This window comes from Aethalodelphis obliquidens, unplaced genomic scaffold (genome assembly GCF_003676395.1).
Source record: "Aethalodelphis obliquidens isolate GAN/ISIS:26980383/991018 unplaced genomic scaffold, ASM367639v1 scaffold10, whole genome shotgun sequence".
Classification (NCBI taxonomy): domain Eukaryota; kingdom Metazoa; phylum Chordata; class Mammalia; order Artiodactyla; family Delphinidae; genus Aethalodelphis; species Aethalodelphis obliquidens.
In genome coordinates, this window is record NW_020837954.1 from 35,279,817 (window position 1) to 35,423,995 (window position 144,179).

The 144,179-nt window shown below is 38.4% G+C and overlaps 3 protein-coding genes and 1 long non-coding RNA gene across 5 annotated transcripts; 3 read left to right on the forward strand and 1 right to left on the reverse strand.

Moving 5' to 3' along the window:
- Positions 1-19,973: 19,973 nt before the first annotated feature.
- Positions 19,974-61,554, forward strand: HIF1A (hypoxia inducible factor 1 subunit alpha). 2 transcript variants are annotated; one of them, XM_027111436.1, is made up of 16 exons: positions 20,082-20,407; positions 37,315-37,393; positions 39,860-40,050; positions 40,546-40,691; positions 40,778-40,862; positions 44,576-44,688; positions 45,615-45,817; positions 50,197-50,303; positions 51,447-51,594; positions 53,374-53,594; positions 54,211-54,497; positions 55,957-56,079; positions 56,192-56,616; positions 58,942-59,050; positions 59,618-59,744; positions 60,230-61,554. In XM_027111436.1, the coding sequence occupies exons 3-16, from the start codon at positions 40,002-40,004 to the stop codon at positions 60,379-60,381; spliced, it is 2,295 nt and encodes a 764-aa protein (XP_026967237.1). In that variant the 5' UTR covers positions 20,082-20,407; positions 37,315-37,393; positions 39,860-40,001; the 3' UTR covers positions 60,382-61,554. The 2 variants fall into 2 exon arrangements, with proteins under 2 accessions (XP_026967236.1, XP_026967237.1); XM_027111435.1 differs by lacking the exon at positions 37,315-37,393 and having other exon boundaries at positions 19,974-20,407.
- Positions 30,048-65,574, reverse strand: LOC113622836 (uncharacterized). The gene is made up of 3 exons (XR_003433675.1): positions 64,536-65,574; positions 46,019-46,073; positions 30,048-30,247 (listed from the first exon to the last, which is right to left on the reverse strand). It is a non-coding gene; the product is annotated as an uncharacterized LOC113622836 (long non-coding RNA).
- Positions 65,575-74,687: 9,113 nt separating this feature from the next.
- On the forward strand, positions 74,688-100,427 carry SNAPC1 (small nuclear RNA activating complex polypeptide 1). Its single transcript, XM_027111437.1, has 10 exons — positions 74,688-74,884; positions 77,274-77,433; positions 77,591-77,731; positions 78,154-78,258; positions 83,138-83,296; positions 84,830-84,898; positions 85,611-85,673; positions 88,249-88,399; positions 96,347-96,445; positions 99,049-100,427. Exons 1-10 carry the CDS (start codon positions 74,757-74,759, stop codon positions 99,099-99,101), a joined length of 1,128 nt encoding a protein of 375 aa, XP_026967238.1. The 5' UTR covers positions 74,688-74,756; the 3' UTR covers positions 99,102-100,427.
- Positions 100,428-104,490: 4,063 nt separating this feature from the next.
- Positions 104,491-107,078, forward strand: LOC113622838 (von Hippel-Lindau disease tumor suppressor-like). The gene is given in 1 exon segment (XM_027111439.1): positions 104,491-107,078. A coding segment is annotated over 1 exon segment (501 nt). The 5' UTR covers positions 104,491-104,656; the 3' UTR covers positions 105,158-107,078.
- The last annotated feature ends 37,101 nt before the right edge of the window (positions 107,079-144,179 follow it).

Sequence of the window (144,179 nt, forward strand, 5' to 3'; positions counted from 1 at the left end):
AGATGGAGCCTCAGATGCATCTTTAAGAGGCTGTTTTACCGCTCTATCTGGCTGATGGCCTCTGCGGGATACAGCAAGAAAGGACAAATGGACCCCATGGCCATGTTCCACTGCTACACTCCTTTGCTGTAAAGTGGGTCCCTAGGTAAGTCATACTGGGCAGCACTAGCTTAATGGCTACTTGATGTCTCATGGTCATAAGCTCTGTCTCTTTTGTGACCAAATAGCCCACCAAGTAGTTTTTGAATGGTTTATAGTTCTTTGTAGCAGAAGGCATGGCCTTGTGCCAGAACACCAGAGGTATACATTATGATTTTCCTTTTGAGACTTCCCATGAACTACAAATGATCTCATTTCCCACCACAAATACCTCTATTACATGCAGTTTGAGGGTAAAAATTGATTATTGGATGGAAAAAAACTCTTAGACAATTGCAATGGTTGGTAGTTCTCCAAAGCTCAGCTCTACCTGACCAAAATCATTATTCTTTTTTTTTTATTATTCTTTAATGTTTCATTTCTCTTATTGAATTTTCATGAGCATGACATGAACAGCATTGACATTGACTTCATGGAAATACACAAAAGGTATATAAGGTGAGTGCTACAAAACTATGGTGAACAATGGCTGTGATTGGCAGGCTTTCTCTTGATGGATTTTCTATCTTAAAGTCATATAGCGAGACTAGACTGCATGTTCCTATGGGTTGCATTGACTACCTTGTGGATGTTGTCTATCTTTGATCCTCAGTGTTTATGTGTGTGACTTGGACTTTGAGAATTAAGTAAAAATAGTTTACGTTTTATTATTTAATTCTACAAAAGTCCTTCAACACATCATTAATTATGTCAAGTGCTAAAAAGAAAAGATGGTCAGCAATATCTTACTGAATATCGGCCTATGGTTCTATTGAAAGCCAATTCAACTCAAGACAGTCTCTATGTCATATATTGTGATAGTTCTTTTGCAACTGAGGCTATGAAACCAATAAGACTTTTGGATCACTTGAAAAGAAAACATCTTAATAAAGCAGGTAAGAGTTTAGAATATTTCAAAATTTTGAAAGAGAATTTTGAGTTATGTAACAGATAATTTCTAGTTAAGAAGAACACACATTTGGTAATGATCATTTTGTAATGAGCACAGATGTGGCATCATAATGTTGTATAACTGAAACTTATATAATGCTATATACCAATTCCACCTCAATAAAAAAATTAATATGTGAACTTCTGGTTAAACATGATACATTGAAAATGTAAGTTTTTCTGTGCTACCTCTCAAAGCTCAATTTTAAAATGTAAAGAAAAAAAGAACACACAAATAACAATGGAATCATTGAGTCTTATAAAGTTGCAGAAATCACTGAAAAATCTGGTAGTTCTCATACACTTGTTGAGAGTATATGGATGTAGGGTCTGCAATTTCAATTGTGATACAGCAAAATACAGTATTTAAAAAGAACTGCTATTGAGTAATGATTCAATTCAAAGATGTATCTATGAATTGTCTGTTAACATTGAAAAACAATTAATTGGTACATTAAAAACAATAAAAATTTTTATTTAGGTTGATGAAACACAGTTACTGAAAATAAGACCCTTCTATTTGTTGTACCTATGATTATGTTAAATTGTAAAAAGTGATGTTTGTAAATTTTTTAGAAACTGACTATACTAGGGTATGTATTTTTGCTGCTCTAAAATTTTGGTTTGATGAAACACCAATACCATAGAAGAATTAGGTGCCCAGTGCTTCTGATGGAGCAAATTGCAGGGTTGGAAGACACAAAGGTTTAGAGCCCACCTAAAGGAAATACATCCTGAAGTTCTTGCAATAAACTGCATTGTGCATTGACATCAACTAGTTGGAAAAAATGTTAGTGCAGCTCTTTTTCTCACTATTATAATTCGAACCACCCATAATATCATAGCAAATATGATTACCTTTTCAGAAAATGTAATGTTGATAAGGAACAGTATGTGAGCCTTCTAGATGGCTTTCTGAAATAAACTAACAAGATTTGTACACCTTTTCTTTTTTTTTTTTTTTTTTGCGGTACGCGGGCCCCTCACTGTTGTGGCCTCTCCCGCTGCGGAGCACAGGCTCCAAACGCGCGGGCTCAGCGGCCATGGCTCACGGGCCCAGCCGCTCCACAGCATGTGGGATCCTCCCCGACCGGGACACGAACCCGTGTGCCCTGCATCGGCAGGCGGACTCTCAACCACTGCGCCACCAAGGAAGCCCCCTGTACACCTTTTCTTATATAATTCATTTTTCAGAAAGCAAAGGAGACAAATTTAGCAAAGAAGATCAGCAAACACAAAAAACAGCTTATGTACTATGGTTTGAATTTTCCAGTAACTTTATGAAGCCTCATTTCAACTTAAAGTGAAATTGTGATAAATATGCAAATTTAGCGACCTTTACTGAAAAACTGGAAATAGTTTATTTTATTTCATTTTTATTTTTTAAAATTTTTGGCTGCACCATGTGGCTTGCGTGATCTTAGTTCTCCCACCAGGGATGGAACCTGTGCCCCCTGCAGTGGAAGCACAGAGCCCTAACCACTGGACCTCCAGGGAATTCCCAAAACTGGAAGTACTTTTAGTTGGTTGAATGAGGAAATGGTTCCAAGGTATGCAGGAGTTGATTGAAATAGATGGATTACTCACTGAGAATAAGCTTAGTGTTTTTCAGATAGTTTAAGAAGTCAAACTTCTTACCAGAAAGCAAGCTAGAGCAGCATGACTCAAGGGCCAAAATCCAGGAAAAAAAAAAAAATCCATTGTTTTATAATCCCACATGACATTTTGTTAGTAAAATTCTCCACTTGTTTAGGCAGGAACTCCAATTCTCCAAAGTATTTCTGAGAATCCCAGAGGAATATCTCACATGCATTAACTAATTAGTTCAGGTCGTTCACTTTCCATACTATGGCTATCCTCTGCCATGCTGGAGCTCTGCTGTGGTTAAATGCCAGCTGGAGATCTGCTTAAATGCTGTTGCTTAAGTCTGCTACGTTGATGTTCTATACGAGATCCTTGACAACACTCCAGCTACCAGTGCCCGCAACCCTTGCTGAGTGTGACAGTACAGCAGCAGTGAGCTGCAAAGTGAGAAGGAAAACAATTTTCTCTCTGTATTATGCTGTTTCAGGGTCTCAAAGCAACATTCTTAAACTCTAATGTGTTTTCTAAAAATCTAGATAAGCTCTCTTCAATCTCTTAGCTTATATTGCTAAATCCAACCCACACCAGACCTTTCTCCCTATAGGGTAATTTGTATTTGAGATCCAGGTGTCCCTTGATTGTAATTTGCTCCCGTTGCTTCATAATCTATAGGTGCATATATATGCCTGAAATCCAATATTAACACTCGTCCAAATTATTTTTCCAAAAGGTTTATCAGCATCTGTTTAAATCAAATCAAACAAAATAGGCACAAATAGGTGCAGGTAGAAAGGAAGTTGCCTATCTCTGCCCATAGCTATATCCGAATTTCAGTTTTGGCCCAGCTAGGATGCCCTAGTACCTTCTCAAAGGAAATGTGAAAGTTTTTCTGGACAACGTTTTACATATATATGTAGAAAAAACTAAAATTAGGATTCAGGATATCTGGATTATAATCTTATCTCTGTAACTAATTTTCTTTGTGATCTCATGCCATGAACCTATTTCTTAGTGAATTCAATTAGTTTCGTAAGGTGGCTTTGACTATCAAATAGGATGATGGATGTGAAAGTGCTTTGAAAATATTAAATGTACTAGTGAAAGATGAAGGATTCTTATTCTTATTAATTAAAATTTTGGTCTCTGACTTTAATTGTCCACCTACGAAGTTATGACATTCACTCTGTGTTTCTCAGTTTTATTCCTTTGAAGATGTGAGATAAATTATTTTAGATGAGCTTTGTCATAAAATGTTAGAGCTGGAAGGAGGGACTTTGGAGATTCTATAGCTCAAATCCCTCATTTTTCAGATGAGGAAATTGAGTCCAAAGAAGGGCAGATTATCTAGATAACAGATGGGGTAAAATGTCAGGCACCCAAGATACTGATGCATGTAGTACTGATTTCATCACATCAAACAAGAGTGCTCTCGAGACATTATGTCTTCTTTTTCAGAAATTATTCAATGAAGAGTTGTCCACCATGCTTATTGCCCAGACCTCCAAGTAAGATATATGATATTTATTCACACCACTCCTTATTCCCAGAGCTTTTACAGACTAGTGCTCATGGAGCCCAGTTTTTAGGAGGCCAATAAATTGGTATTTATTGACTTCCTTTTCTGTTCTGGGCACTAGTCAAGGCACTGAAGATTTAGCATTTAACAAGACAGTAAACCACTTCCAGAGATTATATTCCACTGAAATACTAAGCATAAAAACGATACATGAGTTAAAAGTAACCTGTTCTCTCAAGCTTATAGGAGACACAGCTAATACTCTTTTTGGCAGTGCATTCCTTTAGTTGGAAGACTCTGTTGAATCACTGCTTCTCCATATTGGATTAATACTCAAGTTTCAATCTTCCTAGAGGTAGTTTCCAAGTCCTTAAGACTGTTAAGAATATGTCTATGCCCATTTATGATAAAAACCCTCGAGAAAGTAGGCATAGAGGGAACTTACCTCAGCATAATAAAGGCCATATATAACAAACCCACAGCCAATGTCATTCTCAATGGTGAAAAACTGAAAGCATTTCCACTAAGACCAGCAACAAGACAAGGTTTTCCACTCTCGCCACTATTATTTGGCATAGTTTTGGAAGTTTTAGTCACAGCAATCAGAGAAGAAAAAGAAATAAAAGGAATCCAAATTGGAAAAGAAGAAGTAAAGCTGTCACTGTTTGCAGATGACATGATACTATACATAGAGAATCCTAAAAATGCTACCAGAAAACTAGAGCTAATCAATGAATTTGTTAAAGTAGCAGGATACAAAATTAATGCACAGAAATCGCTTGCATTCCTATACACTAATGATGAAAAATCTGAAAGAGAAATTAAGGAAACACTTCCATTTACCATTGCAACAAAAAGAATAAAATACCTAGGAATAAACCTACCTAAGGAGACAAAAGACCTGTATGCAGAAAACTATAAGACACTGATGAAAGACATTAAAGATGATACAAATAGATGGAGAGATATACCATGTTCTTGGATTGGAAGAATCAACATTGTGAAAACGACTCTGCTACCCAAAGCAATCTACAGATTCAATGCAATCCCTATCAAACTACCAATGGCATTTTTCACAGAACTAGAACAAAAAATTTCACAATTTGTATGGAAACACAAAAGACCCCGAATAGGCAAAGCAATCTTTTTTTTTTTTTTTTAAAGGAAGGGTTTTTTTTTCCCCTATAAATTTATTTATTTATTTTTGGCTGTGTTGGGTCTTCATTTCTGTGTGAGGGCTTTCTCTAGTTGCAGCAAGCGGGGGCCCCTCTTCATCGCAGTGCACGGGCCTTTCACTGTCGTGGCCTCTCTTGTTGTGGGGCACAGGCTCCAGACGCGCAGGCTCAGTAGTTGTGGCTCACGGGCTTAGTTGCTCCGTGGCATGTGGCATCTTCCCAGACCAGGGCTCGAACCCGTGTCCCCTGCATTGGCAGGCGGATACTCAACCACTGCGCCACCAGGGAAGCCCTAGGCAAAGCAATCTTGAGAACGAAAAATGGAGCTGGAGGAATCAGGCTCCTGGACTTCAAACTATACTACAAAGCTACAGTAATCAAGACAGTATGATACTGACACAAAAACAGAAATATAGATCAATGGAACAGGATAGAAGGCCCAGAGATAAACCCACGCACATATGGTCACCTTATTTTTGATAAAGGAGGCAAGAATATACAATGGAGAAAAGACAACCTCTTGAATAAGTGGTGCTGGGAAAACTGGACAACTACATGTAAAAGAATGAAATTAGAACACTCCCTAACACCATACACAAAAATAAACTCAAAATGGATTAAAGACCTAAATGTAAGGCCAGACAGTATAAAACTCTTAGAGCAAAACATAGGCAGAACACTCTATGACATAAATCACAGCAAGATCCTTTGTGACCCACATCCTAGAGAAATGGAAATAAAAACAAAAATAAACAAATGGGACCTAATAAAACTTCAAAGCTTTTGCACAGCAAAGGAAACCATAAACAAGACCAAAAGTCAACCCTCAGAATGGGAGAAAATACTTGCAAATGAAGCAACTGACAAAGGATTAATCTCCAAAATATACAAACAGCTCATGGAGCTCAATATCAAAAAAAGAAACAACGCAATCCAAACATGGGCAGAAGACCTAAATAGACATTTCACCAAGGAAGACATACAGATGGCCAAGAGGCACATGAAAAGATGCTCAACGTCACTAATTACTAGAGAAATGCAAATCAAAACTACAATGAGGTATCACCTCACACCAGTCAGAATGGCCATTATCAAAAAAGCTAGAAATAATAAATGCTGGAAAGGGTGTGGAGAAAAGGGAACCCTCCTACACTGTTGGTGGGAATGTAAATTGATACAACCACTATGGAGAACAGTATGGAGGTTCCTTAAAAAACTAAAAATAGAACTACCATATTACCCAGCAATCCCAATCTGGGCATATACCCCGAGAAAACCGTAATTCAAAAAGAGACATGTACCACAATGCTCATTGCAGCACTATTTACAATAGCCAGGACATGGAACCAACTGAAATGTCCATCAGCAGGTGAATGGATTTAGAAAATCTGGCACATATATACAATGGAATGTTACTCAGCCATAGAAAAGAAGCAAAATTGAGTTATTTGTTGTAGTGAGGTGGATGGACCTAGAGTCTGTCATACAGAGTGAAGTAAGTCAGAAAGAGAAAAACAAATACCATATGCTAACACATACATATGGAATCTAAAAAAAAAAAAAAAAATGGTACTGATGAACCTAGTGGCAGGACAGGAATAAAGACGTAGACATAGAGAATGGACTTGAGGACTAGTGGGAAGCAGCAGCATAGCACAGGGAGATCAGCTTGGTGCTTTTCAATGACCTAGAGGGGTGGGATAGTGAGGGTGGGAGGGAGGCTCAAGAGGGAGGGGATATGGGGATATACGTATGCATATAGCTGATTTACTTTGTTATACAGCAGAAACTAACACAACACTGTAAAGCAATTATACTCCAATAAAGATGTTAAAAAAAAAAGAATATGTCTATGGAAGCCCACATGCAATATGAGAACCACCTTTATGTTTCACATCTACCTTGTATTGAATGAAACACATATTTTGCTTATACACTTGGTGGCATTCATCTCCTAAACATGCAGCGGCACTTGGTTGAGCAGAAGGAGAAAAGAGCCAGCTTTTAACATCTGTGTCTGGCCATTTTATTTTCCCTCAACATTTTGGAGCAGACAGAATTCATTCAGCTATTTTATCCTCTGGATTCTTCTCCTCTGGGCCAGCTGACCATTAGCTGCTATATATATTCTTTTGGTTGAAATAGTGAAAGCAGGGTGTGTAAAGCTCTGAGAAATGGAGCTGGGACCCAGGAGCCAATGGGCCATAGACAGAGCTGAGATGAACAACTAAAGGCTAGGGTGTAGACAACATTCTGGTGATCAACTAATTGATGGGTGAAATATAGTCTGGTGAGAATGAGACCAAGTAAAGGGTCAGAAGTTAGAAGAGTGGATCAGTGGACAGGTGGTGAGCCTCATTATGACAGTATAAATTTTTTTTTTTTTTTTTTTTTTTTTTTTTTTTTTTTTGCGGTACGCGGGCCTCTCACTGCTGTGGCCTCTCCCGTTGCAGAGCACAGGCTCCGGATGCGCAGGCTCAGCGGCCATGGCTCACGGGCCCAGCCGCTCCGCGGCCTGTGGGATCCTCCTGGACCAGGGCACAAACCCGCGTCCCCTGCATCGGCAGGCGGACTCCCAACCACTGCGCCACCAGGGAAGCCCTGACAGTATAAATTTTAATCAACTTTACTGAGATATAATTTACAAGCAGTAATATAAATCCATTTTATGTGAGTTTGATGTGTTTTGAAATATGGAACTACTTGTGTATCCACCACGACACCAATATAATAGTTTTCAGTATGGACTCCTGTTTTCCCACCACATAATCTTCTCAGCTATGTCCTCCTGCAGGTCCTAGGATAGCCAAGCTCTGGGATTGTTTTTGCTCCAACAGAAAGTATCAAGGAAGTACCAGGTCAACAAGACCTTGAGATAAACTCTTGTCCCTGAAGCTAGTTGCCCCAGATATTGCTAACAGGATTGAGAAAGGGCTTGGAGAACATCCACGAAGCAAGTATCATAGATGTTCTGCTGCTTGGTCACATGGGGAATGTGGAGGGAACAGTCAGGTCATGGATCCAGATGCTTATCTGTCCAAATACAAACACTTTAAACAACTAATTGGATTGTTTTCCTGTTGTCCCTCACAGTCCTGGAAGAGTGGACAGGAAACGAGAATGGAAGTGAGGGTAGGGACTAGAAGGTGTTGGTTGAAATAATGAAAGACAATGTCTGTAATTCTCAAGATCCACCCCAAACCTTGGCACATAGTACATTTTCAGTATCCTGAGCCCTGATAATAAGACAATGCTGTGAAGCTTTGTCTTCCTTGGTATTGCCCTGTAATTCACACTCACACAGGAGAGTAGCTAACCTGTCTTTGCAAGTCCATGCATTATATAAAAACCAATTTCTTGCGACTGCCTCTGCTTTTTCATAGGCAAGTTCTGACACACTTAACCAAAGAACCTTTATAAGTTTTCCAATATGAGAGCCAAACAGCTAATGTTTCTGCATTACCCACAAAAAATCAAAGGGAAAACATCATCCACCCAAAGTTTGGAAAATATGAGTTGCCAGTGTCTTAGCACACATGGAAAGAAAACCAAGCTAGAATAAATAGTCAATGTAAGATCCTTCTTCTCTTTCTGCTTTAATTTTTCTGTCACAGTTTTTCAATTTAAAATGCCTATTCTATCTAAAAAAAAAAAGGTTCTGAAGAACCTAGAGGCAGGACAGGAATAAAGACGCAGACGTAGAGAATGGACTTGAGGACACGGGGAGGGGGAAGGGTAAGCTGGGACAAAGTGAGAGAATGGCATGGACATATATACACTACCAAATGTAAAATAGATAGCTAGTGGGGAGCAGCCTCATAGCTCAGGGAGGTCAGCTAGGTGCTTTGTGACCACCTACAGCGGTGGGATAGGGAGGGTGGACGGGAGATGCAAGAAGAAGGAGATATGGGGATATTTGTATATGTATGGCTGATTCACTTTGTTATACAGGAGAAACTAACACACCACTGTAAAGCAATTATATTCCAATAAAGATGTTAAAAAAAATGCCTATTCTAAAATAAATAAATAAATAAAAATGCCTATTTTTTAAATCTCTGTATAAAAAAAAGGTACAACTTGTAGTGGAAATTATTATCTAGAAGAAAAATACCTTTTAAATGGCGTGTTCACTGGCATCTTTAATGTTCTGGTAGTGTTTTCCTCCTGATAGAAAGCACAGTTGTTTTGGAGAGGATGACTGTATTGCACAGTTTATAAAAGTAAGCACTTCTGTCATAAGACTTATTTTGGGATCCTCTCACCTACCTTCAGTCATCTGACTGCCTGAATTACTATATTAAAAAAAAAAAGTTTTCCTTGTAGCATTGAAACAGAGTTGGATGGAGTTGCACAGAAATTCTGGAATGTCACAGTCTAGCAGGAGCTATCGTTTAGCAGGGTTTGGGCAGAACTTCAGCAGACTGTATATAGAACTTGAAGATTTTCTCCTCTAGAGATGTGTGAGCAAATATGAATTTTGGCCCCAAATAAGGAATAGTTATATAATATTAATTCATATCACAACTATAAATGCTCAAAATCTAGTAATCGAATTCTTAAAACTCCTACTTTAGAATGCTTAGATTCATAGAGTACTTTTCACCCTTCATTTTCATAAAAATCAGAATGAGCTAAGCTGGTTTGAACCAGATTTTGAAATTGTTAGTTATTTACAACGAAGAGGTTTCATATCCTTGCAGCTGAAAAATAGAATGTATGATATGCAAAATCAGAGTAGTTGCTGTAGAGATAGTAAGGACAAAGGAAAGAAAAAATAATTTTTTAACTGGTTAGAATAGTGAGTATAGGTAGAAAGCGATTTTCTCTATTTGTAATTCATTTAAGGTTGATAGCTTTCACAAACAGAAATTGACATGGTAGCGTTTTCCCAAAGCAAACTATAATATAAAAGTTTGTCTTTCCAGCTGTTGAATGTCTCTGCTAACCTAGAGAAACCCAATTTTATTTGTAATCAAATGTAAAAGATGTTTTTCATAGATATTAACGTTACATTAGTTTTACTTTAAAATTCTTGTGATTTTGCATTCTGCTTCATTGTACATCTATTTATTATAAATATTGAAATTATTAGATCTATACAAACGGATAAAAAATAACCTACAAACAATTTTGTCACATGGAGTAAATTCGACAGGTGGACAAAGTCTATACTATTCCATCATTTGTACAAAAAGGAAAGGACACAAGACAGAATATTTGGTATATTAATTGAATATCTCTGGGTAGAAACAAATAATTGGTAACAGCAGTTCCCTCTACAGAGAAAGAAGTGGGAAGAGAAGTCAGAAGAACTTTTTTATATTTGCTCATTTGCTGTATTTGATTTTTTTCTAGCCAAATGCATAACATATCCACAAACACACACGTAGTTATATTACTCAACTTTTCCTCATTCTAAAATTGATACTATGCTTTTGTCCTCCCCACCCCTGACTTCCACAGCTTTGAGCATTCTTTGCCACATGGGTATCACAGTTTGAATAGCATAAAGGAGTGGCATGGTTCCACTGATTCTTAGCTTTGTGACTTTGTATTTTTAGCTCTTTGACCATAAGCTTACTGAGCCATAATAGGACCACCAGAATATCTATCTCATAGGGCTGTCCTAGTGCTTAAATGAAAATCCTAAGCACAGTGCTTAGAATAGGGCTGCTGTTCAAGAGATGATTGTTCTTGTGTACTGGTTAGCATCCTACATTCTGGGGCTGCCAAGATGAAAGTTCCTGTCCATCAAAACCTCTCTACACTCTATAATGGCACACACACCTGCATATTAAGCAAAAAGTATATGTCTGGCCCATAATAGAATGGCTACAATATATATTGAATCAGTGAATGAAACAATGCTATATTTTAACTATGCTAACATGTTGGTGTGGTCTGGGATGGGGGCTAGGAAGTGGGCAAGACAGATTCTTAATAAACATCTTTCTTCGGTTTATTAAGGTACCAACTTATATACAGATGATAAAAAGTTGAAATCCTGTAAGTAGTTATTTGGATCAGGAGGTAGTAGTACCATTAATTTTCAAAGACAAGACTATTCTTTTTTCTCTTATGTCTTTCCTTTCTAGAAATGAAAAACCTTATGAAGCTATGGCTTTTCAGAATCTTTCAACTAACTTTGATGTTGGAAAAATATCCAAATATCACGTTCCTTTCTATTCAAAGGGATGCTTCATCAAGGTTCATTGCTACAAATTAAAGCCTTTTGCTTTGTTGAGGAATATATGAAAACTTGACTTTGGAAGAGTATTCCCTTTTTCTCTTATAATTAATAGACTATTTCTTATAGTAGTTTTAGGTTTACAGAAAAATTAAACAGAAAGTTCCCATATACTCCCTCTTCCTCCACCTACAAACCCAGTTTCCTCTATTATTGACATCTTGTATTGGTGTGGTACATTTGTTATAATTGATGAACCAATATTGATACATTATTAACTAAAGTCCACAGTTTACATTAGGGTTCACACTTTGCACTGTAGATTTCTATGGGTTTTGCCTAATGCATAATGTCATGTATCCACCATTAGGGTATCATACAAAATAGTTTCACTGCCCTAAAAATCCTCTGTGCTGCACCTATGCATCCCTCCTCTCCTCCCCCTAATACCTGGAAGCCACTGATATTTTTTCTGTCTCCATAGTTTTGCCTTTTCCAGAATGTCATATATCAATAGCTAGAATCATACAGAATGAAGCTGTCCCAGATTGGCTTCTTTCACTTAGCAATATGCATTTAAGGTCTTCCTTAAACATGCATTTAATGTCTTTCGGTGGCTTGATAGCTCATTTCTTTTTAGCACTGAATACTGTTCCATTGTCTGGATGTGGCCTAGTTTGTTTATCCATTCACTCATTGGGAACTTTTAGTTGCTTCCAATTCTTGGCAATTTTGAATAAAGTTGCTATAAATATTCATGTGCAGGTTTTAGTGTGAACATAAGTTTTCAACACATTTGGGTAAATATCTAGGAGCATGATTGCTGGATTGTATGGTAAGACTATGTGTGCTTTGTAATAAACAAACAAACTGTATTCCAGCATGGCTCTACCATTGTGCATTCCTAGCTGCAATGAATGAGAGTTCTTAGTTCTCCATGCGCTCAACAGCATTTGGTGTTGTCAGTATTCTGGATTTTGGCCATTTTAAGTGTGTAGTGGTATGTCATTGCTATTTAATGTAAAATTCCCTAATGATATATGATGTTAAGCACCTTTTTATAAGCTTGTTTGCCATTTATATATATTCTTCGGTGAAGTATCTGTTCAGAAATTTTATGCAGTTTTTAATTGAGTCATCTATTTTCTTATTGTTGATTTTTAAGAGTTCTTTGTATATTTTGGATAGAAGTACTCTATGAGATAGGTGTTTTGCAAATATTTTCTCCTGGTATGTGGATTGACTTTTCATACTCCTAGCAGTGTCTTTTGAAGAGTAGAAGATTTTAACTTAATCGAGTCCAATTTAGTTATTTTTCTTTCATGGATCACACTTTTGGTACTGAAGCAAAGGTCACCTAGATTTTCTCCTATGTTATCATCAAGAAATTTTATAGTTTTGATATTACATCCAGGTCTAGGATCCATCTTTTTAAAAAATATTTATTTATTTATTTGGCTGCGGCAGGTCTTAGTTGCAGCATGTGGGATCTTCATGGAGGCACGCGGGCTCTTTTGTTGAGGCGTGCCAGTTTCTCTCTAGCTGTGGCGTGAGGGTTTTTCTCTCTCTAGTTGTGGCACACGGGCTCCAGAGCATGTGGGCTCTGTAGTTTGCGGCAGTCGGGCTTTCTCATTGAGGCGCGTGAGCTCAGTAGTTGTGGCACGTGGGCGTAGTTGCCCTGCAGCATGTGGGATCTTAGTTCACCAACCAGGGATCAAATCTGCGTCCCCTGCATTGTAAGGCGGTTTCTTTACCACTGGACCACCAGAGAAGTCTCTCTAGGATCCATCTTGAGTTAATTTTTATGAAAGGTGTAATAAGGTTGGAGTCTAGATTCATTTTTTTGAAAGTGGATGTCCAGTTATTCCAGCACTATTTGTTGAAATGGCTATTCTTTCTCCATTGGATCGCCTTTGCTCCTTTGTGAAAGATCATTTGGTTATTTTTGTGTGGGTTTATTTCTGAGGTCTCTATTCTATTTCATTGTTCTATTTTTCTACTCTTTTGACAATACCACTGTCTTGATTACTGTAGCTCTATAGTAAATCTTGAATTTTGGTAGTGTCAGTCCTCCTACTTTGTTCTTCTTCAATATTGCATTTGCTGTTCTGATCTTTTGCCTTCCCGTATAAACCTTAGAATCAGCCTGTTGATGTTGTAAAGTAACTTGCTGGGTATTTGGATTGCATTGGGTCTATAGATCAATTACGGGAAGAACTGACATCTTAACAGTATTGAGTTTTCCTATCCATGAACGTGAAATCTCTATTTATTTAGACCTTTGATCTCTTTCCTTAGAGTTTTATAGTTTTCCTCACATAGGTCTTGTACATATTAAGTTAGATTTGTACCTAAGTATTTCTTTCTTTTTTTTTTTTTTGGAGCTAATGTAAACAGTCTTTTGTCCCCACAGCCCCCCTGCCCCATTTTACTGAGATATAATTGACTTACAATATTATGTAAGTTTAAGGTGTGCAATGTAATGATTTGATACATGTATATACTGCAAAATTCTTACAACAGTAAGGTTGGTTAACACATCCTTTACCTCCCATAATTACCATTTTGTTGTTGTTGTTATTCTTATGGTGAGAACATTAAAGCTCTACTCTCATAGCAATGTTCAAGTATACAATACAGTATTATTAACTATAGTTCATAATGTTGTGTGTTTTTAATTCAAATTCCAATTGCTCATTTCTTTATTTAGGAAAGCAATTGACTTTTATATATTAAACTTATATCCCACAATCTTGCTATCATTACTTATTCATTCTAGGAGTTTTTCTGTTTGTGTTGTTGTTGTTGATTCTGTGGAATTCTATTTATTGCCCTTGTTCTTTGTTTCTTTTTTGTCTTCCACTCTCTTTCTGCCTTCTTTGGTTTTAAAAAGAGGCTTTCCAGATGATTCATTCTATATGATTACATTTTCTCTCCTCTCTTGGCATATCAATTATACTTTAAAAAAATCTTAGTCGTTGCTCTAGAGTTTGCAGTATACTTTTATGACTAATCCAAGTCTACTTTCAAATAACATTATACTGCTTCACCAGTAGTGCAAATGTCTTTTAATAGGGTTTTCCCAATTCTTCCCCCCATCCCTTTTAATAGTGCTGTCACTCATTTCACTTATCTATAAAGTATAATCATCAACTATACTTTTACTATTATCTTTCTGAACAAACTGTTATTTGTTATCTGTTAAACCAAAAATAAGAAAAATTTTTAAAAATTTATTTTACCTTCATTTATTTGTTCCATAACACTCTTCTGGTTTTTATGCAAATTTGAGTTTCTAACCTATATTACTTTCCTTCTTTCTGTAAAACTTCTTTCAACATTTCTCGTAAGGCAGATCTACTGGCAACAAATTTTCTCAATTTTATTTCTCTTTCATTTTTGAAGGATAATTTCACTGGGTACAGAATTCTAGGTTGGTGGTTCTTTTCTTTCAACAGTTTAAATATTTCACCCATCTTTTCTTGCTTGCATGGTCTCTGAAGAGAAATCCAATGTAATTCTTACCCTTCCTCCTCTATAGGTAAGGTATTTCCACTACAGCCCTCTGCCCCATGACTTCTTTCAAGATTTTCTCTTTTATTTTCTGCAGTTTGAATACTTTTTGATATTTTTCCTACTTGGTATTCTCTAAGCTTCCTGGATCTGTGGTTTAGTGTCTGTCATTAATTTTGGGTAACTATCAGCCATTATTTCTTCAAATATTTCTTTGTTCCTCTCTCTCTCTTCCCTTTCCAGTATTCCCATTACAGTTAGATTACATCTTTTGTAATTGTCCCACAGATCTTATTCTTTTCCATCTTTTTCATTAATTTGTTTTCTTTGCATTTCAGTTTTAGAAATTTGTATTGACATATCTTCAAGCTCATTCATTCTTTCCTCAGCTATGTCCAGTCTATTGATGAGCCCATCAAAAGCATTCTTTATTTCTGTTACATTGTTTTCAGTTTCTAGTATTTACTTTTGATTCTTCCTTAGAGTTTCCATATCTCTGTTTACTTTACTCATCTGTTCTTTCATGTTGTTCTTTTTCCATTAGCACCCATAGCATATTAATCACAGTTATTTTAAACTCCTGGTCTGATAATTACAAAATCTCTGCTATATCTGAGTCTGGTTCTAATGTTTGGTTTATCTCTTCAGATTATGTTTTTTGTCTCTTAGCATGTCTTCTAATTTTGTTGTTGAAAACCAGACATGGTATATTAGGTAAAAGGAACTTAGGTAGATAGGCTTTTACAATAAAGCTTTATGTTTGGCTGGTGAGGAGATAGGCTATGCTACTTTTTGCTGTAGTTGTGGTGTCTGAAGCTAAAATTTTCTCTAGTGTCCTTGTTTTTGTTTCTCTTATTGTTTTCGGATATCCCTAGTGATTCTTTAAATAGGGTCTGAGTCTTGCAGTTCTTTTAGCTCTAATCCCCTGTTATTACCCAGGAGCCTTACTGATGTGGTGGTGGTATGGTATGGTAAGGTGTGGATGGAGGGAATGTGTTCTATAATCCTATGATTAGGGCTCAGCCTTTTTGTGAGCCTGTGTTGAGTATTTCCCTTCTCTCATGTTGAAAGCTAGAAGGGGCTGGAGTTGAGTGTTCCCTTTCCCTAAGGTAGGTTAGGCTCTGGTAAAATAGCTTCCCTTGAGGACAGATCTTGTTAAGAACAGAATGCTCTGAAAGTATTTCAAAAAGGTAATTTCTTCTCTAGCTGTGCAAAAAGCAAGAGATTTTCCTCAGACCTTCACAGTGATTATCTGTTAGGCTCCTGGAGTTGAAACTCAAGAAAGTTGTGGGGCCCCTCTAAGGCTGAACCCCCTTTGTAGTTTTTAACTCTCAAGCTGGTCCACACAGAGCCTCCAGCAGTTCCTCACTTGCAGTTTAAAGTGTTCCTACTGATATTGGCTCCAACTGTGATGTTGACTTCAGCTTCTGGCTTCCGCTCCTGGTAAACTGTGATCCTCTGGTGAGCTTTGATTCTCTATATCTGTCTATCTGTCCCTCCAGGTTTCAGGGCAGCAGTTTGCCCTGTGACCTCATTTCCCTGGTGGATCTAAGAAGAGTTGTTGGTTTTCAGTTTGTTAAGCTGTTTTTTTCTTATTGCAAGGATGGATTCTTCCAAGCTCTTTTTCAGAAACCGAAAATCCTTTGTAAATTTATGCTTAAAATGTCTATCATAACTGAAAAGTGCTAGTGGCAAAATTTCAGTCTATTCTTATTCTCCAGAAATTCAGACAAATATACATATTTATTTTCTGTTTTGATCCTTGAAAGAAAAAATAAAAGACTTTTAATGTCTATTATCTGCTAAGCACTTCCTTCCAAATGATATGCTTTTTTGTTGCTCTTATAATAGAATAGATCAAGATGGAGGAGAGGAGCACTAAGGATAGTAATGAATCAGGAATTACTTATCGGGCTTCCCTGGTGGTGCAGTGGTTGAGAGTCTGCCTGCTGATGCAGGGGACATGGGTTCGTGCCCCGGTCTGGGAAGATGCCACATGCTGTGGAGCGGCTGGGCCCGTGAGCCATGGCCGCTGAGCCTGCACGTCCGGAGCCTGTGCTCCGCAACGGGAGAGGCCGCAGCAGTGAGAGGCCCGCGCACCGCAAAGACAAGAATCACTTATTGACCACTAGGTCTTCTTATATAGTTTGATACATTCTAAATTATCTGAATCTGATGTGTTTCACTCTTTAAAAGGCTCAACGCTCTATGTTATTTAGTACTAATCTAGATTTCAAGTTTTACCCTGCCTCTTCCTGAGTCACTGCCTAACTTACTACTATAAATATGGGTTAAGGGTCAACTGAGTCATTCGCAAGTAATCTTTCAGCCTACTTAGAAAGTTCTGCAAAGTGGCTTGGAATGAAATTTGGACACTTACAAAGATTAGAAAATAATTAAGTAAGGTTGTTCGTTAAGGTTTATTCACATTATAATAACTTAAATGCATTTATTAATGGGTGTTTATAAAGAGGATAATTTAAAATTTTACCCCATAGAAAGTTTTGCTTTTTAGAATTCTGTTATTTAACAGGATTGATTGAATTAGGGAACACTATTTAGCTACTTTGTAATTATGTGAAAACAAGTTGAATATTACCGCTTTCCATGTTCATATGTGTGAGTATACACATATATATGTCTACATACACACATAAAATACCATATTTTATACATTCTTCTGAAAGCAAAATTGAACTTTGAGGCAAATGTAATGACTATTCAAAAATATCTTTTGCTGATCAGATTATCATTCCGCTTTAAACTTTTTTAAATGACTTAGATTTGGTATTACAAAAGGCTCACTTTTTGTTGTTGTTGTAATAAACACTATACACGTTAGCTATAATCACTGGCCAGAGAGAATTTCTCACCAGCATAATGAGAGGAAATGATTGAAGATCTCTGCAATCATGCTCATACACAAGGGTGGGAACATTATGGGCAGTTCCACAGTTGAAAACAGAGAATATATGTGAATTTATATTAACATAATTGGCATTCTTAGGAAGTTAAAACTGGCTGAACTGCGGTAGAAGCACAAGTAATTATCACTAGCAGAGGCACAAATTTGGGGGTAATAATAATGATAAGAATAATGAAAACAAGACCACCAACAATACTAATGGCTAACATTTATTGATAGCTTACTATGTGCCAGGTATTGTTCTAAGTACTTTACATGTATTATCTCATTTAATCATGCCCAGATTCTATGGCATAGATATAAATTAGTAAACTGAAGCACAGAGAGGTTAAATGACTTGTTAGAAAGTGTCAGAGCCTGTACTCAAGCTCACTCTTGACTCTGGCATCAGTGTTCTTAACACTGAGTTTTCAGAATTTTAAATTAAAATGTTTTTAACTTACAGAATTATTCTTTCCACAATTAAAAAAAGAAAAACATGAATAATTATTTTTGGTCCTTTCCTTTTTTCAGGCATTTCCCATGTTACTTTTCAAGAAGACTTATCATTCAGTGTTGTAGATCTGGAAAAAAAAAAGTAGCATTAAGATCAATCTTTAACCATATCTCTGGATCTGCTGACCAGTTAAGAGGTGCTATGTGAATTGATTTTTGTCTTACCAGAGTTTAATGCTTATGCTACGTGGACCATTGTTTTTACATGACAATATAATTGAAATCTACTACAGATATCCACATTAATTTATAACCCAAAGCTAGATTGTAACAATATAACTAATAAGGCAAAGGTGAGAAGTAAAATAATCTAGTGCCAGCTAGAGATATGTGTGCAGTGCTTCTTTGTTTGGCTCAAAACACGTTTCTTTTTCATTTAAAAGACTGACAGGCTTGAAATGTACGCTTCAAAAGCCAAAAAGTGATTAAGTCTTATCCAGGAGCTTGCAAAGTCATGCTAGCAAACAGGCAATAGTGGCTGCCACCATATCGAGTTGAGGTCCCCTGCTCAGGTCTCGGTGCCGGTTTTGGAGTCTCCTTCCTCTTTCCTGTCTGCACAGTGAACTCACTTCAAGATGGTAAGTCTCAATTCAAGGTGGTAAATCGTCTTCCCCTTTTTCTAAATCCACCTAAGATTATTTTCCACTCTTTGAAAAGTACCAAGAAAATAAATGTCAACCTAAAACCATTTTTCCTACTCTTTTTTTCTTTTTTTCTGAAATTCGGGCTTATACTCTTTTATTAAAGTCACATATCTATTTGTAATGCTTAAAATAATTTCAGATTTTAAGAGTTCCTGCTACCTTAACTACTTCCCTTGAGAGGTTTACAGCAAGAAGAGTTTATTTTATATTTTTATTCGTATTTACGCAGTAATCAAACTTCATCACTGAGAAACTTAGGGGACAAAGAGAGTACCCTAGTGTTCTATGGCAAAGGCTGCGGTCGGTGACATGGCCCATGGTTGGGTAACCTGGCAAGAAAGACCCCACCGTAACACAGCTGAGCAAAGGGACCAAGGGTTTGCTGCCACGAAGCGAAAAGTCTGCTTTTTTAAACTGAGACTTGGCAGAGCGCGCGGCAACCCTGCACAGCACAGCTGCCAGAGAAAAAGACAGCGGGAGACTTGCTGCTCCGAGAGCAGGAAGTGTGATGCAGGCTTGGGACCCAAAAACCGAAATCCCTTCTCAGCAGCGCCTCCCAAAGCCAGCCAGTGCTTTCCCTAGGAGAAGGCGCAGAGTCCCCAGACCCAGGCTGGCCGCACCCCCATCTCCTTTCTCTTTCCTCCGCAGCGGCACACAGACGAGCACGTGAGCTCGGCAGCTCGTCCCAGCTGTGCCTCAGCTGACCGCCTCCTGATTGGCTGAGACAGACGTGGGCTGGGGTGGGGACTGGCCGCCTGCGTCGCTTGCCATTGGCTCTCAGGGAACCCGCCTCCCCCTCAGGTGAGGCGGGCTTGCGTGTGCGCGCCCTGTGCTCCGCGGGCGGGCGCGCCCCCGACACTCCCTCCCAGCCCCCGCGCGATCGCGCGCCCCCCCCGCGCGCCTCCGCCTTTGCCCGCCCCCTGCCGCTGCCTCAGCTCCTCAGTGCACAGAACCGCCTCGTCTGAGGGGACGCGAGGATCGCCCTCGCTGCTGCTTTCGCCAGTGCGTTGGGCCGGGCCCTGACAAACTGCCCCAGGGGAGGCTCTTCGGAGCCGGACCTGGACCCCTGCGATAGCCGTCTGCTCTCCCGCCTCTGGTCTCACGAAGGGTTTCCCGCCTCGCACCCCCCACCTCTGGACGTGCCTTTCCTCCCCTCCTCGCGTGTGGAGGGAGCCAGCGCTTAGGCCGGAGCGAGCCTGGGGGCCGCGGGCAGTGAAGGCATCGCGGTGACCGATTCGCCATGGAGGGCGCCGGCGGCGCGAACGACAAGAAAAAGTAAGCCCACTCCCCCAGCCGGCCGCGTTCTCCGCCGGCCCTCCCGCCTGCCCGCCCGCCGCCGGGGGCTCGCTGGCCGGCCTCCGCGTTCCGGGGGGCCGCCTTTTTGTTCCTGCCTCTCTCCCCTCCCCTCTCTCTCCCCCAGCCTCGCCGGCCGGCCTCCCCCACTGTCCACGTCGCCATCTTGTCGTGGGGGGTGGGAGACGCGTCGAAAGTGCTTTCAGGGGCCGGGGGCCGGGGGCTGGGCCCTGCTCGCCACCCCTCCCGGCCGCCCGGGCCTCGCACCGCCCTCCTTACCCGCCTCAAACCCCCAGCCTGCCCCGTGCCCCACTCCGGGTGGACTTCCCCGAGCCTGAAAACCCCGGGAAGAGAAATGAGACGCAGCTCAGTCGCCGCCGCTTGCACCCGAGCTTCCGCTCCTTCCCGCCCCCATCCTCTCAGGTTCCATTGAAAACTCGGCCCCGGGGCGGCCCCTGCACGCAGGTCCTGGCTTCCCTGTGGGCTCGGGGCCCTGGGTTTCCGACCCAGGGACTCGCGTGGTTGGATGAGCTTGCCCCGCGGTTGTCCGGCTAGGCGTGTGTCTTTGCCTTTGTGCATTAGGGATTTGCCGTGATGGCCTGGGATGCTAACTTTTTAGTTTGCACGTGCAGGTTTGGTTTGGTTTGGTGTGGTGTGGTTTTAATCGCCTTGAAAAACTTGCCTAGAGCGAGAGTCGGAGTAACGGGAATTTAGGGGAATGGCAACATTTTAATGAGAACATAAGAATTGGATACTTTCTGTCACCTGTCAAGAGAGCCCAGACTTTATAAATGAATTATATGCTTCATTTATTCTTGGAAATATTTTAGTGAAAACGTAGCGGCTGGCTAAATTCAGGCAGACACTTTTAATGAGATTGAAAGAAAACTATATGATCAGAGCAATTGAAATGCTGCAGTAAAATGTTGCAAAGTTTTTGGACAGACCTGCCTCATTTTCCTGAAATTGAAGTATATTAAGATATACCCGAAGTAAATAATCATCCTGTTAGAACTTAATGCAAGTTTTAAAAACACCTTGAATTTTGAGTCTTAAGTGGTACATTATAGGATTAAGAATTGTGAGTCCAACCAGTGGAATTAAGTGACCCACCTCCACTCCCACCTTTTGGTCCACTCTGGTATTTTAACCTTTGAGGAAATTATTTTAAGGAATTGAAGATTTATGGTAAGAGTTCTGGTTAGTAGGCTGGCTTTACTGTTAAGTCCTCCCACTCGTCTGGGAGAGATTAACTGCCCTAATCAGCATCAGCAGAAGATAAACTTGTTTATGTTCTTGCTATTTTGTGGATTCCTTTTTGGTCTTTATCTAATGGAATGATAAGTTTGCAGTTTGTATACACCAGAGGAAGCACGTATTAAATTCAAAAAGTGAGAAAACAGGTCTAGATTTCCATTCCAAGGGTTGCCGGGAATTAATTGCAATTAATTTTGTAGAAGTGATTACAAGGTTTTTGATGAAATGATGAGGCTGCTATATTGTAAACCTAAGGCATATCATCTCTATGTATTGCCAATATTCTGTCCTTATATGCTGAATCATATTTAATATTGTGCATGAAGTTATGCACCAGTCACTCCCTTTTTGTATGCAGTGTTCTACTTATTTCTCCTTTGCAGTTCATCAGTTGAGAGGAGCATAAGCAGCTTTAATATAAATGAGTTAATTAGCTACTGTGCTTCACTCCCAAGTCTAAACTAGTTCTTAGATTTTCCTCAGTCACATTTGTTATTTTCAAAATATTCTCATTTGAAAATTTAGCAAACTTGGATCAGATTTAATGTTTCTTAATACAGAGGTTCTTAAAACTGAAAAATTAAGTTAAACAATAAATGGTAGCTACTCAACAACTTTTAGACGTTGTTTGTTAAAGATGTCTGTTTTTTTATCCTTTTCTAACTAATAATTTTAGAACTTTTTGAAAAGATAACTGAAAGATTGAGGGGCAGAGATTTTTCTCCTTAGAATTTTTCCATTTCAAGTGAGCCTGTAGAGTGCAGGTGGGGAGACAAATTTGTCATTTTTAAAGGAGGGTTAGGAAATTCAAAAGCTGAAGGATTGGAAAAAATCAGAACAGAGGTTGGGTATAGTTATAATAGATTTAACATAGGGAATTTCATGTTGATTCCTTAATAGTAGGGATTGGACTTAATTAATAGCACATTAATGTTGATTTTTAGATTTCAGTGGAATGTCAAGAGGTTCATTGTTCGCTTTCAAGTTTCAGGCCAGACTCCTTCAGTGTTTTCCGAAACATAGTTATTGGATCATTAAAATCTCAGAGAATGGACTTTCCTTAACTTCCTTCTTTAACTTTGGTCATTAAAAATCAAGAAGCTCTCATTTACTAGTAAACTTTTTTCTTGTTACAATTTTACTTTGATTCCCTCTTGAAACTCTTGAAGAGGTTGCCTGGTGGTTAAGAGCATAGGATTTGAACCTGACACCTCTGAGTCTAGCCTTTTCACTTGTTAGCTTTGTGAGCTTGGGCAAGTTACTGAATGCTTGTGAGCCTATTTCCTCCTTTTGAAATGATGATAATAATAGCAACCATCTTAGTGGTTATTATGAAGATTAAATGTGATAATGCCTAGTGCTTGGTTTAGGAGTCTTGGTAACATTATATACTTGAAAATAGGTGTTACCTGTTAAAGTTTTAGTTTAAACTTCCACAACACTTTAAAACTCTTTTTTGCAAGTCCTTCCAAATGTTGCTTTGTGTTAGTTCTCCTTCTCCCCACTTTCTTTTCTATATCTCCTAAAAATGAAAAGACTGTCATTGGATCCATAACTTTAAAGGGGATTCTTTTCAGTTAAAACAGTATATCCCTGGATTATGTTGGCATCTAGCGTCAATTATTCTTGAGCATCTGATCTACTGTCTACCTTAGGCCCCCTTTTTTACATTTCCTTACTCCCTTGTTTCCTCCCCAAACAGGCTACTAAAAATTTCCTCTGGACTTTAGAGACTAGAGTCATAAACACATATACTAGTCAGACAGTTCATTTCAGCAGGGTATGTGCAAGGCACTGCAGTCTTAGGAATGGCAGTAACTTAAAACATTTTTATTTTGTCTTGATGCCACAGTTTGGAGTAGAAAATTTTATAAATATTAATCTTTGCTAAATATGATGACTTGATAGAATACTTGTGGTAAAACATATGAGCCTACATAGTAGAAAAACTGTACTTTACTTATGAATTTCTCCAGAGGTAAGATCTTAGGCTTTTATCTCAAGGCAAGGCTTCAAGCCTGTACGGTTTGTCTGATTTTTGTAGCTTGATTTGTATAAAATTTATATTAGTGCACTCTTCCATGTGTATGTGTTTACTGAATTATCATGTTGTTTTAGATTATGTGTGGTAGTTTATTCCTGCGGTCCACTGCAAAGCATTTTGTGCAGTTTAGATAACATCCAGTCTTTCTACCTATTGACTTCCATTGTCTTTGCAGCTCTAATGGTGTTTGGGCTCAAGGTAAAGATTTTGTGGTTACATTCTATTGTTTTATGTTAGGAATGGTGTATAGGAGGCTGAGGAGGATTAGTCTCGACTGATTTTTTTTCAGAAGAACTCATAATAGTTTACTGTGTTTGGTGGTGAAATAAAAAACTTACCATGCATGGATGTTAAAGATTTGGGTTAGATTACTGTGCTTATTTATAGACATGTTCTCTTAAAATATAATTTTAAAAAATTTACATATTTAAAATACTATATTCTTTTCTTGTCTGAGATGGTTAACATAGGTCTGTTTTTCAAGTAGGAGAAAATAATCTGACTTAAATGTGTTGTTGGATTAGTTTTCTATTAAGATATTGATTTTAATTCATAAGAAGAATGCTCTTTATTCTTGTTTCTTTCTCTTTTTTTTTTTCAACATTGGGACTAATTATCCAGTTGGTGGATTTTACCCAGCCTTCTGCTATTTGTGATGTATGTATGTATGTATGATATATGTGTTGTGTATGTTTCTGCTTAACTAGAGGGTTCGAAAAAGAATTTGAAACTAAGACGAGCCAATCTTGTTGCTCAGTATTTTCGGTGAAAGTATAGTGATAATTTTTAAATCTACTATAGGCCTTGGAATTTTAAAGATAATTGTATCCGTGTGTCTTGGCGCATCAAAAATTAACTATTTTGTATGTGCATTGAGTTTTATATTAAAACTTGTATTTTCTGCAGTAAAAAGTAATAAACCCATATCTGTTTGCCAGACATGACCCTTTTAGGAAAATATAATGTATAAAATCTAAATCTATAAAAACAAACTTTAATGATTACCTCATGATTTTTTTTCCTCCATAGCTTTTGAAGTGATTGTAGGGTTTTTTTAAGTTGTGGTTTTTTTTTTTTTTTTTTTTAAGTTGTGGTTTTAAAAAACAACATAATATTTCCCATCTTAACTATTAATAACTGTACAGCTCAGTAGTGTTAATTCACATTGTTGTGTAATCAATCTCCAGAGCTTTTTCACCTTGTAAATTTGAAACTCTGTAACTATTAAACAACTACCTCCAATTTACCCCTCTCCCTACGCCACCCCCCCCCCCCCCCCCCCCCCCCCCCCCCCCGCCGGCAACCGTCATTCTACTTTGTTTCTATGAGTTTGACTACTAAATACCTCATATAATTAGAATCATACAATTTTTGTCTTTCTGTGACTGGTTTATTTCACTTAGTATAATGTCCTCAAGATTCACCCATGTTGTAGCATATGTGAAATTTTTCTTCCTTTTTAAGGCTGAATAATGTGTATTAGATTTTATTTATCCATTCATCTTTCGATGGACACTTAGGTTGTGTTGACAAAAATAATCAATAGACAATCTATAATAGAAATAGGAAAGGGTTTTCTTTGAACCGAACTGAGGACTATAGCCCAGAAGACAGCCTCCCAGATTACTCTGAGAAACTGCTCTGGAGAAGCATGGTTTTAGCATAGTTTTATGACTTGTCAGAACAAAAAACATCAAAAACAAGTCAGAGATACATTCCTTCAAGGTTTCAAAAAAAAGCAGATCAGCAAGTACACAGCGAGTATGGCCTTGGCACCTGGGATGGGAGTCTTATCATCGAAGGAGTACCAGCTTTGGCGTCCCAGAAAGGGAGGCATTTAATCTTTATTTTTAACATGGACATTCTTTACTTCTGGTCAGTGTGCCCTTTTCTGTAATAATTAAAGCAGATGTACAGTGTATATTTGGTAGGCCACAGTCTGTTCTAGTTAGCATAAAATTCAAGTTAACTTATGTATAAGCCAGAATGATTTCCCCACACCTCAACATGTGAACATTTCTCTTGTCAGTTGCTTCCATTTGTTGACTATTGTGAATAGTGATTCTATGAACATGGGTATGCAAATATCTCGTTGAGATCTTGCTTTCACTTATTTTGGATGTATACCCAGAAGTGGATTGCTGAATCATATGGTAACTTAATTTTTTAAGGAACTGCCCATACTGTTTTCCATAGTGGCTGCACCATTTTACATTTCCACCAACGGTGCACACGGGTTCCTATTTCTCCACATCCTTCCCAACACTTGTTATTTTCTGTTTTTATGGTAGTAGGTATCATAATAGATTTGTTGAAGTGGTTGTGTTTTTAAGGGTTAGTTTGTGAATAATTAAACTTAAAACTAACAGCAGAGAACAGTTGCCACTGGAAGCTTTATCAGAAGTGAGATTAAGCAACTCTAAAATGAGAATTAAGTTTTTCTAGTGACTGAGAAAGATTTGATGTGCCAGTACTTCTTCAGAAAAATACTTACTGTTTAAAATGGTCTCTACCTGTTCTATTGTTGATAAAGTCCCATTTCATTAGTAACTTTGTTTTAAAGAACTTAAAACTATAATTGAAATGACTTATTTTTATAAAATAACTGTTCCCAAGATGTTATCTTTTAGTTGTTCTGGTGATCTCACCTGTTATTTATGCGTGTCCTCATTTAAAAATTTCACTTGGTTATAATATTAAACATAAAGATTATTTCCAAGTATGATTTTCAAAATTTATTGTTTTGTAAATGGGACAAAAATTAGTGATGGAACATAACTTACCGTAGTTCTTGTAGTTCTACCAGTTGTTTTGAAAGTCACAATATATTTAAAGTGTCTCCTAGCTTATATTGCAGTTTTCACTCATTAGTGACAGTTCCCTGTGCTTCTCCACTTTTCCTAATAGTTTGTGAGAATTTCTTTTTCCAACTGAATAATAGTATGGTAAAAATAAACAAGGTTTAAAGGCAGAACATTTAAGTCTTTGAGTTGGAATATATTTCTATTCTTATATATAGATCTTTTCTCATGATTTCAGATGCTAAGCAAATTTATTTAAAGTGACCCCTTCCCCTTTTTTCAGTTATAAAATTGAAACATGTTTCAATGAGCAAGATCACAAATAGACTGAATTTGAAACTTGTGATGGAGAAGAGATTACTGGCATACAGTGACCTCCTAAGTATTTGAATGAATAAATGAACAAAATGAAAGGATAACTGAATGAACAAAGAAAGCAGAGGACGATTTTAAGATTTTTAAAAGGATTTTTTGGAAGTCGTTATTGCTCTTCTATGTTGCACTTTTGATAGGAATTTTTCTTATGCTGGGGCATCTCTTGTGCTACTTTAGAACTTTCTTGAATCTCGAATTGTAATTTTTCATCACTTAAAAACATTTATAGTATCTATTAAAACCAGGTCAGAAAACACTTTTGTTAATAAATATAGCTAGGTAACATGTACTGGCCTTGAAAAGATCTTAATACCCTATTTTAAGGTATGTTAAAGGTTAGTGCCTGCCAATTCTATGTACTTAGAACACTGAGTAAAAAGTTTACTAAGAGGCGTGTATGGCTGGGGAAAATCAGCTAGGCAAATGTGGAAAATATCTTTACCCTTGTTTCATCTTTAGCAAACATTTCTTAAATTTACTCTAAACTTCCAGAAAGTTTAGACCAGTTTACATTCTCTAGCAGTATTTGAGAGTGCCCTTTTCTTGTACTTTATCATCATTAAAGTTTGTTTTTAATATGAAACACTGGCAGTTTGTAAGTGTATTAGGATTCTTTTTATTGCAAGTGATGAAACACAGCTCAAACTAGTTTGGGGGGTGTGGGCTGGGAGGCTGTTACTAGCTCACACAATCTAGCTTTGGTTTAAGGGACAGTTAGATCCAGAGTCTTAAGTGATGTCCTTAAAGTGTAATCTCAGGCTTTCTCTTGAATATTACTTGGTTTATATTTTGCTTGATTTGCATGTTGGCCTCATTCTGCCATTGACAAGCTATTAATATGGTATGAATTATGGCCACTAAGCATTCCCATGTCTGCATGCATACAGTTTGTGATGATTAAAAAAAAAAAAGAAACTCCCTCTGTCTTCTAGTATCCACATATCAGTCTCTTGGATGAATGCCCGTTTCCCTGCTTGGACTATTCATTTTTAAATGTCAATGGGGTTCCCTTATTACATGAGTCAAATGTCTTTTTGTAGATTATTTGATTGTCTTGATGTAGATTATTATCTCCTTGTACAGGACTCTTGATCAATGCTGGGCTATAGGTTTTTGTTGCAAATCACCAGAATTCATATTCTGCAGAGTTCTCTATCAAATCTAGTTGGTCTACAATTGTTCTTGCTTTGGGAAAGCTTAAAATCTCTTCTCTGGACTAAGGCTTTCATTTCTTTAAGAAAGATGTAGTAATGAATGACTGATGGCTAAGAGGTTTGGCTCTAGAGGCTGGCTGCTTACTTTTCCACTTTAGCTGTGTAATCTTGCACAAGTTGCTTTACCTCTTTAGGTCTCACTTTGTTCATCCGTAAATTAGGGTAAGGGTAATTGCCTTATAGTATTGTTGTGAGGACAAAAGAGATATTAACCCATGTGGAACACTCATAACAATTCTTGGCACAAAGTAAGGGCTTAATAAACTAGAAACCAATTATATCCATATTATTATTATATTTATTAAGTTGTTTTCAGAAGAGTTTCACTCCCTTGAAGTCTCATGGTATTATTTAGAATCCTTCAAACCTTCTTTAGGACAGTCTGACAAAGGCTGATGTCCTTTTGAGCCAAACCATCAGTGAACTTATAATAGTAGTAGAATAGTTGGTGGTGCTTTTCCTCTACATTGCTATTTTTCCATGAATGTCTGGCCTTTGAAAATTAAGTGAAGATACTTGTTTTTTTGTGTAGACAGGTTATTCTAAAATAATCATTTTCTACAGTGATAATAGTAAAGGAAGAAGAATATTCTCAAGGGTATTTGTGTGGCTGTTACAGGATGGGAAATTAAGAAAGCCTACTTTTCCATGCTCTTTTGATGTCAGAACTTCATTAAATGTCTATTTAGTCTGTTTGCAGAGGAGAGTTGGAAATTGCCTACCTTTGCAGGTAACATAGCTAAAATGTTTAAATGAGTTATGTGTCAAATCAATAGAACCTTCATTGTGAGTGGAGGAAGGGATATTTTCTTGGATAATATGAAGAAGTTGATTTATCTCAATGATTCAAAAATTTTTTTCAACCCTAGACCACTACTCTAGGACCTAACCACCATGGCCTGTAACATATTATTGCACATTCATTTATTCAGCAGATATTTGTGCATCTTAATTTGTCAGGCAGAGCAGTGAATTGTTGATGGCTCAGGCCATAGTTGAACATTCAGTTTTTGGTGTTAATTGATTCATCCATTATGTGTTCCATGTTTTATTTTTTAGTACAGTGTGATTTAAGTTTGAGGTTATTGCAAAATAATTGACTTTAGGATTGAATTTTTTTAATTTGTTTTATTATTTATTTTAATATCAGCCATCACAGGAGTATCTTCTATAATTGTGTTTACAAATTTGCCAGTCTGCTGTGAGAATTTTCTTAGACACACACAAAAAGCACTCTCACATTTTTGCAGCTTTAAATGTTAGAAAGTTCTTTATCCCAGCATTTCTCAACCCTGACTACTGTTTAGATCTCTTCTGGAGCAAAGTAATCCTTGTGAACCTTTGAGATGTGCCCAGTGACCTCAATCTGTGTGTACCATGTTTAAAAATGTAACCCTGTTCCTTTCAGTGATCATTTGGTACCAATTTGATCATAAACAAATGCAACTTCAAACACAGAACGTTTCTAACAATGATAGAGATCTATATAGAGATCTTCTAGATGATCCATAACATGCTTTTTTCCTTTTCTTTTTCTTACATTGCCACCAAAATGAGAATAAGATTTAAAAATTCTTATAGCTTACCTTCAGCACTGCTTAACTCTATTGAGCAAACCCTGCCATGTTGTAACTCCCACTTATTACTCTCTGGAATTGCATAAATTATGAAATCTGCCTTCTGTGTGACATCCTTTTCAAATATCTGAAGGTAGTTATCATGTCTCTTCCTTCTATTCCTAAGTAAAAACATCCTAAATTTCTTTAATCTTTTAATTTAAATTTAAAAATTATATGTTAAGCATCTGATGTGTGGAAAGGCATCGGCCGTATTAAATACAGAGGCATCATTCCTAGGTGGAATCTGAGAGCTGCCACTTAATAATAGTATTACTTATCCTCTTTTTATAGACAAAGAAACGGGATCAGAGGGTTAGTTGAAATTTTAGTTGGTAACATTGGATAGGATGGATTGGTGTAGGTGGAAAATCAAGACATTTGCTTCAGAAGAGCTTCTCTTTTGTCATCGTTTCCAGAAACTTCATCATGGTCACGGCTTAGAACTAAACAGGAAAAATCTTCAGGGTGTGATTTCTGTGTGTATACCTTCATTCCATGTGATTTTTTTCCTACTATATAAGAAAGAACTTGATTATTATAACTTACGTATCGTTATATTTAAGCAAATAATTAAGGATACATTTTTCTGAATATACACATGCATAAAGTTTAATGTCACTGACCTTGATTTCCAGTCTCAGTTCTACTACTATCGGAAAGCATATGATAAGGGAAACAGAAAGGCATTTACAAGCTGAGAGGGAGGTAAATGCTAAGGGAGAAGGGTAGTAGCGTAGGTGACGTGATTTCGGGAAAGCCATTAACACACAGCTGTTACTCACGGACAGTGAGTCTCAATCCTTTGATGTTTGTGGCATTCATAAAGAGTTTAAAAGGTGATTTATAAAAAATTATTACAGAGAATTGAAAAAACGTCGCACCATTATCACATTTTTCATTTGGTCATCTTTAAAGCCTAATTATGCTCTGATCTTTTTGAGGAAAATTATGGTTTTTACTAAGCACATACTTTATTACTGGCTTGTCATTGAGTGGTACCTCTAGCTTCTTATTCCCAGCAATTGTACTTCGTTCTACATAGTATTGCCCAATCCACTCAGTTCAGTGTTCTGCCTGACAAACACAGTTATCATGGTATGTGTAGGTAGCTGCAGCTACAAATAAATTTTCCTGTTTTCAGATTTGCTGGCTAACCTGTTAAACTTCTGCTATAAGATCTGCTGATGGTTCTCAAATTTCTGTGGCTTAAGAATCACCTGGGTGTTTAATTAATATAAGGGTTCCCAGGTACCCATCCGCAGAGGTTCTGATTCGGTAAATTTAGGATGGGACTCAGGAATATGTAAACTTTACAAGCACCTATAAATGAAACACAAACCTTGAACAGCTAGGATTGCTCATCAGAATCACCTGGAAGATTCTTTTTTATTTTTACTTTTTAATTGGACTTCGTCTATTTTTTTCTTCCAGTTTTCTTGAGATATAATTCACGTAAAGCACTGTATAAGTTTAAGGTGGACAGCATAATGATTTGACTTATATACATCATGTAATGATTACCACAATAAGTTTATGGAACATCCATCATTTCACATACATACAAAATTTTTTAAAAAGATTTTTCTTCTGATGAGAATGCTTAGGATTTACTCTCTTACAAACTTTCATATATAACATACAGCAGTGCCAATTTATTAATCATGTTGTACACAGAAGACTGTATTTTAAACTGGCATGCCAAGCCTACAAGTTGAATTTCCAGGATTGGGATCTAGGTACAAACATCTGGGGGGAAAAGTTCTATTGGTGATTGTGATGCAGACCACAGGTCAACCATTGATTAATTTTGTGTAAGTCCATATTGTATTTTATAGTTACTGAGTTCTAAGTATGTGGCTATGTTAATGTCTTAGAGTCTGGATATGTTTTCCCTGTTTGTAAAGCATTTGGGCAGATTTTTAAAGAGAAGGTATTTAGTAGACAATTTTTGAGTGTTGATGAACAGTCTTTTACTTCTCTGGGCATTTTTGAAGGACACATAATGAAGTATTTTCTTAGAGCAGAGGGGCTCAAGGTATTCTCCAGACCAGCATCTTTGGTATTATCTGCTAATTTATTAGCATTGCAGATTCTCAGGCCCCATCCAGCCCTTCAAATTGGAAACTCTGATTGTGAGGGAAGCTAAAGTTTGAGAACCTCCATCTTAGAGTAATAGCTTCACATTTTTAAAATTTATCTAGTACTTTATATATTGTAGGGGATCAAAGATTTTTTGAGAGGCTCAATACCAATTCTGAACTGAGAGAGTTGATTTTTAAATCACTAGTTAAGAATAATCTAAAAACAAAAGCATATTCTTTTACCAAACAGAACTTCAATACACAATCATTAAACAGATGTAAATGTATTAGCTAATTAATTTAATTAGTGCATAGATAAAACATTTACATATTAATGCTATCTCAGATGTGATACAGATTTCATTTTCAGAATGTACCCTCTAATTTAAAAGTGATTCTTTTTCCCCCTATTTATTTTACTGCAACATTAGAAAATCGAGTGTTAAAACTAAGCATTTTTGTGAGGTTATTGGAAAGTGAATAATCCATCTTTCTCTAATTGTGGACATTTAAGAGATCTTAAGTTAGTAAGTTAGTAAGATAATTATCATCTAAACCAAGAAATTTTAAAGCTGCTTTCAAAAATAATACAAGTATATGTATTCTTAATATTTTTTGTTATAAACCATTTCACCTGCCTTTTGGAATTTCAAATTAATTACAAAATGATGAATTTTCAAAATCTGAAAATTAGATTAGAATGAGAAACTGAAAATACTGAATTATATTGCTTACTCAGTTTTACTTTCCATTCCCTGGAAAAAATATGATTGTTCTTGCGTTATTCCAAAATGAAGAAAAAATTTAACTTGTTTTCAGTTAGTCTTTTTAGAAGACAAGTTTAAAAGATGACTACTTTCAGATTTTTCTGACAAGTGCAGGTGCCAGTGTTAGTGTTAGTTCAGTGGTGGATATTCTTAAAGAACAAAATAATCTGTGATCCTGCCATCTTGAAACTGCTATTGTTAACATGTGTAAACTTTGCTAACACTTTATATATTGTATCTTTCTGGTTTTATCTGTGCATTTATAAGTTATACATTTATTTATATACATAAATATGCATTATATAGACACAGAGAGAAATGGATTCATACTCAAATTTTGTTGTAGAGCCTGCTGTTTTTGCATACTACTGTATTGTAACATCTTATATAACTACAGATTAATTTTTGTAGACTTTGCCTTGTCTCCTAAAATTTTATATTACTTGGTTTTGTGGGAAGATTATTTCTGTGGCTAATGTTCTGTCAGTTAGGGATTGACCCTGGTAACGACTATTGAATAAAGACAAGAAACGAAGACATATTTGTCCTAGAATATAAGCTCCATGGGAGTAGGAACTTGGTCTGTTTTGTTTATTGTACTATGTCCCATGCTGAGAACAGCATCGGTCTCATAGGAGATGACCAAGAAACATTTGTGGAATAAATGAATATATTCTCTAACATGAGTATCCTAAAGGTTCATTTTTAAATTTATTGATTAGAATTCAGAGACATTTTTCTGGAGAAATTAATTATAAATAATAGCTAGCTAACCGTCCTGAAAATTTAATTTGAAATGTCAAATTTTTGTTGATTTGTCCATTAAGAGGGATTTTAAAAAATTAAACATTATCTGAAGTATTCTGGTTTTACAGCAATTACTAGATGGAAAATATAACAACAAATCCTATTTATGATGAGAATACTCCTAATAATAAATCTAAAATACTTGTCTAAGGCTAACCCCCCGTTGGAAAAAAAGCCAATAAGATTAGAAATCAACTTACTGAAAACTTTTGTGTCTTATGATAATAATTACAACAGTTTCTAGGAAAAGATTATAGAAAATAAAAGGAATCAACTCTCATGTTTCCAGCTGGACTAGGAAGACATAAATGTGATAAAGGTATTGATTTAATTGGTTAACAACATTAACTATAACTCATGCATTTTCCTGACATAGATTGCAGTGATAAGGGAAGTAATCTTAAACTTCAAGCTTCTTTTTAGCAGATAGGTATTCTAGTTTCTCAGCTCTCTTCCTATGCTGTAAATCTCTTCTCTGTCAAGATCACTTACTCTCCTTGGTGATGGTATCCGTGCTATTCACTGTTACACCGCTTGGTGAATTTTTTTTATTTTTAGCTTTTTTTTTTTCCATTCTAACATCTAGTATGGTTACTTATATTTGGAAGTGCATATCCAGATAATTGCAGTAAATCCAAATAGTATGCCTTGTTCCCAGTACTGACATCATTATGCTGTTTAACTATGATTGTAATCTGTAGGATCACAGGAATGCTGGTGAATCACAAATTCAGTGATACCAAAAAAGAATGTTGAAGGGGCAGTTAACCTTCCATGGACTGAAGTTAAAGTCAAATAGCAGATTTGGGCCAAATACTTAAAGCCACTTACACACATGCCTACTAAGAACACAAAACTGAACGAGGCAGTCTCCTGCCTCCAGGAAGATTTAAGGACTGTAGAGGAACATAAATATAGCAAAATAACCAGAGTGGTCAGATCTAGGGGAGAGGAGCAGTTTTTGGAAGACAAAACAGAGACAAAGTGATGATGGAATTGAATCTTGAAAGTTTCTCACATAAATTTACCAAGTTACATATTGAGTAGGATACCCCAGCAGAGAGAGTGGAGTGAGTGAGCCATAAATGAATAACATACTATGCTTTTGAGTAACTACAATGTGGCCGAAGAAATGTGGGAAATGATGAGGATGAAGAGATGGGCAGGAAACTAGCTAAAGGAGGGTTTCATCTGAAAATAATTAGACTTTGTCCTGTGTACCTTTGATGGGATTTTAAGCAGGACATAATATCAGAGTTCTTCGTTTGGAAGTATCATTGTGGTAGTGATTTGAGGGCGAAATTGAATGAAAATGACAGTGCAGATTAGTTCAGTCAGTGGTTCCTAAATCTCACTGTGTATCATATACATGTTGGGAGTTTTAAAAAACCCAGATTTGGGGGCCCTACTTCAGATCTACTGAATCAGATTTACAAAGGTAAGGCCCAGAAGTCTGAAATATTGACTGTCCCCAAGTAATTACAATGCAGCTAGATCAGCATTTGGGAATATCACATTAGGTAACTATTTCAGTAGACTAAGTGGGAGGCTGGCTATGCTCCATGAGGGCTGTTCTGCTTATCACTATATTCCTAGTACTTACACAGTGCATGGTACTTGATAAATGCTCAATAAATACTTATTGAATGAATAGTTCTTGAATGAAGATGGTTATTCTGAGGTTCAGGAAGGCCACTTCCCATCTAGTGTTTTGGTTCTCTAAAGAGTTATGATAATTAAATGAGCTAATATATGAAAGCATTATATTTAAGTGAAAGCAATACACAGCGCCTAGCACATAGTAAGTGCTCAATAAATGTTAGAAGGGGGAAAATTCTCTTCATCTTTTCTCTCATGGTACTTTGTGTAAATAGGTATCTTGGCAATTGGTTTATGCCTGACCAGAGCTCCTGAAGTAAGTATGCAGATTGGTTTTACTTTGGGGATCTGGATGTTAAGCAAATAAAAAAACACCAACAATAGTGAGCTTAAGATGTTCAAATTAAGTACAGAGATGCTCCTCTGCACAAATTAAAAATAAAGTCTAGTGGGAATGTATGAGTTGATTGGATTACTGATTCTCTCCCCTTAGTGGCTGGCAGTACCCATTAAAGGGTGCTTTGCCTTGAACAGGTAGTCGGTGGGGCAGAAAGGATTGTCATTGTTAGATGCCTTTCAGTTAGAATTTTGGATTTATAAGCAGACTCCAGGAAAGAGCCTGGCCATGAGTTCCTCTGAATAGCTTAGGGTCAGGTCCTAAGTTCCAAAGCCAACCCCTATACCTCTCTTTTATGTCTTTGGAGATGTAAAGTAGACCAATTTTGAACTTTATAATAATGCCCTGGACTTATAAATACTTATCTTGGTTATTAAAATGAGTTTCTGAGAGGCAGCATAGTCTAGTGTTAATAGCATGGTTTCTAGAGCCAGACTGCTTAAGTTTGAATATAGGCTTACCATTTATTAACTGTGTAAACTTGGGTAAACTATTTATCCAGGTTCCATTATCTGTAACATGGTGATGATATAATGGTTTAAATAAGTTAATAGGTGAAAAAAGTTTAGAATACCACTGTGTACATAGTACGCACCATGTATAGATGTTTAGATTTAAAGCTGCAGGCCAAAATGCCAAATAAAGAATGAAAATTTCCTTGGAATTTCCTCTGACCTGAGACATTAAGAAGTACAGGGCAGCTAAAACAATGAGATATACAAATTTCATATCTCAGCTTGGGAAAAACTAAAACAATAAAAAAGACCCATAATATATATTACCACAGAACACATGGGCAAATAAATACACATTCATGGGTTGGCAGAGACAAAAATGGAAACAGATCTTTTTGGTAAAGGATAACTTAAATGCCATATCCTTTAGATCATGGAATTTCACTTCAGAATGTCTATCTTACAGAAATACACAAGAAGTGCAAAACAACAACAACTTGTACCTTCAAGGCCAGAAAGAATTTTTAAAGCCACAAATAATAGAGCTGAGAGATTTTTTTTTAATTTATACCTTAACTTTATTAGAAATGTCTGTTCATCTGTTAACATTTCGAATGATTATGATCTAACTTCAGTTCTTAAAGTCACCAATATTTACAATTAGGAATGCCAACAGGCTTTTCTTGTGCAATTAGTAGACAACACAGATGAATTAACATATATGCAATTATTCTGTGTTCTTATTAATCTGAAGAATAATAGGCTTTCTCTGTAAAATGGCTATTGCTTATTCATGAACTCTGTATACAAGAAGCTTAATAAGACAGCAGCTCTAAATGTATTTCCTATACAAAATCATATGAGGATATAACTACTAGCTTCTTGTCCAGTACTGTATGCTAAATAATAATGAAATAGTAAGTATGTGAAAACTATAGTACCACAAAGATTAAGCTGTACTGCTAGTTTACTCAAACATTGATTCTAAAATGGTCATAGAAATGGGTAAGCAAACTATTCAAAAGACAGAATTTTTACTGTACTCTTGACTGATTTCTAGTGTGACTATCTTTACTTGATCTGTACTTAATAAAAACAACATAGATGGAATTGATAATTTAGAGAATAACGGTGCCCTTATTTGCATGCTAAAAATCTGCCTGTTCTGGTCTACAAAACTTTTATTGTGCCATCTAAATAGTAAGTAAATAAATAGTACAGGATTCATCTTTGTGGGACCTAGATTCCATGCTCTACCAGAAATAATTTGTGGTCAATAGTACTGTAATTCTGTGGGGTATGAACTGATAAAAAAGAGCCTTCCTGTGAGTAGACAAGAAGCTGGGCAGTTCAGATGCTAAAACTATTAAGAATTTTGGAAGTTTTAGCTTTAAGCTGAGAAATGTTTTAAGAGCTCCTGTAGTCACATGTGAAGAACATCAGATAAATTTCTTCATTAAATCTTTATTACAGGTCTCCTGATTGCTTTATGTCTAGATTGATTATGAATAGAAGACATACTGATTTTCATCACCTTCTTCATCTAATTTAGGTTTGTCAACTCTTGAGATATCATATTACTTGTTTTATTGAGGCTTACTTTTTTTCCAAAATCCTGGCTCATGCTCAAATTCTTATTCTCACAGTCTTCACTAGCTTAAATATATTATCCTTTAAATGTTCTATCCAAGCTCACATTTCTAATGGATTTGTCTTATAAAACTTGGTTGCCATATCTTGGACATTCATTATCTTCAAAGTTCTGAACAATACAACTATTTCTAAAGATATAGAGATAATCCATCAGCATGGTTAGCTTGATCAGATGCCCTTTAAAAGCATATAGCATGTAATATAAGGATTTAAGTTTTTCACCAGGTGTTTCAGTTGGGTAGTAATTTGTTGGTACCTTAGATTTGGTTGAGTAATTTAAAAGAAAGGGCTTAGTAAATCTGATGAAAGTTGCTGATTAAATTCTGATCACCTGGACTAATTGTGGCATTTGAACCAATATTCAGGTTTATCATGAGATCATTGATCATCACTGTTTTTTTGGTGATTTTACTTGAACCAGATAGAAATCTGTTTCCCGCTCCACTGCTGCCTCTTACCTGCCAATTCAAAAGGGAAAAGAAGTGAGAGAAACAGTATCTGAGATGCTAGGGCCAATGGGGACACACTAGATGTCTCTCCCACCCCCAGGAACTTCAGTACATGTATAAGATAGGTTTTTTTAAACTTTTATTATTGTACATTTTAAAGTTCAAATTTAATACATTTACTTAAAATCAATGAGAACAATGAAGTTCTAATGCAAATAAAAAATGAAGTTGTAGACTGAGGACACTTGGATTTTCATGTTAGACTTATAGCATCGAATATATTTTTGTGTTTTTAAAAAATTCTACAGCATTGAGAAAATCCTGATTCATATAGGTCAGTAGTTATAAGTAGTAATAATTTTTAATAGCTCACCTTCAATCTCAAGATACTCAAGTTAAATTGATCTAGTTGCTTGAATTGAAATTTTTGTATCAAAGTTCACTAATAATAGCAAATGTTCACATTCCTTATTAAAGTATAAAAGTCAGATGAGCACACAAACGTGAGCAAGTGCTAAAATTATATCATCACTATTGTCACAACACCGCTGCTGGAATTTCACTTTGTAATTATACAGCATAACAGGAGCATACTCTTGAGAATGAAGAGCCTTGCTTGTTTTTGAGAATGTTACTTCTATGATTGAACCTCATAACTTTGTAGATCATTAGAGGGAGGAGAGATTTAAGGTGGAGACAATCATGTACTTAATTCACAGAATATAAGGAAGATTAAGTGAAATAATGCTGGCAGGGTTCTTAGCACAGTGCTAAGTGCTCAATAAATGGTAATGGCTATTTTCAACATTTAATAAATAATTGATTTAATTGGATTAGGTTGAGGGTCATAGGAGAGCAGCTGAGTATTTGAGGTAGAAGCAGCATTCTCCATTAAGAAGATAAAGCCTTGTGGAAGAGCAGAGACTTAAGTAAAAATTTAAAAAAACCACCTGTGTTGAAATCCTGTCTCCTACAGCATGGCTATTTTTAACCTACTGAATCCCAGTTTCCTCATCCGTAAAATAGGGATAATATTTACCCTGTTTACAGGTTGTTATGAGAGAACTAGTACAGGATAGTGTTTGACACATAGTAGGTTTTAATAAACAATAGCTATTAAAGAAGAAGCTAAGGATAGAACCAGGTTAGCCTTGTTTACCTTCAGCTGGGTCAGGAGGAATAGGTAGTGCTACACAGTGAAGCAAAGGAAGATGGCTCTGCTTGGATGACTTATGAAAATCTTTCTGACTGATTTTATTCTTGGAAGAGTTCCCTAAAGATGTATGATTATATTGACACCCTTATTAGTTTTTCTTAAACTGTTCTCTTAAATTCTTAGTATTATGCCACATCATTTTTTTCTTCCATACGCCTGCATTTATTTGGTACCTTTTGTGCCAGTAATACTGAATAGATAAGGGGTTGCTAAAGGAGTAAGCAAGCTGAAAACAGTAGCTGATTATAGATGCTGATATAAATTCCTGTAGCTCACAGTCAGTATTGCTCATGTGGTAGCATAGAGGGAAAAAAGTCTCTAAGTTGAGACTACTTTTGAATGGCTATGAAAGTGCAGCCTTAGATATACAGGCTACTTTTAAGATTTTGGCCAAATCAAAAACATCCTCTCCAATTTGATGTGCCAGGGAGGAAACACTTGCTTTGGACAGGTGTGAAGCTTCACCTTGGACTTCTTGTGAGAGTTCCTTTTGTCTGCAGTAATCCAACAATTTGTGTAGCTGTCTTTAAAAAAATACATTTATGTAGTAGGATAAATCTCTATATATAAATTTAACTACATGGCATCTTCTTATCCTTTCATGGTAAGCAGAAAAATGTAAAATGAGTTTTATTCAAGCAGACGCAAACTAACGTATTGTCTTTTTTCTCTCCTCCTCCTCCTCTCTTTTGTTAAATAGGATAAGTTCTGAACGTCGAAAAGAGAAGTCTAGAGATGCAGCCAGATCTCGACGAAGTAAAGAGTCTGAAGTTTTTTATGAGCTTGCTCATCAGTTGCCACTTCCCCATAATGTGAGCTCACATCTTGATAAGGCTTCTGTTATGAGGCTTACCATCAGCTATTTGCGTGTGAGGAAACTTCTGGATGCTGGTGAGTTGGTTTACAAGGACATGATAGGTCTAAAAATTAGAAATCAGAAGTAATTGGAAATTACTTTTAGAAGGTGGTCATACTCTCACTTCTTTTGTAACATGATATCCTTTTTATTACCTGCCTTTAAAGCTTCATTCAGGAATTTTAAGGTATTGGCCTCCCTCCCCCTCTTTTTCTCTTGCTGCACTTACCTACCTACCTACCTGTATCTAATGACATGACCCGTCTCTTTTCAGTGGTTTGCCTTGCTTCATTAATTTAAATAATCATTAAAAGCCCTTGGAAAATCTAATTTTAGTCTTCCTGTCCTCTGGCCTTGACTGTGGTTTGTGTTAAAAGAATGACAGGAGAAAAAATTTAAATATATAGAAAAAATATATGCTGCATGTATTAAATAAAGTATCTGGGGAAAACTTTATAAAAACATCTGAATATTACTATCATTTAAGTATAACTTTTTAACTAATTTTTTTCTTCTTGTGCTTTTTTTAGGTGATTTGGATATTGAAGATGAAATGAAAGCACAGATGAATTGCTTTTATTTGAAAGCCTTGGACGGTTTTGTTATGGTTCTCACAGATGATGGTGACATGATTTACATTTCGGATAATGTGAACAAATACATGGGATTAACTCAGGTAAAATACCCACATATTAAGAGCCCTTCTGTATGTGTTTATGATTTTATGTTATAGGTCTAATTTTTTTTTTAATGTTTTTACAGTTTGAACTAACCGGACACAGTGTGTTTGATTTTACCCATCCGTGTGACCATGAGGAAATGAGAGAAATGCTTACACACAGAAATGGTGAGAAGAAAAGTTTATTGTTTGATTTATTGTGACAGGTGATTTTACCTAATTGGATACTGTCACTAATTTAAAAATTTTGCTGTTGTAACCTAAGGCCAAACCTCATTTCATGCTTAATAAAATGTTACTCTATTCTTTGTTAAGTCCATGTTATTCTATTTTTTAGGAATTTCATAAAAATACCTAAATTTTTTAAAAAGCCCACCTAATCCATAAATAATTATACAAATATAAGAATTGATAAAATGGAAAAATAAATGAAAATCAGGACCAAGGAAGTTAATTTAGAATGTAACTTTAAGGCAAGGGGAAGTCATAATACAAAAAATAGGATTTTAGACAGTTATTAAAGTTGAGGTGCCAGTTTGGGCTCAAGCTTCTAAATGCCCAAGAAAAAGAAAAAGTTTCCCCAATTTTAAAGAGCATAACTGCTGTCTGACCCCTCAGGTTGTTCACAATAATTTGAGACTATGCAGTTCAGTTAGAAAGTATTACATTATGGATGCCTCCACATTAGCAGTAACAAAAAAGACCTGCTCGGACCTTTAACTCAGGAATGAATTGTTAAAAATAATCAAATCTTCCAAGATTTGGGAGAAAAGTACCTTGTGAATTACAAAAACTGAATTAAATTCTTTTCACAGCTGTGCCTTCTTAAATAGAGTATATAGATCATAATTTGATCTTTCTTTCATGACTCAAAAGTTACCACACTGAAAATTTGTCATTTTGCTCTGTGGTTGTTCTTTGCAGCTCTCCCACTTAAGTGTAAGTTTGTTTGCTTCTACATTAAACAACCTCATTTATATTTCTTTGTTAATAATTTTTTATGGTTTTCTGTTTAATCTCACCTCATTTATACTAATAGTTAACCTTTATTGAGAGATTACTCTGTCCCAGGACACTGTTTTCTGAATTTTATGTGCTTTAACTCCTTTAAAAACCCTGTGAGGTTAACTATTTCCGTTTTACTGAGGAAACTGAGTTACAGAGTTATTGAATAACTGGCTGAAGATTACTTGGTTAGTAAACAGCAGAATAAGGGTTAAACTAAGGTAGACTGGCTCAAGTCCACACTCCTTAGTACTTTAGAGCTCTTTTCATGTTCACCAACTCTCATTACATTCTACTGCCATTTCTCACCTTGGAGCCCTCTTCTGTTATTTAATTTCATGCCGTGTTCTTACTGTGAACTTGGAAAGCAAATGAATACTTTTTAGAATTCTGTGTAAAGGAGGAGTAAATATACTCTAAGCAAGGACCTAAGTGGGCCGTTGATGAGTTTAATATAGTGTTTACACTTTGAGGTTTGTATTGGCAGCTCAGTGCTTCCCTTGGGCTAGACTATAAATGCATGGATATATGGAAGTCTTGTTTTGATTTGGTAATGATGCTAATGCATTATTCTAAATCAGATATAGTCTACTTATTATAGCTTAAATGTATGTTTTTAACCAAATGTTTTTTTAAAGCACATGAACGTTCAAAGCACATATGCTCTCTTATAATACATTTGTGATTTAATTATGAACATTTAAAAAAATCATTCCTAATGTTAATGAATTTTTGATATCTTGTTGGGAAAGAAAAATGCAGATTTTCACTTTTAGCAAAGTGCGGCTGCTGCAATGCATCACATTTTGATGATACACTAAGAGCCTGTGGTATTGTTTATACAGCATAGTCCTATTTCATTTAAATTCTAAAAATAAGATTTAGAGTTCATTAAATTATTATAAAGTATTTATTTTTATAGGGCTAAAAACTTAGTTGTTTAAAAACTTTTTTTCATTAGGAAAATGCTAGTACTTTTCACTTACCATAGTTTTTAAATTTATTAATATCTTCATGTCCCAGTTCAAAGGCTTTGGGTTCCCAAAGGTCAGTCCAATTCAAGTTTAGATTTTGAAGGACTGAAAATACCCCAAAGAATTTACATGTGGATCTCTGCTGCTACCACAACGCCCACCCCCCCACACACACATCCCTAATACCATCACCAAGACCACTGTGGTTCTTGTGTCTTTTTAAAATCCACTTTCAAATGCTTCTAGGGAGGGCAAATTCAGTCCTATTTAAGTAAACCCAAATAACTTGTATCAGCACCAAGACTGCCCCAACTTGCCTATATTCTGTAATTGTGAGTATGAACTAGAGCTCTTCTTTCTCAAGAGTCCAGTATTTCTAGCTAAGCAGCCTAAATTTAAACGTATTATCTTGTTTCTTTTCCACATGTTACTTTTCTTTCAATATACTAGGCTCAAAATCTCCAGGTCTTTTTTAAAAAGTTCTCTTCTCCCTTATTTCCATTAATCTTTGAGTTTTTATAGATTCTACCTCTTCACTTGTCTTTTGTTGCCCTTCTTTTCACTTCTACTGCCTGCTGCTCAGCCCCTCATTACCATCATTGTATTCTAACACATCATATATATTGCTGCTAGATTAATGTTCCTTAAGTTCCTATTGTGCTTCCCAACTCAAATTTTTTAGAAGCTGTATTTTGTATATGTAAGGCTGAACTCCTCATTGTGGCATCCATAGCCCTCTATAGTTATAGGCCTAACCATCCCTTCTAAGTTTGTCTCATTACTCCTCTGCATGTACTTTATATTATAGTCAAACTGGACTATGCACTGTTCCCCAAATATGTGCTGTTTTTTCTCACCTCTCTGTTTTTCGTTCTGTTCTTCTGCCTGGAATACTCTTCTTATTCATCTCTACTTACTGAAATTCTAATGTCTATTTTTCTAAGAAGGACTTTTTGGTTTCCCCTTGACTAGATTTCCCCTTGACTAGAAGTTATCTTCTAATCTCTCTCTGTACTCCTTTAAAGAGTTCTTGTAAGCCTTGGGCGCTTACTCTACATCATATTGTTGTCATTGGCCTCACTACGTATACTCAGTTTTTAACTTCTTCAGGAGAGGCATTGTGTCTTGTTCATCTTTATATTGCCTGAAGTATCTAGTCCAGATCCTGAATAATGAATATTTTTGTATTTGTTGTGAATCAGACTGATCAAGGAAGAGGAGAAATCAAGTTGCTGTTTGTTTAGTCACCTGAGTCTAATCTCATTTTTTTAGTTATCTGAGGCTTGGAATGGGAGTAAATAGACTTGAGTTTATTTAAATCTAACTTTGCTTTGAAAAGTCATTCAACATGGTTTTTTTTTTCCTAGTAACAAAGTAGAGATAATTTCCTGCTTGCTTTACAGGAAGATTTAAGAAAAATCAGATATATAAAAATGTTACTTGCTATTGAAGAGAAATTTTCTGTTTTAAAAGTTCTATAAATATACAGAATATTTATTATAAATTGAGCTAGCACATCTAGTAAAAGTTTGGAGGAGTTTGCTGAAGTTCTTTTTTTGGGTGTGCTTTGTACACTGATAACACAGTTATAGGGCAAATTCATACAGTGTTTATATTTCTTTGTAATTTGACCAACCTTACTGGCTTGAATGTGAAATGATTAGGTGCTATCCCAAATATGGATTCTCATCCCACCAACTCAGGGAATCACTACTACTGTGAACCCATTACTTACTAGAAGTGTGTTAAATCCCTTGGGTATGTTAAAATGCGCAAAGCAGTTGTGCTCATGTTGACACTTTTCATTGAGTAGCACCTAGGTGCTGGGGACTATGCTATTCTTACTGTAATAAATTTGTGTGTTTAATTATGTTTTTTAAGTTTATTTCATGTTTTCATTAGGCCTTGTGAAAAAGGGTAAAGAGCAAAATACACAGCGGAGCTTTTTTCTCAGAATGAAGTGTACCCTAACTAGCCGGGGAAGAACTATGAACATAAAGTCTGCAACATGGAAAGTAAGTAAAAATGATCTGTGAATGCACTTGATTTATAGATAAATTAATACATCTTGACATTTCTAATATTAAGACAGCATTAGAGGAGTTCCCTGATGGCGCTGTGGTTAAGAATCCGCCTGCCAATGCAGGGGGCACGGGTTCGAGCCCTGGTCCGGGAAGATCCCACGTGCCGCGGAGTAACTAAGCCCGTGTGCCACAACTACTGAGCCTGTGCTCTAGAGCCTGCGAGCTGCAACTGCTGAGCCCATGTGCCACAACTGCTGAAGCCCGCATGCCTAGAGCCCGTGCTCCACAACAAGAGAAGCCACCACAACGAGAAGCCCGCGCACCGCAACAAAGAGTAGCCCCCACTCGCCACAACTAGAGAAAGCCCGTGCACAGCAACAAAGACCCAGTGCAGCCAAAAATAAATAAATAAATAAAATTAAGATAGCATTAGAACTATGAGGGAAAAACTTACTGTTCCTTGGCATTTATAGATTTAACATCCAAACAGTGTAGTAATTCACCAATTTGAGGCATGAACTTATGTGCATTGTGATGCTACTGGCTTTGCCAACCACCCAGTGTTTGAATCTTGATAGAGATTAATTTTCTATTCGTTGTTGTATCATTTCTTTGCTCAGTGTTGAAACACAGTCATCAGATCAAGAAATAACCATCAAACAGTGACCAGATGAGTGAAAAATCAGCTCAGATTTGTATGAAGGCAAATTTTTTTAAAGAGTAATCTTATGGTGCCTGAGGGGTCATGGGTGGTGTTGTAGGGAAAACATTTATTGATTTTCAAAAATGTAGTAATCTACTAATGACAGTAAATTTTATCAAAGCTTACTTGCCATGTCAGACTCAACTGTCTCTGCATTTTGTTTTTTACTAGCATAAATTTTTTTAAAAACTGCTTTGTTTTTCTTTATACATAGGTACTTCACTGCACAGGCCATATTCATGTATATGATACCAATAGTAACCAATCTCAATGTGGGTATAAGAAACCACCTATGACATGCTTGGTGCTGATTTGTGAACCCATTCCTCATCCGTCAAATATTGAAATTCCTTTAGACAGCAAGACTTTTCTCAGTCGTCACAGTCTGGATATGAAGTTTTCTTATTGTGATGAAAGGTAAATGAAATATAAAATATAACTTGAAATTTTTAATTAGTCCACAGAACTTTTTTTAACTATTAACTGTAATAAAGACTATGCATGCTTTCTTCCACTTAAGTTGAATACAACCATACATCCTAGAATTTAGTAAAATTAACTTTATAGATTAATTCAGCCACATTTATTGCACATTTACTATGTACCATACATACTTACTCTAGCAGGTGCTATCCAGAGATTATTAGGATGAGGTCTTTTTCCTTTAGGGGTTCTAATTTATTTAAAGAAAAGATAAATATATTTTAGAGATATACAGTGCATAATTTGAGGAAGGATTACTTCTGTTTGTGGATTAGAAAGGAAAGTCTTTGGTCATCTCCTCATCCTACATATTTTTCCTGAGCAGCTCCATCCTTGCCCATGGTTTCTATTGCTGTTTCTCAAATTTCTACTCATAACTATTTCCATTTAATTGCCAATTTGATATTTTTATCTGGATATTCTTCTGTATTATAGACTAAATATTTCTGTACTTGACTGAAACACTCCTACCCCTAAACAACACTTCAGAAACAGCTTTTCCTCTTTTAATGCCTATCACGATTAATATACCACTGTAGACACATGACTCCAGCAAACATTGGGAAGTTGTCCTTAACTTTTCTTTTGCTTTCATTATCTACACTCAGTTGGTTCCTAAATCTTAATAGATTTACTATGTACATATACCTCCTGATCCATTCCTTCCTTCCACTCTTGCTTTCCTGCCATTGAGTTCTTCAGCTTATTATTACCTTTGGCTTGAACTGTTGCCATAGTCTCCTAACTGCATCTCTGCCAACAGATTTGTGCCCTTTTAATCTCATCCAGGTTTCCAAGAAGTGGAATTCCTCATGTGAAAATCATATCATGTCATGTGAAAATGCCTCAGTTGCTTCCCTTCATCTTCACACACAAAAAAACTTTTGTTTATAAAAAATATTATAAGAGCAGGAGATTTTTATCAAAGGAAGACATACATTTTGAAAAGCTGAAAGAAAAACAGACCTATGCAATATATCTAAACTTCTTAGCATGGCAAGCAAAGATATTTATGATCTGGCCCCTGCTGACTTCTCCAAATTAATCAGGAGAAGGGGAAGACCCCTTCTGATGCAGCCCCCAACACCCTACAGCCAGAGAACTCCACATGCACTGTTGTCTTAGTGCAATGATGGTTTTCTCAACTCCAAACACGTACTTAGCTTCCAAGAGCCACCTACTGCATCTACTTGTAGAGCTTTCCTTGTTTCTTTAAAAAACTACCATTCCTTATACATATTCTGTCATAACCTTTTTTCAGCTTTTGTAATTAGTTGCTTGGTTGTCCCATTTTTTACTGTAAGACTGTGTAACACAGTGGCTGAAGGCATAGGTTCTGTACCCAGACTACTAACTTCTGACTTTGCTGCCTATATCCAGATGATCTTAGACACATTACTACTTTTCTTTGAGCATCAGTTTGTTTAGAGTATAATACATGTATCTGTATTATCTTCAACTTGAACATTATGTGAGAAAACTGATTTGAAGCCCTTAGCTCTAACATGAAGTGGATAAGAAGCCCCAGTCCTACTGGACAAGAAAATGTGACAGAGCACTGGCTTTGGAATCACATAATTCTTGATTCAGTCCTGGCTTGCAGTCCTGGTACTTATAGTGTGGCCTGGGTGTTACAACTTAACTGTTCTAAATCTCATGTTCCTTATCTGTTAAATAAGGGTCACGCTTCAAAAGGCCGTTGTAAGGAGTTTGTTGAGTGCCTAGTACGCATAGTGACTGCTTCACCACTGGGGTTAGCTTTAAGAAGAATGAAGACAGAAGAGCTAAGAAGTATTTTATGGTGTTTACTGCCTGTATTTATGTCAATGTATGATAGAACAGAGATGGCCCATCATTTTTTTAGGAATTATTTTTTATTTTTTGAACTCAGTATGAAGTATAGGGGTGGGCTGGGGAGAAAGAAAAGTGATGGAGCTACAATGAGAAAACAAGAAAGGGAGTGACATTCCCCTTCTGGTTATCTTAGAAAATAAGCAAAATGGTCGTGGCAGAGGGGTAAAGGCAGCCTGCTTAGAGACCAACCAAGTAAGGTTTTGAGTCTGACCAGGAGATTGTTGTTTTCTGGTTAGAGCTCTTTTTAGGAACTTCTCACAGCTATAACCCCTAAGAACCAAGATATAGAAAAAATTTTTCTCAATTTTGAGAAAATCTAACATATCAAACTTCTTATATCCAAAATGTCCCACAAATGGCTATTATTTATTATACTAATTTCCACTTATAATCATTCAAACATTTGAGCATCTACTATGTTTGTGGCACGACAACTGGCACTAAAGTAGAAATGAAGTTTAATTCCCACCCCATGATACTTAGAATGAATGAATCCTGTACTGCACAGTTGCTTTAGATTACAGGTTTCCTAGTCCATTAAAAACACTTTTTGATTAAACTTTCTGGATCACTCCTCCCCTTTTTGGTATAAAAAGCTATGTAATTCTCTAATGTTAAATTATCTTGACCTTTCTCCCTCAAATATGAATACAATTGACCTAGGAAAATAATGCTGTATTTTGATGTTTATATTTTAGTGATAGACATACCTCAGCTCAGATTGAGAAGCACTGATTGACATCTGATTAAATCAGAGCTCCTTAACGTGATACACAAAAGCTCTCATTAATCTCATCCTCCTGCCTACTTCTCCAGCCTCACCTCCCCACTTCCCCCTGCTAACCATGTCAGAGTATTTGTTGCCTGTACAGTGTTGACCATTTTCTCATCTCTGGCTTTGCTTGTAGTGTACCTTCTTTCCGAAATGGTTTTGCTCTCTCTTTGACTCTCTTTTATACTCAACTCATAAGTCTCCTATAAGAAGCTGTCCCTCACCGCCACCATTCCTTATCATGGATAGGGCTGGTTCCTCTGATTCCTGCACGATTCCCATCACTGCACTTGCCACATAATTTCATAAGTACTGTGGTAAGTGCACCAGAAAATTCACCATACTTTGCCTTTGCATTTTCACATCGAGAACAACGCCAGGCACATATGGGAATATAAAGGTTTAAATAATGAAAAAAATTTAATTCCATGAGAGTTTTATTCAAACATATAACCTATATGAGACCAATTAAAATCATTTTTAAAGCATAATTTAAAGAAATAGGATTTTTGGGTTTTTGTAACAGTAGTTTCCTTTGTAATGCTGCCACCTAGTGTAGATGTGTTTAGAGATATCCCTTAGTAAAGAATTCTGGATTTTGGCTTAGTTTTGTTTAGTTTCTGTTTTTTTCAGCTATTTATCTGTTTATTTATTTTGGAATACACTATGGCAGATCTTGCCTTAAGGTATGACAACACAAACAGTATTAGTTTTATACATTTTTTAGGAGAAGGATATCTCCCCTGTGTGTTTTCTGGAGTTAGCTGGTTTTTTGGATACAGTGCATTATATAACTTTTGCTTGTGCCTCAGTTAGAAAGTCCTTTGAATCCTAAAGTCTGAGAAATCAAAGAACTTAACTCATGTTTTGCTCCCTGAAAAGGAGAGAATATTTATGTTTAGCATGGTGCTAAGAAGACAGCTTTCTTTTTCTCATGAAATGGGCTCCATTTCAGACTGTGGTTAGAGGAAGTCATAAGATCTAGTCTCTGTTCTAAAGGAACTGCCAGGGAACCAGAATGGGTAAATGGATTATTTTCCAGTTCGTTTTCACTTTGATATCACAGTTTCATCTGAAATGAATTCCTATAATTTTATGTAATTTCAAAAACTAAGTACAAGAGTATCTACCCAAACCAACAAAATATGAATTTATTTAGTTCCTATATTAAAATTTTGTAGTAGATATTGATCCCCCAAAGTGTAAAGCCTTGCCTAGAGGAACTGTTATATAAAGAATCTGATTTAGTATACACACACACAAAAGGAATCTGGTTGTATGGTAGAATAATGTTATGGGTTTAGTCTATAATTTAAATGTCATTAACTACTTTTAAAGCTTTTATCATTTAATTTAGCAGACCTTCATATCTATCTATTACATTAATTAACTGTCTTATTAGCAAAAGTGTGTACAATAAAACATGATAAAAATAGGTAACAGATAAAAGGGTTAAATAGCGGGATGAACCCTTAGGGCTTAAAGAAATGCATGGTGCTGCATTTAGTAACTGTAGAGTTACTATAGGTGAGATATAAGTTTATCTAAACAAAGAAGAATGCTCTTTATTTTTGAAAATTCAATTGTCCATAAGATTAAGGCATATCAGTTACTCTGGAGAAGCAAAATGTCCTTCATTAGTTAGTTTCTGTCATTTTTATTCTTACTTACATTTTTTATTTAACAGAATTACCGAATTGATGGGATACGAGCCAGAAGAACTTTTGGGCCGCTCAATTTATGAATATTATCATGCTTTGGACTCTGATCATCTGACCAAAACTCATCATGATAGTAAGTATAGATGTTCTAATTATTTAACTCTTGCAATTTCTACTGTTTGGTTATATATCTAACTTTTTGGTTAAAATTAACCAGTCTTCCTAGACCACACATTTTAATAAACCACTTCATAAGTGATCTGGGTCATTAAATCTTTGTTTTGTATTTATTGTAACCAATACCAGTTAAAGCAGAATCATTTAATGATATATAAAACTACCCTGGCATTTTACAAAATCTAAAAAATATGTATCATAGAATATAGCATCATTTTCAGAATTCTTACCTAAGTATTCAGAACGGTTAGCACAAAGAACGCACTGAGAAAATAACTGTTCAGTGAATCAATGAATGCAAATATGATCAACATCATGCACTAGTTAGTGGAAACAGGTACACTTGACGTAAGACATAATGCTCAGTTTTACTCATATGAATGTTATTTGAGGATCCCATGATAAGTAAAACTTTGGAATTTCTCAATTGCCTGTTTAATCTGTACCTAAACATGACTTCCCAGTGTGATTGGGAATGCCTGAATGTCACTGAGTTAGCATGATTAGCCTTGAACTGCAAAACGGGCCTAAGTCCAGAGTCAGGGTCCCAATACTCATGATGATATCATTGTTACTATTTATCTAGTACTTTCTCCCAAATCAATAATTAAGATTGCCTAAATTGCCAGAAGACTTCAGCATGATATCAACTGAGATTCAAATATGCTAGCACATCTATTTGAAGCATCTTTGGTTCTCTGGAAACTACAGCAGGAATTTAAGGAAATGATAGCAGTGCCACTTTGTTGAATGTTCTCTGTGGAATCAGGGTTATTCATTCTCTAATATTTCTGATACTTTCAACCTGTAAGTAGTTAAAGGAATTTTAGTCGCTGCTGTCCCTCATCCCTGGCTTTCATCTTATTTAAAGTGAAGGTTGGCAGGAAAGGAGTTTATTGGGGGGATTAGAAGAATGAAATAGGTACATTTTCAGCTATCCTGGCGTGTTTTCTCTGTCTCTCAATTTAAACAGTTAAAACTGATTCTATTAAACATTTCTCCTTTTTTCTAAAACAATGATCAACATTCAGCATCTATTCATTCGATTAAAAATTCAAAGTTATTTTCTCTACATGACTCTTTTCCTTTTCACTCCTAGTGTTTACTAAAGGACAAGTCACCACAGGACAGTACAGGATGCTTGCCAAAAGAGGTGGCTATGTCTGGGTTGAAACTCAAGCAACTGTCATATATAACACTAAGAACTCTCAACCACAGTGCATTGTATGTGTAAATTATGTTGTGAGGTAAGCTTGGAAAATAAATATTTGGGGGGAACAAGTAGTAAGTCTTTGAATACTCTCTTTTCTTTTATAGAAAGATTATAAATGTTCACTGAATTTTATTTTATTTTCACATTTCTACCTAATTATGGTTTTCAGTATTCTGACCTGAGTTTCTAGGCCAGCTATTTTAGTGATTCCACTAATTACCATCAGTAGCTATTCATCCCCATCCTTTTTTATTCCCATTTTTTAAAAGACTTTGAAAAAAATACCAGATCTCCTATGGATTAATTTGTTCTAGGCATACAGCTATCAGCATAAACTATCTCAAGGCAGCTATGTTATTTTTATAAGAAGAATTCTGGCCCTGGAATAGTTAGGTTTGTATCATACCTCTGTCCCTCATTAGCTCCATGACTTGGGGAAGTCTCCTTACTTCTCTGAATTTCATCCATTTAGGAATCCTTGCCTCAAAAGGTTAAAATGAGGATTAACTGAAATTCTACGTGAAATTACTGTAAAAGGCTGTATGTGTGACACATGGCTCGTGTGTATTCATGAACTCTTCTCTTAGATGATTGGCTTGTGAATATTATGGATATCATAAACTAATCTTTCATTTGATCTATTTCAGTAAGCAATTGCCCACTTCTAGTCCATCTTCTACATTACCACCAGGCTGAGTTTTCTTGCATGGATATCTGATCATCTCATTTTCCTTAGAGTTGTTTTAAAGATCCCTTTATCACCCCCAAAATAAACCCTTGCCTACTTGCGTAGCATCATTTGTCATTATTTTCTGTACTCCCGTGCTTTTGTAGATTTAGCCTTCTTTCTAAAATCTGTGGCCACCCCTCTCTTAGGAAGACTTTCATCATTTGGTTTTTATTTTTGCCACTTCTGACACCATCCTTTAATGCTTTAAAATTAGGCAAAAGAGTTCTTTTGTGACCTTCCCATTATATAAGAATCACCCACTTGGAATGTCCTTCTTTTCCCCTATCCCAGTCTGTCTAACAGATGCTACTTGAGTCCAAGTTTCAGCTTACTGGCCTCTGTGACACAAACCTTCTCCATTTTAGCAACTATCACTTTGTATTTCAGTTGTTTGCACACATACTTTCACAATGGGTTTTAAACTTCCTGAGGGCAAGGGTTAGATATTTTAAACTTTGTATCCTCAGTTCATTTCACATAGTAAACACTTAATGTTTGTTGATTAAAGGAGCAATAAAATTAAGCCAAACATGAAGATGGAGCTGTTGTTCATCATCTCTCTTCAACTCTATCCTGTAGGTGGTATCACCAGATCATTTTCTTACCACCAAGGAAAAAACAGTGCCCCTCTTAGAAGGACCTTTGTCATTTATATATCTTTATATTCTAGGGCCATCCTTAGGTCATGCTTCATATATGAATGTCAAAGAGTTCTTCTGTGCCAATATCCTTACATGTGGGCACAAAAGATCTGCTTATCGTCCTACATGTACTTGACTGTTACATTTCTTTGTCACCACCAATCTTCTCAAAGGAATAGCTGAAGTTTCTTAATTGAAATTAGTCAAATACCTGAATTATCTTGTATTGTGAATTTTAATAGGTCTTTATTTCATATTGGTATTTTAAACCCTGAATGTGACCAGGTAGGCATGAGAGATGTTTTAAGGCATCTTAAAATGTTCCTTTCCATAAAACAGAATTTTGAATTTTTTTGAGAGACAAGGCCATTTCAGAGTCCTTCTCCCCCCCACATTGTGTCAAGTGCTCATTTAAGAATTACTAATCTCTCTTTTTTGACAGTGGTATTATTCAGCACGACTTGATTTTCTCCCTTCAACAAACAGAATGTGTCCTCAAACCGGTTGAATCTTCAGACATGAAAATGACTCAGCTATTCACCAAAGTTGAATCAGAAGATACAAGTAGTCTCTTTGATAAACTTAAGAAGGAACCTGATGCTTTAACTTTGCTGGCCCCAGCTGCTGGAGACACAATCATATCTTTAGATTTTGGCAGCAATGGTGGGTCTTTAGTTATTTTGTTAATTGCCTAAACTATGTTAATTGCCTAAACTTTAACATTTTTTGTTGGTAATCATTTGGACATTGTGGTCTTTGCCCCTGTAATTTCTCAGCATTCCTGCTTTTGCACATTGTTGGAAATTGTGCTTCAAAGTGTTTTTAAGGTATTTCTTTTTCCCACTTTTAATTGTTCACTTTTAATAAGCTCTGCTATTTCTATAGCCTACTGTCATATTTTTTCACAAGTTAGCAGGTATACTGCAGTAGGCATAAGTTGCATTAAAGGATAAATAAGCAGTCATACCAGAAATCAAACATTGAAAAAGAAAACTGTAATTTCAAACTATGTTAAATTTTAATGAATAAAAGGTATGAAAAGGTTGGAATTGAAGGAGTTTTTATGCTATATAGATTATAGAAGTTGTCAGTAGTGGATTGGAAAGAACTTAGACTTATGGTTATACCATAATATCTGCAGACTTTCGGATTAAGTAAAATTTGGTAACATTTTTGTTACTTGAGTGAACTAGATAAACCTTTTGTAAAAGGGGGCATACATTTCTGTATATGCTGAAATCTAGATAGTCTTTAAATTGACTAATTTTTTCCCCTACAGACACAGAAACTGATGAACAACAACTTGAGGAAGTTCCATTGTATAATGATGTAATGCTCCCCTCATCCAATGAGAAATTACAGAATATAAATTTGGCAATGTCTCCATTACCTGCCTCTGAAACTCCAAAGCCACTTAGAAGTAGTGCTGACCCTGCACTCAATCAGGAAGTTGCATTAAAGTTAGAACCAAATCCAGAGTCACTGGAACTTTCTTTCACCATGCCCCAGATTCAAGATCAGCCAGCTAGTCCTTCTGATGGAAGCACCAGACAAAGTTCACCTGAGGTAGGTGTCATGATAGAACAAGAAAAGGATAACTTACAGATTTTAATGTTTAGGGACATATATATAAATTTGAACCACATGTCATAGTTTTGTTTCTATGAATTTTAGCACTTTTAAAATTACTACAAAAGCTATGCCTGACTTAGACCTCAGTCCATGTTTTAGGCTCAAAGACAGGAACGTGGGAATGAGCTGCCTTAACATAAGGCAAAAGGTAAAACATATGTTGCTCCTGTGTGTATTTATATCAGTAGGACAAAAAAAGTCTTGAACTTAGATATCCACAGAGAACAATACTGTGTGCCTATGAATGATATAAGCCCATTCATATTACCCTTTGAGTTGGAGAATTATCCAGTGGCAAAGGGCTTATTATTAGCAAGGCTTAAAAGGGAAAGGACTCTAAGCTCTTTGCCCAATTTAGCACAATTTCCATCACTATTTTGACATTCTGGATAAGAGTAACATGAAAGTCTCACCAAGTCTTACTCAGAAAAATTACTTAGTAACTTTTTAATTCAAGTTCTGTCTTGATACTAGTTTTTCTATAAACAATAAAAATAGTCTTTAAGGGCTAGGCTAGGCCAAGACTGAAGGTATCATATAGGGCTCTATTTCTCAATCTAGAATGATTTGATTTCAGAGCTTCCTATGTCTAAAAACATGCTCATGAGTACGGCAGCTCAGATTTGAATATTATGACTTGATAAATGAGGCTCAAATAAGCCTAAAAAAAGTGGTATATTATTTTACATTAAATATTTACTGACTCAAACTGGCAAGCTAAAAGTAGGAGATTTGACATCTCATAGCCTTCTAGAAAATATATCCTACTCTCTGGTTGCTCAGTTTGCCTAGCACAAAAATGTTCGAGTCATTTTGTTTTTAATCCATAAAAAGTAAATCTAACGAAAATGTTAAGATGAGGGAAGCAAAAGTTTATGCTTAGAATACATAGCTATAGTTTTTTGGTTAGAATTCTTGCTAAAAACTAAACTAGTACTGCATTCATTAAGGTGAATACAAGTAAAGAACTTAAGTCTCCAGCCCTATCCTCGCCTGCCCCCCAGAGTAGCTGTGAGATTTTTAGGTAGATCACCACAGCAGTATGGCCTCTCATTACACAGATTCCAGTGAGTATATCATCTGGTTATTGGCCAGTTAGGTACCATTTGGGAGTTGAATTATTAGGTGAGTTTTATTCTTTAGAATAAGCAGATAAGTGCATCTTTTAATCTTATAAATGCTGTTATATTACATACAGTTAGAAATGGATGTATTGACAGAATTATAAGTGTAAGCTCAAAAAATCTCATTTCTCACTAGTTAGATAAAATTTGATAGAAGAGACAGACTTTGTTGTGTATTCTCTGAGATTAGGTTTTCACATTCTAACAACCAGCAAAACATTTATGTAAGCTTCTTCAGGGAAAAGTAAATATATTAATTCTTTTTACAGCCTAACAGTCCCAGTGAATATTGTTTTGATGTGGATAGTGATATGGTCAATGAATTCAAGTTGGAATTGGTAGAGAAACTTTTTGCTGAAGACACGGAAGCAAAGAATCCATTTTCCACTCAGGTATATGAACTTGTTTATTATATATATTATTCAAAACTGGCTTTGGGTTTAACTTGTTTTTCTTTTATATGGTGTGGCCATTGTAAAAACTCATGTATTTGTTGTTTTAAAGGACACTGATTTAGACTTGGAGATGTTAGCTCCTTATATCCCAATGGATGATGACTTCCAGTTACGTTCCTTCGACCAGTTGTCACCATTGGAAAGCAGTTCTACTACTCCTCAAAGTGCGAGCACAATTACAGTATTCCAGCCGACTCAAATGCAGGAACCTCCTATAACCACCAACACTACCACAGCCACCACTGATGAATTAAAAACAGTGACAAAAGATGGTATGGAAGACATTAAAATATTGATTGCATTTCCATCTCCTCCCCACGTACCTAAAGAAACTACTTGTGCCACAACATCACCATATAGTGACACTGGAAGTCGGACAGCCTCACCAAACAGAGCAGGAAAAGGAGTCATAGAACAGACAGAAAAATCTCATCCAAGAAGCCCTAATGTGTTATCTGTCGCTTTGAGTCAAAGGTATTTATATGTAACATTAAAGTTATAGTTTGTTATTTTTGAGGAAACATGTATGATGGTAAATTATTTCTAAATGTAGCAAACTTTCTGATTTATATGCTTTAAGGAACATAAAATTGACGTACAAATTCTGAACTTAAAACAAGCACTCAAAAAACCATTTCTAAATTAGCTTGTGTATTACTTTATAGTCATATCACTTATCTAAATGTAGGAGTAGAAGGGTCTTCTAATACCTCTAAAAATAAAATCCAGCCAGTAAGTTCTGTAAATGTACAAAAATTGGCCCAGTTTCTTGTAATTGCTTAAATCAGACTCATTAACTATCCTTACTTGCCTCCATAGCTTGGAGCTCTTTTTAAGCTTACCTGAAAAAAAACCTTTCCAACTTAAGGGTATTTCCAGTTCTCCAATCCAAATTGAACTTGATGGTCTTCAGTCCTCAGTATTCAATATAGATATTTATAAGCATTTAAAAAAAATTGATATATAGTTATAAATTGCTTTTATTTTTCCTTTTTATTTATAGAACACTAGCTATATCATAGGTTAAATATTTTTTAAAAGCTATAACAAGAATCTAAGCATGTGTCATGGCATTGCTTCTATGGAGCTAGTTTGAGCAAACATATGGACACTATCCAAATTTTAAGTTATAATTTTTGTGTATAATTTGTAATAGGATTTGACACATTTAAAATTTAGGCTGTAGTCAGAGGAAACAAGTTAGTGGAGCAGTGTGTGGAGGAGAGGAATGATTCCTCTACAGTGCCTAGACTGAGTCAGATATCAATAGCAATAGGAAAAAGCACTGCCATAGCCAGAGCTTATGGCTTTATTCTCCTGCCCTGCATCACTGCTTTGACCTAGAATGCTAGGAGAGGCCTTTTCCCAGAGCTAGGAAAAGATCTTAGGGCTTTAAATTATCACAGAAGTATTTAACATTATTGTTTTACTATTATCACCAACCGACTTTAGAGCTCCTCTGGGAGGTGACAGTCCCTCGGGCATTTCTGTGTTACTAATACTTAACTCAGTACCTAACATGTAGCACTTGCTTCAATAAATGGTTATTAGATGGAGAGAAGAATGAACATAGCAGTAGAATTGGCAGTGATCTGTAATTTTCAGTTACAGCTACAGAGAACCATGGGCTGTTTGGTTTTCTGAATAACTACGTACTTGTCAAAACCAAAGTCCAACAAACATCTAGTCATTTTAGCAATTTTTTTTACATTAGTTCCAATATAGTATGTACTAAACACTTTATGAACTTAACCATTCAGAACTATATGGAGGCTTTTTCTTTATTACCTCTGTAGGTAATTTGCAAAATCAAAGTGCTACGGTAAACCAGACAATTTGCAGCTTTTAGAGCAAAGATTAAAAATAAACCATTAAAAGTACTACTACTAAGATGATATTTACATGATAGACTGAGTTACGCTTAATAGAGGTAACATTTATATAAAAATTTAAAAATCTGCCTGTCTATATATTGACGGTTTCATAGAATTTTTTAAAAATACAAAACAAGACTGCATGTAGGAGAGCCGTTAGAGTAGTACATCCCTTACCCATATGCCATTCTCAACTAGATGGGACAGCAAGGAGCTATTGTGATTATGTTGGGGGTGGGCGGGCGGTTCTTGAAAAGGCGAAACAGATATAACAAAATCGATGTACTTGACACATAAAACAGTTCTTCACTATTTAGTATTAATTTTAGATGCAGATCAAGTTTGATAACCAGATCAATACTGAGGGCAAAATGGCTTAGTGGGAGGATCACTGGGAAGGAGACTGGGTATCAGGAGACCTGCAGTGTACTTCCATATCTGCAGCTAATTAGCAACAGAGCAAGTTACCTAACAAGCCTCAGGTTTCTCATTTATAGAATGTGTATTATATTACCTGTATTATCTTGGGGATTGGAGTGAAGCTACAGTGAACTAATGAACATGCAATGTTTTATAAACTGAAAGCGTAACACAAATGTGAAATTAATCTTTTATTACAGTAGTCCCAAGAATATCTGTGTATTAGGTGGGATGAAAGGCCAATATTTAACTCTTTGACATCAATTTAGTTCTGTTCAGTTCTATTTTCTAAATAGGGAAATGCATATTTTAGGAAATTTTGTTTTAAAAAATGAACTTGGGCTTTCAAGGTAATAAACTTTAGTAATCAGGACGGTTCTCTTATGTATAACATTATATTCCTTAATGTTGGAAAATAGGCATTATATATTTCATTTTAGAAAAGTAACTGGATATTTTTTAAATAAATAAAACAACCATATTTTTATTAAAAAATATTTTTCAGAACTACTGTTCCTGAGGAAGAACTAAGTCCAAAGATACTAGCTTTGCAGAATGCTCAGAGAAAGCGAAAAATAGAACATGATGGCTCACTTTTTCAAGCAGTAGGAATTGTAAGTGTGACAGTATGTTTGCTTTTCTATTCTAGCTAATGTGCTATTTCTAAGTTAGATATATAGGTAACTCCTTGTATCTTCCAAATACTAATGTTACATTTTCAGAAGTTATACATTGTTTTTTTTCACTTGTACACACTCTTTCTTAAAAATACAAACATTTAATGAATCCAGTCTTGGTGTAAAAATTCCAAACACTAGAGATGTATTTTGAGTAAGTACAGTTCTCCCCTCATTCCACACCCAGTGTCACCACCAAGTCTCTTTCTCTTCCCTTTAGGTTACTTTCCCTTCTTACCCACAGAACAGTCAGTGCTGGTGTAATCCATACTGATATTTTCAGACCAAATTAACAGGAAAGCATTTACACACGTAGCTGTCATAATGACCGGCAAATGAATTCACTGGTAGTATGAAGTAGTATGAAGAAAAAGAATTTAAAATAACTTAGGGCAGTATTTAAGAATCTTGCCCACATATTGTTAGCAAACTTACACTGATTTCAAAGTTTTGACTTAAAAAAAATTCAACATAGTAAAATTGAAATAACTTTACTGTTTTTAGGGAACATTATTACAGCAACCAGATGATCGTGCAACTACTACATCACTTTCTTGGAAACGCGTAAAAGGATGCAAATCTAGTGAACAGAATGGAATGGAGCAAAAGACAATTATTTTAATACCCTCTGGTTAGTTTATTCTTTCTGCCCTTGAACATCACAAAGAGAATTAAAATATATGAAACTTTTATTTAGGAGCTTTACTCCAATTGAGAGTGATTTTCACTCCTTAGCAGGATTAAAAAGTAAGGTTGCATTTTATTTGATCAGTAATAGCTATTTCAAGATGGAACTATGAATTTTTAGTAATTATCTTTGATCTGAGTCTGTGTGCTATCAATATTGAATAGAAGCTGAAGCTTGCACATTTTAATGCCTTTTTCTAAATTGGTTTATCACGCCTTTGTGCCTTCAAGGTACCTTTAAACATTTGTGACATAGCACCAGTAACAATTTTTTGCACTTTCTTGTTTACACGATTGTGGTTTTGCCTAATAGACTAAAACCCTTCTAGCGCTTATTTGCCTTATTTTCCCCAATACCTAGTGCATAGTGGCTGTTTAATAATATTCATGGATTAGATGAATAAATACTTAAGTATCTTTGTTTTTCAGATTTAGCATGTAGACTGCTGGGGCAATCAATGGATGAGAGTGGATTACCACAGCTGACCAGTTATGATTGTGAAGTTAATGCTCCTATACAAGGCAGCAGAAACCTACTGCAGGGTGAAGAATTACTCAGAGCTTTGGATCAAGTTAACTGAGCTTTTTCATAATCTCATTCCTTTTTTTGGACACTGGTGGCTCATTACCTAAAGCAGTCTATTTATATTTTCTATATCTAATTTTAGAAGCCTGGCTACAAATACTGCACAAACTTGGTTAGTTCAATTTTGATCCCCTTTCTACTTAATTTACATTAATGCTCTTTTTTAGTATGTTCCTTAATGCCAGATCACACACAGCACATTTTCACAGTTCTTTGGTATTTAAACCATTGCATTGCAGTAGCATCATTTTTAAAATGCACCTTTTTATTTATTTATTTTGGGCTAGGGAGTTTGTCCCTTATCGAATTATTTTTAATAAGATGCCAATGTAATTTTTTTTTAAGAAGGCAAGTAACCTTTCATCATGATGAGTTTGAAAAATTTTTACTCAGTTTTTTCACATTTTACATAAACAGTAATGATTTGCCAGCAGTACATGGTAGCCACAATTGCACAATATATTTTCTTAAAAAAATACCAGCAGTTACTCATGCAATATATTCTGCATTTATAAAACTAGTTTTTAAGAAGAAATTTTTTTTGGCCTATGAAATTATTAAACCTGGAACATGACATTGTTAATCATATAATAATGATTCTTAAATGCTTGTATGGTTTATTATTTAAATGGGTAAAGCCATTTACATGATATAGAAAGATATGCATATATCTGGAAGGTATGTGGCATTTATTTGGATAAAATTCTCAATTCAGAGAAATGATCTGATGTTTCTGTAGTCACTTTGCCAGCTCAAAAGAAAACAATACCCTATCTGTAGTTGTGGAAGTTTATGCTAATATTGTGTAATTGATATTAAACCTAAATGTTCTGCCCACCATGTTGGTATAAAGGTATTTTGAGCAGATTGTGAACAAGAAAAAAATCATGCTTTGTTAGCAAAATTGCCTAGTATGTTAATTTGCTCGAAATTTGATGTTTGGTTTTATGCACTTTGTCGCTATTAACATCATTCTGTTTTCATATAGATTTCAATAATTGAGTAATTTTAGAAAAGCATTATTTTAGAAATATATAGTTGTCACAGTAAACATCTTGTTTTTCTATGTGCATTGTACAAATTTTTCATTCCTTTTGCTCTTTGTGGTTGGATCTAACACTAACTGTATTGTTTTGTTACATCAAATAAACATCTTCTGTGGACCAGGCCCCCTTTGATCAGCTTTTATGTTAAAATAATATTTGCTTTAACACCTCCAACTCATAATATTGTTTACCAACAGTTTAAGTATTTTATGAATATTACATTACTCTTGTTTATTTCTACATTTATCGTATTGCCATCACCTTAAGTTATACTGTGTCCCTAAATGTAATGTTAAATAATAACAAACCGTAATGTTCCACTGTGAAAAGTATGCTTTTAGAAAAGAAACTTGTCATTTATGAACCTTTAATTTATTAAAGTAAAACAAAATTTTAATGTTCTAATATGAATGGGATGAATGAAGCAAATCCTGAACATTATAGTTACATAATGTTGTATGGGCTAGAAAGTTCCTCTGAAGCAGCGGTCCCCAGCCTTTTTGGCACCAGGGACCGGTTTCGTGGAAGACAGTTATTCCACGGTTGGGGGGTGGGGGATGGTTTCGGATGATTCAAGCGCATTACATTTATTGTGCCCTTTATTTCTATTATTATTACATTGTAATATATAATGAAATAATTATGCAACTCACCATAATGCTGACAGGAGGAGGAGCTCGGGTGGTAATGCTAGCGATGGGGCGCGGCTATAAATACAGATGAAGCTTCGCTCGCTCACCTGCCGCTCACCTCCTTTTGTGGGCCCGGTTCCAAACAGGCCACAGACTGGTACCAGTTTGTGGCCCAGGGGTTGGGGACCCCTGCTCTAAAGATCTCCGATCTATTGTCACTCACAGATAAAGAAATTTAGACCTCAAATGATAAAGGATTTGTCCAAGCCTTAAAGGTAATAGTGGCAGACCGAAGATTTAAACTTAGGTCTTCTGACTCTAATATGAAACTAGAAAAACGTTGCTTTGTTTTTGTCTTAATGATACTGTATATTTAAAATTTTTTAAATAGCTTTTTTCCCTATATTTTTAAAATGAAATAGCGTTATTTCTTTTATGATTGTAAAAGTAATACATTCCTACTTAAAATTTAAAAAATCAGACAGCACAAAAAGATATAATAAGAGATAGTGAATCCCTGCTCCTAGAAGTAACAGCAAATTATTTTTATGGACAAATTACATAGGCAGTGCCAGAGCCTTAGGCCCTGTATCCTGAGGTTAGAGGAACAAAATATCCTGGACAAAATTAAGCCACAGATCTTAGGAGGCTGTTTTTATCTTAGAATGAAGAAAATCTGATTACAGTTACATGAAAATATGGGAACAAAAGTTTACAATATTAAGACTCAACCTAAGTTTTTAGGGGCATATTTCACTGCAAATACTATGATCCAAAGTGCTTCTGCATTTAATTACAGATAGTACTAGAGGTGGTATTTTAGAATAAAGTAGTTGCTCAATATTCCCGGGTTGAAATTTAAAATTCTGCTCATTTTGTTAGCAAATTAACTTAAGCTGAAATCTAGAAGTTGATCGTTTTCAATTATTAGTTAATGGTCAGATCTGTAATGACCACGAGTAGGAAAATGACTTGTGGAGCAATGATTTAGATGAGAAAGCCACTTTAAAGGATGGTAAAGCTGGGAGAAAACAAGTATCCACCCCTTGGTCATTCAGAAAATAAGTCCCCTGGAGTGCTTGAAGCTGTTTTAAATAGCAGAACCAGCCTTTCCTCCCAGCATTGTGCCAGCCTCTTTGAGACCGTAACAAATGTCTTTATAATGCCTTGAGCCAAGTATAGCTCTACCCCAGCAGCTACAGTCCTGTATTGTCTCCCTTCCTGATGAATGCCTATACTTCTTCCTCTGGCGGTGCTGTGAGTGAATGACCACAGTATTATTTTCACATCTGAAAAAAGTATGGCAAAGGAGCTTAGTGTATTTTGTTCATTTGTTCTAAGCCTCACTATTAACTCTGGAACTGAAAAAGATTTCCCCAGGGAGCCTACCATTGGTAGGTACAACTTCTTTTAGATTAGGAGTTAAAATGAATCTAATGTCTTTAAGTGCTATATGCTAGACTTTGTGCTAAGCATTTTGCATGTTATCTCACAATCTTCAAAAAAACACTATGAAATAGTACCTGTATCTCATTTTGTAGATGAGAAAACAGTCTTGGAGAGATGGCCTATGATTCAGAGTGTCTGAGCTGGTGAAGTGCTAGCCAGTCCAGTAGAACCTTACCCCTTTTCCCATTAACTGTTTAAATGGCAAATAGAAAGCAATGAGGGTGTAGGGAACTGAGAGTGGTTGTCCCTTGATGGTAATGAAATCATAGAGGACACTGAGGGGATGTTCTATGAGAGGAATGGCAAGGCAAATGGAAATGAATAAAAGAGGTGTTCTGGTGCTATTTAGTGGGTTTTGAGTTTGAGCTAGAGATTTTGGTGTGTGGTTACGGAGACATTAACTCAGGTAAATGAGGTGGTATATGAAATGCATGTTGATAAACTATAAAAGGCCAGATGAATATATGGTATGGTTCTGTCAGCGCTGTTCGATTTAATAGCATGCTAGACACGTTTATTTTCTTATAAGTTTGTATTAACCTCACAACTACCATTCTAAAGTTTGATTTCCCCCTACAACCTCTAAAATGGAAAAATGATGAACTTAAAGTTACTGGCTTTGCAGAAACGTCAACATTCCAAAAGTTCAAATTTCCAATGTAGCAACGTCAAAAACAAGTTGCAAATAATACAAAATCTTTTTTTTTTTTTAACGGTGTTTGGTTAAATAAAACCTTTGCAAACATGTTGCTATGTGGAACCAACAAAAATGTAAAAAAAATTTTACTGGGGTGTTTTTTAAGTCTGCCACTAACCACTTTGCTCATATTTCCTCCCTTTAAATAGCGCTGAGCCTGTTGTCCCAGATCATTTTACAGAGAATTAGTTCAATCTGTAGGATGTGAAATGAAAGTCTCCCTGTAAAACAAAAACTACACCTTACCCCTACCCTCCTATGAACACCTTCGGAGCTTTGTTGTGTTCTCATCTTTAAGAGGTTTGGACATAATTTTTATTCTTACCTGTAGTGGACGGCATTATCCAAGACGCTGCTCAGACACCCGATCTCCTTGTACTATTTAATTTCTTTTATTCCTTTGTCTTGGCTCCATTCCGGCACGGAGAGGAAAGACAGGTGCCTGAGAGCGGCAGTGATCAGACCCTCAGCGGGGAGAACAGCAAGGATGCGGAAGGGACCGGCACCACTTCTGGCCCTGGCGCCCTGGTGCCTACATGATGACGATGTGAAATGTGAGCCGCCCGGAGAAACTTCTCCAAACCCCGCCCGCCGCGCTTCAGGCCACGCCCCAGTACGTGCTGGGGCTCAGCACCGCAGCCCCAGCCCCGCCCGCGGCCGGGGACTGGGGGCCGGCGCGAGGCGGCAGGAGTGGCGCGTGTGGCTGCTGCTCCGGGCTCCCGCCTACGTGTGGGAGCGCATGTGGAGGCACCGCCCCGCCCGGCTTTAGAATGCGCGCGCGCGCGGACGGAAGGGCCGGCGGGGGCTCGTGGGCCCCGCGCTGCCCTTTGTCTTCCGTGATCTGCTCGATTCGCCTGCCAGCCCTTACTGAAACTTGGCCGTTTTGGATGTTGGAGTTTGCGGGGCGGGGGGAGATTTGAGGGAAGGAGAAGTGAAGTGTTGCTGTAGGTAGAGCTGTCTTCCGAACTCCCAAGCAGATGCTTTGGAGTGTTAAGCTGTGCTCTGTAGAACAGAGAAATGTCGAGGGGTCGCCTAACAGATTGCGTAACTACGCAACAGTTTAAAAAGATTAGTCCTATCTACTAATCTTATCAAAAACAGAGACGTTGTGTGTACATTTCAACATATTACCCCTAAGGCACTCAAAGGCTTCGTTTATTTTAAATAAAGCACTTTGAGATATGCTTGATTAAGTAATTAAATGGAAACTAGCTGCCCCGGGTGGGTTTTTATTGTTGTTTTGTTTTGTTTTTTTCTGCTTGTCGTGTTTTTTGAATTTATTGTGTGTCTGCACCCTGAGAATCCTTTGGGAGAAGATAATCTTTTTGGAAAGAAGGGAGGTGAGTTTGGAAAACAGAAAAGCTTGGGGCATTAATTAAGTCTCCTGTAATTAGGTTATGATTGCGCAGTTTGTTGTAAAGTACGGAGCCAGGTATTGTTTAGAATAAATAACCTCGCTTTTGTATATACACAGCTGACTACATCTTATATTTTATTTTAAATTGTTTTTTTTCAGGAAAATCCATTGTTCATGTTTTCTCAAATAGAATTTCCTAAAAAGTAGGACATTAAAAATTCTCTTTTAATTTTAACATTTAAAACAAGTGGCCGAGGTGTTCTAAATATTTTTTTCCTAATAAAAACTGAACTGTAGCCTCAGTCACCATGTTTGTACTTAATTAGGTGTTATTTAGGGAGAATACTACAACTCTTTTGGTCTTATGGATGCTTAATAAATCATTGTAAACTGGTGATTCTTCACGGAGGAGAGCAGGCCAGGGGATTGGAGGAGTAGGGTTCTTTAATGTTAATCACAAAAGCATTTTTTAAAATTGAGAAACATCATATATAGCCTGACAAGTAGTCTAGGACGCTGTTAAGTCATATTTTTTAGAGATCTTTGAAATATTAAAACATGAAACATTTTTATGTAGAGATCCTTTCCATATATTTCTGGATAATATTACTGGCTCTTTAAAATGGCTTTTTTTTTTTTTTTTTAATGGTTCCACACACAACTGCTTATGACATACTCTAATAGGAGTACTGGACAAGCTTTGGGGTAAGCCATTATAAGCTGTTGCCTAATTCTCCAGCCTACTGGTAGAGTATTTAAAGCAAAAACCTAACTGAAGTAAGCTACAAACATCGCAAATTAGAGAGCAGCCAGCACAGCCTGGGTAGATGCTTTTCCTCTTTGTAGGCAAATGCAACTGCAGGTATTTGCCATCCCTGTGAACTTCACCTTTAGTCCTTCTGCTTTCTTACTTCTCTTTCTTTTTTTCAATGTTCTGTGCTCATTTATGCATGTCTTATCTCCCCTACCAAACTCTTAGTTCCTTCAGAGTGAGGTTCCTGATTCATCTTTGATTTTTCCTAAAACCTTGCACTCTGCTTGCACAAGGACAACTCACATGATTGAAGGTAGGAGAGGATCTTGTGTGACAGAGACCAGAGAAGAAATGATCAGAGGAATGGAATGGGGAAAACAGGACCATTTTCTAGCTTTTCCAATGAAATCCATTTATTCAAAGAACAATTACCGAGGGTTGACTGAGTCTAAGATGTTTGTGATGTTTTGAATGTTTGTGGTCCCTCAGAATTCATATGTAGAAACCTTACCTCCAAGATGGTAACAGTATTCAGAGGTGGGGACTTTGGGAGGTGATTAGGTCATGAGGGTGGAGCCTTCATGAATGGGATTTGTGCCCTTGTTGATGAGGCTCCAGAGAGCTCCATCGCCCCTTTGGCCAAGTGAGTATACAATGAGAAGTTAGGAATCTGCAACCAGGAATAGGGCTCTCACCAGCTAGCACTAACCGTGATAGTATTCTGGTCTTGGACTTCCAGACTCTAGAACCATGAAGAGTAAACTACCCAGTTTATGGTGTTTTGTTTTAGCAGCTTGAACAGACTAAGACAGGGTTATTCTGAGACCTGTAGGTGATAGAAATATTCTAGAATGTGGTGCCTGCTATCAATGGGTTAATTCCCATTCTACGAGGTTCTAACACGTTCAGCTATAATTGGGTAAACACAAGTGAAGTTTGTATTGGTCATTAAAGATGTTCTAAGTCATCATTACCTTACCTAGAGTTATTACCAAGGTAATATAACTCATTATCATCATCATTACCTAGAGTTACCTCTAGCTTGATAGTGCATGTCCAGGCCAGACTGCTCCCCACAGGCACGTCAAGTTTGGCCTCTCAAAAACTAACTCCCCATATTACTCAGCCATAAAAAGAAATGAAATTGAGTTATTTGTAGTGAGGTGGATGGACCTAGAGTCTGTCATACAGAGTGCAGTAAGTCAGAAAGAGAAAAACAAATACCATATGCTAACACATATATATGGAATCTTAAAAAAAAAATGGTTATGAAGAACCTAGGGACAGGACAAGAATAAAGACGCAGATGTAGAGAATGGACTTGAGGACACAGGGTGGGGAAAAGGGTAAGCTGGGACGAAGTGAGAGAGTAGCATGGACATATATACACTACCAATTGTAAAATAGATAGCTAGTGGGAAGCAGCCGCATAGCACAGGGAGATCAGCTCGGTGCTTTGTGACCACCTAGAGGGGTGGGATAGGGGAGGTGGGAGGGAGACGCAAGAGGGAGGAGATGTGCAGATATATGTATATGTATAGCTGATTCACTTTGTTATACAGCAGAAACTAACACACCACTGTAAAGCAATTATACTCCAATAAAGATGTTAAAAAATAAATTAAAATGATGAAAAAAAGTAAAATCCTAAAAAAAGCAAGAACTAACTCCTCATATGCCCTCCAAATGGCTCTTCCTCCTGCATCACCTGCTCAGTGAATGGCGCCACCCAGTCTCCAAAATCGGAGCCCTAGACAAAACTTGTCACTTTTACCCTTATCCACCACAACCAGTCTGATGCTGTCCTTTTCTTAAATGTTCATTATGGAAACTTTTGACCATGCACAAAAGTAAAGAGAATAGTATAATGATGTCAAAGTGTCTCTGCAGTTTGGGTTCTTGGGGAAGTAGACTCCAAGATGGAGATTGCAGGACATTTATCAGGGAGTGTTTTAAGGAAAAAGACACGGACAGGAAAAAGCAGAAGTGGGCAGAGGGAGAAACTGAGCTGAGATGCAGTCCCAGCAGAGGCTTTCAGCAGCCACATGGGAGGTGTGGACCTGGGATAGCCCTTGAGAAGGGTACCAAGTTACAGAGAGGGCTGAGGCCCCTACAGTGATCAGTCATTGAATGTGGGCTGCCCTGAGAAGAAATGACCTTTAATGAGGGCGCTTTTCTTCCGCTGAGACAACCCCCAAGCAGGACTGACAGCTGAGGACTGCCTGCTGCTGCACTCCCAGCAGCCAGAAGAGTAAGTCATTCCTGAGACATCTGGGTGCCTTATCCAGCATCAGCCGCAGTACCAGCTTCAAAAATCTCAACTCGTGGCTTTTTTCATCAGTACCTTTACGCATCCCTCCCTTCCCCACCCATTATTTTGAAGCAAATTCTAGACATCATATAATTTCATTTGTAAATAATTCAGTATGTATCTCTAAAAATTATATTCTTTTTTTTGACATACCGCAATACTATTATTACACCTAAAACTTTAACAGTAATGCTTTAGTGTTATCAAATCATCAAAGTAAGTGAGAGTCTTTTTTTTTTTTTCTAGGTATTTAATTTACACCATTCTCTACATGTCCACTAATACAGCCTCATCCTTTCTTGCCTGGGTTTCCTCTACCTCCCCTGTTATCTGCCCCATCCCTGCTGCACTGCACTGTTGCTAAACCAATCTTCCTAAAACAAAACTATGGTTATGTTATTTCCATACTTAAAAATTCTGAATGTAAAATAGTAATTGTCCTTGAGGGGTGGAGTATCAGAAGACTGTTACTACTAATAAATTCTGTATCTTTATAATATTGTATAGGAAATATGATTACTTCTGTTAACAGAAAACAGATATTTAAAAATATTCATAGCTATTGATTGTCTTTAGCTGATAGTTCAAATGCTTTTATATTTGGTATTAAGTCCAAAACTGAGGGTCTGATACACACACACAGGAACACCAGACCTCTAGACCAGAGAACAGACCATTTATTATTCATAGAGCTTGTTAATTCTGGTTCCCTGGTGCCCCAATTCCCCACAGGCTACACAGTGAGGGCCAGATATTCACCTGTATGTGCAGCAGGCTTTGTACTACAAGAGAGGAACCCTCAAATTATGAGACTTGGCGCTTACATGCAGCAGCTGGCACATCTGCCCATCTAAGGAATGTAAACAAATTTCTCTGTGGGGAGGGGAGAAAGAAGGGTCTCTATCTTTCCTTTACAGCCTTGAAATGCAAGCAAATGGCTCCAGGGGAGATAAGTCTCTAAACCTCTTCAGAGTTTTCTGTCTTTAGGACTTAATATTCAAGCATCTTCACTCAGAAGGCTCAGAATGTACAAGAACACTAAGAATTTCGGGGCGGGGGGGCAGGAATCTACCAGCACAAAGCATTCCAGACCTTGGGATCTCCTGCCTATTTTTCCAAATACTACAACTTCTTTCTTTTGCATCCAGTGCTGCAGTGATAAAACTTCCTAACATTCTCTCTTCCTCTTTGCGCATTTGCACTTGCTTTTTTTCTGCATCAGCAGCACTCTTCCTATTTTCATCTTCATCTTCTTAATTCTTTCCCTGATTTTTCACAATTCAGTTCTACTTTAGAAAGCTTATCCTCTCAGGGACTGGTTAGGAGTTTCTCCTAGGTGTTCCCATGTTGTGCTGTGCTCACCTCATTCATGTTTATCACACTAAAATTTTAATTATCTTCTTGAGGTGAGTTGTTCTACATTAGATGGTTGAAAACCTGAGTAGCCTTTAAATGCATCCCCAGGAAAATGGCAGTATGAGGAGCCCTATGGACTTACTACCCCCTGAAACAACGATAACTGGTGAAAATTTTAGACAACAACAATTTAAAGTTTCTTGAAATCGTTTGAAAGGAATACAGCAGATGAAGAAACATTTATTCAAGAAAACCTACTAAATCTTGGTAGGAACAGCAAGAGTCAGTGGCACCTGAGCCATGACCTGCTGCCTCCCCCACCCTGCTCAATATGACAAAAGCTCCACTCTGGGCGGGCATGGCCAAGAAGGTGGAGCTCACTCTTCCCCCAGATCTTAGTAAAAATGCTATGGATCTCCCTGGGAGAGCCAAGCTGCCAGCATTTCTCATCCTCCTTAGCTTCATGTTGCAAACGTTAAATTAGAGATAAGTACGTCCTGCAGGTTGGAGAGATTAGGAACTCCTTTCTTCCTTTCAGACACTGTTCATAGGACAGAGGCCGTATCCCAGATCCAGGAGGCTATGAGTGCTGAGACCCCAGCCACCCTCGCCCCAGCTCACACAGCTCACATGGGGGTTCCATGCCAGGAGAGGCAGTTTGAGAGGCAGAAGCTAATGCCCCCTTCCAGAACCCTGCTTATAAAGCAGGGGTATCACTCTGAAAGACATGGCACACAGTCCCCGTTCCCAGCTTGAGCATTGGCTCAGAGATTTTGCCCAGGGGGAGAGAAAAGTCCACTAAAACAGAGAACTCTGAAGTTCTCCCCAGAGGAACTGATTTTATTTGGAAGAGTGTGAGAAAATTCAAACTTCAAGGTGCTCTTGAAAACAATGCATATTTTGGTGGCAAGTAATTAAGAGGAGGCTGGTAGCTCCATGCAGCAAGAAGCTAAACTGCAGACCAGCTAGTTTACTAGAGAGAGCCCGAGAAAGAGACAACTAAGAAGAGCCCTCTGGGATCAGAACAAACCTCGAGACTGCATTCAATGGCCATCTCTGCAAAGGAACCTAAATATAATTGAACTCTGAAGCAGTTCATGCCCCAGGACATTGTCAAAAGCAGTAGAACATTGTCAAAAGCAGTAGAACAATCAGCTGGCATTTAGTGGAATCTACTAGCTGGGTGTGATACCAAAAGAGGCAGACAGCTTAACAGAAAGACCAGGGCAAGAGACAGTCAAAGAGAGCCCTGCTAAAACCACTATCATCACACTGTGGCTGTGTGCATAGGCTCAGGGAATTGATCCACATGCAGGAAACATTATAAAACTTTATTGATGATGCTAAAGATTACTTAAATACTTATAGGACAGGGAGACTCAGTATGATAAAAATGTTATCCTTCTCAAAGTGACATGGATTTAATGCAATTCAATCAAAATCCCAATGGTACTATTAGAGAAATTCGACAAGTTCAATTTAAAATTTATATGAAAAAGCAAAGGTCCAAGAACAGTCAACATACTCTGGAAGAAATATAGCAGAGGGAGGAACACTCACAAACTCATTCCACAAGGGTACCATCACCCTGATACCAAAACCAGACAAAGATGTCACAAAGAAAGGAAACTACATGCCAATACCACTGCTGAACATATATGCAAAAATCCTCAACAAAATACTAGCAAACAGAATCCAACAGCACATTAAAAGGATCATACACTATGATCAGGTGGGGTTTATCCCAGGAATGCAAGGATTCTTCAATATACACAAATCAATCAGTGTGATAAACCATATTAACAAATTGAAGGAGAAAAACCATATGATCATCTCAATAGATGCAGAAAAAGCTTTTGACAAAATTCAACACCCATTTATGATAAAAACCCTCCAGAAAGTAGGCATAGAGGGAACTTACCTCAACATAATAAAGGCCATATATGACAAACCCACAGCCAACATCATTCTCAATGGTGAAAAACTGAAACCATTTCCTCTAAGATCAGGAACAAGACAAGGCTTTCCACTCTCACCACTATTATTCAACATAGTTTTGGAAGTTTTAGCCAGAGCAATCAGAGAAGAAAAAGAAATAAAAGGAATCCAAATTGGAAAAGAAGAAGTAAAGCTGTCACTGTTTGCAGATGACATGATACTATACATAGAGAATCCTAAAGGTGCTACCAGAAAAATTCTAGAGCTAATCAATGAATTTGGTAAAGTAGCAGGTTACAAAATAATGCACAGAAATCTCTTGCATTCCTATACACTAATGATGAAAAATCTGAAAGAGAAATTAAGGAAACACTCCCATTTACCACTGCAACAAAAAGAATAAAATACGTAGGAATAAACCTACCTAAGAAGACAAAAGACCTGTATGCAGAAAACTATAAGACACTGAGGAAAGAAATTAAAGATGATACCAACAGATGGAGAGATATACCATGTTCTTGGATTGGAAGAATCAACATTGTGAAAATGACTCTACTACCCAAAGCAATCTACAGATTCAATGCAATCCCTATCAAACTACCAATGGCATTTTTCACAGAACTAGAACAAAAAATTTCACCAATTGTATGGAGACACAAAAGACCCCAAATAAGCAAAGCAATCTTGAGAAAGAAAAACGGAGCTGGAGGAATCAGGCTCCAGGACTTCAGACTATACTACAAAGCTGCAGTAATCAAGACGGTATGGTACGGGCACAAAAACAGAAACATAGATCAATGGAACAGGATAGAAAGCCCATCAATAAACCCACACACATATGGTCACCTTATTTTTGATAAAGGAGGCAAGAATATACAATGGAGAAAAAACAACCTCTTGAATAAGTGGTGCTGGGAAAACTGGACAGCTACATGTAAAAGAATGAAATTAGAACACTCCCTAACACCATACACAAAAATAAACTCAAAATGGATTAAAGACCTAAATGTAAGGCTAGACACAATAAAACTCTTAGACGAAAACATAGGCAGAACACTCTAGGACATAAATCACAGCAAGATCCTTTTTGACCCACCTCCTGGAGAAATGGAAATAAAAATAAACAAATGGGACCTAATAAAACTTCAAAGCTTTTGCACAGCAAAGGAAACCATAAACAAGACGAAAAGACAACCCTCAGAATGGGAGAAAATATTTGCAAATGAAGCAACGGACAAAGGATTAATCTCCAAAATTTACAAGCAGTTCATGCAGCTCAATATCAAAGAAACAAACAACCCAATCCAAAAATGGGCCGGAGACCTAAACAGGCATTTCTCCAAAGAAGATATACAGATTGCCAACAAACACATGAAAGGATGCTCAACATCACTAATCATTAGAGAAATGCAAATCAAAACTACAATGAGGGGGCTTCCCTGGTGGCGCAGTGGTTGGGAGTCTGCCTGCCAATGCAGGGGACACGGGTTTGTGCCCCAGTCCGGGAAGATCCCACATGCCACGGAGCGGCTAGTCCCGTGAGCCATGGGCGTTCGGAGCCTGTGCTCCGCAATGGGAGAGGCCACAACAGTGAGAGGCCCTCGTACTGCAAAAAAAAAAAAAAGAAGAAGAAGAAAAGCAATTTCAATACCATTTTAATAAAGTTCAAAATCAACCACAACTAAACAATATATTGTTTAGAGATCCGTACACGTGTGATAAAATATTTACAAGAGAATGAGAAACAAAATAAGGTGGTCATTACCAAACTAATGGCAGAGGCAGGAGAATAGGTTAGAGGAGGAATTTAGAGATTGATGTGATCGGTGTTGGTCATGTTCTGGTTCCTATACAGGTAGAAGGTACATACGTGTTTGTATTCCTGCTATGCTTTTTACTCAGACATGTTACGTAAGTTTTCCTGTAATGCATATTACATAAAATTTTTTTTTTTTACAAAAGATCAATATCAGGAAAGTTAAGTGAGTTGAACCGCATCTACAGACAGAAAGCCCTTGTGTTTTTTGGATATCTCTCCTTAAAGAATAAGAATAGCATGACATGCAATCAGAGAAATAGTGAAAGGTACAAAATACTACTTGATAGCTAGCTCCTGAGAGAAGCTAGGAGATGGTGTGTACACACAAGACCAAGTCAACCAAATAATCAATTAAGTATACATGAAGCCGATACAGTACTTTCTGCTAAGTACTGTGCTAGATTGTGGTGGTGCTGGGGAGATATTTAGAAGAGCTTCTCAAGAGCGGCTGCAGAAGACTGTCAGCGATACAACGAGAGCCACACATTGAGCACCGTATTATGTGGGTACAGACTGTAAGAGAATTAGTCCAGTCTGCTTCTCAGTAAACCCTCTTTAGATCCTCTTTCCCCGTGAGGGTGGTTTGAGGTTAGGAATTTTTCCTCCTTAGCTGTAAAACTTGACTTCTGTCACTCTAGGATTTCTTTAAAGGAGAGGGACAGTAAGGGTAATATCGATTTGTATAAGCTAGCCTCACGTTGACCTAAAATCCTTCTTGGGCTCACAGGCCACTTGAGATGTAAACTTCTCTACTGAAATTAAACACGTCCATCTTACTCCTCTAAGACAGCTGAGCTGCTAAAAGCAAATGCGGCAACGCAGGGGCAGTTAACATCGCGCGGTATTGGGCGGACCCGGCTGGAGGTGGAGCTGCCGGGGCCGGATATAACGTCACGGGGCCGGATATCACGGAGGGTGTGTGCGTCCTGTCGTAGGGGGCGGGGCTCAGAGCCAGGTTTCCTCGGCTACCATCGGCTGGTGGACCGCGCGTGGCGTCCTAGCTTTGCAGCTATGGGGGCTACTGCAGGTTTGAAGGCAGACTGCGAGGCGCTGCTCAGCCGCTTCCAGGAGATGGACAGCGTGCGCTTCGAGGACTTCACCGACCTCTGGAGGAGTATGAAGTTCGGGACCATCTTCTGGTGGGTGTTTCTTGTCCACTACCCGCCTGCCTCCCCGCTCAGAGGCGGCGTGACAGGTTTCTTCCTTCCCCTTCGCTTCGCCGCACCTGGGAAGGGCTGAGAAAAGCGGCAGTCTCTGAACACTGCCTCCATCTCCCCTGAGCTCTCACTTGTACTTGGCCGCGCGCTTCCCCTGGGCGATTTCGTTGGCTTGGGTTCCTTCCATTTGCGGCCTCCTCCCGAATACGTATACCTCTACTTGGCCGCCCTTCTAAACTCTTCCACTGCTTCTAAGCACCTCCACTGCTTCACCCGGACCTAGGTCACCATCTTTTGCCCTCCTCTAGTCTCGTTTTCTTAGAACTCCATGTTTAAAAACAAAAACAAACACACAAGCAAAGACAAAACCCTGCATGATAGATTTCATTTTTCACACAACCGCCGAAGTTCTAAAGTGCAAATTTGCTCACGTCACATCCTTGCTTTCCACTCTTCAGTGGTTTCCATTGCCCTTGGGGTGCAGCTCAAATTCCCTAACATGGCTGGCAAGACCTTTCGTGACTGGCCTCTGCCCATCGCTGCAGCTTCATCTACAGTCCACTCCATGCACTCGCTTTCTTGCTGCAGCGTCTGCACGCGGCCCTCTACAGGCGTTTCCTCAGCCTAGAGCTTTACCTCCAGCTCCCTTTGCCTGGGTACCTTATTCTTCACTCAGGTTTAAGCCCACATGACAGTTCCTCAGGGAAGGCTTCCTTTGCCCTTCTAGACTAAATAAGGTGTTCATGTTCTCTTTCTCTTTTAGCACTTTGTGCTTATTTTATCGCTTGACATTTTTTTTTTTTTTGCGGTACGCGGGCCTCTCACTGTTGTGGCCTCTCCCGTTGTGGAGCACAGGCTCCGGATGCGCAGGCTCAGCGGCCATGGCTCACGGGCCCAGCCGCTCCGCGGCATGTGGGATCTTTCCAGACCGGGGCATGAACCCGTGTCCCCTGCATCGGCAAGCGGACTCTCAACCCCTGCGCCACCAGGGAAGACCTGTCTCTTGACTTAACCACATTTTATTATAAGTGTGTAGTTCAGAAGGCAGTATAGTGTAGTGGTTAAGGGCATAGATAATGGAGTCCAACTGCCTGAATTTGATCAGAGTCCACTAACTGTGATTATATGGTAAGTGCACTCTAAGTGCTCAATAAATATTCACTGTTATTATTATTTTTAAATTTACTTTCCACTAGATTGAGCTCTGTGAGGACAGTGACTGGATGAATCTGGTATTTCATTAGCATAATACTTACAATATTGAAAAGACTAAATAATTGAATGAATGAATGAGTCCTTGTGATTAAAACTCTGTGTTTTGCTGAATAAAATGTAAACGTTCTCTCTTTTCTCTTAGTTGATGTAAAATAACTACCTGTGTAGTTTGTACATTGTAGGGGATGGAGAATGGAGAACTGTTTGTTGTACAGTTAATGAAAGGGGAGGAACTAATTTTTTTTAATGGTAGTAAATGTAATGCATTTATAGCTGTATTTAATCCATAGAACAACTCTGAGATCAGTAATTATCCTTGTTTTATAGATGAGGAAATTGAGGTTTAAGAAGGTTAAGTAATTTCTCCATGATCACGCAACTAGGTGGTAGAGTAGATATTGAAACCAGTGTGTCTTACTGTTTCTGAAACCCATGATCTTTCACTGTATCCCTCTTGGGAAAAGTGGTAGTTTAGAATCAATTTTCAGGGGTTACCCCAATTCTTTCTTTTTTTAAAAAAATATATTTATTTATTTATTTTTGGCTGCTTTGGGTCTTCATTACTATGTGCAGGCTTTAGTTGCGGTGAGCGGGGGCTAATCTTCATTGCGGTGCGCGGGCTTCTCATTGTGTTGGCATCTCTTGTTGTGGAGCATGGGCTCTAGGCACGCGGGCTTCAGTAGTTGTGGCACGTGGGCTCAGTAGTTGTGGCACGTGGGCTCTAGAGCGCAGGCTCAGTAGTTGTGGTGCATGGGCTTAGTTGCTCCACGGCATGTGGGATCTTCCCGGACCAGGGATCGAACCCGTGTCCCCTGCATTGGCAGACGCATTCTTAACCAGTACGCCACCAGAGAAGCCCCCTACCATGGTTATTTTATATATTAAATATTTTAAATTATTAACCAGTGATAATTTATAACCCCACTCCTTTTGCTCCCAGTTCAGCAATAAATTTGATGCTTTAGGAAGATGCATCATGTTTACCTAGTGTCTCAGTGTAAGAAGCACAGCAGAAAATTAGGTCTTCGTGCTTAAATCATGAAAGGATCAGCTGTGGAATGCCCATCCACTTTCTAGCAGCTGCTATTTAAACAAGTATATACCTCTTCTGTTATTTTTTTTCACAGCCATAATATATTTTCTCTTTGTTTTCTAGTGGTAGAATGAGAAATTTAGAAAAGAACGCGTTTACAAAGGAAGCTTTGGCTTTGGCTTGGAGATATTTTTTACCTCCATACACCTTCCAAATCAGAGTTTGTGCTTTGTATCTACTGTATGGATTATATAACACCCAACTGTGTCAACCAAAACAAAAGGTAATATTCGGTGAGTTGTTTTCTTCCAGCAGAAATATGAAACAGGTACAATATTTTCACAACCAACTGATTTAAATAGAAATGCCAGTGCTTCAAAATTATAATACATTTGTAAAAAAAGATTTACTAACAACTTTTTTATTCCTCTTGTTTGCAGATTAGAGTTGCTGTGAAGGATTGGGATGAAATTTTAAAATTTCAGCAAGATTTGATAAATGCACAACATTTTGATGCAGCTTATATTTTTAGGAAGCTACGACTAGACAGAGCATTTCACTTTACAGCAATGCCTACATTGGTATGTTATCTAAAATAGATTGTTTCTCAAAATGAGAAATTATGCTTTATTGTCCATAAAGTATCTAAGTCTCCAGAAAGTGGAAAGACTATTATATAGTTTCCAATACTCGAAGAAAGGCTTCTTAAAATAGGAAACAGTGTTGGGGATTCCTGGCAGTCCATTGGTTAGGACCCCGCGCTCTCACTGCCGAGAGCTTGGGTTCAATCCCTGGTCGGTGAACTAAAATCCCACAAGTTGCGTTATTTCAAAAGTCTAACAGTCTTTGAAACATGGATTATTTAATAAATATATACTTAGAGCTGCTTTTTTTTTCATCCATGTTTACTGATAGACAGTTTTTGCTGCTGGCTTACTTATTTCAGTACTTAAAATGTATCTTATAAAAGACATCTATTTTAAAGATATTCATTATTATTTAGCTGTCATACAGAATGAAGAAAAAAATTCAACGACCTGAAGTTACTGAAGACTTTAAGGACCCAAGTGATCATGTGATGAAACTTATCACTTCTGATGTACTAGAGGTAAATTTGTTCTTATGTTCCTGAATTTTTTTAAAAAATTGTTTTATTAACTACATATTGAGGTTATACCTTCATCTACTGGATACTGAAAACTTTTCTAATGCTTTTAACCAATCATAGAATGCTGTTACTTTCTCTAAAGTGTCAGGAATGTTACATCCTAAATATATCAAAATTTCTGGAATAAATCTTGAAACACAGTGAGAAACAGAAAGATGTAGAAGACTTGTCTTGGACTAAGGATATTTAGATTCAAATACTGAAACCACCATTTGTATTTGACTTTAGATAGGTCATAAAACAAGAATTTAGTGACATTATTTTTTTTAATAATATGTGTTCATTTCCTAAGTTCCTTTTTACAATGCTTGTGTAAAAACCCACCACTGAAAACGGTGAAGCTATTTCGGTGAAACGAAAATTTGAAGTCAAGAATAATGGATAACATGCCGCGGAGCAACTAAGCCTGTGCACCACAACTAGTGAGCCTGCGCTCTAGAGCCCACAAGCCACAACTACGGAGCCCAAGTGCCACAAATACTGAAGCCTGCGCGCCTATAGCCTGTGCTCCGCAACAAGAGAAGCAACAACAATGAGAAGCCTGCGCACAGCGATGAATAGTAGCCCCCGCTCATCACAACTAGAGAAAGCCTGCACACAGTAACGAAGACCTAACAGAGCCATAAATAAATAAATACATTTTAAAAAAAAAAAAAGAATAATGGATAAGGGGTACGGTCTTAAAACAGCTTTTCCATCTAATATATTTTGGTATTTTTTTTGAGTTGTGCGGTGTTGAGAAAAATCTTCTTTTGCATTGATAAGTAGTGATACAGAGTTTTACCTGAGAGGAAATGTTGCCCTGAGGTTAAAACAAAACCTCACTAAAGGGCTGCAGCCTTCTGATCAGTGATCCATTCTCTTTTCAAAAGAATGGATTCATACGTACACAGAGAGTGCGCAGAGCGAGCACGAGCAGGTGGGGGCCTTAGTCATGTGTTTTTCATTTCTTTGAGCCTTAGTTTCCCCCTCTTTAATATTAGGATTGCAACCCTTATTTCATCCAGTTGTAAGAATTGAGACCAACTTGTACCTGAAGAGTGCTGAGTGTGGCCTATAGCACATAGTAGACTCTTCTTAGTAAATGTTACTGCTTTTCCCCTGAGCCCTGTTCAGTCTTTTCCTATATCAGGAATGAAAGAGGGATCAGATGTTTGATTTGCTCAAATGTTTCTCTGTGTTCTGGGTGCTGCCGTGTTTTAATAACTTCAGCCGTTAGGTTGCATCTGTGATTTTCTAATTCAGATAGCAAATTGATTTTTGAAAATGCTCTGGGTCTGCTCTGTATACTGACTTTATTTTTGAGCAAGAATTGCTAATCTGGGGTCCATGGATGGCCTTGAAAGGTTCATGGATCCCTTTCCCCCCTAAATTGTATTGAAAATTATTATACGTATGGACGCTTGGTTAGGGTGAGGTACTCTATCCTCAGATTTGCAAAGGTATTCATGTCCCCCAAAATGGTAAGAATTACTCAGTTAGAGGGAAATTGTTTGCTAAATATCTAAAGACATGGTATAGTGCAGGAGCTCTACAAGGTGTTTTGTGTATATTATTTTACTCCTTAACATCTCTGCAAATTAGGTGTTTTAAACAATTAAAACTTTTTTGTTAATTTTTTTTTAAAGTAGGTGTTTTTATCCCTGATTTAAAGTTGAGGAAACTGAGGCACAGAGACATTAAGTTAGGAAGTGATGGAGCTAAGGTTCTGTATGGCTGCAGTGCCTATTTGTTGGATAGCAAAGGCCTTCTCTGAGCTGGGACTGGGGTTGGAAATATATCATTTGCAGACATCTCGTGAAGTATAACAAGAATTAGGATCTTTGCCCTCTAGCAGCTGAGCAAGAAAGAGGTGGGAGAAGATTATGTAGAAAAATAAATGTGAGAAAAGAACTTTGTGTAATAGAGGGAATTTGTATTTTGTCTTTTTGGCAGAGGGGAATCATTTAGAAGTTTTAGAGATTGGAGAGACTTAGAGTGTATATTTAGGTTTGGGGTAAGGAGCCAGTTAGAAGGAGGGTTTGTGTAGAAGAGAAGCAGCACAGTCCCTGCTGTGAGGTGGTGGGTCTGTGACCAAGAGCCTGGTGGAGAGATTAGCCTTGAGCAGGAGAAGGCACTTCCTCCTTTGAAACCTTAGGGAAGGAGGTGAAAATGGATTCCTATAATTGGTTGTGAAGAAGAGAAGTAGAAGGCAAACAGACCCGATAGCCTGAACTTTAAGAGGCCTCCTGCCAGAACCAAGAACTGAGAAAGTTTGGAATAGCCGTCGCGGAGAGTGAAAGATGCTGAGATACCAGAAAGGATTTGCCAAGAAGTACTGATGTAAATTATAAAGAGAGAGGCAGAGAATGTTCTATAACAGTAAGATGTTTTTCTTATCAGTATTCTCCCAATGAAAAGAAGATGATTTGAACCCAGTTGGTTGTAATTTTTGATTGTTGACTAATTTAGTGGTAGAATGTTATTTTTTTCAACATACATTGCTAAACTTTTTTTTTTCTTCATTTTAAGCTCTTTTACTACAATGTGTTGAGGTAAAGATTCCTCTGTTAAATAAATTGTATATGTCGGCAAGCAGGTATGGGAGATTTTAGAGAACAGAGCTGGGGTGATACACAAAGCCATATCTTTTAGGGTGATTTGAGAGGAGGGTCAGAAGGGCAAGGCTATGAAATGCCTATTCCTAGAAGCTTCTGAGAATGGAGTAGTCTGTGTGAAGTCATCCTGACTTTATCTGGCATCTTTATCTTTGGTAGCCTTTTCCTTCAATACCTGTGTTGGCTTTATTTGTCCTGTCCTAGCATAGCCCATGACCCATTTTCACTGATAATCCCTAAATTTAATACTTTTCTGTTTTCCTTCTACTGCCTACAAATGCTATTAAGTCTTCATGTCAGCATACGTGAATTCTGGTCATGATTCTGCCGCTCATTAGTTCTCTTTTGTGGTTAAGGAGGTATAATAAAACAAGAGAATAGGATATTGAATCAAATTATCTGATTTTTTTAAAAAATTGAGGTATAATTGATATAACATTATATTAGTTTCAGGTGTATAACATAAGGATTTGATATTTGTATATATTGCCAAATGATGACCACAGTAAATCTAGTCAACATCCATCACCATACATAATTACAAATTTTTTAAGGCATCTGCCTTCTAATTCCAAGTCTGCTACTTAAATATGCTACTGAAATATGACGTTTAGCAAATCATTTCACTTTTGAATCTGTTTCTTCATTTATATTTACAATTATATTAATGGCATTACATGTTCAGTATTCACCATGTGCCAGGAACTATGCTGAATGTTTTTTGTATGTTATCTCACCAATCATCATAATAACCTTGCAGAAGAGATAGTATTTTCCCAGTTTTAAAAACAAGGAAACTGAGGGACTTCGTTGGCAGTCCAGTGGTTAAGACTCCGCACTTCCACTGCAGGGGGCGCGAGTTCGATCCCTGGTCGGGGAACTAGGATCCCACTTGCTGTGTGGCATGGCCATAAGAATAAATAAATAAATAAAAATTAAAACAAGGAAACTGAGGATCAAGAAGTTGAGTAATTTGCATAAAGTAAGACACAGACACTGGATTTGAATGTCCAGGTGTGTAAAGCTCCAAAGCCCATACACTGTCTTTTATTTCTTAATCCTTTGATTTTGTATAGTGGTTTACGTCATACAGAATACTTCCACTTGTATACGCTCACTTAATACTTTCATAGTTCATTAGGCGTCGTTACTTCATTTTGTACAAATGTGGAACGTGATTCTTAGACTGAGGGATTTGCTCAAGACCACAATCTAGCAGGTGCCGGAATTCAGGCTCAAAACCAGGTCCAGCTAGTGGTCTTTGCCCTGTATTGTAGTGCATGTAAAATAATGGGAATATAGCACATTGTACCGGGTAAAAAGTTAGGGGCTTCCTATGTCTGGACACTCTTCCCCCTTGAAGATCTTGCATATGTGAGCACTCGCCACTCCTGAGCAGTTTTGAATTGCTTGAACAGATATCGATGGAGTCCGTCAAAATCTCCTAGAAAGGCATTGAGTAGCCTATCTTGGGGATGACTCAGAGGTTGTTGACCATCTGTGATGGATAGTTCTCTGCTGGTCTGTGAGCCAAGTCCCAGTGCTGGTTTTATGTGATTCTTAAGTCCGCCTACCATATTTATGCTACCTTTCTCTTTACCCTGTATACCTGCCCATTTGTCTGGAGTTTTCTGGGGGAGGAAGGTCTAATAAATGATGCCTCAAATGGTGTCATAAATCACTATTTCATTTAATCTTGAATCTTATCACTGAGGTAATGAGGAAGCTTATGGGGACAGGCACAGAGCTTTGAGATTCGTGAACGTCAGCCCATCTCTGTGGAGGATTGGGAGAGAGTCATTAGGTAGGAATTTCCAGCTGAGCATAAAGAACTGTGTAAATACCCTTCATGTGACAATATGAAATAAAAATGTGATCTTAGTTATCAGGAGAAATACTTAAAGGTATGCTATACTATAAATCATTTTTGTTACATCTAGGAATGCAATCTTATATTAACTAGTCTCTCGCCATCGTTTCTGCATACAGTGTGTATTGCCTAATGTTTGTTGAGTTGAACTCAATGATTCCATACTTCTGGAAAGCAGACTCTTCATTAATAATGTTATACTAGTTTGCATAGTTATATCATTTTCAATATACTGTAGTATGTTATTCCTTCTCAACTCTGTCACTTTGGAAGGTGATTTTATTTTGTTATGGTTTTGCCTTTAAGTTTCTCCTTGAAAATTGAATTAAAGGACTCATCGTTTCACTTTTAGGAAATGCTGAATGTTCATGACCATTATCAGAGAATGAAACATATAATTTCAGCTGATAGATCCAATCCAGACAAAGCCCTCAGCTTGATAAAGGATGATTTTTTTGACAATATCAAGAACATAGTTTTGGAGCATCAGCAATGGCACAAAGACAGAAAGGTTTGTAACTGTTTGATATGTCACCTTTGCATTTGCATCATACGTGACTGGCTATACGTGACTGAGGACGTTGAGAGGCAGCCTTGCTTAGTGGCTACCTCCTGTGAAGCTAAGATCTCAAGTGCTTTACTTTTTTAGTATTAGCTTTGCCAGTTATTAGCCATGTGATCTTATTTAATCTTACAAATGGATTTTATATGTAATTATGTAGCATATTATTAAATAATTATAATTAATAATTGTAATTATATAATATATAGCTAAATAATATCCATTATACACTCACACGTACACTATGTAGTATACATAATTATAGAGGAATAAATAGTCTTGGTGTACCATGGATTTATTACAATCTTTATAATTTAGCATTCTCCAGAGGTTACACATTGGCAGTCTTTGGGCCAAAGCCTGCACATACTTTTTTTTTTCTTTGCATAACATTGTTCCTAATATTTAAAAAATTTGAATTAATTACCAACATTTAAATATTTGTGGACTTAACTTAAAATTCCAGACATCCAACTTCTGTTAAAAGTGAGAGGTTTGGTAACACTGGTCCTACTTTGCTGCATGGCAGTGGACAGCTAGCCTTGAGTGATGGCTTCTCCCATTGTGACAGAGCATGTGCTTTCTGTTTCTCACGTGCTCTACCTGCCTTCCTTTATCCATTTACAAATCGCATCAACACAAGTCTTCCATTTAGTTTTCTGATCCAAATACTCATGCTAGAACTGCCCATATTCCATATTAGCCTTTTCAGCTAGAGAAACTTTTTTACTCCAGAAACCTGAAGACCGGCCGTGCTAAATTTACTTTTGAAACCACTACTCCATCTAATTTTACTAAATACTTCTAGGAAAAAATAAGTAATTTCTGATTACTTACTATGTGTTTGATAATGTGTTAGTGTTTTCACAAATGCTAGATAGGCATTATTATCTTATATAGCATTATTCAGAGAGATTCGTTGCTACTTTTTGGATTATATAAAGGGAGATGGCTCAAAACTCAATTTTAGAAAAGATAAATAAGAAAAGTGGTGAGATAACGGCCTTGGGAAGAAGGAAATAATTTGCTTCCTCTCCGGACATTTATTTTAATGAGAGCACATTTTAGGATGTTTGAATATTTTAAGTGCTACAAATGGGTTGCACAAATGACCTAGGCACTTAACGTAAACATCTATTGTAGTGCTGTCTTTTAACAACTCTCTTCAATGAGCATTACTAAGACCTTTGAAAACCTGAAGGAAAGGAGAATAAACCAGCTTTCTCACTACCAAATAAAGTGCATGTCATCTTTCATTAGTGAGGAGGATTTAGGTATTTTCTTGATGAATTTTGTAACTCTTCTTTAACCTAACCACGATCTTAATGTCAGGTGGTGAACCATGTTTTGATACTGTGAAATATTCTTTTAGTTTTTTAGTAATTAAAGTAAATGATTTTCATTGGTCTGAAATTGATTTTCAGTTAATTTTTAGCTGGTTTGAATTGTAAATGTGTAAATATAACTTTTTTGATCTTTCAGAATCTATCCTCAAAATTGAAAGCTAAAGATGGAGAAGAAAAGAGTGAAGGAAATTCACAACAGTCAGAGGTCAGAAAAATTCACTATATGATTGCTTATGGGGCAATAGTTTGGTTAGCTTCTTTTCATTTTATGTGTGGCTGTGATTCTGTATATTAACCATAATGTCCCATGGTCAGTATTCTAATACATATCTCAGAAAATTCTGTAACATGGGTTCTATGAAGGGCTAGCCTGTTCTCTGCTGGAAACCTTGTGAAAGACCACATCAGTTATAGATTGGGAGTGGGATGTTCACAGTTTTCAGCAGGGAGAGGGAAGGATGGTGGTGGAAGGTGTCCTCAGTCCTGACAGGGGCAGAGTAAGGCTTTTGTAATACTATGTCTTTTCGGCCTTTCAGCCAGTGTGGAGCACAAGCTACTATTTACTGCCTTCTGTCTCCAGAGTTTTCATCCATCTTAGTGCATGAGGCAAGGAGCCATCTTTGGGCATAGGAAGATGAGGAGGGAATGGCCTGGTCACCAGGAATTTCATTCATATCCTCCTTAAATCCTGAATGAAAGCAATCCACAGCCATGGGGATGTTATCATGGCACCTGTTAGAAAGTAGTGCATGTTTATATGCCTTTACTTAATATATGTCCAATAAATGTTAGTTCCTTTTACCCTACCTTCTGTCTCAAATCTTATTTCTGATAAAAAAAATACTTGGGAATTCATAATTTCACTCAGTGTTTGTGTGTTTTAACTTTTTCCCTTTCCTGTTTATTTTTACTTCCAGAGAAGTGAAAGGGCAGAATCATTAGCGAAAATAAAATCAAGGGCCTTTTCAGTTTTTGTTGAGGTAAGTTATTTCTTTAATAAGGTAATTTAGAAATTTATGTGATGCTTTTTTAGTCACGTTTTAAGTTTTTCATCAAAGTAACACTTGTGCATAGTTGTAACTAATAATACTGTAAAGTTTATATAATCCAGCAGTCTCCTGCTCTACCACTTCCTGCCCCTGTACTTCTGATCTCAAGAGGCAACCATCTTCACCTTTTTCTCTTTTTTTTTTTTTGCGGTACGCGGGCCTCTCACTGTTGTGGCCTCTCCCGTTGCCGAGCACAGGCTCCGGATGCGCAGGCTCAGTGGCCATGGCTCACGGGCCCAGCCGCTCCACGGCATGTGGGATATTCCCGGACTGGGGCACGAACCCATGTCCCCTGCATCGGCAGGCAGACTCTCAACCACTGCACCACCAGGGAAGCCCCAGAGAGATTTCTTAAACTTTATCTTCTGAATCATTATATTGAATTTTTATTATTTCTGCTGATTATTTTTGATTACTAAGATTTTTTTTCTTGTTCTCTGAATCTTTTCTTACTTAAAAAATGTATTTATCTTTTTGTTTTTCTGGATGCAATATGCTTATCTGCTTGAGGATGTTATTTAGTTTTTTGAAGTTTCCTCCTTTTTCCCCAGAGTTTTTATTTTTGTTTATTCCATTCTCTGTCATTCATTTTGTTGGCTTTTTTCAAACATTTGAAGATCCTCAGATCATTAAGAGTGGTCATGTGGAGATATAGCTTTTTAGCCTCCATGCTTTTCTTGGATCTAGTCATTTTTACTGGAGAGCAGGCTTCCATTCCCTTGCCTGGGGGAGGAAAGTGGTAAATAAGCCCAGCTGCCAATGTTTTGGGTGCCTACAGAGAATCTGCCAACAGGCTCACAGTTCCTTCTGGAGGCTTCACTCAACCCACCTATTTCTAGTAAGAGGCTTTACCCCCTTCTTAGCTATACTGGTCTCCTCAAGCCTCAGCTTCTCTGGTTTAGCCTCTCCAGAGAGCAAGCCTCCTGTTTTCTACAGGAAGAGGTCAGTTGTTCAGCTTTGAGGCTGCTAAATGGGATACTATTCCCTATGTAGATTTTCCATATATCTACCCATTTTTTTAGTCCCACTTCTGATGACCCCAATTCCTGCTCCACTTGGACCAGCTTTCCTTGTAGACTTCCTCAGTACAGGCAATTAGATTTCAGCTTTCTGCATTCTAAGTCAGCCATAACTTTTACACTTCCAAAATTTTGTTGATTTGTTTACAGCTGCATTGTTTCCTATTATCTCCGTTTTGTGAGTTTATTCATTTTTATTCCTTTCCTCTCATTTTAGTGGGGTTTCAGGAAGGAGCACCAATAACTTGTATTTTTTTCTGTTGTTTTTTTTTTATGAATCTAAAAATGACTTTATTCTGTGGGAAACTACTATCATTCTCTGGTTGTAGAAATAAAAAGGAATAAATGAAAAAATTAAAAGTGACTATAGATTAGTTAAGTGTTATATATTTGCTGTACTACAGTAAATTGAGTACAAAATATTGTTGAATGAAAGCATCAAGGACAATAAATTAATCATTCCAAATTCATTTAAACCAGAACTATTTCCATATTATATAAGCTAATTGTTGTTTAATGTATTTCTTAAGACATTATGAAATACTTAAAAAAATTATTAAACAATTAAATTATAATCCCCATAAATTGTTATGAGTGTGTTATTGCATAGTTGTAGTTTTTTAAATTATTGAGGTATAATTAACATACAGTGCATGGTAGCTTTTAAACTGTTGTTAATACCTGCACCACATATATGACATTCATTGAAAACTCCTGTAGTCAGGGCTCTGCTTAAGCAAATAAGGGAATTTATTGACTGATGTAACTAAAAAGTCCTTGGACTGTCCCTCCGTTTCTCACCTCTTATGTTGCTTTCATTGCCTTCAGGTGCGATTCGTGACAACTCCAGCCTTGCATGTTCCCAGCTTTCGGTTCAGTGGAAAGGGAGAATTTTCCTTTCTAATAGTTAAACAGAATTCTAAAATTGAGTTATATCAGCTATGACACACATCACACACCCACCTCTGAACAAATCATGGTGGCCCTGGGAATGTGAAACCCATTTTGACTAGATCGGGGCCACATGGCCATACGTAGAGCCAGGCATAAAGTAGTTCCATTTGAAGTACATGGTGCTAACTAAGGAAAATAAAATGTTGTTAGAAGAAAAGAATAGGTTATCAGGTGGTAAAAATGGCGGTACTTGTCCTTTACACCTCCATTTCCCAGCCATGCAACTACAACCGTTTAACCCAGCAAGGATATTTTAACTCCGTTTGGGCAGATGAGGATGACAGCTGCAGGGAACTCTTCCTGTTGTAAAGCTAAAAGAGTATATACATGTAACAGGTAAAGCTAAAAGAGTATATACATGTAACAGGTATACCAACAGATACCAAGCTAGTATCATGGTAAAGTACTTTATGACAAGTATTTCTGTGACTCTTTCATCATCTTTGTTTGTCTGTTTTGTTGTTCCCTAAATCACCTGTCAGTTGGGTTCATTTTGCGATTCATTGTAATTAATCGGATTTGCAACTATTTAGGCATCCAAGTCAAGAAGGCATCGTCAGGTCAAACTTGATTCTTCTGACTCTGATTCTGCATCTAGTCAAGGACAAACCAAAGCAACTAGGAAAAGAATAAACAAAGAGACATTGAAACCAGCAGGAGGGAAGATGTCTTCCAGAAACAGAGGTAACTTTTTTGAGACTTAAAAAAGGGAAAACAGGTCTTATTTACAACCTCCTCTCACCATGTTTTCTTTATTAAAAAGGATTACTTGTTTAAAAACCTTGTGAGATTTAATATTAAAAATAAATTATCTTAGATTCTTGGAATCTTACTACTGAAAGTGACTCTAGGAGTCATCAAATTCATTTCATAGATGATGAAATTTAGGCCCATACAGGTTAAATAACTTGTCCAAAGTGATATAGTTAGATAGTTATAGAATCAATCCAGAATTATACGGACCATACTTTATTAGTAATTTTTGTGTGTGAATCAAACTTATGTGTAGAATAAGGTATGATAAGTAATACATTCTATAAACTGTATTTTCCATTCGCTTCACTAGCTAAGCTGTACCTGCTTTTCTCTTGAAATAGTTTATCTATAAAATTACTTTTGGTATTTGATTTTTTAAAAAAATGACTATATACTCAAAAAGTTTAATTTTTAAGCATTGCACAAATAGTATATGTTCACCATACATAAAGTTGGAATCTGATTAACAGGCTCAGGGGGAAAAAAAAGAGCATTAGAAACATAGTAAATATTTAGTGCCCAATATAAGAAACACAGAGCCACTGTAGCAGTATATGAAGATATGTTATAGCCTTGTAACATATTTTTTTCCTATATTGAGGCAGCGGAGGGAGAACTAAAGTTAAATACCTTTAATACAGTCCAGATATGATCAGTTCCGTAACTTAATGCTTGAAGTGCATTGAGAATTCAGAGGAGGAGATACCACATTTGTTAAGGATAATCAAGAAATACTTCAGAAGGAGAATGTTTTTAGTTTTCTTTACACAGCTAGCAGATATTGTGAAGAGAACTGTTAGACTAATCTCACTTATAAGTATTAGTGAAAAAATTCTAAGTTTTATGTATCAAAAGAATCTCAGATATAAAACAACTTGACTGTGTACATTCATTCTGAGATGCAGGGATGTTGCAGTTAGGAATCTATCAGTATAATTTGCCATATAAATAGGTTAAAGGGGAAAATGTGAGTTCATTTTAATAGTTACCCAGGAACACATTTGATAAAATCCAGCATCCATTCTTGATTTAAAAAAATATCCTCCAGATGTAGGGAATCAGCACACTTTCTGTACAGGGCCAGATAGTAAATGTTTTAGGTCCAAGTGGAACCTTCATATATTTCTGGTGGGAATACAGAAAGGTATAGTCACTCTGGAAAACTGGCAGTTTCTAATAAAGTTAAACATACTTACCAAATAACACAGCAGTCCTACTCCTTGGTATTTACCCAAGAGAGATGAAAACTTACATTCACACAAAAATTTCTATGCAAAAGTTTATAGCAGTTTTATTCATAATTGCGAAAAATTGCAGTCAGCCTAAATATCTTCAACTGGTCATTGTATAACCGTGGTATAACCATACAGTGCAGTACTACTCGGGAATAAAGGCACTACTGATACATGTAATAACATGGATGAATCTCAGTGCACTCTGCTAAGTGACAGAAATGAGACACAGAAAAGGCTGTATACGATATGATTCCATTTATAAGACATTCTGGAAAAGGTGAATTTACAGAGACATAAAAAGGATCATTGGTTGCTAGGAACTGGGGGTGGAGGGAGGTGTTGACTGCAAAAGGGCACAAGGGAAATTTTTGGTGTGATGGAATTGTTCTATATTCAATATTTTGCACAACTATGCATTTATATAAACTCCTAGCTCTGTACTGCATTAAAAATGGTAGTTATATATTAATTCAACCAAAACCAAACCAAAACAGAGGACATGAGGAAAGGATTGATTAGTTTGATCATATTTAAAAAAGTAACTTCTGGTAGATTTTTTTCTAAGGTATCAAAGATACTTAGGTTTAGAAACCTGCACAAGCATTTTTTATTAATTATCCACCTTATTTCTTACAAGTGCAGCCGAGAGGTAAGTTGGTCAAGCTGCTTTCTTAAACATCTGGAAAAGAGTTTTTTATGCAGTTGAAACGGAGGAGCCGAGTGCAAGCTAGGAAAGAACTTAAATGAAAGTTCCTTTTCATCTGAAATGTTGGCCACATGTAACTTATGAAATATCACTTCTTTCACTAGCCATAATTTTTTACTTAATGTAGTTAGCGAAAACATTTTCATAAACTCTGAAATTTACTTTTAAGGATGGCTGAGGTTTGTTATTGAATTTACCTCAGGTGTATTAGGGAGGGTTTAACCCATGAGAAAGAAAGTACACTAAAATGTGACCTGAATTAGATCCTTAATTGTAACTCAACTATTCCAGGTAACCAGCTTTGTCGCTCCTCTGAAGCAGAGGTAATTTGTTATTCTGCATCTTAATAAAGATTCAAGTGCTGGGCTTCCCTGGTGGCGCAGTGGTTGAGAGTCCGCCTGCCAATGCAGGGGACACGGGTTCGTGCCCCGGTCTGGGAAGATCCCACATGCCGCGGAGCGGCTGAGCCTGCGCGTCCGGAGCCTGTGCTCCGCAACGGGAGAGGCCACAGCAGTGAGAGGCCCGCGTACCGCAAAAAAAAAAAAAAAAAAGATTCAAGTGCTTACTAAAAAGTTTCTCTTTAATTAAAAGTTCATTTCCTCAAAGTAGAAAAGTATTTTTGATTTCATAATTTTTTCAAAAAGAGGTGTCTTATATTCCATAAAATGCAAAAGATCTTGTAAAACCATTTGCAGCACATAAGACTAATGCTAAACTTTTTAATTTTAGGAGAGCTGTTATAAATTAGCAAGAAAAGGACCACCACCCTTTAGAAAAATGGGCTGAGGTCATGAACAGGCAATTCATGAACAAAATGTGGTTACCATGCATATGAAGAGATATTTAATTTCATTAATAATGAAAGAAATGTAATTTAAAACATGATTTTCATGTAATTTGTTATGTTGGCAAAGATTAAAGGTAACTGAATACCCATTGATAGTGAAAGTGTGAGGAGGTGAAATCTGAATTTGAGTGGGAGAATGAATTAGCGCATCCTTCTTAGAGAGCAATTTGAAATCGGCTGTCAGCTGATTTTAATCAATTTTAAATGGACATGCCTTCTAACTTAGCAATTCAGTTTCTAGGAATTTATCCTTTACAAGTGACAAAAACACACAGGACATTCATTGCAGGATTATTGACAAAGACTGTTAACAACTCAAATGTTTAACATTGAAAACATGTTTAACGTTGAAAAATCCATATAAAGGAATATTTTACAGTTATTAAAAAGCTGGAGAAAGTTCTATATATACTGACATGAAAATATGTCCAAAATATATTGATACATTGCTTAGTGAAAATGTTTTTTTAAAGAAGAGTATGATTCATTTGTTAATAAATATATATGTAGACGTAAAACTATAATATAAAATAGATAAACCACAAGGTCCTGCTGTATAGCACAGGGAAATATATTCAGTATATTGTCGTAAACTATAATGGAAAAGAATCTGAAAAAGAACAATATGTGTGTATATATATGTATATGTACATATGTGTGTGTGTTTGTGTATATATATATATAAATATAAATAAATTGAATCACTTTGCTGTACACCATAACATTGTAAATCAACTATATTTCAATTAAAAAAATGTAGACAGAAGTACAATATATATCATTGAAGAAATCTAGAAGCATATAACAATGATTAATTCTCAGGGATGGGAAATTTCTAAGTCCATAAATTTCTGTGTTTGACTTTTATGTGATAACCATATGTTTTGTAATCAGGAAAAATCCAAAGATTAAAAAACAAACAAATGTAACAATAATTCCTTAGACTAAGGCAAGTAGAGGGATTGGCATGAAAAGAGGCAAGGTAGTTGGAAGTATAGCGTGTGAGGGGCCTATTTTTTTGTTTTGTTTTGCGGTACGCGGGCCTCTCCCTGTTGCGGCCTCTCCCGTTGCGGAGCACAGGCTCCGGACGCGCAGGCTCAGCGGCCATGGCTCACGGGTCCAGCCGCTCCGCGGCATGTGGGATCTTCCCAGACCGGGGCACGAACCCGTTTCCCCTGCATCGGCAGGCAAACTCTCAACCACTGCGCCACCAGGGAAGCCCTGAGGGGCCCATTTTGCCTGGAGCATAAAGGATGTGTTGAAGAGTTACTGTTAACGTGGAAAGATATGTTGAGGATTATATTGTGACCAGGCCTTAAATGTGGAACCAAGAAGTTTGGACTTCATTCAGTAGGCAGAGGGGAGTCATGTGAGACTTCTGAGCAAGCAAGTGGTATGACCAGTTTTCTTTGAAGAAAATCAATCTGGGAGTAGTATGGAAGGTAGGTGGGAACAAACTGAGAATAGGAACACTAAATAAAAGGCTGTTAAGGAGTAATGAGGATCTGGCCGGGTGGCTGTAGGAATTAGACAAGCAGATTAACAGGAAAGCCAATGGATATCTACAGGTAACCAAATATTTAGGCTGGTGGAGAGGGATGAGACAAAGATGCTTAATGCCTCAGCAACTTGGGGATGTTGTGACTTTAACAGAATAAGGATCACAGAATGAAGATTTCATTTGGGGGAAGAATTTGCCCCGATCTGCCTTTTTAGGCTCAATTTCTGTAACAGCTGTCTAGCACGTAAATAGGTGCTCAAGTATATTGATAGGATTTACCCAAGTTTGGATTATTTAAGCTTCAGCTATACCTGTTCACCATTCCTAGAACATAACACGCATGCTTCTGGAAGAACATCAGTAATAGTAATGGTGATACATGATGGTGAAGATGATAACAACTATTATTTATGTAACGCTTATTATCTGCCGAACTTTTTTCACACGTCCAAGGTCACCTAACTAATAAATAGAGCTGAGACTTGAATGGCAGTCTGTTTGAATCCAAGTCTGAATCTTTAACTGCCATATTTGCTGTCTCTCAGGTAATTGGAAATGTGGATCTGGAGCTCCAGTTAGACACGCACTTAAGTAATTGTTGTATTCTAGCTGCATGTCCTATAGTTGTATGTATTGAGATTGAGCAATTGTCTGTTACTTATCATTGCATTCCACATGATTAGCTTCGAGCAGAGTAAAACTATCGACCTGACAGCCTCTGAGGAATTAGTTGTGTGGATAACTGAGGTTAATTATTTAAATGTCAAAATTTACTTTTTAAACGGTTAATTATTCTGGTTGATATCTTTCTAAAACATACTACATTCTTCTCTGTATGTTTCTTGTTTTCTACAATGTGCATTTATTATTTTTTACATGTATTTTATGCTCTCCTATTTTCTAGAACAATGTATCCTGAACATAATTTAGTTTTCTCTTTATGATTCAAGGTTATCATCATTAGCATGTTATTTTACTGGGTTTTGTAATATAATGATCCTATCAAATAGCTTAAGTGTGTGGGGCAGTTGACCTTTATACTTACGGCTTTGTGCTGCAGGACTTCGTCAGTTCTTACGTTTTTCTGTCACATTTGTTGTGGTAGGTGTCTTCATTCTGTTCTCAGTGTGCAGGCGTGGCAATTTTTTTCCCTTTTTGCTGCTTTTTAACTGTACTGGTTTTAAGAAATGGGTTTGCCATTATTCATACATAAATAAATGTAATTAGGTTCTGGATAAAGGCCTGAGGAACATATCTGTGACTGAAGTTCATGAGCTTTTATTTAATATGTGGACTTTGAGATAAACATCCTGAAGTTCTGTGTTCACTTCTTGGTTCCTGGCTATGTGATAAGTGGGTGAAGCATTGTATTTTGTTTTTCAGAGCTTTTAGAGAACAATTGATTTTCTTTTTTTTTTTTTTAAAGAAGATGTTGGGGGTAGGAGTTTATTAATTCATTAATTTATTTTTACTGTGTTGGGTCTTCGTTTCTGTGCGAGGGCTTTCTCTAGTTGTGGCAAGCGGGGGCCACTCTTCATCATGGTGCGTGGGCCTCTCACTATCGCGGCCTCTCCTGTTGCGGAGCACAGGCTCCAGACGCGCAGGCTCAGTAGTTGTGGATCACAGGCCCAGCCGCTCCGCGGCATGTGGGATCCTCCCAGACCAGGGCTCGAACCCGTGTCCCCTGCATTGGCAGGCAGACTCTCAACCACTGTGCCACCAGGGAAGCCCTGATTTTCTTTTTTAAACTTACTCATTTAATGTAGAAATAGATCTCAAAATGTAGTTAATCATCATGTGACTAGATGAAGGTTTTTTTTTCTCAGTGACAGTTTTTAACTCAGAAATCCTTCCCTTGACATTGTTGGATAGATTCTGTTAGGTTGTAAATGTGGATTTTAAAAAAATCATAAATAGTTGATATGGATGCCCATGGTACAAGATTATAAAGAACAATATTAGTAATTTGAGGTAGATTGTACTGATTATAATCTTGTGAACAACTGAAAAATTTTATAGGTTCAAAATCCACCCCCCTCCACTGCCCAAAATGTGATTAGATATGGAAATAGATTTCCTAAAATATTATCTGTCATCTTAAAAATCATGTAAAAAAATTATTGCATCTAATACTTAGGACTTCCAAGTAAAGATAAAATTCTATTTTAATAACTTAATGGGAAATTGGTATTATTTTATTAAGTTTGAATTGCGTTTAAAATGGAAGTTTATTGCTACAGTTTACTCAACTGCATCTGGAGCAATCTATTCATTCCATAAAATCTGCATCCCATTAAGATCCCAGAATACATGTGTTCAGAGCAGAAAGCTTAAACTCATCTTCATTTAATTTCTTATCTCCTGTGCTGGCAGGTACTTATTAACATATATACTCTGTGAAATACTGTGTTATAAGATAGTTGAATCCATATTTATAGTTTATTGAGGCTCTAGTATATGGCAGGCACTTTTCTAAGTACTGGGGATACATCAACCTAAACAAACCAGAGTCTATCCTTGTGAAGCTTACATTTACTATGTATTATATATTAAGATATGAGGTGGTGTAAGTGTTGTGGAGAAGCATAAGGATCAAAGAGTGACTGTGGGGGGCGGTTGCTACTGGGACAAGGAAGTTATGTGCTCAGTGAGACCTGATAGGACATAATTTGATTAGGATATTTCTTCAAGCAACAGAAAGTTGATGTAGAAAACCTCCAATGTTTTGGAAAATGGAAAGTTACTGGCAAATTTTGACTAAGAGAAATATATCTTGTAGAACATATGTGGTGATACAGGAAAGTGTGTCTGCATTCAAAAACAAGGCTATCACGTGGCCTCTTCAAGATCAGGAGGCTGTACATATGTCAAAAAGTACAAATTAAGAACCTGTGTTCATAGACAATCTGAACCGTGTTTCTGAAGTTTGTGCACATTTTCCTTCACTGTAATGTGATTTCACAGCTGTTTGTTAAAATAGTGAGTAATTTAATGATCCTAAAAGTAACAGGTTTTGTGTGTGTGTGTGTGTGTGTGTGCGCGCGCACTTGTGTATGTGAGAATTGCCTTATTTTCAGGTTGTTTTATTTAATGATGGTTCCTTGGACAGCATTCTGGTGTTCAGCAACCAATACGGAATATTTGTCATTAAATCCATATCAGTCTTTAAAAAAAAAAACAAGGCTATTAACTTTAGAATTACATTGGTGATTAATTAATAAAATTGAAGTAATACACATGATTATTCCCTGATGTCTGCAGATATAACCTATGCTGTGTGTGATAAAGATTGAATAATATATCTATGTTTGGCTAATTTTGTTTCTTCCCTTTTCCTCTATTTACTTTAATGGAAGGATTAGAGACTGTTTTCAAAACATAGGTATAAATATATTATAAATTTATTAACACTTTTAAAAAAGATAGGTAGTTTTATATGCATATTTCTGTTTACCATTACAATTTTAGCTTTTAGTTTAAATATCTAATTTTTGTTATTATAATAATGTCATTATTTATATAAAATTTTTTTCAAAGATTAGCATTCTTTGTTTTCATATAAAATCATTTTTTCAACTATTTCCAGGTGACATGCAAAATGTACATACGGAAGATAAATCTTTAAGTCTGAGTATGCCTGTAATTACAGAAGAGGAAGAGGAGAATGAAAGTTTTAGTGAAACAGGTACAGATGAAATTTTATCGAACTACTTGCAGAGCATCATTTAGAACCCTTGAAGAGCATGACAGTTGGCTGTGTGTTCCTGTGATGCTTTAACTTTGGTACATTGGAGAATTTTAGCATTAATCAGACTGTTAATCATGACACTTAAAAGTAAGTGATAATACAGTATATGAATGGATATGGAGAGGCAGGGGTCAGTCCAGGTGAGAGGTGAAGGATAGGGAAAATATCATTATTAGTAAATGAATATCCGTAATTGTGATGGTGTCTGAAGTGTATTTCTAACAAAGGGCAAAGGTCACAAAATGTGAATTACTGTATATAACTTTTTAAAAGATTTTATTGTTAAAAAATACTTAATTTCAAATTCTAGTAAATGTAAAATTTTCACCTATGAGATGATTGTAACTAAGTGGTAAATTGCACAACATGAATTAAAATAGCTACATCTTTTTGCATTGCTGTGATCTTAATTTGTTTGTAGTACTTGTTAAACAATAGTTTAAATAATTATTATCTCTAGTAATAATTACAGTAATGTACAGAATAAGTTATACATAGCAGGCTAGGCTTGATAATTGGTAATCCATCAACGATAATGAACATAATATATATTAAGAATCTGCCTAATGACCTTTTTTCATTTTGGCGCTGTATTCATTCAGCAAGCATTTATTGAGTGCCTATTTTGTTTCAAGTGCTTAGGTAGGTATGGGAATATAAAGATATATAGTAGAAGAGTTTAAGAACCATTTTATTTTGATCACAGTGAGTGTAGATCTGAGCACAGGGAGTGGCTCATAGTGGACCTAAGTAACTACTGTTTAATGAATCAGATCAGTCTGTGCCCCGGAGGACCTTACAGTTTAGTGTGCAGAAAAACAACACAGTACCTTGTAGTAAAGAAACAGGGTGCTATGGAAACATATAGAAGACAAAGACAATTAAAAGAGAGTATTTGTTCCTTCAGAAATCTGAGTTGCTTCTGTGATTTGCTTATGTCAGCATAAAACGGTCCTTTATAATCTTGTGAGTTTCAGACTGTAGTTGCTTTCTAGTTTTGTCTGGTAGCTTTTATTGTGAGTAAACAATCAAACAGATGTATACCTTTATGGCTGCCTGGCCAGTCCCATTCTAAAATCTATCAGCTTGTGAGTTGTAAAAATTTGGTTTTTATTAAATCATAATTACATAAGCACAGAATTTAACAATGAACAGTTTTATAATACTCATTACCACAGACTTCTGACTCTGACTCCCATTTTTTATTCCCTAGAGACAACTCTTTTATAATTATTTTGGTGTTGATCTCCATGTTTCTAAATAACATGTTTATATTGTCACTTATTCATGTTTCAGTTCTATGAATTATCTATTGAGGGAGGCAAGGATTTAGTTCTCCTTAATATATTCTTTTTTTTCTTATTTGAAGTATAGTTCACCTACATCACTATGTTAGTTCCAGGTGCACAACTTAGTGATACAATATTTCTATACATTACAAAAAGATCACCATGACAGGTCTAGTTGTATCTGTCACCATACAAAGATGTTACAATATAATAATTTTATGTATTCTTTACCTCCCAATCCAAACACATGATACTTCCTATCACCCACCCTCTCAATATGGTTATTATTTTAGTTATATCAGTATTCAGCATTTTACAAAACATTATTAGCAGCAGGGCCATGTGATATATACTATGATTCTCCCTTAATCGGAACACTTATTGTTTGCCTTAAAGAGTTAATAATTTTTTTGCCTTATTAATTTGTTTCTTTATGTATTTATCACTAATTTACCCCCCAAACTCTTCCTCAGTGTATAAATCTCCCCTTGAAACACTAGAGCACATTAGGCATTTTATCGGTGTCATCTTCTTAAAAGAAGTCTCCTCCAGGCCTCTGACTTGCTTTACTCTGGACATCATTCTCTTGGCCTGCTGCCGCTTCTTTCCAGGAATCTATTTTCTTTTTCTTCTTAATTTTTTCTTTGTCTTTTCTCATTCCTTTTCCTGTCACTCTCCTTTCAGTTTTCATTGGAGGGGAATATTCCTTTCTTTTACGTCTTCCATAATTTTCATGTTTTTGTGTCTTCTGTTATTTGCTTTGTTTTTAATGATCAGTAACTTCTAGGTTCACAGCTGTTTCTAGATGGACACTTACTTGAGTGTTGGTCATGGCATCTGCCATGGTAGCCAAAAAGATGTATGGTACTGCTGTTTTGGGTTACATTTTCAGGTTTAATCGGAAAGCAATTGAAATCTTAGTCACTTTCTTTTAGCACTGGCCCAGATACCTTTCAGCTCTGGCATACTGGGCCCATGCTAACTATAGGGAGGACATACCCCTATGAAACAACCTCAGAGTAGCTTATTATCAAGTAGCATTTAGGGTGATTAGGATCTCCAGTAGTAAGTTTACAACTGCAGTATCATTTTGAAGGATAAAAGTCATGTATATGTCAGGTTTAAGATTTCTTGTATCTTTGCTGTGAAGGTGTTCTTACTATTATGCCAACCTATATAGTTTAATTGTGTATTATCAATTAAGTATTATATTTTTTAGACCTGACAGGCTTCTTAATTTTTTGTCTTTAGAGTTCACTGCACCCAAGAGGAGAAGAAAACACAGAACAAAGAGCCTGGTGTAGAGTACTTAATTTTGAGCTTTCTGACAGAAGAAAAGATGTATATTTTGTGTATTGAACAGGAAGACTGCGAGTATTAAAAATAGTTCTTCTGGGAAGCTGTAGGTATTTCTTTGAAATGTCAATACTTTAATATAGTTCTAGAATAAAAGTACAAAAAATTAGAGTATTACTCTAAAATTTAATTTTAACATCTTTTGTGAAATATGCATAAATGATAAAATTTGGATTTAGAATGTAATAGAAATAATTCTGTTATTTGCAGATTATTGCTATTTCCTACAACTTTTTTGTGCTATTATACTATCTTAGTACAGTTCTGGAAGTGTTAGCTATTCTATTTAAAATCTTTTTTCTTGAAATATTAATGTTTATTATACGTAAATGGCTAATTATTTTATATCTAGTTTGGTAATGTTTGTTTATGATGTATATTAACTATTTTATATATTACGTTGTTAAGTGCAATAAAGTTTTTGCCTTGTTTGCTTTATTTTTTTAATGTTTGAAACTTATATGGTCAGTAACTTATGTGATTGATAACTTAGGAAGCTCAGTTTCTACTTCTGTAACCAATTAAGTATTCTTTTGTGCTTGTTTTAAAGCTCTCTTTGGCCTAACATGTCTATATGTATACATGTATGTTTGTGTAGGTATAGATATATGTATGTATTTGTCCAATTATACATATAATATGATTACTCAATACATTGTTTAGGTACAACATTTAAATACTGATTATTTCTAATGAAACCTTTAAAAGTGGTAATGTACATTTCAGAATGTGTCTGGTACAGAAAGTTGGTACTTACAGAAAAAAATTCAATAGCTTCATGACTGTGCCTCTCTGTTAATTTATCATTTGAGAGATTTAAACGGAGATTGCTTTAGCCATGGTGTTTGAATTGCTGCTGATAGCAGACCATCTCACATCATGTGGCTGGCTCAGCCTGTCTTAAAATTGATTAAACTCCATGTTGTTTTCCAGTGTGGTATATTCAGGAATTCTACAAATGCCCCGTGAGTGAAAATGTGTGTAATCTTTTAAAATCAAAATACTAACACTAGCCCAGACAAAACTTCGCTTATTAGAATCTGTGCTGTCGCATTAGCTGTGAAACAAAATTGTTTCCCTTGACTGTTTCCCTTGTTTTCCTTGACTTCAGATGTTTCTGGTAACAGATAGGACAGTTTTCATGATGTGGATATTGGGCAGAGCTTCTGGGGTTTAAATATTCTAATGTTGGGATCCATTATTGGCCACTTGTATACCGGGTTATTTGCTAGGATTTGTATAAACATTAAAGTTTACAGACATTGTACAGCTAACACAGTGAGTTGCCCTCTTATTTTTTTCACAACAGTACTTTTAAAAGGTATCATTTCACTTGTACAGTGAAGAAACTGTACCTCCGGATGGTAAGTGCCTTGTCCACATCCACAGAGTTAGTTACCCCATCTGGGGTACAGATACAGGGCTCTGGCCTATAATTTCAGAGTCGTTTTTTGTAAGCCAACAGAGATGGAAATCCAGACTGACTGCAAGAAGTAAAACCCCACTTCAGAATGGCTTAAGCAGTAAGGAAAGTTTATCTGAAACCAGTTGAGCCTCAGGTGCGGGGCAGTCTGGGTTATGTAGTACATCAGTTCCATGATGCCTTCATTTCCCAGGTGTGGGTCTTTAGGGAAAGCTTTATATCAGTGTGGAGAACTGTTTACCTGCCAAGTTAGCAGACTCTTGCCTAGGACCAACCTTGCAAAGAAAGCCTTTTTAGGACAGCAGTCTCAGGCCTGCTCTGTTAACTTCTGCACAGTTTCGTTTCATTTTTCACTATTTCAAACAATGCTGCATTGATCTTTGTGTGTATATCTTGTCTCACTCAGGTTGGTATTGTTGGATACCAACAATACTGTTGGATAAACCTAATCTACACATAAATTTGTTTGTTAAACGCTGTGTATATATAAAATGTTGTTAATTACTGCCAAATTGAACTCCAGAAAGCCTGCCAATTTACATTCCTACTAACAGTATTTGCAAGGGACCCTCCATTACACTGGTTATCAATCTTTGTAATTGTTGACAGTTGAATACAGTCAGGATCTTAAGAGCAGAAAATGTAGAAAGATTGACAAAGAGTAACAAAATTGGATTAAGCTGATGTGACTTGCTATATGGTTACATATGACAATGTAGTGCTTTAGCTGATAGCAAATTTTTCATGAATATATTTTGAAGATAGGGTATGAAGCACTTGATAGATTTGCTTTAGATGTGAAATTGAAGCTTACTGGGCAGAGTTCCAATAGAACATATTTGTGTTTAACAGTGGGTTTTCAGAATTAAAATACGGTGTCCAAATACTGGTTACCTATTAAAGTAAGCTATTTGTATTGTCAACTGATTATAATAAAATGGCACCAAGTTGTACATACATGATTTTAATATGAAATATTTATGAAATTAATGTTTTGTGGGAGAAGAGGGGTTGTGGCAGTGTTCATAAACACAAGCTACATTTTAAAACCATACCACTTTACTTTCAGAAATCTTAATATATGAAAGTATTGTTCAGAGTAGAAAACTCATTATAGTTTTAGTGTTAGATACCAGGTTTACTTGGGGTATCTATAAAAAAAAAAACAATGAATAAAAGAAGTGTAGCCATAAAGACAATGGAGCTTGTATGGATGCTTATTCGGGGAATATTTTTCACTTGGAAAATAAAATAATTTATTATAGTTTATTTCTTCGGAAGAAAACTACCCTGGAAATGTGCACTTCTCTATAAGAAATCATAGCGTGTTGTCTTTGTTTTCTGGTACTGTTATGAGTTTACGTGGTTGTAAGCTCATCTAGGATCCCATCTGGGTTTATAACCCCTTTCTCTTAATGCCTCAAAGGTTTCCTAACTGTGAGTGGATGTATTTAATGTGAGGAAACATTCCCAGTCTCCTTAACAGCCTGTTAAAACCTGAAACAGATACAGTTGTACTGTCTGCAAATTATTTTGTACTGCCAGAGGAGATACTGAACCAACTTTTAGGCAAAGATTTTTGTCTTCTACAGGGATTTCCAGAACAGTGATATGACAAGGAAATGCATTAAAAAACTTTATCCAAATGGTTTGAATACTTGTAACTTTCTGACCTAGAAGCTAGAAAGTAAAAAATTTCTATCCTAGTTCTGTCAGTGATTCATTGTGTGTCCTTGAGAAATTCACCTCTTTTTGTCTAAATCCTTTTGTCAGCTGTAAATTCAAGATAATACAGAACCATTTACTGACTTTTCAAAAATATTAAGAACTGCATATTGCTTTAAAAATGCAAAGATATGAATGCTAAACTTCAAAATAATTACAGCTGGAAAGTGTAAGCTTTTAAAAAGTACTTGGATGGCAAGGAAACGAAAGTGATTATTAGTGGTTAATGTGATTTTTGAGGTGATTTTCTTAAGGAGTAATGATTGAAAGCTTGTGTTTACACAGATCCTCAGATTGATGGGAGACAAAGCTCTCACGGTTCAATTGACAAGGAGGGTCTGTTTTTATCAAGTTGAATTAGGTACACTATATAGCCTCTTCTAATAACCTATTTCAGTTATGACAAGATTCACACATGTATATATAGAGAAAATATATTTAATTGAGGTATCTTTAAAAATGAACTCTATGGGCTGAAAATTACTCTTGCTTTGAGATAAAGAACCTAGGAAAATAAGCAGAGTTATTAATGCCTTCCCAACCTACACTTGATTCTTGAATTAAATTACAGTTTGAAGAATGCTTGCTTTTTAAAATGGCATTGAGGAGACTCTGGGTGCTTAACTTCTCACATTTTCATTTATCTTTTTTTTTTTTTTTTTAAAGGGCTTCAAATGCTTGGCTTATTTATTTATTTATTTATGGCTGTGTTGGGTCTTCATTTCTGCGCGAGGGCTTTCTCTAGTTGCGGCAACCGGGGGCCATTCTTCATCGCGGTGCGTGGGCCTCTCACCATCGCGGCCTCTCGTTGCAGAGCAAGGCTCCAGACGCACAGGCTCGGCAGTTGTGGCTCACAGGCCTAGTTGCTCCGCAGCATGTGGGATCTTCCCAGACCAGGGCTCGAACCCCCGTCCCCTGCATTAGTAGGCAGATTCTCAACCGCTGCGCCACCAGGGAAGCCCTTCATTTATCTTTTGAACAACTATGTAGTAATTTTCATTGCACATTGTATAACCCCCTTTCATGTGGTTTTTTTTTTTTAATCAATTTATTTATTTATTTATTGGCTATGTTGGGTCTTCCTTGCTGCGTGTGGGCTTTTCTGTAGTTGCAGCGAGCAGGGGCTACTCTTTGTTGCGGTGTGTGGGCTTCTCACCACGGTGGCTTCTCTTGTTGCAGAGCACGGACTCTAGGCGCACAGGCTTCAGTAGTTGCAGCACGTGGGCTCAGTAGTTGTGGCTCACGGGCTTTGTTGCTCCGCGGCATGTGGGATCTTCCCGGACCAGGGCTCGAACCCGTGTCCCCTGCGTTGGCAGGTGGACTCCCAACCACTGCGCCACCAAGGAAGCCCCTATGTGGTGTTTCTTTTGCTTGAATTATTTGGTTTAATATGCTGTATACGGCGGGTCTGGATTTTTTAAGAACAGTCTGGACAGGATCCTATTTAGCTGCAAGGAACAAAGGCACATTCACGATATCTTAACTGCCGGAGGCTTATTTTAAGATTACAGAGGACAGGAAGGCGACCGCCTCATCAGAGCCATGGCTGGTAAAATGGTGCTTTGTCTTGTAGTGGGCGCAGCAGCTCTGATAGCTGTGGATGTCCCCTGCTCTGTAGTCGTCATGTGCTTACTTTTAATGTTTCCCAGCTTCTCCCTTCACATAAAAAAGTGCTTTTCTTACAAGCACTTCAATATGAGGCTTTAAAAAGTCTTATTTAAGATAAATGACAAAAAAGCTTTCATATAATTATCTACAGGTTGATTTCAGATACCTTATCACCATAATACTTAATGAATTGGGCTATGTTAGCTTCAGTTAACTATTTTCAGTTAACCCACATAATTTGTTGAACTTCATATAGTGTAAATGATTTAACTGAAATGAATTTTGCTATAGCCTCAAATTTGTTAACTCTTCTGCCTTTGTTAAATGTTTTAAATAGTTGATTATCTCATAGTTTCCTAGTCTCTTGCAGCACAATTGATACATTGTCTATACTATTATACTTGGTTAACTGAAGGTATTATCTCTGTAAACTTCAACTAGTTGCCTATAAAATTTTCTCAGCAGAAACTAATGGTATTACATTTAAAAATGAAATACCTTGTCCTTTATTTAGAGGCCATATGTCTAGAAAGTCATTCTGTGTATAAAGATTAATCAACCAATCGAAAGAGATAGCTTATTTTCTTTAGTGTTACCATTGACAACCGACAAAATACTGAAGTACCGAGTTTTAGGCTCCGGGAGGTAGTGCCCCAGAAGGCGGGGAACGCGGAAGAGGCCGAGGGCGGCGCGGAGGAGTCCGGCCCTGGAGAGTCCCACCCGGAGGAGCCCCGCTCCCGGCAGGAGATGGAGGCAGGGCGGCCGCGGCCGATGCTGCGCTCAGTGAACACGCGCGAGCCGTCCCAGGTCATCTTCTACAACCGCAGCCCGCGCGTGGTGCTGCCCGTGTGGCTCAACTTCGACGGCGAGGTGCAGCCCTACCCGACGCTGCCCCCCAGCACGGGCCGCCGAATCCATAGCTACCGGGGTAATCTTTGGGTCTTCCTAGATGCTGGGACAACTGATGGGCTTCTAGTTAACCAAACTGAGCTGTTTGTGCCGTCTCGCAATGTTGATGGACAGCCTATTTTTGCAAACATCACACTACCAGTGTACACCCTGTAACAGTGGTGCCTCCAGGTTGTGCGAAGCCTAGTCAAGCCTGAGGATTACAGGAGACTGGACATCGCAAGATCCCTCTAGGAAGATCTGGAGGACCACCCAAATGTGTGGAAGGAGCTGGAGCGGTTGCCCCAGGAGCATATTGAAAATCAGTGGACGGCAGAGGAGACTGAAGATTTTAATTGAAATTTACACTCCTGGATCTCGGCTTTTGACAGTCCTGACAAGTCTTGATCTAGATGTAGGGCTGGTCACTTTTTCTCGGCTTCAAAGTGTCTCATTCGTGGAGTAAAAATGCTCCATTGCTTAAAAGAAAGTTAACTGACCTCACTACTGGGCGCTGTGATGTTTAAGGGCAAATATCACAAAATGTAATTTAATGCCTGTCCCTTCTAGAAGTATTTATCAAGGGAAAGTAGTTGCATTTTTGCCTCCTAGTGAGTCAGGAAAGTTTGTGTAAGGACTTTTGTGTAAATAATTGAGTGAGAATTGTAGCTTATTCTTGAGTTGTAGGAAAGCAGTGGCATCTGCTTTTCATTCCTGTATCGTGGTTGGTGATGTGCCCACGTCCCGCTCTGAGAGACCAAGATGTCCTTGGGGCAGGGGCATATCCGTCTGCCCTTTGACGCTCCAGTACCTCGCACGTTATGAGCCTTCCCTCAGTGTTTGCTGAATGAACATACCAGTGGCTACTTTGGTAGAAAGTGTTAGAGGTTTTCACCCTGTTTTTTGAGGGCGGGTGGTAGTGGGGACCTTAAAGTATATACAGTAAACGAATGTTTTCAAGGGCATCAATTTTATAGAAAGCAATTTTTATAATTTCCTAAATCGTGGCTTTTCTCTGTCCACTGTTGTTGCAGGGCTGTTTTATTTCTGTTTCTAAGCCAGGATTGGCTTTCCACAGTTCTTATTGATGATAGCTTTTTTGAAACTTGCTATCTGCACAGAAGATAGGAGAAAGTAGCCGTCCCCTTGTTTAATCATAGTATTAAAGAGCTACTCCTGTACTATAAATAGGTTTTTGCCAAATGTGGGTACTTCTGTTCCTTTTTTGTAAATCCATGACATTTTTGTTCGATTCAGCAGGTTTTCATCAGGCAGGATCTGGTCACACTTTGCACCTGGCTGGAGGAGAGGACAAAGCCCTCCAGCCTCTCGGAAGTTACTGCTAACACACTGTGGATTCAGAGGGTAGCCTGGAATGTTTTCTAATTTTATACATGTACAGATCCTTTCCTATAGGCTGGACTTAAATTCATTAACTCAAATTCAGTACTTCTATCAGGCATCCTTTTTTGGTAGCTAATCATTAAAAAAAACAAAAAACAAAAAACAAAACTCCCCAGTAGAGAAAGTGTTGGAAGAGACAAAAATAAAGAAGAGAAAAGATCCAATTAGGTACACTACTTAAATACAACCACTAACTTAACATTTTGAACTTTTAGCCTTTTTTTTGCTTGGTTTTACGTAGTTGAGATCATACTGAGTATAAGTTTTGTATTCTACTTTCTCATTTAACTTTATAACTTAAATATTTTTCCATGGTATTATAAGCTCTTCATAGACATGAGTGCAGCCTTCCTTTTATAAATAATGTTGGGATTTTTCTTGGCATCTTTATTAGTTCCTTTGAGCACAGTTCCTGTGCTCTGATATCAGAGTGAAGTGAATGAATCAAACGCCTTACAGTTTTCCCACCTAATCTTATTCTCCTCTTTCAACATTCAACATATAAGTGGGCTTTTTTTTTTCTTTAGCCTGTTGTGGTACTCATTCAGTGACACATCTATAATTTTTTTTTATCTAATTTTTTTGTCGAATTGTTGGGTAGGGAAGAAGAAATGCTGGTAGAGAAGGCAGCCATATGATTTCAAAAGTGGGATAGGATGGAAGATTTAAGGAAGCCTGCTGGTGCTCGATTAGTTCAGTGTTGATTTTATTATTTTTTAAACCTGTCTTTGTGTCAAAATGAGATTTCATGTTCCTGTCAAAACTTGCAATATGAGTACTGTGTTTTTTGTGTTGTCCAAGGAAGATTGAAAACCTATAGCATGTATGCACTCATTTGAAATCTTATGAATGTATTAAATGTATTGCTTTTAAGAGACTGTGATCTTATCTATTTTGAGTTTAAAAAAAAAAACTTTTTTGGATACATTAAATGGTCCTAAGTAAAGGAAAAAAAAAATTGAATTACCAACAAAATTACCCATATACCTACTGTACCAGTAAATAACTCTATTAGCTTTCTTTCTGAAAATCCCTTATATTTACAAGTATAATTCATTCACAAAACTGCACTCCACATAATTGGGACTTAATGCTTCAGCGAAGAAAATGAAAAATGTAGCCTGTCTCCTCAGGGCTGTATAGTCAGATATCTCTTTGTCCTTTGGTGGATTTACACACTTTCTGACATCAAGTTTTGATCAAATGAAGAGAGTATCTCCAGCGATTTGTACAGTCTGGGTGACTACATGAAATAAAACTAGTGAGGCGTGGCCTTCCAGGCAGGCCTCTTTAGGCTGGAATTCTTGGTGCCAAGGGGAGCTAAGTCCTAGCCAGGCCATGGCTCCATCCACTGAGTTTTAAATTTTCACTTTGTTTTTTCATTTCTGAGAGTTTTATTTATATCTGCCTAGATATTTTTGATATTTTCTCATTCTTTGATCAGTTTTTTAAGTTTATCATTTATTTCATGAGATATTTCAAACATAATTATTTTACATTCTGTACTTGATAATTTCAATATCTGAAATTGAACAAATCAGTCTATTATTTGTTGTTTCTGCTAACTCTCTCTCTCATGGTTGGTTCTATCCTTGCTGTATTTGGTAATTTTCATTTGGAGCTCATATATTTCTTGAATTTAACACGTGGGAGCTGGTGGGCCTAATTTGGGATGCTTCCCTTTAAAGGGGACTTACGTTTGCTGTTTTTTGCTGGCTTTTAGGTTTGTGCTTTGGGAGAAACAACAGCTACAATGAAGGAGCATAAATAGTACCAGAGATGCAGTTTCAAAGAATGACAGTAAAGGTTAGCTGGGAGTAGGTATTTGACAGTTCTTATTTAATATCGTTTATCAGAGTTGCAAACTAGAATGTACCAGCCATTAGCATCAAAAGCTTTAAAGTTGTTGTGACCCTCTTATACATGATTCTTGTAGCTTCAGTTTCCTTTCTCCTGCAAGAGGTGACAAAACATGGGACTCTAGAATGTGTGAGGAAGTGCAGACATTAGGTATAAGGAAAAACATTTGCATGCTGTCTGTCCAGGCTTCTTCCTATTCTGCAAGGGCTGGTGAGTCTTGGGTATGTTTACCTTTATTCTCACGTTTGTGTTTTTTAGAAAAGTGAATGATCAATAAATGATTTAAGTTTTATAGTTTTAAAAAACATCAGGAACACTACCGTGAGCCAGGAATAGTAATATTCTTGTACCTCTAAAATCCCTGGAGTCTCAAGTTTGGGCTCAAAGTTTGGGTTCTTGATTGCAAGAGTCAGCAGTTCAACTCTGCTTCACTGGTCTCCATCCCACTTGCTTATGACTTACTGCCATTGCTCTAATTTTAGCCCATTGTTTTCATCTTCCCCTTGGAAATTTTCCTTACTTTTTAGTGAGCACAGGAATGCATGAATAATTATTTTTATAGTAATTTATTCGGGAAGAGTTAGAATAGCCTTTGAAAGTAGCTGATCTGTCATACTGCCAGAAGTGGGAGTCCCAGGAGTTATTAATTTATCATCCCTTTAGAGAAGAGGAAACAAAGGTACAAAGATGTTAAGTAACTTGCCCAAGATCACAGAGCTGCTGAGTGATAAAGCCATTGTTGGAACCCATGTGGTCTGGCTCCAGAACCTACGCTTTAACCACCACATATGAGTCTGAATCTCAGGGGAGATTGCACACATATTACAAAGAATTGGTTGTTGAGACCATGAGAGATGATAGGATACCAAGGGAGTGTGGAGGATAGAGCAATGAACTGAGGGTGGAGCACCAATATAAGGAAAATTTGAGGGGAAGAGGACCTTGGAGAAGAACTATTGATAACGATATGAAATGCAGGAGGAAGTGTAAGAAAACAAAGTGTCACACAAGTTGAGGGAATAGAATTTCAAGGAGAGAGTGGTAAGTTAGTCATCATATGCAGCAGTATGATACGATAAAGACCAAAAATTATCCTTTTGAGTTTGCCAATTAGAAAGTCACTGCCTTTATTGAGGGTGCTATAGACTGAATGTTGAATGTTTCTGTCCACACAAAATTCATGTTAAAACTTAATCCCCAACGTGATGGTATTTGGAGGTGGGTGGGGCCTTCAGGAGGTGATTAGGTCATGAGAGTGGAGCTCTCATGAATGAGATTAGTGCCCTTATAAAAGAGGCCCCAGTGAGTTCTTATTCCCTCTCCTCTCTGTGAGGACACATGTGAGAAGATGGCCCTCTGTGAACCAGGAAGCAAGTTCTCATCAGACACTGAATGTGCCATTGCCTTGATCTTGGAACCACCAGCCTCCAGAACTGTGAGAAATAAATGCTTGTATTTTCAGGCACCAAGTTTATGGCCGTCTGAATGCGTTAAGACAGAGGGTGAATTTTTTTTTTCCAGAGGGTGAATTTTAGTAGCGTGTTGAGGATTAAATTGGAAGTGATGCACTGTGGATGGATCATTCTTTTCAGAAGTTTGCTTGAGGAGAGAAACTGGATGGTTTGGTGAGAGGGAAGCACAAGATCAAGAGGTCAAGACGTTTAAAGGGTTAGAAAATAGAACTAAGGAGAATGACATAAAAATGAGTTACTAAAACCATAAATTTTATTCTACCTTGAAATATATTATTATTGCAGATCAATGTTTTAGAACTTAGTTACATTTCCCCTTACACTTATCCAGCTCTGTTTTCTTATATCAAATGGAAAAAATATTAAATACTCAGAGGTAAAGTGAAGTGGGTATTTTATTTCCTGACAGCCATACTTCCCTCCTTGTCCAAGAGTTATTCCTTAAATAAAACACAGATCTGAAAAATTATATCTTGTTATTTTAGCTAAAACAAACAAGTATTTTGACAGAGAATCGGAGTTACTTAGCTTGGAGGCAAGAAAGCAACTATGTGGCCCCATAACTCTTGGAGCTTTTTCTTATGATATGAAGAATTAATTATTGAGAATTGTGACCAGTTCTTATCTTTATGAAGGATAAAAAGAAGGAATGGACTTCATTTTTAAACAGAGGTCTTTAGATCTAAATAAGAGCCATTTATTAAACAAGTTTTTTTGTTTTTTTTTTTTTGCGGTACGCGGGCCTCTCACTGTTGTGGCCTCTCCTGTTGAGGAGCAACAGGCTCCGGACGCGCAGGCTCAGCGGCCACGGCTCACAGGCCCAGCCGCTCCGTGGCATGTGGGATTTTCCCGGACCGGGCCACGAACCCGTGTCGCCACCAGGGAAGCCCTATTGAACAAGTTTGTTAGCACTGCCTTTGTTTCTTAGTGGCTGATCTCTCAGCATTTAGTAGCTTATCAAGGCCTCCACTCTCCATTGTCAGAGAAGACCAAAGCGGAAACTCCCGGGTCTGAAGTTCCAGGTCTCCAGGCAGTTTTATTACCCTGTGAGGAAACGCTTACTTGGGTCAAATGTTCTCCAGTTTTAGGTTGTGTTGGAAACACCTGGGGAGCTCATTTAATATGCATGTTCCAGGGTCCCACTGCTACAGCTTCTGATCCAGTAAGTGCTGGTTGGAGTCTGAGAATATGCATTTTTAGCAAGTTCTTGGGGGGTGATTCTAGACCCGTTGCGCTGAGGCCCATACTTGGTGAACGTTGGCCGACTCCCGCCTTTGGCAAAAATCGAGAACTCTTAGGATGCATTCTCTGGCCCCTGCACGCCCCTCCTCCAGGCACACATGATCCCAGGGTTCGTATACGATGCTTGAGCCTTTTAGTATTATTTCTATAACTATGTATTTTTTACTTTAAAAAAAAAGTGCTAAAATGTACTGTAAACAAATAAGCTGCCCTTCATCACTATTAAGAAAAAGAGGGCTTCCCTGGTGGCGCAGTGGTTGAGAGTCCGCCTGCCAATGCAGGAGACACGGGTTCGTGCCCCGGTCCGGGAAGATCCCACATGCCGCGGAGCAGCTGGGCCCGTGAGCCATGGCCGCTGAGCCTGCGCGCCCGGCGCCTGTGCTCCGCAACGGGAGAGGCCACAACAGTGAGAGGCCCGCGTACAGCAAAAAAAAAAAAAAAAAAAAAAAAAAAAAAAAAAAAAAAAAAAAAAAGAAAAAAAAGAAAAAGAAAGTAATGTTGCATTCATAAAGAGTTTTGAACAGCAAAGCCATCATTTTGACCTATTTTTCTGCCTGGTTCCTGGACTCTCTTACTTTTTCCTGAGACTGGCTGTTCTCCCTTACCTCTTCTAAATTCCACCTTAGATTTCTTAAACATTTACCTGGCATCATGTATGGACCAGCTAAGAGGCAACTGCAGTGGGAGACAGGCAACCATAAGCGCTGTGATTTTCTAATTTTAAGCCCTTGATTCTCTCCAGCAACTGCTGGGAACTTAATCACCAAACTGCAGGGCCAGGACCCAGGCCTTCCTTCCACTTTCTGGACCGGACTTGTACCTGATTAGCCCATCCCCTGTGTGACTTGCAAGGGTTAAATCAGAGCATGATCTACTTATTATCTAATGCCTATTTTGAAAAAGCTGTCTCTGTCTATTACCATCATCCATATCATATCTGAATGTTCTGAGAGTTCAGATGCTTAGGACAGATAGAGAGTCCAAATGAAAATCAAAGGCAAGTTTTACATAAAACAAACAAAAACTCCTCGCTTCTCTTGTCAGATATATTGCTCAGAAGCTCACAGGCTACATGCACAAATCATAGTTAAAGTAATTTTTCTATTTTCACCTACTCTAACAAAGAGACAAAGCAATAGCTTTTTCAACCAAAACTAGTCTCTGCCGTGATGCAGACCCACAGAAAGTGGCTGCAGCCCCTCCCCGCTCCCTGCTCTCAGGCTTGTTTATAGCCAGAGTGCTGATAAAGTCAACAGGATGTGGTCACAGGTCAAGGTTCAGAGGGCCTATACGGTGATTTCCATGCCACGTGTACGCCATGTGTATAAGAGGTATTTGTCCTCTCTTATTCTGGAAGTGAACTCAAGCAACATGGATGGTGACATTTGAGTCACAATTATGGCAAAGTCAGAAAAGCCCTGCAGCAGTAATACTTCAGTAATCACCTTAGCTAAAGCATTTTATGAACACATGGTTGGTCCAGTCTTTTCCCTGTCCCGACTCCCCTTATGGATACACAGCCCCAAGAGCAAACGTTCTCCCAGGCCATTCGAGCCTGTCCTCCTACTTAGGTCTTCAGGGGCTCCAGGCCCTGGGCCTCTGCATTCTCCCAGTCCCTCCTCACTCTTGCTGTGGCTTCATTTATCCTTCCAACCCACTGAGCCCTGTGGCTAGTAGCTATGGGGACACGGTGACCTCGAATTCCTCTGTCTTTTAGCCTTCCTTCAAGTCCCATCTCCTTCCATCCCCTGCTTTCCCCAGTGATGCTGGAGAAAGCTTCCACATGGCTGCCTTGCTTCCTGGGCTCCCGAGGCCTAATTCCAGGTGGGTCCTTGCTGTGGACCGGAAGTCCTTTTCTTCTATTCATCCCTTGGATTCCCTTTCACCTTCCTAACAGAGGCAGTTTAAACCGTTCCCACTGTCCTAAGCCCTCAACCTTCTCTCTGCTCCCCTCCTTCCTGGTAACTCAGCATGTGTCCGACGTTACAGGGAACCCTGGGGCCACAGAGCATGCCTGCACTCCCTCAACCTCCCTCTTCCAACCACAAAGAGGACCTTCATCAGCCTGTATTCCTCAACTTAAGTTTCTGAGATGAAAAATGCGTCTTTCTCTCCAAGGTGGAACTCTGTACACTGGTGATGCCAGCCACTCTCATCCAAAACCTATTCCCGCCTTTCTCTGTATTTCAGGTCCTTTCTCTGCGGTGGCTCCTTCTTCTCCCCTTGGAAGTGTGTTGGAATCCTAGCTTGATATGGACTTTGGTTGTTTTCACTCCTAATATGTAACTTTATTTACCATGTCTCTTTTTAAAAAAAATTATTTATTTTATTTATTATTTATTTTTGGCTGTGTTGGGTCTTTGTGGCTGCACACAGGCTTTCTCTAGTTGCAGCGAGCAGGGGACACTCTTCGTCGTAGTGTGCGGGCTTCTCATTGCAGTGGCTTCTCTTGTGGAGCACGGGCTCTAAGTGCGTGGGCTTCAGTAGTTGTGGCACGTGGGCTCAGTAGTTGTGGCTCGTAGACCTTGGCATCTGTGGCCTTAGTTTGTGTAGAGAACTCAAATGGGCCCAAACCTTGGCTTTTGAGTTTCAAAAGCTAAGGTCCACATACAAGACACAGATTTGCAAGAAAACAGGATGTTTTAACAGTCATTTTTCCAGCCTCTTATTGGGAGACAGATTTCCTGGGCCATGGAGAGAGGAAGGGTCATCAAGGAGAGAACTGAGGAGAGATTCTTAATAGCCCTTCCCTACTCCCTTCTTCCTTGTTGACAGAACCTACCTCATGTCAGAGAAGCTCAAAATAACAGACATTTGCTTTCCCAGCCTCCACTGCAGCTACAGTTGATGGAGGGAGCTTTTTAAAAAGATTGTCTTCACTGACTGCAGAGAGAGATGAGAAGGAATGCCCTCCCCCTCCTTTTGGAAAGTTGTCCTGTGAGGACATGAGGTTTCATTTTACTGTGATCATGAGCGGGGACTGCTGCCAACAGACTCAGAACGGCTGAGGAGGAAGAGGGAAGGAGTCTGACTTTCCACTGACACTGTTGAGATGCCAAACTAACCAAGGGACCACCTACCTTTGGATTCCTCACTATAGGAGACAATACAACGTTCTTACTGTTTAAGCCACCCTTATGCATTGTATGTAGTTGAAAACATCCCGTACTCATTCCTTTTACTTTCTTAGAGAAAAGTCCTCTTGCTAATGACCGGTGGGGGATGATAGAACCTACAGATAGATTGGGGCAATTGAGACTTAGGGGGATCTTTGTCTAACACCGTATTAAACACGTCTTGTTTGTTGGCAAACCATGCAGAGTTCCTCTTCATCACTACAGTAAAAGAATAACAAAAAAGTGATTGTGTGTGTGGCTTGTTAGAAAAGGCCTGAGACTCCTTCCCAGGTTTCCTTGTTTCCCCAGAATGGCATGGGCACGTCATGCTTTTTCCCCTCAAAAGCAATGGGAAGGTCAAGGAGAAAGAGTCAGCCCCGGAGAGGCTTTGGGTGTGGGCAAGAGGACAATGGATGCCGCACTGGTGGACAGACAACTGGGGGTCATTCCTGACTGAGGAGGTCTGATGAGCTCTGAAATTCAGACAAGTGGTCCCTCACAGGGAGGACACGGTGCCCGAGGGCCAAATACCTCTTCACATTCCTGATGCTTTATAACCCTTTCCTCCAAATGTTTCCACAACTGCAAGAAAAAGTGGGGAGGGAAGTCTCTGAATTGCCTCTGAATTGATGGAGTTTATCGCGAACTGACTCAAATCAAGGTTCCTAACAATAGGTGGAATTCGGACTTGGGCCAGAAAATTAACTTAGCTATAGAAAAGCGAATTTCTTTCTTTTACATATTTGAATATAAGGGCAGAAGTATCTTTCCTTCTGAACAATCCTCTATCTTAAAAAACAAAACAAAAAACCAATCTCACCTGAAGCCTGTTCTCCTCTGAAGCTCTCCATTCCTCATTCCCTGTACTGCCAAACTTTTGGAGAGAATTATCTATACCAGGGCCTCTACCTCTTTGAGGTCTACTTATTCCTTAACCCTCCTCATCTGACATCTGGCTCCAGGCTAATAAACTTGCTTTCGAACTGGTCATTCAGAAAACCATTATTGAACTTATACGTTGAGTTATGATTTTTCCTCTTTCTGACTTACACAGGTAGGCTCAATTAATGAATAAAGAACCTCACCAATGTTCTACTGACCCTTCAAATGACTTCAACCCAAATCACCATCTTCCCCCTCAAATCAGCTTAACCTCCTGGTTTGTGAGCCTCAAAACTCCAGGGTCATATTTAATCCTCCCCCCCCCCCCCCGTTCTCCATCTAACCCATTTCAAGTCTTTCTGCATCGGGGCCTACCACAGAGGGTTGGTATGAAAGCCAAATGAGTCGGATCTCTGAGGTTAATTGTGCTTCAGAATCACCTGTGTTGAACACAGAACGATCAAAAACAAACAACAAAAAATTGATGCCCTCAGTCCCACTTCAGATGTACTGGCTCTGGATATGGGGCCCAATCAGAATATCCATGTCTCCCTCATCTGTGCTCTGTGGATGGATCAGAAAGGAGTCCTGGCTTGTTCCCTGGTTGCTTTCTGTGTCTGCCCAGCCAAATGGGAGCTGCTTCTGCCCCTGCCTTACTTCAGGGTCTTCTCAGTGTCTAGCCCAGGGCTGGGGTGATCCCTACTGGGATCCCTACTGATTGGGTGGAAGGTGCTTCCCCCAATGCAGCAAACAGATGTGTCTGTAAGAAGTAAACAGCCACCATATACTTCAGGACACATGTTTGAGTCATTTGATTGTTTACATCAGGGACATGGGGGGGGTCTCAGGTACCACTCCCCCTGATATACCAAGAGTCCATCGGAAATTGGTTTCTGGACTTCAGGAACATTTATACATCTCTCACAGATGGCTTCAGCTTGGAGCCCTCCTGAATCATGAAGGGCCTGGGAGGCACAAAACTCACTCATTGGCTCCCTCATTCAGTCTGATTCAGGGTACTCGAGGATCCACTCACAGTCAGCTGGTAGGGCTGGGTTGGGCCGGTGGTCATCTGTTAATCAGCTGCTCATCCAGGTGGCGTCCAGTTAGTTGGCCATTTATTCAATCCTTCATTTATTCACGCAGGCCTCCGTCATATAGCCATTCACCCACCCACCCAACAGATATTTACTGAGAGCCTACTATGGGCCAGACACTGATTTCACACTGGAGACAAAACAGATGGTTAACACGAGAAGCACGGGACCCTTGGAACCTACCAGGGTAGTGTTGGGCGGGTTTCCCAGGAGCTCTCGGGCCAGGAGATTAGTGTCCTGCACCTGGCTGAGCGGCGCCTCCCACTCTCAACTCTCTTTTCCTGCTTTGCTCCTTCCAGCGTTTGGAGGTGCCAAGCCGCAGGCAGGAAGGTCGAGGCAAGGATGAGGTGGACATTGGAAAAGGTGAGACGGAAACGAGAACGTAGCGGGGAACGTGGTGGGAAAGGAGCGCGGCCGGGAGCGTTCTTCCAAGGGGCTGCGTTCATTGTGTTAGGGGGAGGGTCGCGGAGGGAGGACAAGCGTTTCGAGGCGGGGAGGGGTGAGTCGGCCGCCCGGCTCCGGGTCTCGGCGGGCTCTGCCCGCGGGCCTGGGCTCTCGGGGCGCGGGGCGGCGCGGCGGGGGCGCGCGACGGGAGGGGCTGTGCGCGGCGCGGCCCCCGAGCGCGCGGGGCCTGGCGAGGAGCGCGCCGGCCCGGCTCGGCGCCGGTACCCCAGGCGCTGGCGGCCGCCCCGCAGCCCCGGGCCGGACCATGGCGACCGACAGTAAGTGCGCTCGGGCGGCGGAGGCCGCGGGTGGGAGGCCGCGGGGCCCGGGCGTGGGAAGTCCTCCTGTTTCCGACGCCCGCCTTTGTGCAGGGCTCGCGGGAGCCTCGGCCGGGTGCCCTCTCGCCCCTCCGCCCGTCACCCTCTGCGGCCGGGCAGGACTGGAGAGGCGCAGGCGGCCCTGGCAGCCCGTCCCGGAGGGATGTGGCAGAAGGGCGTGCGGTGGACGCCCAGGTGGAGGGGACGCTCGATGCCGCGGGGCAGCGGGCCTTGCCAACGCAGCCCTTTGGGGGGTGTCCCCGGGCTAGAGCCGACCTTTGGGGAGCCCTGCCACCCAGGCGCCGCGAGCTCTTGGCGCTGAATTCAAGGTTCGCCCCGAGTTCTGGGCTGGGTTTGCGTGTTCGCCTTCTGGGCATAAGGGTGGCCTGAGCGATCGGCCGCCCAGTGGCCCCAGGCGGGCCATGCTCCCAGCGGCCGGAGACCGTATCTGGTCACCATGGACAGTGAACGAGGTGAGCGCGCGGACGTGTCAGGTTAAAACTACTGAACGGAAGTGTTGGAAGGCTCTGGGTTGGCCTGCTTTCGGCATCTTGGCACCACTGCTTTATTGCTCAGTGCTTTTGGAAATGGAATCACATCTATGAAAGCTGGTTAAGTTAGCTGTGTTGGAAGCTGGGTGCGTGTTGGTGGAACCTCAAAGGGAGGTCCGAGTAAAACCACTGGTCACACCTGCCGCGTACCTAGCACGCAGGAGGTGTTGTGTCTGAGCCCCTAGTACAGACCTGGCACATGTTAGGGGCTTAAATGAATGAATGAATGAATGGTGTACTGGCTGGAGAGGCCCTTTGGTAGGCATCTTTGAAAGGTGAGAAGGGACAAAGATGGGAAGATGGGGGTCAGCATTTCTGCAATAATTTATTATTTTTCTTTTAAACAAACTATTATCCCAGCCAAGAACACAGCTTTGCTATAGTGCAGAGAACATGGGTTTCTGTAGCCAAACAGACCTGTATTTGAAACCTCTGAAATTCACTTCCATGGAACCATGGAAGGTTCCAAATGACCTCAGTTTCTTTATCTTTAAAGTCAGGACAAATCTGCCACATCTCCTGCACGGTGATGAGCACATCGTAGGCTCTTAGTACAGGGTAGTTGCCCTCTTTCTTTGCCATCAGTTTATATGTGTGGAGATACCAGCATGCTCTCCCCCTTTTTAAATGAAAAAATCTAGATCAGGTGTTTATAATAAAATTGGCTAATTTGAGCCAAACCTCTCTTTTTCTCTGCTCATTTATAAAAAGTGTAGTTTAGCTCACTTTTTTTTTTTGTCTAGGAAAAGAAATTATGGCTTTAGCCTTTTATTAACAAAGTAATACTCAAAAAAGAGGAAGATAATTAGATTTGGCCTTATTCTTATATTTCTTAAAAACAAAGGCAAAGGGGCCTGAAGTATCTATAGGCAATTTTTTGCATCCCACAAATGCTGTGGGACAGTGTACCATTATTCATTTTCTTATATTTAGGGTAAAGATGATACATTTGGTATCCTAGAAAAAAAATTAGCCGTGCTCTCTCTGCCCAATTTATTTAGAGAAATATTTCTTCGACTTCCTTACAAGCTATATTCAGCTCTACTGAAGAATCAAACTTTAGCCCATTTGTTTTGTTTATGGAAAAAATGGTAATATTCAACCAGCTTAGCTCTTGAGCTGATTTTTAGGTGCAATCTTAATTATGTTCGTTCTCAGCTGGCATGGAGCTGAAACTATGAAAGGTTTCCAGAGGTAGAGGATAATTAGTTTGTCTTTGTTCTCATTCAGAAGTAGAGTGAGAGACTTACTATGCGTCTCTACTAGGGAAATGAAAAGAAGGGAAGTATTCTCAGCCAGTGTCTTGAAAAATTCTCTCCAAATCTTGACCATATCTACAGCTTACAGTGCCACAATTCCCTTACAGTTAGCATAAAGGTGATCTCAGCTTGGTTGCTTATTGGAATTACTCCAAGAGCTTTCAAAAATACTTTGACATCATTATTTTTTTAAGTAATACATCTCAGATTTTAATCTGTATCAGAATCACCTGGAGGGCTTGTTAAACCAGATTGCTGGCCCTCCCAGAGTCTGTGATTCAGTAAGTCTGGGTTGTAGTCCGAGAATTTTACATTTCTATCAAGTTCCAGGCGAAGCAACCATGCTCCCTGCCCTTCTCTCATCTGTAAGTGCGGGAATGACAGGTGAGAGGCAGGTAGGAGCACAGAGTGACAGTCCCTTCTTCAGTCCTGTCACTGTGTGTCGGGTACATGGCCTTATGAACATAAATCAAACCTGGGCACTGTTGCCTTAGGGCTATAGCTGACTGCTTTCTCTATTTTTGTCCCCCAGGAAATTTCCCCTTGAGAGAAAAATTAGTTCTAAAGCTGAGCAAAACCTGAATCCTCTCCAGTCATTTCTGGAAGGAATCCAGAAGGACCTCCTTTACGAATGTGGCATGTAAATGTGTATAAAATAGAGATATTTAAAAAATATTTGCCTGGCAACTTATAACGTTCACCAAAAAGAATGTAACAAATAGAACGAAAATGTCCTTACGTTCGGACAGCATGGTGACCGACGGCAGATTCCAGGGGAAGAATGGAGAATCTGAGAGCCTCACCTTGGTTTTCAGAGAGTTATGGTGAAATGATAAGGATCTTTGAGACCTTCAAACTAAATTCCCCTTGGGCTATGCGTGTTTTTATTTGTATAACTCAGGCTTATAAGATCTTTAAAAGGTTGAAACAGTTGGGAGGAATTGTAATAGAAAGAAGGTGAGACTAGTAGGAAACCCCCCCCCAAAACCCTGTTAATGTGAGCAGCCTGGTTATTGTATAAAGTGGTGGCGTATTTGACCTATGTTTCTTGAGTTTCTCAGTAATAAGTATTGAAATGGAGCAGGGCCCAATGGCCCTTGCCCCCCATGTCCTCCGCCTGCCTTTTGTCTGTGGGAAAACTTTAGCCGTAGAATAAGTTTAATCAGAGAAGTGAGAAAATGCAGAAACAAAGGAAAACAGTCCAACAAGAGTAAATAATAACAGTTTAGTCATTAAGCATAATTAAGGACCTTTAGTTCCTCCTCAAGGGCTATAGATAATATTCTGAGCCCTATCCTGTGAGCTGTCTTGTGGATACGAAAACCTCCACCAGGTGGAAGAAGTTAACTACATGATGACCAGGCTGTAGCCATGACATAAGCTGCCACAATTCCAAGAACTGGCCTCAAGGAAGTGGGAACAAACTGACCCTGGAACTAAAGATTAATCGTATAAAACAATCATGATGATGCTGGTCAGACCACCACACGACCACTTTCAAGATGACTGGCACAGCTGACTGTACCGTTTCTGCATGTTGCCCCCTCCCTTCACCTATAAAAGCTCTTGCCCACTGATTGTCGGGTGGGGGGCGGGCTTTGGACAGAAATCTGCCTCCCCCCGCCCCTCCCTCCACCCCCCTCCCCAGTTTGTCGGCATCCAAAAATAAAGCAAACTTTCCTTTCCACCAACCTTGCCTCTTTATTGGCTTTTGAGTGGCAAGCTGCCGGATCCCACTTTCGGTTACAGCGTTGCTGATAGTTTTGTGTTTCCAGATCGTAGTGAAGTATTTTTCTCTTTTCTTCCATTTATGTTGTTCGTTCCATTACTAATACTTCCCCTCATGAGTCTTTATTGTTAAAGTCGCTGTAGTCTGTTTATAAGCCTAATTTCTCAGGAACTGCCAGGCATGTTTGGGCAATGTTGGAAATACGTAATTGTATTATGCCCTGGAACTCTCGGGGCATTCTTTGGGTGGATTGGTCTTTGGGGCTGTTGTGGATGAATATTTGGCTTCATCGGGGAAATATCTAGTCCCCATCTGGTTGCTCCTGGTTTACTGGTTGGTAGTGTGTCATTTTGGCCGGGTGCATCCACAAGTTGCTACCCCACAGGCCATTCCTCCCTCCACTTACTGGTCGACAACCTGGAATTTCCTTCTTACCCATCCTACTTATCCCAGCAGCAATTTCCACTCTGCTTAGTCCTGGAGGACAGAAGGAAGAGAAAGCAGGGGAGGGAAAAATCAAATTTAGGCTCTAAGCAGGTAAAGGTTAGGGATCTCTGCTAAACAGTTACACTTGAGATGTTCAGGACTTAGGATGTTGAGGAGTTAAAAGAAAATTGCTTGACTTTGAGTGAAAAAGTACTCAAATTCTTGAGTAAACTTGTTTATAAGTTTTTAATATTTATTATGATTGGAAATGATGCCAACTAAAAAATATAGACAAAAAGAGTTAGAAAATGACTACTTTGCAACCATCATAGTAACACTTGATTCATATAGTAATCATACACGGATGCTAAAGTATTGTGTGAAAACTTGAAGGCCAGAATATTTACAGTTTTGGAGAATTTCCCCACAGATTTCTTATTAATTGCAAAGGGGAAAAGGGTAATGTTACAGTGCAGAAACGTGGGGTTCACTACCTTAACCAAACGGTCAAAGTTAGCATCACTCGTAATGGGGCAAACTGGTATCCTGTGCTTCCTGATCTGAAGCCCCGAGAAGGATACAGTGACACGTATGCCCAAAACACATAACCTGGTTCTAATCAGGAGGAACTATCAGACAAGCCCACATTTGGAGACATTCCACAAAAGTCAGTGTCATGAAAGATGCCTGAGGCACTGTTCCAGATTGAAGAAGACTACAGAGATAAGTAAATGCAATAGATGGTTTTGGATCTGACCCAAATCAGGAAAAAATGCTACAAAGGACAAATTGTAATAATTGGGGAAATTTGAATATGGATTGTATGTTGGATAATAGCCTTGTATCAATGTTAGATTCCCTGAATAGGATGTTTTTACTGCAGTTTGGAAGGGACTGTCTTCCTTAGGGGAAACCGGAGTCCTTAGGGGTAAGGGGACATGATGTCTGCAACTAAATCTCAAATGGTTTAGGAGAAAAATGTTTGTGTATATGTGTGCAGATTTATGTATATGTGTGTTATACAAGAAAGAAGGAGATAAAATATGCCAAATCTTAACATTTGGTGAATCTAGGAGTTCTTTGTACTATTCTTGCAACTCTTCTGTAAATTTGAAAAACAAAACAAAGCGTATGGTTCCATGTAAATTTTAGGATTATTTATTCTAGTTCTGTGAAAAATGTCATGGGTAATTTGATAGGGACCACATTAAATCTGTAGAGTGCTTTGGGTAGTATGGCCATTTTAACAATATTAATTCTTCCAATCCAAGAGCATGGGATATCTTTCCATTTCTTTGAATTATCTTCAGTTTCCTTTATTAGTGTTTTATAGTTCTCAGCATTTAAGTCTTTGCCTCCTTGGTCAGGTTTATTCCTAAGTATTTTTCTTTTTTTTTCGTGAGATTTTTAAAAGGTATTGTTTTTTTTTTTTACATTTCCCTTTCTGATACATATGTATAACTGAATCACTTCTGTATAGCAGAAATTAACAAAACATCGTAAATCAACTATACTTCAATTAAAAAAACCCCATAAATGACAGCACTGGGATGCTGATCTGTAATTCTAGGCATTGTGCTCTAATACTATTTAGTTTACTTTTTGAAAGAAATAATATCGAAAGACACAATTCTGGACTCCTAATTCTGGTTTGAGATGACGATGTTCACAGAACTTTTTATTACGGAAAATTTCATGTGCATATGAAAGAAGAGAGAATAGTATAATGAACCCCATGTACTCAGGTAACCCAGCTTTAAAAATTATCAGCATTTTGCATTTACATACCCGCTCTCCCCCTCCCCTGTTTTTAGGTGCTATTTTGAAAGCAATCCCAAGACATCATGTTATTTTAACCACTGATGTTCAGTGTGCTTCTGTGTACATTTTTTTTTCTCCCATAACCCTCATGCTGCTATTGCACTTAAGAAAAGTAACAATTCTGTAATACAAGATGATAGCATTTAGAACTTGTTAGTGTTGCAGGATAGTAACCAGAGTTCTGAGAAACGCACTGATTTGACATATCTGGGTTGTGCACTTGTTCTAAGTTTGAAAAGCTGACAAAGCCTGGGTAATTATAAATAGTGTAGAAGAAAGAGTCTGAGACGCTGCTTGTTTTTGTTTTGTTTCCCAAACTCCTCCTTCTGTTTTTAAACCAAGAATTAAATTCCTGAAGAAAACATAAAGATGGGTAAGGAGACAGTATTCTGGACCAATTGATTCATTTGATGTTATCCTAATGAAACCTTCTGAAAGGTAGAATGACTAATTTCATACTATTTGAGTAGAATTCCCTAAGTTTTAATTTCAGCGTGGCACCTTTGATTTAGTAAGTCCAGTGAAGCATTTTTTTTCGATTGAGCTGACTTTCTAATGTTTTGTAATAGAAATGGGCCAGATCTCTTGGGAGGTGTAAACCTCCTGAGTGTGGGTAGATGTGGATGACATTTATTCTTTAAGATCACTAGGGTGTCATTTAGTAATTAATTACTATTATTTAGCATTATGGATTGATTTAAAACATGCCCATTATGCCATTTGACAATGATTATCTGTATGTTAAAATGATGGTAAAATGATTGACAGCTCTTTCTAATAAATTAGGGAGGTATCTGAAGCACATATTGCAAACAAAATTCTTATGTGCAGTTATCAACCTTGCATTAAGGGACTATGCACAACTGGTTTTAGGCAGTTTAAATTTATGCATAGATACTATCCCTTTACATTAGATTTTCTTATTACCAGAGTATAATATTTTTGAGAGTTCTAATTTTAGGAATGCACTAAGTCACATTTTATAGTTTGACTTACAGTGGAGCAAAGGTTAAGACATATAATGATTTTATCCACCCTATGTGAAAAGTTCCCTGGCTTATATACTAGTATATTTATATACTACTTTAATCATAATCTGTTACCAATCAAAGTTAGATTTTCAATTGAGTTAGCGCAATATAAATTTCAAAAGATTGACGAACTCTCTGTGGGATGGTCGAAGAAAGCACAGGCCTAGTTTCAGAGATGCCCACGTTATGAACTCTGGTCCTGCCACTTACTGGCTGGGTGACCTCAGGGAGGTTGTTTAACTTCCTGGAGGCTTTGTCTTTTTCCACTCTGAGGAGTTGCAAGAATTAACTGAGATCGTGCGCACAGTAGCCATCAGATAATTGTCTGTCTCCTCGTTCCCTACAACATCCTTCCCGTAGTATGTGCCTTATGTTACAAGAAAGGTCCGACCTTCAGAAATGGGGTCCCTAGTCATTGATTCCATTTTTCCTTGTGAAGAATATAAAATGAAGACCAAATGATCTGTTTAGAAATGTAAGACTGCAGGGAGGAGACTCCAGGAGAAATCACCGGAAGGTGCAGAACTCAGATTTTACGGAGCAGTATTAATTGTGATGTGTTCTTTTCCAGTGCTCATTGTTTTGTGCGAGTGTGGCGCAGCATGTGAGTACGTGGGCTTGTGGTGCATATGTGTACGTGCAGCCTTTAACAACCTGGGAGGTTTCAGTGCTGGGCTCTTAGAGGGGCTGCAACAACTACCTCTTTTACTGAAGATCCAGGAGCATTCTGGGATCCTCTCTGCTGATTGGCTCTCGGGGATCTCTCTGGGCTTTGTGGCCTGCCTCTTGTGTGGCCATGACTGATGGGTAGCTGTAGCACTGGGTGGAGGTTGCTTTAGGGTGTGTCCTCAGAGCTGGCTCTGAAGTCTTATAAAAGCTTGTCCAATGATGATGATAAGCCTGAGGATACTGCTGGTGGTCCCATTACTGAGCTCTAAAAAGGCTTAATCTTCTAGTAATGTCCATATATAATGACCTCATCTGCCTGCTATCTCTGCTGGTCCTGACCTTGGCCATCCAGGTTCTGAGGGTAGCCTTTCTCTGTTTCACTCCTGCCCTGGGAGGCCCTCTCACTGCCCATCTTGTTAGTCCCCGTTTCTCTTGCTTCCCAGCTCATTCTGTAATCTCTGTACCTGCTGGTCGTTTCTTTTTCGTTTGTTTGTTTTCCTTTGGTTTCACTATTCCTTTGAGTTTTGACTGAGACACGCTGACTTTGTCAATCTCAGGTTTGTAGAGTCCCCAGAAGCTAGGCTGCCTTTAACCAGCCCGCCCCTGCTTCTCTACAGGGAGGAGGTGGAAGACAACCCTTCACCCCTCAGCCCCTACCATCCTTTCCTTAGACTTTTTAGAGGTGCATTGCAGTGTTTTCCCTAATGGGTCTATTTGCATAAAATCAATTGTTAGATTTTCGGGGTGATCATCACTGTCATAATTATAGCTATACGTGTTATTTTTCTTTGTGCTCTCCCTGTATTTGTTATCTATTGCTGAATAACAAATTACAACAAGCTTAGTGGATTAAAACAACACACATTTGTCAGCTCTCTAGGTTAGGAGTCCGGGCAGGGCTTCTGGAGATCAGGAGTCAGCCAGGCTGCAATTAAGCTGTCAGCCAGGGCTGGGTTCTCATCCGAAGGCCTGAGGCGTGACTGGGGAAGGATCACCTTCCAAGCTCACATAGTGTTGGCAAGACTCAGGTCCTGAAAAGGCTTGGGCTTGTGGGCTGATGGACTGAGGGCCTCAGTCTCTTGCTGGCTCTTGGCTGGAGGTCATCCTTAGACGTGAGCCTCCCCAGTATGGCCACTTACTTCATCAAAGCTAGGAAGGGACAGAGTCTCCTACCAAGACAGGTATTAAAATCTTTGTCATATTCCATTGGTTAGAAGCAAGTTATAGATTCTGGCTAAACTCAGAATGAAGGGATTAAACAAGGGCATGACTACTAGGAGATGGGGACATTTGGAGACCATCTTAGGTTCTATCTGCCATACTCCCATGAGACTTTTGTATCTACATCTTCAATTGTATTTTTGCTTGGAGTATCACATTTCTCTTTTAAACTTTAGATAACACTGGGATGGTAAAATCTGAAATGATAATTGCCTTTCTCAGAAAAGAAATTGGCCTCCTCCCTCCTGCCAGAGAGCTGATGTGCTATAGGAAGGATGGTAGTGGAAGGGGGGCAGGGAAGGTAATGTTGGCCTTTAAACTGTCACTGGGAAAGTCACATCTGAATGAGATGCTGCTGCAGGGAGCTTGAATAAGCAGAAGACTGCATGCCTTGTGGATTCATTTTATGAAAGCTGTTACACAATTATAAAAATGAAAACACTCACATTCTTTTTGGAGAAGTTAAAAAGTAAAGGACGTCAGGACGAAGCTGTGAAATTTGAGCTGAGAGTTGGTGAACAACACAGTAAGAACAATGAGGGAGATGAGAATTGTGTCAAAGAGAAGCTCTTCTCTCTCAGGGGCAAATGGATTTTATGAAGGCTTGCTAGCATGTGAGGCATCACATGGGGATAGGAGACTATTTAAATTTTAAGGCTCTATATGCTTGTACTGTATACTCTTACAAGTGGTTTTATCCATTTCAAATCATTTTTTTTTTGGACTTAGAGGGTGACAGATACCTGGAAACTAGACATTTCCTTACTGCCTGATAGTATTGTTCTGTGCAATGACAAACTACCGTTTGAATTCTTCCTTTAAAATTATTGACCCTTAGTTAGTTAGAGCTTAGAAAATGAAACTATTCGGAAAAGGTTTGCCTAATGGAAAGTATCGATTTTGATTTCGTGTCCCTTTCTTGAAACTCGGAGCAATTTCATTTTTGATTACTACTTATCACCTGAAAGCTATTCTATAGTAAAAGAGCTGTAACCAGAGTCATTAGCTCCTTGTAATCGAGATAAGACTATCTTAGTCTTTAGAAACTGAGTTAGCTCCCTGAGACAAGCATTTCTGTTTTTATCTGATAAAATCACTGTTTATAAAGTGAATAGAAAGGGAGAGTCTGAAATTAATTTCTTAAAAAGGTGCCTCTCCCCCATGGTGGTCCAAGTCACATGCTGTTTTGTCTTTGACGTCTTTATCAACTCTCCCAAACAGAATCCGTCATTCATTTTACCTATACCTCTTCAGTTATATTTTTCTGTTTTAACCTCTGTCTATTCTATATGCCCCTTGAGGAAAAGATCTACTTTTAGGTGTATTTCCTCAACTTTGTCATTCTATTGAATAAGCATGGTGACCTGCATAGAGTAACCATTCAAATGTTTGCTAAATTCAGTCTGTTTCTTTACTGTGAGCCTCCTCTTTCCTGGATCCCATCCTTTACACAGTTCTCACAGTGTGGACCTGAGAACCCAGGGTGGTCAAGGTCCCTAAGACTTTTAGAGGGTCATCAAGGTCAAAACTACTTTTGTAACATGAACAATGTTTTCGTGTTTCAGTGACCCTTGAACAGTGTTTTCTGTCTCTTACTCTGTGCATGCAAGCATGTAGGCCCAGCTTTTATCATCTTGTGAGTTTGGGAGGTGAAGATGTCCAGTGGTCTTTCCCTTCATTTTGGGGCTCTTCCCAAAGACCCTGTTTTCAGTACAGAACTTCATCCTTACCACCAGAGATGACTGGTTCATTGAACCCAGAGCCTTTCTGCTTGGCCATTAGATACTAGGAGTGTAGTGGTATCTCATTGTTTTAATTCACTCTCCTGATGAGATGTGGAGCATCTTTTAATATGCTTATTTGACATCTGAATATATTTTTTGGTGAGGTGTTTGTTAAGGTCTTGATCCATTTTTTTAATTGAGTGGTTTCCTTATTGTTGAGTTATATAGTTCTTTTAACGTTTTGGATAACTGTCCTTTATCAGCTGTATCTTTTGCAAATATTTTCTCCTAGTCTGTGGCTTGTCTTCTAATTCTCTTGACATTGTCTTTCACAGAGCAGAAGTTATTAATTTTAATGAAGTCCAGTTTATCAGTTCTTCATGGATCCTGCCTTTTGTGTTGTATCTAAAAAGGCATCACCATACCCAAGGTCATTTAGGTTTTCTCCTATGTTATCTTCTAGGAGCTTGATACTTTTGTGTTTTACATTTATGTCTTTAATCCATTTTGAATTAATTTTTGTGGAGAGTGTAAGGTCTGGGCCTAGATTAATTTTTTTGCAAATGATGTCCAGTTGTTCCGTACCATTTGTTGAAGAGACTGTTTTTGCTCCATTGTATTGCCTTTGAGCCTTTGTCAAAGATCAGTTGACTATATTTATGGGATTCTATTTCTGGGCTATTTTGTTCCATTAATCTGTTTATTGTTTCTCCAATACTGCACTGTCTTGATTACTGTAACTATTAGTTAATCTTGTATTCAGGTAACTTCAGTCTTCCAACTTTGTTCTTCTCCTTCAGTATTGTGTTGGCTATTTTGGGTCTTCTGCCTCAACGTACAAACTTTAGAATCAGTTTGTTGATATCCGCGATATAACTTGCTGGGATTTTTAGTGGGATTGCTTTGCATGTATAGATCAATTTGGGAAGACCTGACATCTTGAAAATATTGAGTCTTCCTATCCATGAACATAGTGTATCTCTCCATTTATTTAGTTCTTCTTTGATTTCCTTTATCAGAGTTTTATAGTTTTCCTCATACAGATCTTGTAATATTTTGTTAGATTTATACTGAAGTTTTTTTTTTTTTGTTTTTTTTTTGCGGTACGTGGGCCTCTCACTGTTGTGGCCTCTCCCATTGCGGAGCACAGGCTCCAGACGTGCAGGCTCAGCGGCCATGGCTCACGGGCCCAGCCGATCCGCGGCATGTGGGACCTTCCCGGACTGGGGCACGAACCCGTGTCCCCTGCATCGGCAGGCGGACTCTCAACCACTGTGCCATCAGGGAAGCCCTGAAGTATTTTTTTGTGTGTGTGATTCATTTTTATTTATCTTGTTCAAGACATTTTCAATATTAATTCTCAGCTCCCTAGTTCTGGAAAATTCTTAGTCATCATCTCTTTGAGCATTACCTCTCCCCCTATTTCCCCTGCCCCCAGTTCTTTCCTTCTTAAACATTATTAGACTGACATATGTTGCAACTTCTCTTTCTGTGTTTCATATCTATTAACCACTCGTTCAGTGATACTCATTCTTTCTCTTTTCTTTCCTCCCTTCCCCCATCTCATAATTTCTTCAGATTTGTTTTCCACTTCAGCAGTTCTCTTTTAACTTAGATCTAGTCTGCTGTTTAACCTACTGATCATTTTTTCATTCCAGTGATAAGATTTTATTTAAAAAATTGTTTGATTACTTAAAAAATCTGTTCTTTTCCTGTAGTATCTTATTTCTTCATTATGGTTTCTAAATTATTTAAAAACACGATTCTTTTCTAGTCTATTGTTTTTACTTCTTGGTGTGTCACTTTTGGGGTCTGCTACTCACTCTTATGGTGATTTGTTTCCTTATGGGGTCTGTGATATTTAAGTTTGGTAGTTTATTGTTAGAGTTTTCTGTAAGCCCTGAGCTGTGGAAGAGTTGCTAAGGGTAAAGATTTTAATGTTGTGTTTGCTGGATCCCTAGGGATTTTAGTGGTCTTGGATCACTTTATATATTAACTATTCATTTGCATTCTTAAACTATGCATGGAGAAAAAAACTTAGACCCCCCTCATCTTGTGTGAGCTTAGAATTTCCATTTTTTACAGGTGTTTTTTTTTTTTTTAACTCAAGGTCTGGGACACTCAGCAATGTCTTTGCTCTTTCTTGGGCTGGTGAGCAGGCTCTGACTAGTCTTAAGTTTTGCTTGCAAGAGTTCTTCATGGTGGTCTGGGCTTCATTTTGGCGGGGACTTCTGGATGGAGCTTTAGTGCCTGTTATTCATCCTCGTGTAGGCCCATCACCCCTAAATCTGAGACTAAGACCCCAGTGGATTTCTGAGGCTTTGGTTTTGCTTTTCTTTGATTTTGAAATCTGGGGTATATTTGTCTTTTGGAGCTCATGCATGTAATTAGATTTAGTTCATTTGTTATATTTAATCTGGAGCTCCCACGTGTCTGTGGTGGGAAGGGCACGTCCATATCAGCTCTGTATCTACCACATGGCCTGAATTCACATTTGATGTAGACCATCACCATCCCTATATCCAGTTATACTGGTATATAAATACTACTTGGTGCTCTGCCTTGTTTTCTCTTTTGGAATTATTTATTAAGCACATTGCTGTATTTCAGTTACCCATTACTTGAAAGAGGTGTGTGGTGTTTCCTGTATTAACACGTAGCCTAGCATCCCTACAAAACTGGACATGTGTCTGGTACTATCTTTCTGTTTTCAAAGAACTTGTTCTAGTTTCATTAAGGCCTTGAAGAAACAGACATTTTATAAATCCTGATTTTTATCTGCATGAAGCCTATGAAGATACTGAGAGGAAGAGAAATTGTTGTATTATTTGCTATGACAAAAGATTTTCAATGAAGGAGGCAGTGTGTTGATTTATATTTATGGATCTTAAAAATCAGTGAATAGACTGGCACTTTGAGTAGCAGAAAACATAATACAGTAATGTGTACTGTACTACCGTGCCTTTTCACTAAGTATATTGTGAATGTCTCACGGATGGTGATTATTTTATGATTTATTCTGTCAATCAGCTTTTCATGGAGAAGTGAAAGATTAGAAAAATACTGCCATGAATATAGTTGGATTTTTTTATACTGTCTTATTATTTACTTCTAGATGTGGAACTGCTGACTCAAAGAGTATACTCATTTTTTTTTCATTCAGCAAACATTTATTCAGCGCCTACTATGTGCCAGACACTGTGCTAGTAGCTTGGGATATATCAGTGAACAAAACAGACAAAGGTCTCTGAGGTGAAGGAGCTTACAAGGGATGTATTCATTTGATATTTTGATGTTGCCAAATTTCCCTTTGGGGAGATTGCACCAATTTGCACTCTCACCAGCAGTGCATTGATAACAAAATCTAACAAAACTTCTACAAAAATAAATTGCAGATGGTAGATAACCTAACAAAAATATTCTCTACCTGGCTCACTTATCATACGCCCCAGCTTAGTGAGACATGTGTCCTACCTGTCTCAGCTTATCATATGCTCCTGCTTAGTGAGACCTACTTTTTGTAAGATAAGGGATTTAACTCTAGAGTGTAGGGCAGCTTACAGAATTATGTGAGGGTGCTGGGGAAACCAGCTTGTTAGCTGTTCAGTCACAGGTAACACACATCTCCATTTATTTATGTCTGTCCTTCTTTCTTTCTTTATGATCTTCTAAATTTCTTTGAATAAATTTTCTTGTTGCCTCAAATTAATATCCAGTTAGGTGTTTATATTCTCTCATGAGTTCAGAGCAATTTTCCAGTTGCCGTCTGGATTTTCCCATGTCCCCTGCAGAAGATGCACTGACCCACACTGATGGGAGTGAGGGAAGTGGTTTGAAGACCATGGCCTCATGTCATCGAAAGGCTAGGGTCCCATCACGAGGCAACTGAGCCTGCCTTTGCTGAAATGTTTTACATTGAGCTTATCTTTCCTTTCTTCCTCTTGGGAGGTTTGATCAGGGCCTTGAGATTAAGGGGGCTTCAAATGAGCCCTCTGCTCGGTGGTAACTTTGTGCTAGTGAGCGGGTGATCACTAGCACGCTAGCGAACGTGCTAGTGATCAATACCTTGGTCACAGGTATTGATCCTCCACTGGCGTGGGAGGCTGGTCCTTGTGCTGGGGGCTTAATATCTGAACGCGCTCAGGCCTCACAAAGGCTCGTGGAGGGCCTGCCTCTATAAAACGGGGATATTAATAATATGAGGATAAATACCTAAGCAGAAAATTCCCCTAGGAACAGGCTTTCCAACTGTCCTTATGTTAATTGTCTCCTGGATTGTCTAACAGACCCTAGGTTCCAGCACTGTGAAATGCTGACAATAGGCTTCTGGTGTACAGGGCTACTCTGCCATCTTGTGGCCATTTTCGAGAACTGCACTTCCCTAGGTGTCAGCCTCCTTCCTAGATCCTAGTATCTTGCAAAACTGGAATTGGTCATCCCATCCTGGATTGTTTCTGCCCTTGGCTTTGCAAACCGATATGATTTGAAGAGATATGTCATAGCACATACCAAAAGAAGACTTTTTAATAGTTTTAAACAGATGTATATGTGCAAGCAATTTCATTTCTGTGTAATAGCATCTTGGCATATTAGATAATGTGTGTTCAAAGTAAGAATGGGCCAGTGTTCTGTCCCAAAGCTGTTTCAAGGATGCTCTGAGGGATCCTGTGATTTTCCTGGGTATTTTAATGTGTAGTAGGTATTAATTTTAGATCGCAATATTACTTTAGGTCACATTGCTTTATTTCTTTAAATTACATTGAATCAGTGGCCCATTGGAGGGAAAATTCAATCTCAATCATTACTGAAGTAACTTTGCCCACTCCAAAGGAGCATATAAGAATCCCAGACTATCAGGGCCACAAATTTTGGGTGGGGCCCAATCTGCTGTCCACAGTTGGCTCCATAAAGGTAGTTGCACAGTTTGACATGCTGCAGCTGAAGACTGGAACAGCAGTTAGGCCGAGTCAGCTGACCCCCCCCAGCTTTCACACCACTGACCACTCTGGGAGACAGTGCATAGTGTCCATCCACTGTAGGCTTTCTGGGGTAGCTTCCCCACTCACCCACCTATCCAAGCACAGTAGAAATAGGGTCTCGGTTACTGACAGAGTACAATCCCTCAGACTCATTCCTTTCCTGGTCTTGAGGAATATCCATGTCCTATACCCTTTGGCATTGGCTTCCTTCCACAAACCACTGGATGGGAACTTTCTAGGATACCTTGCAACTTCTATTTACGACCCTGCAGTATAAAAAACCATGATAGGGCTTCCCTGGTGGCGCAGTGGTTGAGAGTCCGCCTGCCGATGCAGGGGACACGGGTTCGTGTCCCGGTCGGGGAAGATCCCACGTGCCGCGGAGCGGCTCGGCCCGTGAGCCATGGCCGCTGAGCCTGTGCGTCCGGAGCCTGTGCTCCACAATGGGAGAGGCCACAACAGTGAGAGGCCTAAGTACTGCAAAAAAAAAAAAAAAAGAAAAAGAAAAACCATGACATTCTCCGGTGACTCTGGCCAGGGAGACCAGAACTCCAAACCTACAGTTGTCTATCTTCTTGGGAGGGAAAGGAAAAATGCTGACAGCAATAGCAGCCGGAAGAAAGCACAAATGAACACCTCAGTAAATCATCCTGTGTTTGGCTGTGTTCCACTTGAGTCAGCACTCACTGCTGAAAAGGTGTTTGTTTATTGAATTTCTAGTGTAGGCCAAGAACTTACTGGGTTCTCTCAATATGGAGGTGACCCCATGGTTATTACATAGTGGAAATGGGTACTAAGTGCTAGGAGAGGGGCACATTCAGAGTTGTGTGGAGGTGCTGGAAGCTAATGATGATGATGACTCCACTTGATGGGGCAGGAAGAGTTATCGACAGGAGGTGACATTTGAGCTGGGCCTGGAAATACGAGAAAGCATCTGTATGGTGGGAAAGAAGTGAGGCACAATACCTCCAAGACGGCAGGGCTGCAAGAGCACGGGTCTGGAGCACCGGGGGTGCAGGGGTGATGGAGGGATGCGCGTGTGGGAATTATTTGGGGGAGTGAGTACAGGTGAGCTGGATTGGAGCCGCATCCCAGAGCACCTCATTTACTGTATTAGGAAAGATTTAATTTACCTTTTAGGCCAGCAAGTCACAGTCCACTGGCTGTTGCATTAGATTCCTATGGGCTTACCTTGGGAAACGAGCCAGTGCCTCAGGGCTAACTGTACTTCTACCTTCTTCTCTCCTGTTCAGAGAAACTGTAATTAACCTGGGAGGGAGCCCTGTGAAATGTAGCAAGGGAGAGAGAGGAAGGCGGGGGCGGGGGAGAGGGAGAGATGAGTTAGCAGTTGTTGGATGAAGCCAAGCAGGAGGTGTTCAGGGGCTGAGCTCAGGCAGTGTGTGCAGAACATACAGATGTAAGAGACAATTTGGAGGTAGAATCCATGGCTTAGAGATCTAAGATATAGAGGGTAAAGGAGAAATAAAAGATTATAGAGTTTTTAAGATTAGGCAGCTGGTTCAATGAAACTCCCACTGTTTAAAACAGAAGGTATGAGAAAAAGCACATTTGGAGGCCAAGACGATGAGTTGTTTGGGGACACATTTAAGATGCATGTGGGACTTCTGCAATAAAATGGAGTACATGAGAATTGAAAAAAATCTAGAGGACTTCCCTGGTGGAGCAGTGGTTAAGAATCCACCTGCCAATGCAGGGAACATGGGTTGGGTCCCTGGTCTGGGAAGATCCCACATATGGTGAAGCAACTAAGCCCGTGCGCCACAACTACTGAGACTGCACTGTAGAGCCTGCAAGCCACAACTACTGAGCCCGCATGCCACGACTACTGAAGCCCGCGCGCCTAGACCCTGTGCTCTGCAAAAAGAGAAGCCACTGCAATGAGCAGCCCAAGCCCTGCTCGCCGCAACTAGAGAAAGCCCGCACGCAACAACGAAGACCCAATGCAGCCAAAAATAAAAAAGACAAATAATTAAAAAAAAAAAAATCTAGGTCATAGTTTTGGAAATTTTAAAAGTTTGGAAGTAAAGTTCTCTCTGTTCACAGATTATATAATCTTATATGTCGAGAGACCCCCTAAAGATTCCACAAAAAAATTGATGTATAAACATTTTCAGCAAAGTAGCAGGATACAAAGGCAACAGCACAAAAATCAGTTGCGTTTCTGTAAACTAACAATGAACAATCCAAAAGGGAAATTAAGAAAACAATTTTATTACAATAGAATCAAAAGAATAAAATACCTAAGAATTAAAGAGGTGAAAGACTTATACAATGAAAACTACAATACATTGCTGAAAAATATTAAAGAAGATATTCATGGAGAGGTTCATGGATTAGAAGCCTTAATATTGTTAAGATGTCAATACTACAGATTTAAAAAAATCTCAATGACTTTTTTTTGCATAAGTAAAAAGACCTACCCTAGGGCTTCCCTGGTGGCGCAGTAGTTGAGAGTCCGCCTGCCGATGCAGGGGACACGGGTTCGTGCCCCGGTCTGGGAAGATCCCACAGGCCGCGGAGCGGCTGGGCCCGTGAGCCATGGCCGCGGAGCCTGCGTGTCCAGAGCCTGTGCCCTGCAAAGGGAGAGGCCACAACAGTGAGAGACCCGGGTACCGCAAAACAACAACAACAACAAAAAACCTACCCTAAAATTCATGTGGAATCTCAAGGGACCCCAGATAGCCAAAACAATCTTAAAAAGGAAGAACAAACCTGGAGCATTCACACTTCCTGATTTTATATTATAACTTGCTGCAAAATTACGGTAATCAAAGCAGTATTCTATAGTAACCTAACTGGGAAAAGAATTTGAAAGAGAATAGATAACATGTATATGTATAGCTGAATCACTTTGCTGTACACCTGAAACTAATACAATATTGTTACTCAACTATACTTCAATATAAAATAAATTAAAAAAAGATGCATGTGGGACTTCTGGGTAGAGAAGCAAGACAGGCTATTGGAAATAGGAGTCTAGAGCTCGAGAGAGAGTTGGTGGTTTTAGATTTGGGAGACTTCGGTGAATAGGCTTAAGAGAAGCCGTACAGTGAATAGATCGCTCAGGGAGAGTGAGCGGAGTAAGAAAAAGCAGGACGGCCGAAGCTGGAGGGGTACAGATGTTGATGAGGGTGGAGAACTAGAGCATCCCAAGTGAGAGCAGGAAAGGGGAGCCAGAGTTAGGAGCAAAGCCCAGGGAGAGTGTGGTCACAGAGGCAAAGGAGGACACTTCTCATGTCATAAAGCCAAGAGATCCAACGTGATAAGGAGTGAGCACAGTCTTCAAATGGCCATGACAAGGTGGCTGGTGACTTGCGAGCTGGTTTAGCCACGTGGAGTGAAGGCAGCTGAATGAAGCAGCTGGATCGGAGGAATTACGGTGTAAAGGGAGGTGAAGAGGTAGGGCTAGTGAATATGGGCTGTTCTGTTGAGGAGTTTGTAGAAGGTAAGGAGATGAGAGGGCAGCTTAGAATTCCATTAGAGGATTTGAGAGGAGACTTGAGTGTACTGAGAGGCTTGGCGGAGGGCGGGAAGCCAATGGAGGGGGAGAGATTGACGATGTGACAGACAAGGGGTAATTAATGGGCTGTCACCCAGGCGGGAGGGAGGCAGTGGGATTAGGTTAGGCCAGTGGTTGTCTGTCGTTAGGAACCAGTTTTGGGGACTAGGGACCAAACTGGCTTGAGAATCCACTGAAATAGGATAGAAATCCCCTGGGATCTCCCTGGGCTAAATGATAGCCAGTGTAGGAAGTAACCAAAGGTGCCCTAGGCTTATCTCGAGATGGTGACGTGGCCTCCCAGAACTATCTGGGATCCTTTTGGAGGGACCCACCTGTAATTCAGGTTAAAAAAAAATCTCAGAGCATCCACTCTTAGTAGTCATTGTGTCGGGACACACTTATAGGTACGTCCCAGGCTTTTGTTTCCTGTCACAGCGAATGCGTGGCAGCTCCCCAGCTAACCCTGTTTGGTTTTAGGAAAAAGGAATGACTTCATCTTGTGTCATTGACTTTGGATTCCATAACATGTAATTAGAAGCAGTGGGGCATTCCCAGATTAGCAGTTTTTATTTAAAAGTCTTTTGGAATATCTGAGTCTTATTAATTTGAAATTCTTTAATTAAAAAAAATTTATTTATTTATTTTTGGCTGCGTTGGGTCTTCGTTGCTGTGCACGGGCTTTCTCTAGTTGTGGTGAGCGGGGGCTACCCTTTGTTATGGTGAGCAGGCTTCTCAAAGCGGTGGCTTCTCTTGTTTCGGAGCACGGGCTCTAGGCACATGGGCTCAGTAGTTGGTGGCTCGCAGGCTCTAGAGCGCAGGCTCAGTAGTTGTGGCGCATGGGCTTAGTTGCTTCGTGGCATGTGGGATCTTCCCGGACCGGGGCTCGAACCCGTGTCCCCTGCATTGGCAGGCAGATACTTATCCACTGCGCCACCAGGGAAGTCCGAAATTCTTTCATTTTAACTGATTAGCTTTAAAAAGAAAAACTTTTTTTTTCTGATTTTATTATATCTACCCAGTAACTAGATTGTAAACATTTTGAAGAAAGGGATTCTTGTCTGTTTATCCCTTTGGTGTTCCCTACATCAGATGCATTTGACAAAAGTTGATTGCTTTGGTTGGAATGAGATGTGCCTCTCCTTCTTCTGTTCACCCTGGTATGTGTTGGTGATAATTAGTGAAACTGAATGTTCTTTTCATTACTCTCAAGGCCATTATGTTTTCTTTTTGGCTCTCTGGCAGGGTTAAGGGGCTGAACTGGCTGTTGAGAAAATGACAGTTGCTCTGAAGGATTATGTAAAAATGCAAGACATCTATTTTTACTTGAAAGAAAGTTAACTAAAAATTTTTTTTTTTTTTTTGAGTCACGTTGACACCGTAAACACAGAGTTTTATTGCCTGTTGACTTACTGAGCACTTAAAGTGCACAGTTTGATTTTTCATTGTTCTTAACTTGTCCCAAACAAACACAGTTTTAAAGGCAGAAGAATTGAAATCATTTTGGACCCTCGGGGTACTGGGCCCTTTATATTGCAGGCTATCTCTGTTGGGATAGTTATTCAGGGTCAGGTTTCAATCCACAATGGAAAGCCTACATTTTGCATATTAGGAAACTCAAGCATAGAAAACAAAAAGAGTTATTTCGGAATTTACCTAAAGTTTATCAAAACTGTTGCTTTTTCTTTTTTTTTTCCCACTTGCACAGCCATGGCATATGCAGCAAACACCTCCCAGCTCACACCTCCCTTGTGTGTAGAAAGGACTTTGGGATCTTACTTCTGTTTGTCTCATAGTAGTGAAAATTCTAGCATCTCCTTAAGTGAAAGACTTTTTCTCTCATCACACTTGCTTTTATAGGAAACAGAGGAGGCTGGGTTAGATGAACTGTGAGTGCTTGACTGAATAAATATTCTCCTTCTGAAAGGACCTGGTTAAATTTATTGATAGCTTGGTGTCCAGAAACCTTTTCTCTTTTATACTTCATTAATTACAGATCACAGGTGAAGTCCTTGAAGCTCAGAGGTGACGCAGGGAGAGGGAATGTGTGTACTGCCAGACTCTGTTCAGTGCTATCTGAATCCAAGTTCATTTCCTAAGTATAGTTAAAGGAACAAGCCTATCTTGTGCCCACTGGTAGATTAACTAAACTATAATTTTGGATGGAACTACAGATGTATATAGTAGGATGATTATTAAGAAATTCAAAACTATTCTGCAAAATAGTTTACCATGAGAGTAGAGTGGCTATTATGTTGTTATTTATTTATTTATCAATTATAATATCCAGGCAAGGTTTTTATGCTTCTCAGTGTGTTTGGAACAGAATCCAGCAGATCCCATGGAAGGGGATCCAGTCCTTTTGCAATAAATGTGAGTGGTTTGAATAAGTCTAAAAAGGACACAGCTGGCAAAAAAAACCGCTCATAACTAACACATCAAATCATGAATTTTATATCTTCCCACTCAAATGTTATTCCTAAAGTGTTCAAAGGATTTGAAAAGGAAGAGCCAGGAATGTGCCTGGTGTAGGCGAGAATGGCAAGGAGGCCAGTGTACCTGGAACGGGGTGAGAGAAGGGGGCCGGGAGGACGTGAGGTGAGGGAGGTGCTGCAGGGTCAGGTGGGGTAGTCCTGAGACCTGGTGTGAAGACTGCATTTTACTGTGTGTGGGATTTGAAGCTGCGAAGGATCTTGATGATACACGCAATGTGATCTAACGTATATTTTAACAGTCTTACTCTGGCTGCTTTTTTGAGAATGGATGGAAGGTGGGTAAAGGGTGACCCCAGTTAGGTAGAATGTTGGCCACAAATGATGGTAGCTTGATTCAGGAGAGTAGCAGTGGAAGCGGTGAGAAGCAGTCAGTTTGGAGAGACACACACACACACTCATTCATCTCCAGTATGACATATGTACTCTTGTGAGAATAGAACTGACAGAATTCGCTAATTGCATGGCGTAAGAGAGAGAGATATCAAGGGTCATTGGAAGGATTCTGGCCTGAACACCGGAAGGAAGGAGTTGCCATGAACTTTGAGAGAAGGCAGTGGAAGGAATAGGTTTGGGCAGGTGAGGGTTGGCACTGGAGTGGGCATCAGGAGTCTAGTGTTGGGAACATCAAGTCTGAGATGTCTTTTAAACATCCTAGGAAAGATATTGAGTAGGTAGCCTGAGTTTGGAGTTCAAGGGAAGGATCTGGTCTCAATATATAAATTTGAGAGTCTTCAGCATTTGGGTGATATTTAAAGCCGTGAGACTGGCTCACATCCCCCAAGGAGTAAGCATAGGCATGGAAGAGAAGTGGCGAAGGACTCAGGGGTCAGGGAGGGGAACTGGCAGAGTCTTACAGGGAGCAAGCGGCGAGGTGGGAGGAAAAACAGGAGAGCTCATGTCCTAGAAGCCAAGTGAGAATCTGTTCAAGGGAGAGAGAATGATCAACCGTGTCAGGTGTGGTTGGTAAGTTAGATAAGGTTTGCCTTAGTGTCAGTTCCTTTAAAAGCAGGGTCTGTGAACAGGGTTTTTGGTACAGGTATTTATTTGGAGGTGATCCAGAAACAGGAATGAGAGGTGAGATTGTGGAAGAAAGCCATTAAAGGGTGTGTGATTGAGGTTGCTGCTCTAGATTATAGGGTCAGCTCCACTGAGGCATCTGAGAAGGAGCCAGAGTGCCCCCAGACTTGTCTGTGCAAGTGATGAGAAGCTGGGACATTTATCCAGTCCCCCATTGGTTGAGGGTTTTCCTGGGAGTGTTGACTCCCCTCTGCTTCTGCGCTTTGCAGGCTGCTGTGGGAGAAGGCCTTGAGGCAGAAAAGCAGAGAGGTGAGGTGGGTGCTTGATGAGGAAGGAGTGAGCATGGGACTTTCTACTACAGCTGCGGCTGAGATCACAGGTGGGCCCAGGGAACGAGATGTGGACCATTACACATGTTTGCTTCAAAGACTGACAGTTGACTGTTGGATTTTACCTGGGGGTGTCTTTGACCTTGAGAAAGCAGTTGAATGGAGCGGTGGGGCAAGCCTGATCGGTGTAGGTTGAGGAGAGGGGAAGAGAGATTGGAGGAAGTATAACAGCACCCAAGGAAAGTGGAATCCAGAGGCAGCCGGGTAGTGGGATAAAGGGAGGCTAATTTTTTTAAGATGGGAGAAACAACAGCGTTTAGACGGATGGGAGTGATCCAGTGGAAAGGGAAGAATCTTGGATGTGAGAGAAAGAAGAGTGTTCTTGAGTGGATGAGAAGGGTGCGGCCCAGTGCATAAATGGAGGTTTTGGCCTCGAATGGGAACGTGGATCGCTCATCTGTAAACAGTTCATCTGTAGTAAAGGGAGAGAGAGAGTGTATGGGAAGCCTGACCCCTTCTGATCGTCTTCATTCCCTCCCTGAGAAGGAGGAAACAAGGTCATCACTGAGAGAGAAGAAGGGGTGGGCGTGCTGGTGGTTTGAGGAGAGCGGAAGGTGTGGGAGGGTCATCTGGGATTGCAGGGCACGGGTGCACCTGTGAAGACACCAGCACAGAAAGTGAGAGTCAGCATTTAGAAACATCTATAGCAGTTGGCATTGCTGTAACGCTTTTATCGTATTTTACAAGAATGTTGGTCTATGATGGATTGGAAATAAGAACATCTGGTCCTTCACAACAGATAGTTCGAGAGGCACTGGGCTGGGAGAGAAGGGACCAGGGATACAGCCTGATGGCTGCACAGCACTGAGGGGCCCAGAGTACAGTGTGAGGCCACTCAGCTCGCCCACTGGTTTCCTCCTGCCTCGTTCATCTGTGGGGCAGAGTTGGATTTTATGGAGGGTGGTTTTGCTAAGTGGGTCTGATGCAGTGGGAAGATGCAGTGAGTGTAGGGAGTGTCCAGTGAGATGTGTGGTGACCGACCATGGTGTTGGGAGCTGGGGAAAGAAGGCAGCAAATCTTGAGGAGGGTGAGAGATTCTGAGAAGGTAGTGGGATTGAGGGAATCCCAGTCGTGGAAGAATCAGATGGTGAGATTGGGAGTTCTAAAAGGAGTGAACTAGAAATAAGGGAGATGGTGATCAGAGAGTAGGATTCTTGACAACACTGCTCACAATAATAAACACTGGGAAAGAAACCAAATGAGTTATTTTGCATGAATACAATGGATAATTTTGAAGCCGCTGGAAGTCATGTGGTTGTCCTGTTTCTTTGTGGACACAGGATATGTTGAGTGAAAAAAAAAAAAAGGTGGGTTACAAAATAGTTGGCAAAGTTAAGTTGCAAAATGTACAACGATCATTTTTATGGTAAAAATATAAACATTTTAGTGCACAGAAGTCTTAACCATGGAGGTGTCTGGATGGCTGAATCACAGTGCTTTTTACTTTCTGTTTAATGATATTCGATTATACGTTATTGCTATATTCTTGTAGCTTTATTGACATACAATTTACGTGAAATAAAACTCACCAGTTTTAGGTGCACCACTCTGTAAGTTTTGAAAACTGTACACAATTTTGTAACCGCCATCACATTCGTAATATAGAACATTTTCCTCACCCCCAGATTTTGCTTGTGCCCCTCTGGAGACCCTGGCAATTGTGATTTGTTTTCCATCTCTATAGTTTTGCCTTTTCTAAAATTTCAGGTAGATGGAATCAACACAACTTCGTTGTCAGATATGTTTTACAAATATTTTCTTGTAGTCTGTCGCTTGCCTTTTCATTTTCCTAACAGTGTATTTTGAAGAGAAAGTTTTAAATTTTGATAAAATCTAATTTTCCTTTAAACAAATTTTACGCTTTGTGCTTACTGTATTCTATTTAAGAAATCTTTGCCTAAACCAAAGCCGCAAGTAATTTTTCTAATGTTTTTTTTCCTAGAAGTTTTATAGTTTTAGATATTACATTTAGGTCTAATGATCCATTTAATATTTTTGTTCATGTTGTTAACAAAGGTTCAAGGTTCAGTTTTTTTTTTTTTGCACATCTAATTGTTGTAGCACCACTTGTTGAAAAAGATTATCCTTTCCCCATTGAATTGCTTTGACACTTTTATTGGAAATTAATTGACCACATATGTGTGGGATTATTTCTGGAGTGTCTGTTCTCTTTCATTGGTCTATATGTCTGTCTTTACACCAGATACTTATTGTATATTATATACAGTATGCTGTATATTATGTATTATACAAAAAAGAAAAATAAGTGTTGTGTCAGGTAGTATAAGTCCTTCCACTTTGTTCTCTTTTTTTTTTTTTAACGCTTTGGGTTTGGGGTAATTGAAGTCATTTGTATTTCCATATAAATTTTAGAATCAGTGTGTCAATTTCTATGAATAAGTTCTCCTGGATTTTCTTGTTATATTGTATATTGCAGTATGGGGAGAAAAAGACAAGACATACAGATTGAAAAGGAAGAAGTAAAACTCTCTTTATTTGCAGTTTTTGTTCTCATGGTGATTCATTTCCTCATGTGGTTGGTGAGAATTTTGCTAGTTCATCTTCATTTGAGGGTTGCCCCTGTACTCAATACCTAGGAGATCTATATGCCCTGAGCTGTCAGTTGTAATCTACATTAAAGTTACTAGAACTATTAAGTGAGGCTAGCAGCTTCACAGGTTGCAAGGTAAAATATACAAAAAAAAAAAAAAACCACTCCACAATCTTTTTCTATATTCTAGCAATTAACTTAAAATACAATGCTATTTACAATTAAGAAACAATACTATGTACACTGGCATAAAAAATGTGAAATACTTAGGCAACAATGTAACTAAAGATGATACTGTTGAAGAGAAAGGCATTACTCCCAGTCTTGGGGGAAACATCTAGTCTTTTATCATTAAGTCTGGTGTTACCTGTAGATTTTTTTGTAGTTGCCCTTTGTCAGGTTGAGGCAGTTGCCTTCTATTCTTAGTTTGCTGAGCACTTTGATCAAGAATGGATGTGGAAGGGAGATTGGCTCCGTGCTTTGTGTCCACCTAGAGGGGTGGGATAGGGAGCGTGGGAGGGAGACGCAAGAGGGAGGAGATATGGAGATGTATGTATATGTATAGCTGATTCACTTTGTTATACAGCAGAAACTAACACACCATTGTAAAGCAATTATACTCCAATAAAGATGTTAAAAAAAAAAAAAGAATGGATGTGGAAGTTTGTCAACTGCTTTTTCTGCATCTATTGAGAAGATCATATGATTTTTCTTCCTTAGTCTGTTAGTATGTTGAATTGCATTGATTTTGACTGTTGACCCATTCTTGCATTCCTGGGATAAAGACCACTTGGACTTATGTATTATCCTTTTTTAATGTATTGTTGGATTTCTTTGGGTAAAAATTTGAGAAATTTTATGTCTGTGTTCTTCATGAAAAATACTGGTCTAAGTTTTCTTAATGTTTTTGCCCAGTCTTTTTATCAAGATAGTTCTGGCGTCATAAAATAGGTTGGGAGATGTTTCTTTATCTTCCATTTTCTTGAAGTGTTTGTGCAAAACTGATATTCTTTCTTCTTTTAATGTTTAGTACAATTTCCTAGAGAAGCCATCCAGTCCTGGAGGTTTTTTTTTTTTAAAAAACTACAAATTCAATTTCTTTAATTGATATGAGGGCATTCTGGGTTATTTGTTTCTCTTCTTTCTTTTTTTGCATACAAAAAGCTGTAGATATTTTTCCTTATGTGGTAAGAACACTTAACATAAGTTTTACCCTCTTAGCAAAATTGTAAGTATACAGTACAGTATTATTAATCATATGCCCTATGTTGCGCAGTAAATCTCCAGAACTTATTTATTTTGTGTAAGTAAAACTTTGTACCCTGTGACCAACATCTCACCATTTCCCTCTCCCCCAGCCCTTGGCAACCACCATCCATTCTCTGTGTTTGACTATTTTAGATTCCACATGTGAGATCGTGTAGTATCTGTCTTTTTGTGACTGGCTTATTTCACTTAGCATAATGTTCTCCAGGTCCATCTATGTTGTTGCAAATGGCAGGATTTCTTTCTTTTTTTAAGTCTGAATAATAATCACTTGTATATATGTATATGCCACATTTTCTTTATCCGTTCATCCATTGATGGACATTGTTCCATCATATCTTGTCTATTGCCATATCTTGTTTATTGTGAATAATGCTGCAGTGAACATGGGAATGCAGATATCTCTTAGAGTTCAATTCCTTTGGATATATACCCAGAAGTGGGATTGGTAGATAAAATGATAATTGTAATTTTAATTTTTTGAGGAACCTCCATATTGTGTTCAATAGTGGCTGCACCAGTTTATATTCCACCAACAGTGTACAAGGGTTCCCTTTTCTCCACATCCTCACCAATACTTGTCTTTTTTAATGATACTAGCCGTCCTAGCAGGTGTGAGGTGATTTGTATTCTCCTGATGATTAGTGGTGTTGAGCACCTTTTCATATACCTTTGGGCCATTTGTATGTCTTGTTTGGAATAATGTCTAGTTAGGACCTTAGCCTATGTTTAATCAGGTTATTTGCTTTTTGCTATTGAGCTTTATGAGTTCCTTATATATTTGGATATTAATCTGATATGTGGTTTACAGTATTTTCTCCTTTTCCTTAGGTTGCCTTCTCATTTTGTTAATTGCTTCCTTTGCTGTGCAAAAGTGTTTTAGTTTGTTGCTTGTGCTTT

Excerpts from the sequence above, each read along its gene's own strand:
- HIF1A (XM_027111435.1), top strand. The coding sequence starts at position 20,373 with ATGGAGGGCGCCGGCGGCGCGAACGACAAGAAAAA. Across the intron at positions 40,863-44,575 it reads AATGCTTACACACAGAAATG|GCCTTGTGAAAAAGGGTAAA; the intron begins GTGAGAAGAAAA and ends TGTTTTCATTAG. Across the intron at positions 53,595-54,210 it reads TTTAGATTTTGGCAGCAATG|ACACAGAAACTGATGAACAA; the intron begins GTGGGTCTTTAG and ends TTTCCCCTACAG.
- SNAPC1 (XM_027111437.1), top strand. The coding sequence starts at position 74,757 with ATGGGGGCTACTGCAGGTTTGAAGGCAGACTGCGAGGCGCTGCTCAGC. Across the intron at positions 77,732-78,153 it reads TTACAGCAATGCCTACATTG|CTGTCATACAGAATGAAGAA; the intron begins GTATGTTATCTA and ends ATTATTATTTAG. Across the intron at positions 85,674-88,248 it reads CCTTTTCAGTTTTTGTTGAG|GCATCCAAGTCAAGAAGGCA; the intron begins GTAAGTTATTTC and ends GCAACTATTTAG.